This window comes from Watersipora subatra, chromosome 11 (assembly GCF_963576615.1).
Source record: "Watersipora subatra chromosome 11, tzWatSuba1.1, whole genome shotgun sequence".
Lineage (NCBI taxonomy): Eukaryota > Metazoa > Bryozoa > Gymnolaemata > Cheilostomatida > Watersiporidae > Watersipora > Watersipora subatra.
Genome location: NC_088718.1, coordinates 43996030 through 44135482, shown reverse-complemented (window position 1 = coordinate 44135482; position 139453 = coordinate 43996030). Strand labels below are relative to the sequence as shown.

The following is a 139453-nucleotide window of genomic DNA, read 5'->3' as shown; positions in this document are numbered from 1 at the left end:
ACGCGTAAGGACAATAGACATAGTTTTATTGAATGCGTGGAATATATTTGTGAAAATATGTCGATGAATGAGGTTGCATGCAAGTGTAAACAGAAGCCATCTTGGTCAATTACGTCCCATTTGAGCCATTTTGGAAATGGATTCTAATTTACAGCAGTTTCGTGATGACGGCGATTAACTGTTCGCTTTAAGCTTTTAAGAGCTTGTAATCACATTTTCACATATTTTGCACCTACAACACAGCAGAGTAAGACATGGTGAATCTTTTAACACCAAGTAGTTGTAACGTAAATTTTGTTGCAAATCAACCTTTAATTCTTTTGACAAAATATTAAAGGCAATAAAATTGTTGAATGTAACTTTTTGCTAGTATAAAATCATCCTGCCATGGAAATCTGGTAATTGAGAATAGAAACTTTATGATTGTGAAAACTATTATTATTGTCATGAGATTTAGGATTCTCTCCATGGCTTGCTTTCGGAAAGCGAAAAAATAATGCGCTGATGTATTATTACACGTTTCTAATTATTAGTTGAAAGCTTGTTAATTGTTAGTAAACATCATAATAAAAGCACTCTCTGCAATTTATGAAGCAAACTTTTCTGCCGATGTTAGAAGCGAAAAATGAAATATGTGTGAGTCAGTCTCTATTATTTATTTTTGCACTTGTAGTCCAAAATCAACTTTAAACCAGACTATTTACAGAATGGGTCCTTTACACAAGCACCCCATCCCTTGCAACCAAATTAAAATGCATACTTGATCAGCAGTTGCACAATATGACAATTAGAGCTGAACGGTAAAACTAGCCTATAGTAATGTCTACATAACAATCAAGATAGGATAACTCATTGAATGATGTCGATTTGCTAAAGCACACTACACATCTTTACATATAAAGCATTTATTTTCATTAGTCACGTACTTATTCATTGGTAGGTGTCTAATAAGAATACATACTTATTACAGAGGTATTCTCCGATTCACCTCGGTAGTCACTAGTCCCTACGAATTGAGGAAATCGATAAGATCTGTGCAATGTAATACAAAATTACAGATCATTCCAAAGATCTTTCTGACTAACCTTGCACAGCCACAGCCATGACGTTGAAAGTTCCACTTGTAATAATCAGCAATCGGCAAGCAAAGAGCTGTCCCCTACGTGAAAGACATGAACTGATAAAGTACAAAGAACACTCCAAATTTTAAAATAAATATAAAAAATAAAATGACTCAACGATGTACTTTAATGTTTTAACATATATTCTAAAAGGTAGCGTGCTACGTAAGTATCAAAGTCGTTTCAACGGCTTGAACGGGCCTATTGTTGTATTGTGGGACTTGTTTTATTATGCTACAACTTCATGTAAGCATAATATTTACTTTTTAACGAGACGTCTGGTGCTAAATATCTGTACGTTAAACAGACATGTCTATAAAATATATTAACCCTCTAGTATAATAATAGTTATTTTAAAGCACCGAAAACAATGAATGTAGTTTAAGGTAGTTTTCCATCACCAACCTAAAACGTGTAGTAGCGAAACTGCGTGTTGGTTTAGACCGGATACACCTTAGTATTTTACAATTAGTGTGTAAGAAGGACTCTTGAACGTCTCATCGGTAAAGTAGAATATTAGGCTTTGTTTCGCAATTGGAAAATTTGTGGAAATTCCATTTTCCGAAATTTCCTACCCACCCGCTGAGCCGTATAGCTTCACAGACTCCCGGTCAGATCTAAAAAAGATAACGATTTGTGAGTTTCTAGACCGCAGTTCCTAACTCGGTTTGAAAACTGTGTAGCTGTGTTGGCGATTATATTTGATCAGTAGTACCATGGACGTAAGAAAATAGTTTTGTAAAGCTTTAAAAAGAACCTTTGACATCAATGTTAAACGTCCTGCTCTAGCGGGCAATATTTGTTTCTTTTTTGCATTTCTAAAGCGAGCTGCATCGTGGAGCCAGCATGGTGCTGCACGCTTGCAGTCAAAACTCTTCTTGAAAATTAAGAATGATTACTGGCATTAAAGAATGGTTACTGGTGCTTTGCTGGTGCTGGAAATGCTTAGATTTATTCTAGATACTAGAAATATAAGGTATATATATAAAAGAGTGATAAAAACAATGCATTGGAAAAATACCACAAAGGTTTACTGCTCTTATTAAAATGTTACGCTGCTAAAAATAGATCCTAGACATATGTTTTATAAGCAACTATGTTCTTGATGACAGTTTGTGTTGCAACAGTATCTTTTAGTGCAGTCTGTTAAATTTCAAATTGTAATTTTCCTTCGAAATATTGGACTAAGTTTTAGATTTTATTTTACTTATTTTAGGTGGTAGATGTTGGCATAAAACTGGCGATTTCCGAGTCGAAATCAACAATCAAGGTATGTCTTTTTGAGGTTGTGATCTAAAGTTGATCAAAGTCAAAATATCTCTATTTCATTTAATCAGCGGTAAAAGTTCCTCATGGAATTAATTTTATCATAATTTTTGCTACATCAACAAAATCTATATTTTATAAACATATTATGCAACGCTTAATGGAGCAGAACAGATTTTGCCATATTGTATTATTCGTTAACTTTTTTTATCTTTATCAAATGTTTATTTTCAGTTTCATGCCCTACTAATCCATGATAGTCTCACTAACGGATTAGACCAGCCTGCTGACATTGTTATAGTACCAAGACTTGATTCTGAGCGAAGTCACTACTCTCTAATGGTTAGTATTCTTATGCTGCACTTTTATACTAAAAGACTATGTCAAGATATTAATTTTGAGAACAATTAGTGTTGCATGGCTGTGCGTAGTTATTATAACTGTTTTAAAATTTTAAAACAGCACATCTTTTATATAGCGTGTAACTTGAATAATATAACTGTTTTGTAGGCACAGGAATACTTGCTCTGCGTGTATCTATAACATGCAACTTGCATTAGCTTGCATAGCTTTATATCCAAGTTGTATATGGTACTTTGTTTGCAGCTGGTAGATAGGAAACTTAGAAATCTTCATTCAATGGACTCTCTTTCTTACAAAGGACAACAGACCTTTGAAAAAAGGTGAGCATGAAATTCTTCACTAGGTTTGTCGGTAAATCTTACAAAAAGCAACAGTTATTGCCTTTGCATTCTAGCATAAATGGTTTAATCCAAAAACTCACTGTTAGCAACAATATTTGCAGGAAGCTTGTTTCTGTTGAGAGGTTTGCTGATTATGCTTTGACAGATAGTGAGATGGCGGCTATGCCACAGAAAGATTGTGTAAGCTTTGGACTGTATGTTATCAAGGTGAGTGACGCTCTCATTCGAAGAGGTCTTAAGACTTCAACAATTATCAGTAGGAAACGTCTAGTTGAATTATTTATCTACACATTAACTATTACTAAGGAACCTAGTCCTATTCTGTCAATTTTCACTGTTAACCACAATGTTTTTTCAGCAAAATTAGTGTGATTCCTTGTAGGGGGTTATGCAATAATCTTGAACTTTCTAGATATTAGGCACATTTTTGTTGTTGTTAACTTATTAAAGAATAATTCTAAGAATCTCCATTTTTACAATGTTATTAATATTTTCAGCATGCACAACGATATGTTGAATCGTTTGAGCTAGAAAATAGAAAAGATGGTGATATGTCTTTAAATCCTTCCACATACTGTAAAGAATTATTGGCAAGTATAAAGGTATGTGAAACAATAACTATTCCCAGCAGATTTAGCACATCTGTATATCTTGTATGTAAATAGATGTTAAGATACTTCCTCACTTATTTGGTTTAATTTTTTCAACCTGAACTAACAACTTTTTAACATTTTTGCATTGAATTTCGTTTTTAACCAGTTGTCTTTATTTATGTTAGGAAGATGGTCGAGCATTGGCGGATAACAAGCTCTCTATTGAAGCAGGTAGGTTGAAGATGTAAGCCACATACAGGCTAACAAGTTGTGTATTTGTATCATGTTAATACATAAAACCTATTTTACTGTGTTCACCAATCTAGAGCATGAGAATACTATTCTGATATCTTTAAATAGTATAGTGTTGGCATCTACAGACATTACCTGCTTTATATATATCTAATGCATGTTCTTAACCCTTTGGCTACGACGCGCTTACAGCCGGGAAAATACCAGCGTACGGAGGCAATTACTAGGGCGATTTGAGCCTTCGACATGACTGCATAAAAACTGCAGTAACTTACATCACAATTCTGATAGTTACATAAATTAATATGCATAGGAAAGCTGAGAAATTTCTCTACAAGCTGATATTTTTTCTATGCAGATAGCTTGCAAATGCTTTCCAGCAAGTCTCAATTTGTTGAAGCTATTAATTTTTTATACACCATTTTCAATTGTATTTTCCTAATTGATAAAGGTAATTGACAATGTTGTATAAATACTGCTTGCACGGATTCATAGGTTCTCAACAATTTGCAAAAAAAATTGGTCGTCAGAGAGCATAGAAAGTGGAAATATGAGCTCCGATGCATTGCGGGAGCGCCACTCGAAATTCTCAGTGCATGACCCAAAGGACCAGCGAAAAATGGAGGCCTGACAATGTCACCTAAACTTCGCTATAACTTACATGCAAATTGGAATAGAGCTATAAATGAATATGCATTTGAAAGCTTAGAAATTTCTCAACAGGCAGCTATTTATTCCCTGTAAATCGTCCCTGCAAAGTTATTCGTCTGTGAATATTTCTATCAACATTGTGATGTGTCAATGGTGCCACCTTTCTATCATAAAACATCGATAACAAATACATTTTTGGAAGCAATAACTCTGTGAAAATGGTTTATGATAAGCATCTGCACGGTGTCATATGTTTGCAAGAGTTTGTAAAGAAACTGGTTGTCCAAGTCGTCCTTTCCAAGCCAGCAAGCTTTCATCTATAGATATGAATTTACCAGGCAGTAAAACAGAATATAATTGGCCACATATCATGACAAAAACATCTAACTTGAAAAATCTATTGCTAGCAGGCTGTTCAAAATTGTCAGCAAAATGCACAGTAGAAAGTAAACTTGCTTCTATTTTTCTTTCTATTTTTAATTTTATTAAAAATCAGTGTAGATAATAAAGGATTGTGGACCAGTAAGACAACAGGGTAGGCTTTTTGAAAATACTTATATGCAAAACTAAATAAATAACTCGCCAAATATCTTTACCATCCACAGGCTCCGAAGCATCGCGATGTTTTTGGAGGCCATATTTATTCGTTTCGTTAAATATAACATTTATAATGGCCGATGTTATAAAAAGCTTTAATATTAAAAATACTTATCTGTTTAAAAATTCGAACTTACTCATGCCAAGCTGTCAGCAAAATGTAATTTTTTGTTGTTGTAAGTCAGCTCCTCTTTGAAATCCGTAAATACTCCTGGTTTCATTGCCGGCCGTTTCACTCTCACTTTCGCAATCCAATTCACCCTGTTGATCTTATTTTTCACTTTCATCGTCTACCCCACAATCTTCCGACCTGATATCCTTTTCTTCACTTCCAAACCAGTCGATGTCTTCCTCTAAACAAACTTTTTTAGCAGAGCTTGAACAACCGCGTGCGTTCATGATGAATAGATTTCCATAAAAGATCACATCTTTGCAAAGTGTATTGCTTGCACATGCGTATTAGGGATTATTTATAACCTCAAAACAGTATTACAAAGCCAATGGAAATTGATCAAATTACTCATTTTAATGCTGTTTTTTTAATAAATAATATATTTTTAAAAAGGTCCATCGCAGGCCGAATTTTTTCGGGATCCGTTCGCTGAGACAATGCTCGTATTCCGGGTTTTTACGGATTTTGTAAGCAAAGGGTTAACTAGATCAAAACTTTGTGAAGTAGTCTGTAACGTTTTCTATTTATTTATTTGTGTAATAGCCAAGGAAGAATCCCCCAGAGAAGGAGCGGTGAAGTGTTTCACGACAACAGAAGATCATGAAGCTACCAACTGGAATGGCAAGGAGCTTACAGAAAACCCTGTGGAATTTCCTGCTGTCTCACTAGATGCTCAGCTTATGTATTATAAAATCAAGTACCTGAAGCGCTATAAAACACACCATATTAGTTATGGTGTATTTAATGTAGTTCCAGCCGAAGATTACGAACATTGTCGACAGGAGCATATATCTGGAATGTATGATGATATTCAGGTGGTAAATGAGACCATTTTATATTATCTTAAAGAGAGTAGCTCTGACTATCAGGTCGTTAGTCGGCAACTTATTAGACTGAGTCCAGCTGTACTAGAAGCTTACGAGTCATGGTGTAAGAAGTTGACTCCAGAAGATGACAATAGTAGGCCATCTCCAGCATATTATGGTATGGAAAAATCCATTGCGAATAGCTAAACATACGTTTTCTTGGTATGCTTTCCAATGTACACATGTATGCAGATAACTGGCATATCTTCAATATGTTTTAAAACAAAATTTTATTGTTTGTTCACACCGGACTATTATCGTGTATTACCTGTTATTTGATGCCCTGATTCAGTAGAAACTACTGTTTTATTAACTTTTATGTTGCATACATTTATATAGTTTAGCCATCCTGTATTTCTAGTCAGTTTGTTTGCATTAGCGGAATGTGCATCAAGGCAGTGTGTACTCAGCTGTACTCAGTGTGTACTTTTTCTTTATACAATTTTGCAACTTGGTGTATTCAACTTTTTCAACGGTTTTTCTATTTGGTACATATTAGATTTTGTTGAGAGATGCTATGTAAACCTAAATAATATATAACTTTTACATACAACATACAATGATAATGCCTTCTCATAACTCTAAGCTTGAGTTTGTATGAAGTCATAAAACTTTTATGTAGCCAGGCTAATACTTGCTGTTCAAGTCCACGAAGTTGAAATAAGATAACTGTTTTGTAGCTAGGCTAAAATTTGCTGAAAAGTCAGGTTCCAATATGTATTTAATAGAAATATAACTGTTTTGTAGCTGGGCTAATAATTGCTGAAAAGTCAGGTTCTAACATGTATTTAATAAAAATATAACTGTTTTGTAGCTGGGCTAATATTGCTGAAAAGTCAGGTTCTAACATGTATTTAATAGAAATATAACTGTTTTGTAGTTATGCTAATATTTGCTGAAAAGTCAGGTCCCAATATGTATTTAATAGAAATATAACTGTTTTGTAGCTAGGCTAATATTTGCTGAAAAGTCAGGTTCTAACATGTATTTAATAGAAATATAACTGTTTTGTAGCTGGACTAATATTTGCTGAAAAGTCAGGTTCCAATATGTATTTAATAGAAATATAACTGTTTTGTAGCTGGGCTAATATTGCTGAAAAGTCAGGTTTTAACATGTATTTAATAGAAATATAACTGTTTTGTAGTTAGGCTAAAATTTGCTGAAAAGTCAGGTTCCAATATGTATTTAATAGAAATATAACTGTTTTGTAGCTAGGCTAATATTTGCTGAAAAGTCAGGTTCTAACATGTATTTAATAGAAATATAACTGTTTTGTAGCTGGACTAATATTTGCTGAAAAGTCAGGTTCCAATATGTATTTAATAGAAATATAACTGTTTTGTAGCTGGGCTAATAATTGCTGAAAAGTCAGGTTTTAACATGTATTTAATAGAAATATAACTGTTTTGTAGCTGGGCTAATAATTGCTGAAAAGTCAGGTTCTAGCATGTATTTAATAGAAAAATAACTGTTTTGTAGCTAGGCTAATATTTGCTGAAAAGTCAGGTTCCAATATGTATTTAATAGAAATATAACTGTTTTGTAGCTAGGCTAATATTTGCTGAAAAGTCAGGTTCCAATATGTATTTAATAGAAATATAACTGTTTTGTAGCTAGGCTAATAATTGCTGAAAAGTCAGGTTTTAACATGTATTTAATAGAAATATAACTGTTTTGTAGCTGGGCTAATAATTGCTGAAAAGTCAGGTTCTAGCATGTATTTAATAGAAAAATAACTGTTTTGTAGCTAGGCTAATATTTGCTGAAAAGTCAGGTTCCAATATGTATTTAATAGAAATATAACTGTTTTGTAGCTAGGCTTATAATTGCTGAAAAGTCAGGTTCTAATCTGTATTGTAATTAGAAGAAAAAGTATAACTGTTTTGTGGGCAAGCCAAAACCTGCTGTAGTCATATAAAATAACTGCTTTGCAATGTAGTACATACGTAATAGTTTGTAATAATATTATCAATGTACAAGCTCTATTCAAGAATATACTAAAAACCATTTACAACAACGGCCTACTACAACTACGCAGTACAACTAGCATTAGCAGTTTTGCAGTTCCGTAGAAACGACCTTGTCAACGTGCAGTTATATTGTAGGCGCCAAAATTTATTTCTGTGTACATTCCGCAACCGAGTTAGGAATTGCAGCTAGAAACTCACAAATCGTTCTTTTTTAGATCTGACCCAGACTCCCGCGACTAATGGCATAATTATGGTACATGGTATATGGCAGTATCGTATAGGGAAAGTTACGCCACCAACGGAGCCTATACAGACGCATCGAAAGTTCCAAACAAACATCGGCCGCGCCTACTTTTACATAGAGTTACAATGGACTGCTCTTACCTGTCATCGTTTATCAGTTAATAAAACTACTTTGGGCAACCTTAGAGCACTATCAAGCATACCAAAATAAAGCTCAGGTTTTGCTCTAACTCATATAGCAGTTGTAAAAGTGAGAGCTCTATATTTACAGGTTTATTGCTACTTCATAGTAAATACCTACTATTATCTGCACTAGAATGTCTCAGCTAAATTGTGTTTACTTGCAATTTCACAACTTTGGGCGTCCAAAGAAACAATTAAATGTATTCACAATGCTAATTATATTTATAATGCCATCACTTGCCAATTTTTTTGTTCATAAAAGTTATAAACGGGCTTGTTTTATGCAAATTAATGGACAACCACAAACTTATTACGGACAATGATTTCAACTAAAAATGCAAGAAGTATGAGGTACAACATAAAAATTGAACAACTTTCTATAATAAAAACTGAATACTAAAAAAGCATATTATACTACATAAAAAATCTTTCATAGTAAAGTTACAATAAAAATTATTAACTTCGAATAAACAGGTCAAAGAAGCTAAGCTGTACTAGTACTATAGTAAGGTACGCCAACGTAGTATTTTGTGTGCAATGGCTGACTTACACATGTTTATAACATATATAAATATAATACTAGTCAACAAGAATGAGTACAGTAAAAATACAGAAAGCATCAAATTTCAACAACACTTAATAATGAATATTCTGAGCTAGCGTTCGCATGGCCATGCTTTTGCTACCAAACTGCACTGACAGTGAGGTGGAGGTATGTTTTTACATAAAATATGAAGTCTAACATTCACAAACTTTCTCACTAGTTTCTGCAATATAGCATGACAAGTGGGCAGCTCATGTGGCATATCAATATTCTCCATGCATTTAGAAGCTATCAAAGTACCTATATGGTTGTTCTTAAGATGAGGTTCAAAGCTTCTCCCGACAGACTCCCTCTTTTTGAACAGAGCAAATGTGTCACCAGAAACTTCACACAAAGCACCTTCTTTAAAGTTTTTAAATTGCAGAAAACCTCACTTACAGTGCGGAACACCAGACATGTTAGATAGGCTGCTGCAACAACCTTCACATACTTGCTTCAACTTTAGCAAACTCTGTAGACAATAGCCAGCAAGATAGTATAACGACTCTTCTTCTGCTGCGCTGATTTCCACACGTGAAGCTAGAGGTACGTCTATGAGCAAAGGCTCGGCAGTTGGTACTTCTATGGTAGATGGCAATAAATCTCCGAAGTACTCTCGCTCATCTTCTACATAGTTAGAAGCTTTGCTCTATTTGAGATACTGTGCCACAGCGATCAGTTTTAGAGCATATTTAAATTCTCTAGCTGTTGGCACAAGACTCCTACGTCTGACCAAGCTGAAAAGGTTCTCGATACAGTCTTGTGTCAACCTGGAGGTGAGTAAGAACTCCATGTTGTCAAGCATGTCATCACAAATGTTGAGTACGGATCGTGTAGATAGGTGAATACCAGCTTGGACTGGCTTCCATGCATACTTGACTCCTATCCGCATTGACTGAACTATTTGTATGAAATCATCAAGAAATGAACGAGCATCAGCATAAGCGTCAAATTTGTGTTTAGATAAAGCCATTACAGAATCTCGAGAGGAACTCAAATCAAACCAATGATCAATTGTGTCAATAAACCAAGCCGTTGTCAAATACTCCTCAGATCTACCTTCCTTACTAACGAGGTACCTCAGAGCAGCACTAACAGACTTACTACCCTAGGACACTTATGTATTCGTGGAATCTAATTTTCGTGGCAACATCCTCTCGCAAAAATTTCATGAGCGAAACTAAACTATCATAACGAACGAGCGAAAACGCGCAATTAAATGGCTTTGTTCATTGACATTCACAATAAAATCGTCATATTAGAAATGCAGGCAAGTTTCGTGTGTGGTTGGTTCATTGGGCAATTTTTGCTAAACTCATTATAGCTAATACACCGACTGAGCAGCACGGCAAAAAAAATTAAGATAATAAGTTTTTTTGGAAAAGCCTAGACAAATTAGGAAGATGATGATATTAGTTTAGTCATTGAATTTGTAACTGATGAGGATGACAGTCTGGTAGGGAAAGTCATAAAATTGAATAATAATAATTATTGTGGTGATGAATTTTATTACCAACCAAAAGCAATAACAACCCGGAGCCATGGCCACTGTTATAATAATAGTGGGCTCGGTAGTATTCTAGAGCCGGTTTGCAGCTTCGCTGGGGGTTTCCGGTTACAAAGCTGGCTTAGAGAACATGCTGAGTTATTCTGGTTCTTATATTATTCTGCTATTTATCAATTAATAAAGCTAATCATCATTACACAAACAACAGATGTAACATGGTGTCAGGTGCCAGGACCTCACACCTGAATGCCTAGGTATACCTGGCCTCTGTAACCTAGGCGCAAAGGCAGAAGAGCTAAGTTCATACACTTACTTACACAATTAGTACTTGCCTAAATAGAGATATTAGAATTTCAATTCATTTACGTAACAAATCCTATTGATATGGGGGATCTACCACCACCATTACGCATCAAGGTAGATACACCTAAGCCTCTGGATTTTGTCAATGCCAGTACACAGTGGACAGAATGGCTGCGAAGATTTAATCGTTTTAAGAACATCAGTGGACTAGCTGCACAAGATCAGTCAGCACAAATCGATACTTTCCTTTACATTCTAGGCTCGGAGAGCGAAGACATTTATGAGCAGCTGGTGATCGCAGGTGATAAAACTTTAGATAAGGTGATAGCAGCATTCGCTCTGTACTTTCAACCTCGTTCAAATGTACTGCATTATAGAACACAGTTTTATAACCGTAAGCAAACAGTCAATGAGTCAGCATAAGAATACATCCATGGCATTCATAAGTTAGCCGGCAAATGTAATTTAACGGTGAACCTTACAAAAGAAGACATGATCAAAGATAGGCTGCTTTCTGGAATGTTAGATACTACATTAAGTGCGGAATTACAGCTAGATGAAGCGGTCACCCTAGCAGCAGTCACTGCAAAAATGAGGTCTAAAGAAACCATAGAAAACCAAATGAAAGCAGAGGCTAAGGTTGAAGTTGTCAAATCTCAGATGAAAAATACTTCTACAGATAAGGCTAGAGGTGGTACTTCATCAGAGAAGCCTAGAAACTTTACGTCAAATCAAGGTGGAGCTAGAGGAACAGGTAGCTCTACCCAAGGAAGAGTTTGCATGTACTGCAGAGGATCTCATCCATCATGTTCTTGTCCTGCGTATGGAAAGACTTGCAATATATGGATGAAGCGCAATCACTTTGCTAAAGTCTGCCAACAACAATCCTCACGTGCTGTGGCTGAGGTGGCAGAGACAGTAGACAACACTTCTGAGCAGAAGGGTGAATTCTATATACACGCAGATGACGTTGTCGTTGACATTAATGCAGGGTTTTTAGCTGAAGCTTTTGTTATTGATGCTGTAGAAACTGAATGGTTAATGGATTTTCAAGCAAATGGTTTCAACCTCAGGGCCAAAGTAGACACTGGGGCTCAAACTAATGTCATATCAAGTTCTGAACTTCAGCGGGTTTCTCCACAGTCAACTATTCGACCTAGCCACACTAAACTCACAGCATACTCTGGCCATACAATCCCCATTGTAGGTGTAGCCGACATCACATTGAAGCATGCAAATGTTGACCACATGCTTTTTTTCCATGTACTTGGAAAAGAACTAAAAGCTCGGACACTTCTAGGGCTACCCTCAATTACAAAGCTGGGTCTCATTGACACTGTCTCAACCATCGGTAGTGACGGGACATCCATCAATCCAGTGGAAATCACAAGTAAGTACATACTAAGTGAGTTCAAAGATGTTTTTACTGGTTTTGGCAAACTAAGTACCACGCATAAGATAAGACTCAAACCCAATACAATACCTGCGGTTTGCCCGCCAAGGTCAGTACCACATGCTCTTAGAGAAAAACTCAAAACCGAACTAGAACCTTTAGCCTCATTAGACATCATAGCTGAATGTCAGGAGCTAGGTGAGTGGTTAAACCCCATAGTCCCAGTACTCAAACCTAATGGCACACTAAGAATATGTTTAGATCTGCAGAGACTAAACGAAGCAACCATCAGAGAGCGCTATACTTTGCCCAAAATAAGTGACATTTAGGCCCGGTTAGCTGGTTCCAGAGTATTTACTACACTTGATGCACAATCCGGTTTTCATCAAATAGCAATTGATGACGAGTCTTCTAAACTAACAACTTTTCTGACCCCATTTGGTAGATTTCGTTACAAGAGACTACCGTTTGGAATTACGTCGGCTCCAGAGTTTTTTCACAAAACCATATACGATATCGTTGGAGATCTCTCAGGTGTAGAAATTTACATAGACGATATTCTCATACATGCCCCTACTCAAGCGGAGCACGACAGTAAGCTCCGTGAAGTTCTGACACGATTTAGGAAAGCTGGCTTAAAGTTGAACTCGGGCAAATGTCATTTCAGTCAAAATACCGTGAAATTTTTGGGTAACATAACTTCTGAGAGGGGTATTGAACCGTCTCCTGACAAAGTGCAAGCCATAGTAGATGCGTTAAGACCTAAGAATAAAGCTGAGGTTCGATCCCTGTTAGGTCTTGCAACATACCTAGCCAAATTTTGTCCACGTCTATCGGAAGTTACTAAGCTGCTAAGGGAGTTACTCAAAGAAACAGTCAATTTTTGCTGAGAGGGGGTGCAAGAAAATTCTTTTAGTAAGCTCAAAAAGCTAGTAGTCAATGCACCGGTTTTAGCACTTTTTGACCCAAACAAAGAAGTAACAGTCAATGTAGATGCTAGTTCACATAGTCCAGGTGCAGTGTTGCTACAGGAAGGCAAACCAGTAGAGTATGCGGCCCATTCGCTCACTCCTACCCAATGTTTATACGCGCAAGTTAAAAAGGAGATGATGGCAATTCAGTTAGGTTTAACACACTTTCATCAGTACGTATATGGCCGAGAGGTCACAGTAGAATCAGATCACCAACCTTTAGTTAGGATCAACAAAAAGCCACTGAATGAGCTTGCGCCCAGGCTTCAGCGAATGAAAATGCGTGTGCAACATTACCAATACACTGTCAAATGTGTACCTGGGAAACAAATGTATCTGTCAGACTATTTGTCTAGATTTTGCAAGGCCGCAGCACCTGATAAAAACTTGAGCCTAGATGATCCCATGCCATAAGTTTGTGCCATTGTTATACGTGGTAGTAAGGCTCTTGATGAGTATTATGAAGCCACCAGCATTGATCATACATGTGTAGCTTGCAAATCGTTTCTCAGTACACCAAGAAAGGGTGGCCAAAGCAAAAGAAATTATGCCATCCCTTGGCTAAACCTTACTGGCAGTTCAGAGACACAATCAGTGAACATAATGGTTTGTTGTTCTACGGCGAGAGGTTAGTAATTCCTCATACAAAACAATCGGAAATTATAGAGCGTTTGCATGATAGTCACCAAGGAATCACTAAAACACAACAGCGTGCTCGTACAGCTGTGTTTTGGCCTGGCATGTGCCAGCGCATTGAGGATAGAGTTAGTTCGTGTGACGTATGCAAACGTCATGACAAAGCCCAACAACACAGTCCACTGATGCCTAGTGAAATTCCTAGCTATTCGTGGCAAATCATCGGTAGCAATCTATTTCAAATCAAAGATCAACACTACTTGCTAAATGTAGATTACTATTCAAAATGGGTAAACATTTCACCACTAGGGAATTTGACAAGCCAAAACATCATACAGGAATTCAGGAGGCAGTTCGCAGATTTTGGTCAAGTTTCTAAAATAAGATCTGACAATGGCCCTCAATATGCATCTAAGGAATTCAAGGAATTTGCTGAACAGCTCAAAATTGAGCATGTCACTTCCTCACCCAGTTTTCCGCGTTCTAATGGGCAGGCCGAACGGGCAATACAAACAGTAAAACAGTTAATGATCAAAGCCTCAGAAGATGGCAAGTGTTTTTGGCATCCGTTGCACATGCTTCGCAACACTTCCTTAGAAGGAGACTCTCTTTCCCCTGCGCAGCTTTTACAAGGTCGCACCCTCTATACTGGTTTGCCAGCGCAATGGCACACTCTTTTCCCTAGAGCATACAATAGAGAGTTAGTTAAGTCTAAAATGATATCTAGACAAGAAAACATGAAAAGCAATCATGACGCCAAGTGCACAGGTAAAGAAAGGTCAGTTTTAGCGCTAGGAAAGCCTGTTAGATTCCAGTTACTGAACGGTAAGTGGGAGCAAGCTGTAGTGGTCAGTCATGCAAGTCAGATCCGCTCATACTTAATCCGAAATTTGGCTACAGGGGCAGTTATCCGACGAAACAGGCAGCAGTTGAGAGAAGACGAAACTCAACCACATACTGCACCCGTAAGTAGGGCTGTATCAAAACCAACTCCGCAGCAGTTTCCGAATACAGGACCCGAGACAGTTGTCAATCAGACCGGCAGCGAACAGTCAGAAAAACCACCCGTTGTGTCTTTACCAGATACTCCAAAGCAAGCACTGGTCAGACCGGCTGAAACTTCCGGCACATTATCAAATCAAACTCAAAGTTCACTGTCTGCTACACCAACGACCCCTGTTACCCACACCAGAAGTGGCAGAATTGTTAGAAAGCCACTGAGGTTCAGAACTGAGTAGTCATTACTATGACCGTTTAGAAGGACGTGTGTACTGTAGTTTAGTAGCTTAGATCCGTAAAGGTAGTTAGTAATTAGGCTATAGATAGCTTTCTTCACATTAGTATTTAGCCTTGTTTTTAACTTTTTATTTACTATTATACTCAAATACTCGTTGAGTGCCCTTTTTACACATAATACTGTACACTCCTCTACGCGGGCTGCTAGGGGACAATATTATCTTATTGTTACTGCGTTCAGAGAAGAGGAGATGTTATAATAATAGTGGGCTCGCTAATATTCTAGAGCCGGTTTGCAGCTTCGCTGGGGGTTTCTGGTTACAGAGCTGTCTTAGAGAACATGCTGAGTTATTCTGGTTTTTATATTATTCTGCTGCTTATCAATTAATAAAGCTAATCATCATTACACAAACAACAGATGTAACAGCCACCGCGTGCTATAAATACTTGAATTCTAATACTGGTACCACATAGGTCACTACGGCAGGGACCTTGACGTCATTGATAGTCCAGGAAACAAATGGCAGCAAGCGATCAAATTGCATTATTGATCTCGCCTACACATTTCTACCTGCGGTTCACAAATAAAAACTACTGTACTTTTCGGACTATTAGCCGCTACTTTTTTCTGATGATTTGAGCCATGCGGTTTATATAAGGGTGCGGCTAATCTGTGGCTTCCTCTTTCACCGCTAGGGCGCACTAACGGGAATCTCCAATTAGTGCGCTTCTAGCGCTGAAAAAAACGAAACAATGCCTCGCGGTACTGTCCCGTTAGGCACTGAGTTAAAAAGCATCGGATAATACGAAACTGTGCCGTTCTGCACTGTTCCGTTTTAAACGGCAAAGTTGCTGCCACATTGAAAAGCACAGTCCTTAGTTCTGCGGCCTATACCAAGGTGCAGCTTATGTATTGTTTTATTATCGTTTATTGGAAAATAAAGCAGATGCAGCTTATATAGAGGTGCGTTTTATAGTCCGAAAAGTACGGTAGTCCCAAATTGAAAAATATTTCGTGCCAGTGAACTGGACCTGAAGAATCTAATGTTTGTTCCACTGCATTTATTTTCACATCACTATATTTTTGCACTCATCAGAGCTGCGAAATTAAGTTGCAGCAACATTTTACTCTGTATGCTACTCACGAAACTAAATACTAGCGAAATATAAGTGTCCAAGGGTAAAGAGGTGCATGGCATTTGCCACATTCATCTTGCTGAAGTATCCTGTAGATGAGAGAGTTTTATCAGACAAATTGGGTGTTAATTTTAAGTCTTTACCAGGCTGGAAGTCAAGAAGATCCAAAACATGGGATAGTTTTATGCAGTTAAAATGAAGATTATGTTTTCTACAAATATCGTCAGCTATTGTAAAAACTTTATGAGTGGCAAACGTATTTCTTAAATTTTTAATAACGTGAGGAATGTCAGCTAAGAAATGAAGTACATTATCACCAGACACAGGATGTGGAATACAGCTCACTAGTCAGTCCCTTTTGCTTTCAAAGCCAAACGTCTTCTACATCACTTGGTTGCTTGACCCCATGTCTGAAGTAACAGCAACTACTTTCAGACCAGTACCGCTTGCATGTGTTATGACATCAATAATAAGAGAAGCTGGACTGTCCCCGGAAATAGATTTACCAGTGAGATGGGATGCGACAATTTATTTCCATCTTTCAGTAATTCCTGCAAAGATACAGCCAACACTTGGATTCTAAGTACATGTAATATTAGTGGTAAAACTGCAGACACAAAGAGGAAAGTAATAAATGAAATAAACAAGAAATTAACGTCACCAACCTCCAAGCATAACCACTGAACCATGACTAACAAGGCCACTATGGCCAGGTAACATCACTTCTCCTATTACGGAGCTGTTGCTAGCATCATACTCAAGGGCTTCAGTAATCTCCATCTCATCCAACACAAGGCAACACTGTCAATCCCTCTCATGCAGACTCGCAGCCTAAATCAAAGAAGCTAGTAAATGCAGAATAATCCGCAAAGAAATCAGAATATAAAAAGAGCGATTAGCAAAACAAATGAGAAACATAAAATTGAAAATAAACATAAGATAACTCTTTATTACACAAGCTCACCTTTTCCTTCTTGTATTGAAAAACAGTCGTGAGAACTCCTGGCTCAAAGCAAAAAGTTTGAAGTCGTCTTTGCAGTGTCCTAACAGACGGAAGAGTCATTCCTGAATCCAGGAAATGGTTGTAACCTGTGGACCCACAAGTAAACCGCAACTTCAGCCCTTTCTTATTGTATCAAGTTGCCATTGCAATCCTCTAGTGGAATGTCTCTAAAGAGCAACAAGTTGATCCCTATTAAACAACTTTTTGAGAGCCATTTCATGGGTTTGGAGTTTTTCTAAGGTAGCCCTATATTCTTGTTAAACGTGCAAAAAAATAAAAAAGTGGCTACATTGTTGAAAATGTTCTTGATTACCACTACTGACCATATTGAGTAATCGACTACGCAAGTTGATATTAAAATAATCAATAGCAACATTATAGATTTGCATGTTATCAAAGTGAAATCGATCACAATTCTCAACAAGCATATACATGCATATACATGTTAGGGTTTCAGAGAACTTAAATTTCCTCAAAATTACTCAGATAGAGTAATTTAGAGCAAAAAAGAGCAATTTATCATCATTGGCGATGAGGGATTGAATTCATTAGTAAATACGTGTGTGTTAGACAGATATTTAAATCATACATATACCTTATGCCTGAGCCCCTAAGTTCTACTGGCCACAACAACTGATAAGATAATTGTTGTACTGCTAATAGGGAAAATGTTATAGAAGTGAGTGTCAGTTAGGAAAGTTAGAGTGTGTAAGAAAGCTACATATATAAAGAATACAATTGTTAATCACAAAGCAATTTCGTTCCCATACCTCTTTGTAGCCACCTGTTAAAAGATACATTCAAATTAATAACTGAAACTGATTGTAATATATAATTACTTTTGCAAAAACCTGTTGCACAGTTTGATATATCATAAGCAATAAACGAGAAATTGAATATAGAAATTAATGACAAAAATTTCCTCACCCATATTTTGGCTTGTGCTGGGGAATGCAGAAGAGCTGGGGCTTGTGATTATAGTATTTTTTAAAGCAGTTTTTCTTTTAGAGACAGGTGGTGGCCTGTGAGCAAACAGAGTAGGAATGGCATCACTTGTCAGTCGAAGTTTTTCCGTTTTAGTCAGTGTAAAACACTTTCTTCAAAATGTCTCTATAAGTAAACAAAAAAGAGGAAAGGTAAGCAAGGGAAACAGTAATATGAATACTACTATTACTATTAGGCCTACTAATAAGGCTACTACTATTACTATTCAACTTATTCTTAGATGCCTATACAACTTTTTCCAATACTTTTAACCAGTTATCTGTTAATGAATGCAACATACTATATGCTATTTTTTATCAACTTCAATAATAACACAAATGCAAAGCAATACAACAGATAAGAAAACTTTGGTAATAATAATAAAACATGACAAAAAACAATAGTGGTACTATACAAACAACTAAACTTATAAATAACATTTATTATAATTATAAAATGTATTCTAACAACTAGCAGCAATAATTACAATGACAATAAGAATACCAATATGGTTTAATTAAAAACTGATATACATGTACGCATATACGTATAACAAGATAATTCTAAATAATATTTTGACAAACCTCACAAAGTTTAGAAGAAGCACTTGGCCGCAAAGGTTTTGGATTCCTTTTGCTACTTCCAAAATCCAACCTGTAATTTTCACATTGACACTGTTTAAATAAATAAAATAATAAAAAATGACTCTGTTCACATAGGCCTGACACGGCTGTGAATAATATTCTAAAACTATCCTTAGCTTTCCTACTAATCAGTTCAACATTAAACTTATAGTAATATATAAATCTATACAAATGCAAACACTAAAAACAACGTGAATCTTACCTGCCCACTTTAACAATCCATGCATTCCTTCTTTCAGGATCTTTTGGGAATTGAAAAACCCAGAGGCCTAACTCTGATCTGCCTGAGCATCCCACGGCCCAACAATTAACCATTGTGATGAAGATGCTGTTTAAATCACAATTAAATTTAAAATTATAAAAAATAAAGGGGAAAAGTGTTGACGCAAAGATCAAAATAACTCCACGCTGGCAGATAAACGGAATTTTGATTTTAGCCTCGTGTGAATCTAACTAACCACAGAAAAGATGCTTAGTTTGTACATGAAAAGAATCAGAAAATTCTGACGATCTTTGTGGTATATAAAAAGGCTAAGAAAATAGTGATTTCGACTATGTAAAAGTTGTATTTCTGATTCGATACCTTAATTTTCAACAGAACTTTATATAGCAAAGCGAGTTTGTTTGGAACTATTGAAAATGACGTAACTCCAGTTGGCGTAACTCTCCCTATACGACACTGGTATATGGGAGCTCGCGCGTTTCCAAACCAGTCAAGCCCACTATTTTTATAAAAGTTATAATGGAGAGGCCACAACACTAACCAACAAAAATTGCTCTAATTGGCAGTCGCTCTGAAACTAATTGTTGTATTATACACCATTTGAAAGAGGACAAAACTCCCTAAAAAGCTATCAATGACTTTTTCAATTTAAGAAAGTATAACCCTTTCAATGCTCAAATTAAAACACGTCTTACCTAAATTGATATGTAGCTCGATTTCTGATAAGTTTTGTATCGGCGACCAGTTTCTGGTTTGGGGTTCTAAAGGAATTACTTTTTAATGTTTGTGTAAAAACCATGGATGCTGCTACTAATCACATATGACATAGGGGCTTGCAGCAATATTCATTTGAAAACTGCTTGTGGATACTGTTCCTTCAACTATCCGTCTCATAAGCTCACCAAAATACTATCAGCTGAAGATCAATTAAGCAAATCATATATGCAAAATATATTGTATACAGTACTGCAACACATATGCGAAAACCAGGCTCAGGTAAGCAGTTACAGATATTAAGATCATCTGCACGCGACTAGATAAAAATATAATTATGTAGCAGTAGCAAACAACAAAAACAAAATAATAGTGCAGTAAAGTTTGAAATTCTGCTAAAAAGGTTAACACTGCATTCGCAACACTGGTTTCAGGCGAGCAGTTGGATACTTATAATATTTTGACAATATATTAGACTGAAAAATTTTAACCATAAGAAAATATAAACAGAGTGAGTAATGAAAAGAAATATTGCTTATAGAAGTCACTCTTCGGCTCTGCTCCTCAACAGACGCTTTAAGATAAGAGTTAACTGATGATGCAAACTCTTTGCACAAGACCTCGCATCGCCATTGAAGCACTTCAAAAGCTCACATACGATCCATTTTTCAGCGCTTTAGTGGCTTTTTTTACACATGAAGTGCAGACATACTGTGACAAACTTCCTCGCCAGACGATTCCCTAACTGATGTTGGCAGCTTGACGATGTCAGTGCATGGCACCTTGCACTGAGTTCTAAGCAATGGTTGGTCGATTTTTGGCATATGAATTTTTGCCTCATAGGCGTGTACAGCAACCTCCCATTTCATCAGCTCAGCAAAGAACTCATTGCTCACTTCAAAAAGGGCACTATCTTTAAAACTCTTGAGCTGGATGAACCTTGACTGGTCTTGATGACAGCTGTCCGCAACCCGGAGTCGATCTGTGCAGGTCTTGCCGGAGTTTCATCAACGATTGAAGGCAGTATCCGCTGAGATAATAGAGAGACTGCCTCCCATCTTCACATGAAATACTTTCACTTGTGAATGCTGATGAAATGTCAACAGTAGAGTTTTCATTAACTGAAGGCATTAAGTTAGCAGGTAGAAACTCTGCTAAATACTGACGTTCATCAATGGCATAGTCTCCATTTTTTACTTTTTTTAAATACTGAGTGATGCACATATTTTTAAAGCATATTTAAATTGCGGAATGTTGGTACAGGGTTTTTACTGTAGATAACGGAAAAAAGATTCTCTACACAGTCTTGTGTCAGCAGCGACGTTAACAGGAACTGGAACTTTCCAGAATCTATGAGTAATTTACAAAGATTCCAAAAAGCGGTTGTAAATGGTTGTACACCTGCCTACACTAACTAGATGTACGAATGTATGGATGTACGGATGTACGGTTGTACGGTTGTACAGTTGTATGGATGGACGGATGTACGGATGTACGAATGTACGGATGTACAGATGTATGGATACACGGATACACGGACATACCAATATACCGATATACAGATATACATATATACAAGTTTACATATATACAGATATACAGATATACAAATTTACATATATACAGATATACAAATTTACATATATACAGATATATATACAATTGGTGAAAAATTTATTACAATTTGACTAAGCAAAAAATTACTAAAAGTTTCATATTACAAAAAAGGTCTGTAACACTCATCAGGTAAAATGGTTAGTGAGGACTATACGTTAAGTTCTGCATAAGCTGCTAAACTGAAATGGAAGCTCAGGCATTTAAAGCTAATAAAAGCTAGATGGGTGAACTCTATTATGTAATGCCATTTCGTAAAATATGTTTCTTAGAATGTCTCTAAGTAGATATGAGTTCATTTTTTTTGTTTAGAGTTGCCTTCTCGGGTCTGTAAATAATGAAATGTTTTTCCGAAGTACATAACTTGCATTCTCTGCTGTTCTTTGAGTGAGACTTGGCGTGTGATAAAATTTGCCAGGTAGTGTGATAGTCGGCGCTGTTTTCTTTGAGGTCCCATATGTAGCTGCTTAGTTCGATAGAGCCGCGTTTAGATGTCTCTGAATGTAGATTTGTGATAGTTATATTTTGTTTTGAAGTTGTTTTGGGTGAGTCTTACATATGTGGCTACAGGTTTTTCTGTTAGCGGTGGTTGTTACACTTGCCTGGAATATTAAAGATTTTGCTAGGCATTAGTCTGGTAATTGACAAGTGTTCTTATTTCTACAATTGCAGCCAGGATTAGTTGTTTCTGGATTGTTTAGTGATAGTAGCTTCCGGTTGTGAAAGTTGATTGCCTGTTTTACGTTGTTCATGCAGCTATACATGTAGCTTGTGATCAGTGGAAAATTCCTTCTCAATTAATTTAAAGAAAATTTTTCCAATGTCATTGTGTACGGTGTTACTGTAAGGGGGTTGTACCAGACTGTGTTTCTCTTTTTTGTCTATTTTCTGCCTTTAGTTGTTGAGCTCTTGGTGGGGCAAATTCTAGATAAATAGGAGCAGCTAGTTTAAAGGCTTTTTTATCTGATGAAATTTTGACCGCCTTTTGTTAATCGCTAGTGGTACGGTATATTTTTGATGACATTAGGCGGTTGGTTAGAAGTTTTGTGAACATAGGTAAGTATAATGATGGTGTTTGGCTTAGTGAAGGGTACATACTTCCTATTTTCTAGGTTTAGAATTATGTCTAAGACATTTACTACCGTTTTTCTGTTGGCTTCTATATTTATTTTTAGATCATGTGAGCTAAAGCCTGCGCACAGGTTTTCCTTGATGCTGTCAAAATGGCGTGGGATGTTTTAATGGCGCCGAAACATGTGAGCTAGTAGGTGCATCGTAACCCATAGGAGCAATGTATCAATTAAGATGTCATTTAGCGTGTGCAACTGAGAAAAGGGTATTCGGTACAAGATGAAAGCGAAGGGATTGTAATAGCTGTGTAGTGTTGTTGTTCGAAGGCAAGTTTAGATGGCATGTTTAAAAACTTGCGGTCGTAATCTTTGTGAGATCAAACCCAACAGGAAGCGAGATTTCTATTCCACAATTTTAATAGCTATAACTGGACAGACTAAATTACAGAATCACAGATAACACATAAGCACTGAGATTTATATATGTATTATATATAAAAATATATATAAATGTACTATACATTCATATATACTATATACTTTATACTATACTATTTACAATATACTATACTATATACTATACTATATACTACACTATTAAGTATAGTTAATAGGTCTATGCATGAAAGCAATCACCTAAAGTTCTAAAATGGTCAGCTATAGATCCCTCTTCTTCATCAGCAAGACGGTGAACGTCAGCAATTCTCTCATAGCCTCTTTGTTTATTTCACATGATATACTTAGGTAATGTTATTATATTGACTCTATATGCTTGGTCATCATTTGTGATACTAGACTTATTTTCAAAAACCAATTTAGCCGCCCTTTCTAGTCGCACGTCACTGATATTATCAGCATGCAATGTCTTTCTTTTGTAGTTTCGTGGCATTTTTTACCATAGTGGTTAGAATAAGATTTCACGACAAAGCGTATTTTCATGAATTTTCATGTTATGGCATATTTTAATAATGTTTCAGGACAAAGCGTATTCCCGTAAAATTTCATGATATCGCATATTGGAATAAGTTGCTACGACCAAATAAAAGTGTCTACCTGAATAGCATTAATTACCGCAAACAGCCACTTGTCACAAAAATAAATTTTATGAAATTTTATGTGGATGGCTTTACTAAAAAGCTGTCACATAGCTCTAAGCTGTTACTCTGTTCTGAAAATATGTTCTCTTGTTGTTTGCAGAAACAGTATTAATATCGGAAGCCTGTTTGGAGACCAACTTTCATAAAATCCATGTCAAAAGTTTACTTTATCATTGAAATTCCACTAAACGTGGAATATTTGATTTACCATCAAAGTATGAAATCGCACAGGAAATAAAGATGGTTGCCACAAGGCTTTCCCTAGTCAAGAAGACAACTCTTCAGCTAGTGTATGTATTTTCTCAAGTTGGCAGTTACACTAATTACCCTGCAGCACAAGTCACCATTTTTACCTTACACAAAAAGATTATAACATAAAAGCATATTTAAGGTTTACTAAGGTGCCTTCCTTACCATAAGTATCAAACAACTGTACCAGCAAAAAGAGTGTGGAGAAAATGAACAACGGTGTGCTTTAGAAGCAACCGCTGACTATAATTAGGCATTCAGCCAGCAGACTTGGCATCAAATGAGTTTTACCACATTGTTGTAATGGAATGCCATCATGTCTCGATGTTTCTGAATAAATGTATAGATAAATATAGATGAAAATCTTTGAGCGTGTCTGTGTGTGAATATATCCTTTCTAATTTTGGTTTTATTAAAACAATTGGATACCTTTTTAGGTTTTAGCTTGGTCTTGAGTAAGGAGCCTGCAGCAATAAATACATATATTTTTTTCTACATACATGTAGATCCATTAGCACAATCAATAATTCCGAAATCTAATTCAAATGCCAAATCAAATATAGGGGAAGGCGGGATAATTTGTCCCGTTTTTCGGTTTTTGATGTATGTACTAGTGTCTTTAAACTTTTTTCACCCAAGTATTTTTATGTATATAGTTTAATATGTTGTCTAACAAGATATATCAATCAGTTTGAATAAAACTTACAAGGTGACCAAGGGTACCAGTTCTTATAAAAACTTATTAATGGCACAAATTACTCTGCATACGGGGAAATTTATGCCAGCATTAAACGTTAACAAAATTGCATAATTTCTGGTGACTTTATTATAATAACACTTTATAAAACTTGTATTTGCTATATAACTCAGCTAAGTATTCAAATACTATAATATATCTTAATTAAATGGTGACACTACACAAGTCAGTATTTAAACACTAAAACATCTTCTATTCAATGGTGAAATCACCTCGCCTTCTGGACGCCTCTTCATGAACCAACTCTAGTTCATGAAAAGGCGTCCATGTAGTTCATAAACAGCCTTTTCTAGTTGCCCCTATTACCGATATTGTCAACACGCATTGTCTTTCTTTTGTAATTTTGTGTCATTTTTGCTATAGCAGTGAGCTAAAATAATATTTACTGGTTCACCAGTAAAAATCCATAAATAAACAAAATTTTATACAAAGTTATATGTTGCAGTAAAAGCTCGGTGTAAGTTGTGCCGGCACAAATTACCCCAGTGTCAGTGGTTCAAATTACCTTGAACCTCCATTTTGAACAAAAATTGAAATTATAAAAAAAGTATTACATAGAATAAATCTACACAATGATGTCATTATACCCAACAAACATATTAAAAAGGAATAAATGGTTTAACGTAACTTTTGCAGTTCATTCTTCAAAAAAATTATTCCCAAATATCATGAATCAAAAATACTTTTTACTAAGAAAATGACTAAAGTTAGAATAAATTACTCACTATGTGCTTTGAAGAGAAGAAGCAGGAAACAATATGGTCACTATCCAATGCTTGTTATGTGAGAGAAAAACCAATACCATACATACAATAGTTTTTCCATAAAGTGTCCTGGCACAAATTACTCCGTGGCACACATTACCCCGCCTTCCCCTAATCAAATTTTAAGTTTTTTCTATCTCATATATATTTATATGTATATATATATATATATATATATATATATATATATATATATATTTATATATATATACATATATATGAGATAGAAAAAACAGAACATTTGATCATATTTGGCGCTTGAATATATATATTAAGTGTGTAATCTATTCTACTTCACCCTATACTTATAGTTACATACATAGCATGTCCTATCCACTACACATATCATATACTTATACAAACTCAATTTAGTATTTTCTTTTTTAGTATTAGTGAATTTGATGGAATTCTGTATTCTTATGCAAATTTCAATAAATATTATATGCAAACAAACAAATATCTTGTAGATTGACTGGCATCATGTAATGATTGCAAAGCCATTTAGGAATATTTACTCAAAAGTTGGGTGAACAAACTCAAACATGACGATAATTTTGATCTGAGCCATTTGTCGATCAAAGAATTGTGATATTTTCAAACCAATGCGATTACAAATATTCTGTTTGAAGCACATACTACCATTTTAAATGGAATACTTTCATAATCCAGAGAAGCCCTTTGATATTTACTGGGATAGCTTGATAGGCAACGGCTGTTCTAATATATTTTTGTCAATACGCAAAAATTCTCAGCTGATTTATAGAAATAATGTGATGATTATAAGAATGTTTTGTGATGCATCATAATATCTCTATAATCTAGAAACTGATTTAGCATTCTATGAAGTGGTTTGGTAGTCTATAAAACACATTTTATCAGTAGCACCGTAGATAATGCTCTATTAGCATACTGATAAACATAGGCAGCTGTGGTGGAATGGGCCATGACTTTCTAAATCTCGTAACTATTCTTTTATGTATATATCTTGCATTTTGTGTTTGCCTTTTTATTATATCGTTAACCACTTGTTCGTTAAACTATATCGCTATTATGTTTTGCTTTCGTTCAATTTGTATCGCTATTGTAGTGCATTATAGCCGTGCCAACGCATTAGCGATTCCATTTATATTTATTGTTATACGGTTTTTCTTACTTGGTTCCATCATCCGGAACGGGTAAATAAATGTTTATAAAGGGAGCGCGCTCGATAAGAGAGCAGAGCAGTATTCGCAAACTCCTCGACTCATGGATTTTCCTTAATAAATAAAAGCGAACGAAAACCATACTTATTCTCTCTTCTTTATGCAACATTCAAGATTGTGCCTAAGTTAAGGCCGGCAAATTCCTTTACACAGCGGCATATCTGTTAGAAAATAGAAGCCTCTAAGCATATAATCCTACAAATTCAGCATAATTTTGGATGCTATATATAGTACAGAATATGTGTTTTTTTTAAAACAGCAACATCACAATTGTAGACAATCATTGAAGGTGTTTGATTTAAATTCAATTTGGAAAACTTTCTATATAACTTGTTCATGAATGCATTATATTTTTTATGTTATAAATTTTTTTATTTCCTTGCGAGAAAAATCAGCGAGGCTATATATTTTTATAGAGTATATATAAAATGTTACTGTATATCTCTGCTATCAGTGTGTCATTCATTAGAGATGAGACTATTCAAACTCAATTGTCAAATTATCTCTGCAACTCAAGTACTTCTACAGTAGCCAATTTCTCCCAGGTGTCAGGTGTCGCAGGTGTCTCCGACATTAGACACATCTACCTGCTAGAGGCTAAAGACTGCAAATCGCCAACTTCTACCCATTTAGTGTCTGTAAAGCTAACGACTTCTTCTGAAAGCCTAAACACAAAGTTCACATGGTCTGCGAGTTTTTTTTCCCAGCAGAAAGATTAACAAAGCAGCTAGTTCCAACCAACTGTCACAAAGTAGCAATAAGTGATATAGGTATTTTATATATCATTCCTTATACCGCACATATATTATTATAATAATATAATAATTATATGTGTTATTATGATAATATAATATTATTTGTGTTGATTAGCGTCTTTAGATATTCTGTTTCTCTCACCTCATCAAGGTCAGCAGCATTTGACGATTGAGCCATGTTGCTTGAATACCGAAATTACTGCAGCGTAAATTCTGTGTTAAAACACTGAGCATGTTGAGTCTGTTTTGCTTACGCTGAGATAACAATTTTTTTGCCAGTCAGACAAATCTGATACTGCCAGTTAAGTATGCTACGTAAAAGTAAGTTAAGTAAAAAAGAAAATAATGAAGACCTACTGTTAGAGAACTGCTGATGAGTTATATTTTCAATAATTTTAACCAACTTCTCCTCTCATCAGACAATATGCCGTATATAGCTGAAGCTATTTTTCTGTATCTTGGAAGTCTCTAATCTCCGGAATATGTGAAAAACAAAACTAGCACCGACTACTGGTTGTAGTAATAATAAAATATATAAAGTGATCAATTACTAAGTGTGTCACTAAGTTTCTAAGGAAGATGAAGTCAGTTAACCAATGGTTCAAAGCTTTTTAAAATGAATAAAGAGAAGATAACTACAATAAACGGTTGTTCATTTCCACTGCGTACGTATCACTCTGATCAAAATAATCTGAAATAATTTGTCAGTCAGAAATAAATTTCACATTTCTTGGTATTAGCATGACTGAGTTTTTCTGCTGGTATAAAAAAGAAACACAGTATGATGTAATGTAGTCTATTGCAAGTGTAACCTTTGACCTCTATTTAAATATCTCCCTTCTTACACAACAAGAAGCCAGTTCAACCATATACAGGAGTTATTAGTCAGTCATCTGTTATTTAGTTGAGCTACTCAGTAAATTGAAGGACTTTAAGTTCAGGCAGCTTAGCTAACAGTTCTGTTACTAATGTGGTATTTCAGCGCTCATGTCTTGAAATAAGTTGTAGTTCATCAAAGGAGAACCAGTTGATGGCCGATAAGCAGGTTGGTTTATTTGACAACGAAGAAAAAGCCAGTCTTAGATCCATCATAAAAACAAGATGAATGAGTCAAGAAGCAAAGTAAAAGAATTCAAAGCTGTATATAAATGTATAAATAATATTATGAATTATTACTATAAAAGCTGCTGGGAAATCAGAGGAAGCAAAGCCTGAAGTATCGGAGAAGGTGGATCTGGTTAGAACCCAACATTCATGTCTATGATGCAGCTGAGAAAGCTCATTGTGTAAGCCAGAGAACATTGGGCCGTAGTAGACTCAGCTGAAATACAAACACAATAACATTCTACATTAGATCCTCCGTAATTTCTACAATTGTTTCCTTGAACAGTCATATAATTAACTTTTTTTCAGTGTTAAGCCAACAATTTAGGACATCTGACACAAAACTCATCCGGTTAGAGAATTAGCCTCTGTTTAAACAATGCACTCAAACTTAACTTCCATTAAGATTGTTAGAACTCAAGCATTGTAAAGGTGTCAAATAAGGTTGCATAAACAGAAGATGTATTTTTCATTGACATTGTTATTGTTCAAATCTTCTTTGTTATTATTAACATGGTTGCTGTTAACATAGTAATAATATTTTTATTATCATGCCCATTATCACCATTCCTAGTATTAATACCAGTACCATTTCAAAATTATTATAGCAAACATTGCCATTTACCGTTTTGCTTTCATCACTTATACCTGTAGAACCTAAAACTGACAATCCTCGTGAAAATTTATCAGTTGCATTATGAAAAATCACTCTAGAGATTAAAACACTTTAAAGTAATTTTTTTATAAATATTCATAATTAAAGTTGAATCTGTTACTGAAAAACATAACCAGTTTTTACAATTATATACGAATTGATCTACATTCTCAGTTTCACAGATTCCCAGCAATAAAAAGGCAATGTTTGAAGGCTTCTTTATGAATATACCTGCAGTGATGTAATATATGAGGCTGCTATATCTTATTGAAAGATGTTACAGATAGCTTACTTGTACATCTGGACGGGTAAAGATGAGATGGCCTTGAGTTTCCACAACCCTGATAACGGGTCAGGGAACAGATGATTGTCTCCATGCTAAATAGATAGTCCCGCCTATCACCTGACACCAGCATATCGTAGTCACTGAGACAACTCGAGTGATTTCTGAAATACCTTGCTAGTGCAGTTCCTACCTGTACCGAGATAAAGTTGATATCAAAGCACTAAAATGTCTTAAAACACTTTTAAATAAATAATAACTTGTTGTAGTATGTTTACATCAGTTTTAAATTTTAAAGCGAAGATAGTAGTACAACAATATTTGTCTAGAGTGATTTTTCATTGCTATACAAACAAATGAAGATTTACCTGCATTGTTTGTAGTTGTAATAAGTTAGGACAACTCCTAACTAAACAGTCTGGTGTGTAAAGTCTTAATGGTGCCAGTGACGCCTGTAGAATATAATACAGAATTAGAGTTACCTTGTACTACCTGAGATATAAGGTAGCTGAAACATTATCATCTTATCTTATACTGCTTCATGTTAGATATTGTAATAAACAAGGTGAGCTAAGGCTTCCATTTTTAATGATTCCATTGCATACTACTTACATAATAGCTTTCAATAGAGTCAAACGCTGTAGCTGCGTTGTAGTGCAGTAGTGGATACCTTTGAAAGTTTCGTCTGACGGTTATAGCCTGGCAGTGAGTAAAAATATTTACTAGCCCGAGAACTGTAAAAAATTACAGCAATAACTCAAATTTCAGCGCTGTGTATTTCCAGAGCAGTCTTTGCTGTGTTTAACTTGTCAGATACCTCATTTTGGTGAACAAGATATAACGATTTTTTATTATTTTCATAGGGGTGACAATAATTGGTATTCTCAATGAGCAATAGTAAACCTCTACACTTTCCAAAAATGTCTTACTTTTGGTAAAATTTTCAGTTCATTTTTTTATTTTTATAGCAAGGTTCAAACCCTAAAACTAAAAGTTCTCAGATCAGTAAAGCTACATACCTGCAAAATAGAGTCGTTGACCCATTATTGAATGTGATATCTAATTTTCAAAATAAAACTAAGTTTCGTGTCTGCAGAGATGAGAAAGACTGGCATACAACTCACTATATATACTACCTTATTTTCTTGCAAGATGGTAGTGAGTACAGAGTAAATTTACATTATTAACATCACCAGAGTTGAGTAACTTTACTGAAGTGAATGAAGTAAAATATGGAAGAATAAGGTTTGCAAGTATTCAAATTTCAGTTTGTAATATTCTACAAATACATATGAGGAAATAATTACCACATTAAGCTTACCGACAGTAAACGCTACTCATAAAAGTAATATTATGCTTCTGTTTCTTTTTATATTTCATATCGTAAACTTACAATTTATGTTCACAAACTAAATTGATAATAATACAGTGATCTTTTCATCATATTTCTTGCAAGAGGAAACTAAATGCTTCAAGTAAACAACCCTACGGGTGAAATAGACCAAAATTTAGCTAATATTTGCTATCAGTTATTATCAGGTATTAAACAACATATCAAAGGAAAAATTTGGTCAAGTCAGATTAGTGATAGTTAGCTAAAATGTGTAATTTATTAACAAAATTTTCCGGTTAAATTGAATGTCATCAAATTCCTCTTTGCTACTGTTTAAACTTTATATATCAAACCAAGAATATGTTACCATCTATAAACCAAAAATTCCCTGTTTCACATTACATGTTAGTATAAATCTTGCTTTTATGACTGGTTTCTAGGAAACAGAAACCAAATTTAGAAGGTGCAGTCATATAGTTCAGAAAGTGCAATATGCAGTCACATTGATCCCAGAGTACAATATGCAGACCTAACCTTGCCTGAGTGTAGCCCGCAACTTCCGTCTAGACCTCTGCGCTCACTAAATCATTTGTCAACATGCCTTTAAAACTTAGGAGATCATACGATTGCCGTTTTACCGCACAATAAGTTGTTGACATTTCTTCGTTTTAGGACACTTTGTGCAAAGAAACTTCAAGATCAATAAGATGATCTATTAAAAGTACTGACTTAAGGAAATAATAAATAATGTCACCTATTCTTATTTACCCTTCTAAAAAAATTAAAACTTTAGAAGGGCTAACAGATGTTTAATACCTTCAAGTAGCTATTTATATCACATAAATAAGTTATTGTCTTGCTTTTGTTTATATATTTAGTGACAAGTTCTAGTAGGCGGCTGATATTTTGGTATCAGCCTTTACACCCAGTGAATTACTCATAAAAATAATTGTGAGGTTGTGTGGGGTCATTCCAGATAACGCAAGTTTTTCCAGGACCAAATCATTGGTTGGTGGAAGCTGGTTACGCTTGTCCCTAAGAGGCATATTGCAGCTATTTTATGGTGATGGTTAAAACATCACATATTAAATTTTTTCTGACCACTTTTGCGCATAATTTCTGTTGATATGATCTTGTAGTCAGAGAGATCAAGCCCTTTTCAGTGAAAGATCGTGAAATTGCAACATCTGACTATTCAAATACAGTCAAACATGGATAACTCGAACTTCACGGGACCGAGCAAAAGTGTTCGAATTATCAGAGCGTTCAAGTTATCAGAGCACTGTCACAAGTCCATATATTTACTTATTTATTAGTAGATACATGTACATATACAAACTATAATATAAATCAAAAGCACAAATGGCTTGTTTCAAATTAAATGCTTCTAATGTAAAGTTTAAAACGTTTTTATCAAAAAATATAGAGATTTTTCTATCACTTGAGATTGGTTTGTTGTTTGAGGTGATGTTATTGCCAGGACGTTTTTTAGATTGACATTGGCAAAACTTGATCGTTGTTGAAATGCTCAAAAGAAAAGACATTTTTTTCTTTTGGGGTTTTACCCACGATCAATTTTGCCGTTTTTTCTTGAAGTTTATGCAAAGATTACCTTACTTTACCTGGGATTCGTTAAGAGCAACACTCCGAGGCAGTTCAATTAGAAGTTTTACGAGGTTTTACGGTACATTCTATATCACCCACGCTTTTTTAATAGATATACTTATTGAATGTACACACGTATTCTGTGTTTAGGTCAAACGATGAATAGTTTTTTGTAGCTAAGACAACGTATACGTTTGATTACAACAATTTTTAAGACGTTTTAAACATTAAACATTCCGACGTTGATTCAACACAGAATCAATGTCGGAAAACTATTCATCACGGGCTAGCCGGGTCACGCACTCAAGGATTTTCGCCACGCACATCCAAAACAAAAACAACATGCGATTTTTGTTTTGTACATGTATGTGCGTGGCAAAAATCCTTGCGCGCGTGACCCGGCTAGCCCGTGCTAATCATCGTATAACAGTATAAATCAAATTTCACCAAACCTTTAGAAAAGTCGTTGACAAAAGTATTTTGCCGATGGTGGTAATAACGACGCTTATGAATTACGAAAAGATGAAGTTTACCTATATGGCTTTGAATAAAGTGATTTTCTAAAGCGATAACAACCGTTTCGGTAGCCGTTGGGCAAAAAAACAGTTCGAATTAACAGTGTTGAGTTCGAGTTATCTATAGCAATTTATCATTACGTGGGAACGAACCAAAGAAACCGTTCGAATTAACCATTTGTTCGAGCTATCTGTGGACGAGTTATCCATGTTTGACTGTATGTTTTAGGCAATAGCACAGCTAAGGCTGCACCTGTTCGGCAAGTACAACTAAAGCTGCGTGTGTTAAGCAAGTACAGCTAGGGCTGCGCATGTTCAGCAAGTACAGCTAGGGCTGCGCATGTTAAGTAAGTACAGCTAGGGCTGCGCATGTTCAACAAGTACAGCTAGAGATGCACATGTTCAGCAAGTACAGCTAGGGCTGCACATGTTCAGCAAGTACAGCTAGGGCTGCACATGTTTATCAAAGGTTTCATTGTGCTCTACTTTGTAGCATGTTTTCTCGTTGTCCCAATTTTCCACCTTGTACAAAACCTCTGGTAAGATATTTGTGAACTAAGAGGAAATTATTGAATATAAGTAATCAATAATCTATTTCAAATCAGGAAATGTTGATCATAAAACCCTATAGGAAATAATTTCCATTCACTGCATGTTTGTTGTGCAATAATCAAATGACATCATCCCATTTTCAAAGTTACTAATTGTAACAGACTATTAATGTAATTCCTAGACTGTTGATACTCTATAAATAATAGTTCTATAAGTATGTTGTACACCTTGAGACGTTTTATGTCATGTCTAAAGGGCTAACAAAGTAGCCAACTTCTAATGGTAAATGATCCGAATAAAATTAAAGTTGTGTTCTTTGTTTTTAAATAAAGATATATATTTTATAGCATATCTTGACCATAATAAATATGGCTATTCCCATGCATGTGTTAAGAAGTTATACTTTAATGTTAAATAGTAACGTAGACAGAATGCATTTTGGTCAAGAGTTTAAAAACGCTGCAAAGTAACTCTGAGGTCATTTTTATACTTACAGCGCTAAGACAGCAGCGTTGTAAATACAAAAAATGACATCCTAAAAGTCGCTTTTTGCTTCCTGACGCTGTCGGTAATGGAGACAGTTAAACCCAGACACTTCAAGAGTTAGTGAGGTTATATAACTATGAGAATCATGAGGCAGCAAAAAAGGGTAGCTTAATTTTGTTATCTGAAAAGGCTGCTTCGTATTATGCCTAAAACAAGTAGATATAGTACAATAATTTGACTGAATGGTATTAATATAATGTTGTGATAAACTGAAAAAATCATAATTTATATTTAGGCAATTAAGCAATAGCTCAACTTGTTTATTTGCAGATGATGGCAGTTATAAACAATTTAATTACCTTGGAAGTTGCCTGACTGATTATATTCAGCTTGACTTGTGGTTCAGCACTTATATGACATGCCACTCAGTTGTCAAATTATAGACATCAGGTATAAAGTGATAAGTTCAAGCCCAACTAAGGTCTGTTTTTTTCTGTTTAAACATGCTTAAGACATACACTCTACTCTTGTTCATATGAATATGAGGCCGATATATAGGTTGATGTCTGACAGCACCGTATACATATTTTATAGTCATGTAAAACTCAATACTTACTGTAACTATGTACTGATATAGAGTTGGTATTGCTTGTGCTCATCACACAGATTAAAATAGTCACATGATCTGAAGTATTAATACTAGTCAGACACATGATTGTTGCTCAATGTAAGATACTATGGACACAAGAACCAGGAAGTATTCAGCTTTACATAATAATATTGACAACTGGGTAAGTGTTGACAAAAATATTATCATCTCTTCATGTTATTAGTTTAGTTTCTTATAGCCCGAGTTCCCATAGCCTTAGGTCAACTTTCACAATATGCACCTGTCATTATCTACGTGATACCCATGAACTACCCTATGTCTATTTAGCCTGATGACCAGACTGGCATGTGTTGACCTTTTTCAGTAGTTTGTTGGTAGGTTTAACGAAGTCACTCTAGCCTTAGAGTTTTAATGGTACATCCTTATTGTACGGGTGATAAGAATTAGAACAACATTTTAGGTTTAATCTCTAGTTTTGATGATTATATAGTTTCATCGAGCAGTTCACTGACACTGCGGCTACCTTTTGCATCATAATTTCACAAGATGTTTTACATCAGCAACAAGTACGTAGTTCTGATACATATTTAATATTATTCAACTTTCCGGGTATTACAGACTTTTATGTAAACTGATTTCTGAAACTGAACAGATTTCTTTTTTATGTTCCTCATCTGTTGCATATTGTTAGTCTTATATGTGGAATAGTTTTATTTTTAATATTTTGCAATTTTATTGTGCGTACCTTTCAGAAATTTTTTTTTAAAAACATGGTGCAAAATAATTAACGCTGATGGTTTGTACACACAACTACAGTTCATTTGATACCTAATGATTGTTCAATAATTTAGCTTTCAATATTCTTATGCGTGATGGATTTTTAAAGCAAATTTTAGTCCTTCAAATGAAGTATATACAAAAACGAGTGTTTTTGAAGATAATTCCAGGAAGTTACTAATTCCTGTTGAACTTTAATTTGAAAAAACTTACAAGTCTGAGTATGTTTAATACAATCCACACTGGAGTGTGTTCATAGATGGCATGAGTTCATCAGACTATATGCACATGGGGTTTGAGCCTACATAAAAGTAGTGGGCTTTTAAAACTCAATTAAATACTAAATAGTAATCATCATTTATACATCCACGATCTATGATAACTCTATTGATTTTCTTATACTGAGGCTGACAGCATTGAACAGACTGTTAGTTTTTTTAGGGTGCCATTGTCTATCAGTTGTAAAATAAATATTATTAGCTTCATTGTCATTTACATTAGCTTGTAATTCTATGAAGTGGTAGAGGCCCTGCTCTGTATAGCAATATACCGGGCAAAAATAATCAAAAATAATCACGTTAAGCAGGAGGGTTAAAATATCTTATCAGCAGAAGTTTTAATCATAGTTTAAACTATTGTATCAATAATTACTTAAAACAATATAAAAAGGGTTTAGAATTTATGGACCCAAAAGGCCCTGATAGAAAAGAAAGGTCATCAGGTAATTAAAATACTCTCATTTACTGCGTAAACAAAATTTGGACATAAATTCAAGCTATGAAACAGAATGAGCTACTTTATCTTTCAGAGCATCCAGTACACAGTTCTATGATATTCTGATTTCCAAGATAATAGTAAAGGTAAAGAACACTAATCAAATATGCTTCCTTAATCTATCGCAGGGAGTTATCTACTCCTACTTAGGGTTTCCCAAACTACTGATGTAATAGGAAGTTCATGTCATAGTGCCTACATACTCTTTATGTGGAGCTATCCTACTCTTTATACAGACTTTACTCTCTTGCAGAAGTGTAAATTGTACAGTGAAATTCTCCTTTATAAAACCATCCTACACTACGTATATTAGGCTATGATGTATAATATACATCATACATCATTATGTTCTTTTCTGTATTTGCATTCGTTTTGTGTCTGTCAGACTTGCCTGATGATTAAGAACTTTAGGTTAGCTATAAATGGTAGTTTTTAAATTTCGTTCTTCATTAAATATATATATATATATATATATATAACTCCAACAAGGCAACTCCAAACGAAAATCTATCACACTAGAAACGATCCTAGATGCAGACTGTGCAAAGATGCACCTGAGACCATCCAACACATCAGTGGATGCAGGCAGCTAGCAGGGAACGCATACACTGAGCGGCATAATCATGTCACAGGTATTGTGTATAGAAGTCTATGTGATGAGTATGGCCTTAATAAACCACAACACTGGTGGGAAGCTCCTGGTAAGGTGAATGAAAATGACCGCGCTAAGATCCTCTGGGACTTCTACATCTAAACTGACAAGCATGTCCTAGCAAACCAACCAGATATAGTGGTGGTAGACAAGGAGAACAAGAGGGCTACTATAATAGATATAGCAGTACCCAATGACTACAATATAGCCCGCAAAGAAAAAGAAAATGTAGAGAAATATTTCCCTCTTGGAAAAGAAATTGAAAAATGCTGGAATGTAAGAACAACTGTAATCCCAGTAGTCATTGGGGCACTGGGCGCAATAACACCGGCGCATAAAATGTAGCTTGCCCAAATACCAACAACAATCAACTCAGGTGAGTTGCAGAAAAGTGCGCTATTGGGAACAGCTAAGATCTTGAGGCGAGTGCTCAAACTCCCAGGTCTCTGGTAGGAGACCCGAGTTAGAGCAGAATTTACCATCCATACGGGGTATCCGAGGTGAGGAAACAATTTTATTTTTATATATATATAATATATATATATATATATATAAAATATTTATAAGTGGAACTTCACTCTATAAGTTAAACATTTTATTACTAATAGTTTCATGTGGTACAATCAGTATCACATTCTTCAGATAAAATGTCTAAAATGAATTACATACTCCAGTTGTAAATACACTGTTATGCAGAGTTAGATAAGCTGATAATTAGATGGGTGTACAGAAGCCAAAAGCCAAATAGTTAAGTGATACAATTACGTAGCAAGAACTTAGATGAATGTCTGCATGATGATAATAGCTCGTTACGTTTATTAAGAGTGCCTAATGATGGTCTGTAAATAATAAAGAATTTCTCCCATAGGCATAAGTTACACTTGTTGGAGATAGTGTTGTATGCTTTAGCATACCGTAGGGTCTTCCATGATATTGCGTAGTTGGTATTATTGTCCTTTAGTGACCATATATATTTACTTAATTCAGTAGAGTTTCTCTTAGATGGGTGGTTGAAAGAAGCTTTATGGTTAGTGAATCGCGTCTTGAAAGTGTTCTCTGTTAGTCCAATGTATGTTTGGTCTGGTGAATCGGTGTTGGTTTTTACAGTAGCCTGGTAAATTAATGATGTTTTCAGGCATTCTCCATTCATCGGGCACTCTTCTCTTTTTCTGCAGTTGCATGTTCGGTCTTCATTTGCGGTGTTGGCAGTCAGTAAAATTTTGTTATATATATATATATATATATATATATCCAACACATCATCAGTGGATGCAGACAGCTAGCAGGGAACGCATACACTGAGCGGCATAATCATGTCGCAGGTATTGTGTATAGAAGTCTATGTGATGAGTATGGCCTTAATAAACCACAACACTGGTGGGAAGCTCCTGGTAAGGTCAATGAAAATGACCGCGCTAAGATCCTCTGGGACTTCTACATCTAAACTGACAAGCATGTCCTAGCAAACCAACCAGATATAGTGGTGGTAGACAAGGAGAACAAGAGGGCTACTATAATAGATATAGCAGTACCCAATGACTACAATATAGCCAGCAAAGAAAAAGAAAAGGTAGAAAAATATCTCCCTCTTGGAGAAGAAATTGAAAAATGCTGGAATGTAAGAACAACCGTAATCCCAGTAGTCATTGGGGCACTGGGCGCAATAACACCGGCGCATAAAATGTGGCTTGCCCAAATACCAACAACAATCAACTCAGGTGAGTTGCAGAAAAGTGCGCTATTGGGAACAGCTAAGATCTTGAGACGAGTGCTCAAACTCCCAGGTCTCTGGTAGGAGACCCGAGTTAGAGCAGAATTTACCACCCATACGGGGTATCCGGGGTGAGGAAACAATTTTTTTATATATATACATATATATGTATATATATACATATATATATTGTATATTGTCTATTGCATTCAAACTTCCTCAAGCAGAAATCAATCGAGGTCAGACAGAAGGATACAATATTGCATAAAGAGTTGCTGGTAGCAAAGCTTGCAGTGATTTATGAATGAAGTGTGTTTTGATGAAAGCTCCCTATGCACTGAAACTGCGCAACAATCATCTAATGTTCCAGATTATGACATATCCTTGTGAATAATTGAATATTTCTTTGCCAAAGTCTTTTTATGCAAAGCAGGCATGTGACATGTTTGCATGCATGGCTTAACATCTAAAGAATGAGAGTAGAAGGGGTACGTACCATCATGCTACATCACCAAGTGAAGCACTCAAACACTACTTTGGTTTATCTTATTTCCAAAATAGTATTATTAACATCTAAGTAATAATTGTTCGAACATATCAGTCAAACTTCCTTACAAATTACCTTAAATAAACATTCACCATCCAGTGATAGAATATAGTCTAAAAAGAGTGCCTTAATTTATTAGGGAAGGAAAAGTCACCAAGTCATAGGGAGTCGTCTACTTAATAAAGTCTATTATTTAACCATTGAACAAGAAAAGCAAACAACTACTATCGACACAGATATAAAACCAGACACTAGTATTTGTTCCAAATTTGAGGGCTCATCTAATTATAACATAATATTATAGGTCTAATTCAGTGGTTCCCAACTACCTTGGAGCCATGGACCCCCTGAGCTCTTTATCTAAAAGTCATGAACCCCTTTATAAACATCATAGTATATGGTGTTTATAACAATGCATTTTAAATTGGCGTACATTATAAATTAGAATAATATAAGAGTCAATAGATTTGACATATTTTTATTTATTTACTTACATAAAGCAATCCAATACTAAACTGCTTTGACTGCTAATTTTCAGTTTGTTAGTGGAATAGATTATACTTCTTGTTTTTCACCAAATTCTCAATCTTTGGGGAAATGGTTGACAAAGCGCATTGCATGTCGTCTTCAAGTCCCAGTCGATTTCGTTGTTTCGATTTGAGAACAACCATGGAGGAGAAAGCGGACTCGCATAAGTATGTAGACACAAATGGGAGCAGAGTTTGAAGGGCGTGTTTGGCTGTCTGTGGATGAATCTTGGAAAACCAAAATTCTTCAATGGTTTTATCTTCATGAAACATCTTTGGTTATTTTACCAATCTGCTAGTTTCATTTTGCTGTCAAATAAATATAGTTGCCAAATATTGTCACAATTATGATCAGTCAGCTGCCATTAACAAGTATTTATGATATTAATAGTCGCCATTGTGAAATGACCCAAATTTGGTTTTACATTTAGATTTTAAGTATGAAAACTAAACTGCACAGCTTTGCTGCTGTCCCATCTTAATGGCCAGGTCAAATAATGTGACAACGACAAAAGACTGCTATTTTATATTATAGGTGGAAAAATATTAATCAAAAACTAGGGAACAAAAGACGTTGTTTGGTTGATTTTAGGTAAATTGTATTTAAATTTAAGCATATACTAAGAAACCTACCAATCTGAAAATTGGTGAAAATAAGTAAGTTGAAATGTTTTATTTTCCATGGATCGCAGTATATTGCTGAAATTGAAAAGGGAAAGAGAAAATTTACGTGTTTACTGGTTACAGGTTGTGTTGTTTTGTACTACTAACCGGAAATCAGGTACTATCCAGCAATTGACGCACATAGGTGATAAAAGTCTAGACCCAAAAACCTAACAGGACAACGCGACCACCTCGCGGGAATTGCATTAGCTCGGAAACCCAGGCTAGCACAATCCCAACAGATATCGATCATTAAACCCCACCCATATGATAGCCGTCGTTTATCCTTTTAGGGTTTTATATCATTGATCCAACCACTATGACAGAAATAGCTGTAAATATCGAGCTAGAAAAACCAATACTGGAACCAGCCTGTGGACCCCTCAAAACCTCTTGTGGACCCCTTGGGGTCCATGGACCATCAGTTGGGAACCACTGGTCTAATTGTTGACACGGAGTTATGTTGTCATGCCAGATTTGAAAGTACTTATCATAATTGATATTTTGCAGACAGCCCTAATTCAGTATTATACTGACAAGCCAACTAATAATTTGCGATTTGACTTCAGTCTTTGCTGGAAAGAGAAAATATAAGAAACAAGATAGGGTTGGGTAGACAGGTGCATGAAATATCAAACTTAGCATAATTTTTCACAATTTACTTCACTCTAAGAATTTATCTCATTTTTTTGTAGTCAGCTGTGTTAAATTGTTGGCTAAAAACTTAACTTGTTAACATTTAATTTTAAGCGAGCTTCAGATTAATAGGTGATTAGATAACTCATTGAATATCAGTTGAGTAGACAACTCCCAAATATCTTTTAAGGTTGCATATTGTAGTATTATTGAGTTTGGCTAAAGGTAGAATTGTAGAGTTGCGGTTTTATTCGTAGTTTATTGCGTTAACTTGCGCCCAGAATGATCACCGATGTCAAGGTCAAAAACTAGGTAACATTACATAAGCAAGGAAAGACAACTCTTAGAGTATAGCCAGCCTAGTTCCACTACATCTCCCCTTCTGGGATTAGAAACAAGCACCAAATGCAACTTAAAGTGTGTACAGCAAAAGATAGGGTATACAACAAAAATGATTATCAGTAGGATTTATCTCAGTACAAAAAAGTACATCATAGGATATATATGTCATAATTATCCGAGGGATGTTTGGTAGTTTTTTACAAGATATGGCGGTGGCTTGCGATCACGTCGCGGTCTACTGTTGATGTTCGGAGACTGAATGTCTTGGCCCTTTTCCGGTATATCCACTGGTCTACACTGTAGCTTAGCTGGTGTGATCACCTGAGTATCTGAGGGGACTGTCATTGGAACGAGGGCTGATCTATTTCGGCGTACTGTGTTGTCTGCTTCATTAGTTATAGTGTAGGAACGAGGAGCTACTTGTCGTAAGACTACTCCTGTGGCTTTCTGATCACGGATGTATACCTGTTGACTTGGTTTCATCTCTGGAAGGTCTTTAGCACGATGACGTTTATTGTAATGCTCCGCTGCATACTTTCGTCTGTCCTTCTCCCGGCTGCAAATCTCTTGTTGATTGGCAAGAGCAGGCATAAGGTGATCTAGAAGGACCGGTATACGTGTTTTGAGGCGTGGGCTCATCAGAAGCTGTGAGGGAGAGGATCCATTTTCCAGAGGGGTTGATCGATAATTCAACAGAGCTGCGGAGAGGTCCCCTGTCTTAACCATTAGGCGTTTCATGGTGCCCACTGCGCGTTCAGCCTCACCGTTAGCTCGTGGATAGCGGGGTGATGAGGTAATGAGTGTAAAATTGTTGTCTCGTGCATATCGCTCAAAGCTTTGTGATGCAAACTGAGGACCATTGCCTGATACGATATAGTCTGGGAACCCATGTGTTGCAAAGACTTTGTCTAGGATGGCTACTGTGTTAGCAGAAGTCTGGTTCTTCGTGGTTTCATGAACCTCAATCCAACGACTATAGTAGTCTACAATCAGAAGGTAGACCTTCCCGTCTAATTCAAACAGATCCATCCCGAGTCTCTCCCATGGGCGATCAGGGAAGGAACTGGGTGCCAGTGTCTCTCTTGGGGTAGGCAGAACTTGTTGGCAGATGTTGCATTGACGAACTACCGCTTCTATGTCACCACTCATACCTGGCCACCATATATCTCTCCTTGCTCTCGCTCTACATCTCGCTATGCCCTGATGGCCCTCGTGTACGAGATTGAGCATCTCCAGCTGAAGACCGCCAGGTATTACAAGTCTCCCATCATAGAGCAACACTTCCTTATCTACAGTCAGATGGCCCTGATGATCAAAATAAGGTGTAAGTGATGGATGTTCACTTTTGTAGGCTGGCCAACCACGTTGACAGAATTCTATTACCTTCCGCAGGATTGGGTCATCGTTTTGAGCATCCCGTATGCGATTCACAGATGAGTGCTTTGGTATGAACACCTTATTGAAGTATTCCACTTCATCAATGAACTGCACTTCGCTAACAGTAGTCGGCGCTCCATTAGTCCTTGATAGATAGTCTGCTACATGGTGTTTCGACCCTGGGATATAGGTAACTGTGGGAGAATACTTCATCAGACGAAGACGAAATCGAAGAACACGGGCCGGCATATCCGCAAGATTCCTTGAATTGAGCAGCGTGACTAGAGGCTTGTGGTCTACCTCTACGGTGAACATTAGCCCGTGTAAGTACTGGTTGAATCGTTCACAGCCCCAGGCTACTGCCAGCGCCTCTTTCTTGATGACTGCATATCTTCCTTCAACCTCCGTTAAGGATCTTGAAGCAAAGCTGACTGGTCGTCGTGTACCATCAGCTTGAATCTGAAACAAGGCCGCTCCTACTCCGCTGTTACACGCATCTGTGGCAAGTACTGTCTCCAGTTTTGGGTCATACGGAGCAAGAACTTTGTCAGAAGCCAGTATTCCTTTCAGTCTTGCAAATGCTTCCTGCTGAGCTGTGCCCCAGACCCACTCTCGGTTTTCTCGGAGTAACTGACGAATCGGTGCCGTGAGCTCCGCTAGATTCGGGATGAACTTCATTAGCTGATTCAACATACCGTTTAGGCGTCTGATGTCTGATTGGTTCTGAGGTTCAGGAAACTTTAAAATGGCCTTGGTCTTCTCTGTGTCAGGGTGTATGCCCTCCCCATCTATGATATGTCCAAGAAATTGGACCGATGTCTGCCTAAATAGACACTTTTTCCTATTTAGAGTCATGCCTGAGTGAGCGATACGATTAAGAACCTTCCTGAACCGGTCATCGTGGATTTCCCTAGTAGCGGCATGGATCAGAATATCATCCATGTGAATTATTACGCCCTCGATATCACCTAGTAGTTCATTCATATATCGCTGAAAAACCTCTGGTGCGGCTGAAATTCCAAATGGCAGTCTGTTGAATGCATATCTACCAGACGGTGTAAGGAAAGTGGTCAGCAATCGAGAGTGTTTTGTAAGGTTGATCTGATGATACCCAGAATTGGCATCCAGACGAGAAAAAACCTTACTCTGTCCAAGTTTGGCCAGGCTGTCCTCGACACAAGCAGTTGGGTAAATCTCTCGCCTAACTGATTGATTTAGGTGGGACAGATCCACACATATGCGCACGGATCTATCTGGTTTTGGTACCGGCACCATTCCACTACACCATTCCGTGGCCTCCTTCACCGGGGATATAACGCCCATTTTTACCATCTCCTGGAGTTTATCTTTAACCTTCGGTAACAGAGGTTGTGGTACAGAGCGGGCCGTATATATACACATAGGTCGGGTATCTTCTTTGAGACTTATTTCGTAAGAGTAGTCCTTGACAAAACCCAGTCCATTGAAGACTGTAGGGTATTGCTGATATATTGTCTCTATGTCTGTCTCAACCTGGTACACATTGCATGTTAGCAGCCCAAGGTTTTTGCAGGCCTCCCGACTCAGTAGGTTGGTGTTCTGGTTAGCTATCACATATATAGTCTCGTTGGTAGATTTTCTGCCATATCTGAGGCACGCTGTAAAAGTTCCTAAGCAATTAATGCTGTGGTTTCCAGGACCACGAAGACGAGACCGGGCTTGGTCTAGATTGACCCTCTGAACCATGGGTTCCGTAATTTTCATAACTGAAACATCTGCGCCAGAATTGAGCTTGAATTTCACTGGTGTCTTATCAACTTCTATAGTAGCTGACCATCCTGGATGGTTGTGGACACTATCAATCTTGAGGTCCTCGCAGAACAGAGTTTCTTCGGCAGGGCCATCAGACTCTGTTTCAGCCAAATTGATTCGCTTGGAATAGATCGCTGATCTGCAAGCCTTTCCCCAGTGGCCAACTTTGTTGCATTCCTTGCACCTATCTGACCGAGCTGGGCATTGAGACCTTGGATGTGTTGTTCCTCCACAGTAGCCACATGTGCCTGACTTGCCAACACTTGGTTTACTGACATGGGCTGGTTTTTGTCGTCGTGATGACCGGGAGACAGCTTCGACTGGTTTAGTTGGCAAATCAGAGGCGAGTGCTTGTGAGCTAATATCTTTCATCGCCCTGGCAGCCAATTCTTGTGATCTGCAGATTTTTACGGCCTCTTCCAGTGTGAGATTATTCCCGAAGGCTATCAGCTTTTTCCTAGTACAGTCTTCGCGGATGCCTAGAACAATCCTGTCGCGGATGAGGTCTGATTCTACATAACCGAATTGGCACTTCTGAGCCTTTTGGCGCAACTCAAGATAAAATGCCTCAAATAACTGTCCTTCAGTCTGTGACGTAGAGTTGAATAAATATCGATCATGGATGACATTACGTTCTCCGACACAGTATAAGTGTAAGATTTTAAGAATATCGTCCACTTTACACGAATCTTCCTCATACTGTGGGCTTGTTTCAATGATTTTAACCGCTTCAACGCCTACGCAATGTTTTAGCATAGCCACTTGGTATTCATTTGGCCGTTTGTTTAGCTCGGTTAGTATATAAAACGTTTTCCAGCTTGACACAAATGACCTGTAACTTTCCTCCTTGTCTTGCAGTAAGTCAATTGCAGCAGGCTGTTGTATGACAGGTTGATATACAGTTGACATGTTGCCGGTCGACTCAAAGCTCACAAAAACAGTTTGGTCAGTTGCTATATCTTCGGTACTTGAGTTCAATAATTGGCTCTCTGGTTCAACAGAAAACACTGGACATGGGAATCATCAAACCAACTCGCTGCCACCATGTAGTATTATTGCGTTTGGCTAAAGGTAGAATTGTAGAGTTGCGGTTTTATTCGTAGTTTATTGCGTTAACTTGCGCCCAGAATGATCACCGATGTCAAGGTCAAAAACTACGTAACATTACATAAGCAAGGAAAGACAACTCTTAGAGTATAGCCAGCCTAGTTCCACTACACATATTCCAAGATTTGATTCTGCCAGCCATCTTTGTCCTATGCATCAGTAAAATAAACATTATTGTTACTGCAAAAAACCAAAGAGCAGTTAGGTAGCTATCAGTCAATTATAAAATAAACATACTCAGCTCTTCCTTCAATCGTTTAGCTAATCGACAGTCTGTAGGTAGGGGTGCTTACTTTTCAAAAGTATATAACAGACAGTGTTTGAGTTAATTGGTAGAGCCAATTGTTTATTTTGATTCTTAGGAAGAGAAAAGAGAAGAGTGAGCCTCTTACAAAGACTAAAAATTAACATGCCTTTTGCGGTTTGGTTTGGAATTACACTAAATGCTGACTTTATGCTTTAAGGTGCTTATAGGCATGTGTTACAGATAGTGATGTCGGTAGCCATATTCCAATTTATCAACTCTTTCGTCATAGAACAACACATTGGGTCAACATTCTTTCCATCTAAGATTACTTTTCAAAGTAGTTTGTAATAAACTAGTGTCACGCCTGTAAACATTGTATGAAATTCCTTTGGTTTCAATGCTTGTTCAAGATACCTGCTGGCACAACTTTTATGAAGAGTTGAAGAAATGAAACACAAATGTGCTGTCAGCAAAGTGCTTCCCAAATGAAAAAATGACTGTTCCACACATTGTATAACAATCAGTTTGAGAAGCTTTTGTCATAACAGGGGCGATGAGGCGTTAGAAGATCTATGTGTAAGTACATCCCAGTGTAAGTAGATTTATGTGTAAGTGTATCAATGTGTAAGTAGATCTACGTGTGAGTAAATCTATGTGTAAGTAGATCTATGTGTTAGTAGGTCTATGTGAAAGATAAAAAGTTGTTGCTAAATTAGTCTTTTAATTTAAAGCATAAATATTGCTTCAAAACTAAGAGCTCTTAACAGTCTTCCCTCTGCCATGTCAGATGATCTGACAGTTGGCTGTAAGCCATACAAAATATTTGGCTGGTGGTGGCGGCTGTATTTCTGAGTACATAAACTTGCCTTTAAACAAAAATTGGCACAGAAAAATAACTGATTTCAAGGTTAACCAGCTAATTTTGTACTAAGCATCAATTTACGCCAATCAGTGATTAAGATATATTAATAAATAACCAATAACATTTACTGTTACAGACCTAGTAACAGTGTCGGCCACAGTTACAGTATTACAGTACATGCAACATACTAGGTCTGTCTTAATATCTGTCTTTGCCTTAACACCTTCCAACAAGTTTCAATTTTAGTACATGTATACATGTATGTTTGTTCAAAAGAACTCGCTTGCTATGTTTCCTGTTATCATTCTAATTGTTTTACAAAAATTAATTAGAATATTTTATTTTACTCAAAATGTGTGTAGTATTGTAAATCTTACATGACTGCTGTTTGTTGATAACCTCAACATTGAGATGTTTGGTAATAGTATCAGGTATCAATCTAGAGGAAAGTCTAGAGTGAGAAGATGAAGTTCAGATTGACAAGGGATGGTGTTTCAGGGATTTCATATCAAGGTTTGTGTTTTATTCTATTTATCTCGTTGTAATTTTAGTAGAGTAAATTTATAGAACTATGGGCATAGGTTTGATGCGTCACTCAGGCAGGTAGGACAGCAGGAAGTGGAACTCGAGAATATGAAATGAGTTTGATCTACATTCTATCAGAATTCAGCATTGGTGCTGTTAACTCAGCCGTTTACAGAAGTACTCTGAACCGAAGATAGTGGTGATAGCCACGGATGTCTTGCCTAATGACAAATGAAAGTCGGTATGCTTCAGTGCTACCTGCCAATATTATTCATCTTGTTACAGTATTTGCTAAAGTCAATCATTTGGTTATGTTATCTGTTTAGGTCACCCATTTTCTTGAGTTATCTGTTAAAGTCAGTCTAAGCCATTTTGTTATGTTATTTGTTAAAGCCAGCCATATTGTTATGATAACTGTTAAAGTCAGCCATGTTGTTTTAAATGTATTGCTAATATAATGCTACTTAAAAATTTACCCAAATTATTATAGCAGTGAGTATCATTGAAAACGGGAAGAAAACCTTTTTACTCAAATCTTCTCAATCAGCAGTTTTCTTATAAAGTTGATTATATTTGCTACTATGTGCAAGTCCATTCTGTACACATTTCTGAAAAACTTGGTACCAGCTACAAAGACTTGTTCCGATAGGCTAATTAGTCTCTCAATCAGCTGTGATTAGTTATTTGCAGCTCGCTAAATTATAAATACTATGCCATATTCTTTGTGGTGGCTATGAAAATTTGTAAACAAATTTTGTTTCTGCTAAAATAGGTTAGGGTCAAAGATTGCACTGGGAGATGGCGATTCCTTCGTGTTTAAATGCATTCATATTCTTAGTTTCTTTTCCTTGGCATGTTTGCAATTGTACTTGCAGATGTTGTTAAGAGCGGCACCTCTAAAATGGAATGCGCATGCCTTTACAGATACCCAAACCATCAGAAGAGACATTGAATAGACTTGTTAACCTGTCTTAAAAAGATATAGCAAAATAATTTCTAAAGTCACTGTTCAATATAAAATTCTAGATGGGAAAATTTGTGGTAGGCTGTAGGTTGCTAGTGAATGGTAGAGTGCAGTTATATCAGGCTATATATTGCTAGAATATGGTAGGGTACATGTATATCAGGCTATATATTGGTAGAATATGGTAGGGTACAAGTATGTCAGGCTATATATTGGTAGAATACGACAGGGTACATGTATATCAGGTTATGTATTAGTAGAATATGATGGGGTACAAGTATGTCAGGCTATATATTGGTAGAATATAGTAGGGTGCATGTCTTTCAGGCTATATATTGGTAAAATGTGGTAGGGTACAGGTATATCCGGCTATATATTGGTAGAATGTGGTAGGGTACATGTATATAGGACTATATATTGGTAGAATATGATTGGGTACAAGTGTGTCAGGCTATATATTGGTAGAATATGGTAGGGTACATGTATGTCAGGTTATATATTGGTAGAATATGGTAGGGAACAGGTATGTCAGGCTATATATTGGTAGAATATGGTAGGGTACATGTATGTCAGGCTATATATTGGTAGAATATGGTAGGGTTGAGGTATGTCAGGCTATATATTGGTAGAACATGGTAGGGTACAGGTATGTCAGGCTATATATTGGTAGAATATGGTAGGGTACAGTTATGTCAGGCTATATATTGGTAGAATATGGTAGGGTACAGTTATGTCAGGCTATATATTGGTAGAATATGTTAGGGTACTTGTATGTCAGGCTATATATTGGTAGAACATTGTAGGGCACAGGTATTTCAGGCTATATATTGGTAAAATATGGTAGGGTACAGGTATATCAGGCTATATGTTGGTAGAATATGGTAGGGTACATGTATATCAGACTATAAATTGGTAGAATATGATTGGGTACAAATTTGTCAAGCTATATATTGGTATAATATGGTAGGATACAGGTATATTAGGCTATATATCGGTAGAATATAGTAGGGTACATGTATATCAGACTACATATTAGTAGAATATGATAGGGTATAAGTATTTCAGGCTATATATTGATAGAATATGGTAGGGCACAGGTATGTCAGGCTATATATTAGTAGAATATTGTGGGGTACAAGTATGTCAGGCTATATATTGGTAGATTATGGTAGGATACAGGTATGTCAGGCTATATATTAGTAGAATATGGTAGGATACAGGTATATCAAGTTATACATTGTAGTATATGGTAAGGCAAATGTATATCAGGCTACTGGAACTATCTGGTAGAGTGCAGGTATATCAGGCTATATATTAGTAGCATACGACAAAGTGAAGTTATGTCAGGCTACATATTGGTAGTGTATGGTAGGACACAGATGTATAATTGGGGGTTTATATTGGTAGTATAGAATAGGGTGCAGGTATATAACCTTGGTATCTATACATATGGTTAGCATGTATATAGAGCCCAGGTATGTCAGGCTAGATATTGGCAGTATATGTTAAGGCACAAGTATACCAGGCTATATGTTGGTAGTATATGGTAGATGTATCAAAGAATATTTAAAACCTTCAGACTGAAAGAAAATATTAAAAATGCTCTAGATTCATGGTTACCTAATTGAGTTGGTTGTTGGTTTAGTTCTGGTTTAATCTACATCTAGCAGGACCTACTGCTAACATACCAGCGCGCCATCCCTTGTTTGGTTCTGATTTAGTCTATAACTTTGAGGAACTACTGCTAACATATCAGTGTGCCATTCATTGATTAGTTCTGATTCAATCTATATCTATAAGCAACTTCTTCAAACATTCAAGTATGCCATCTATGATTTGGTTCTGATTTTATTTACATCTATAAGACCTATTACTAACATTAGGACTACTACTGCAGCAACTAATTTTTCAACTTGAAAGTTTTAAAAGACCACATGACCGTTACCTTCGCTGCTGCCTCTAATGCTTAGTTCTCTGATGCACTTGAATGAGCTGGTGTACGGTAGACAAGAAGAAACCTAGTAATGTCTGGGAGACTTAGGATAGATGGCTTCAAACACTACTGAAGCTGATTGATGGCATTGGCGCTCATTGATCTGCTCATTAAAAATATTTGAAGGTGTCGAGCTCATGTTAGTTTTAACATGTTGCTTACTGGTTTGATATTATAATGTATCATCAAGTATGAATTTTGTTTTTGCTTTTGAAATTGTTGTTAAAAATAATCAATTTATTTATAGAAATGCACTAGATGGAATAGTCTATTGCGCTCTTACAGACATATAGTTTCTCATGCTGGTCAATGAAATCTGATGCTGTCCCTTAAGTGAGCTATGATTATCAAATGCACCTAATAAAAAAGGTTTACTTCAAAAGACTTGCTGATGAGTTATATTCCCAATAATCTCACCTAATTTTCCTGTCATTAGACAATGTGTCGTAGTCATACATATATGACTTTTAGGTTATTTTTCTCTATTTTAGAAATGATTAATCCCATGAGTGGTTGTCAAGGTAACGGCTGCCACTAACTACCAGTTTTAGCTATAATAAAGTATATACATGTAAAGTCATTAATTACTAGACGTGTCACTAAGTTTCTAAGGAAGATGAAGTCAGTTACTTAATGCTTCCAAGTTTTTTCTAGAGATATGAATAAAAAGATCATAACTACAATAAAATGCTGTTCATTGAAACTGCATACCATATTGTATTTACTCTAATTAAAGTAATTGGTAATTATTTGCCAGCCAAAAGTAACCTTTTCCGTGTCAGCTTGATTGATTTTATGTTATGTAGTCTATCACAAACTTAACCTTTGACCTCTTTCTAAATGTCTCCCTCTTTAAACAACTAGAAGACAGCTCAACCATATACAAGAACTGTTGGTCAGCCATGCGTTACTGAGCTCAGTAACATTACTAGGTGTGTCACTAATTTCTAAAGAAAATGGAGCCTGCAAAATCAATACTTCAAAGCTTTTTTCCAAGAATGAATAAAGAGAAGATAACTTTACAATAAATGGTTGTCCATTGCCACTTTGTACCGATTTACTCGAATCAAAGTAATCTGAAATCATTTGTCAGCCAAAAATCACTTTGACCTTTTTGGTGTCAGCATAATTGAGTCTTTTACTGGTATAAGAAGGAAACACAGTATGATGTAATGTAGTCTAATGCTGGCGAAAAATTTGACCTTTATCTATATATCTCCCTCCTTACACACCAAGAAGCACCGTATACAGGAGTTATTAGTCAGTCATGCGTTACTGAGTTGAGTTACTCAATGGAGCAAGAGACTTTAAGTTTAGGTAGCTTAGCTAACAGTTCTGCTACTAATATTGTATTTCAGCATTTAGTGTTTGAAATTATGTAGGTTGTAGCTCAGCAAAGGAGACCCAGTTGACGGCAGTTAAGCAGGTCGGTTTATTTAAAAACAAAAAGGAAGCCAATCTTAGGTTCATCGTAACAACACTGTCAAGTGCTGGCCGAGTCAAAAAGCAGACTAAAATAATTCATAGATGCTTATAAATGTATAAATAATATTATGAATCATGACTATAAAAGCTGCTAAAAATCAGGGGAAGCAAAGCTTGAAGTATCACATAAGGTTGATCTGGTTAGAATCCAACATTCATGTCTATGATGCGGCTTAGAAAGTTCATAGTGTGAGCCAGAAAACATTATGCTCTGGTCGAGACAGCTAAAATACAAAAATAATAACATTCTACATTAAATTATTAAACTTTTATATTTAAAATATTTTACTAATAAAACTTTTGTTAAGTCTGTTATCATCACTGTCTTATTAGCATTAATGTTAAAGATATGTTAATAATATTATTACTTTTACCATGATTATTTTTTATTTTCTTTATGGTTTTTCCTGTTACACAGGTACATTTTTGGTTTTATGAGTACTTATTCTGTTTTTTCCAAAGAAGTTTGCATAATCACAAAATATTTTTAATAGTTGCATTTCTTTAGACTATCATACAATCTTTAAACCATTGAGTTAGAAAAGTGCAGGTGTTTACTGACATGGCTCAGCAAAGAGAAATGCTTAGTCTTTGCACGCGTGTGTAGGGTTTGTTCAAAGTCAAACTTGAAGTTTAAAGCAGTTTAAAACTACTAAGCAATTAAACAAGTGAAAAGTGAAAAGATTTTGAATACTTGTTGCCTACAGAGAGCCTACAGTTGCCAATAATTTGAGAGCCTATAGAGATATCCCAGATGTAATGATGTTTGGGAACGTTGTGGCGGCTGGAGTAACCACATTGCTTAGAAGCATGGGGTTTGGGACAGTAGTGGTTTTTGTGGTACGCTAACTTGAGGAAATAATGATGTGGTGTGTTAGTTTTGGGTAATAATTTTTGTGATGTGGTGGTTTTGGAGAGATATTGGTTTTATGTAAATTAGTTCTGTTTGGTAATAAGCATTTCAACTGCTTGAGATGAGTGTGTACTATGTTTTCGTTGAGAGTCAGTTTAACTGTTTGAGATGCATGCTAGTTGGAAAATGCTTCACCCAGGTTTCTGATCGTTTTGGTCATTGGCTTGTCAAGATTTGCTATCAGAGAGTTTGCTATCACTTCAGCCATTTGTTAGTTGACCGGCCTCTTTTCTTCGGCCGCTATATATAGCAAATTTTTTATAAGTTCATATTTAAGTGTGTCTTACATAACAAGTAACTAACTTGACACCAAACTTTATTTTATTACAATTATAAAAGTCAAAAGGAATTAATTCATTTGATTAGCGTGCAAGTTTTTCTTTGAATATTATATTAATGTCATGCTTTTTATAGATCTGTTTATAGAGGTACCACACAACTTAAGCTATTCATATTTTAGCTAATTGTATGGGTATCCATATTTGATGAAAACAACTCACAACCAGTTGAACCCATGATGAAGTAAACTTGCACTCTAATCAGTTGTCATCTCAAATAGATATGCTTACAGGTTCTGTGAAGGTTTTCATAGAATGACTTTTTCAGTTATGTCACTTAGTGTGGTTTGACGCTGAAGTATTTGTTGCCATGACCCTGCAAAGCCCAATTTATGGCTACAGAATGAGGAGAGAGAACTCAGCGTAAAATAGACACCAATATTAATAGCATATCTTAATGTATAAATTGTTCAATTAGCAAATGAGGACCTACTCATCTCCCACCCCTTTCTGGCTAAGAAATACAGAATGTTGGCTAGCAATCCATCTATCTTATCACCCACTTCAAGGATACGCATGGTTGGCCAGGTATTGCTTAAGATTTCAACTCAACTTATTAGTGGTAATGCGCCAAATGAGGCCTTTTAATGACCAGCTTGCTTCTAACTATTCCTTTTCAGCTTAGTCTAGCTTTCGACAAGGATTACCGTTTACAAGTATGATAAACCAAGTGAGTGCGAACTCAAAAAGCTGATCGGGAAGTTCTATCTCATACTAATGCATGGTAAAGGCACGTACATGTGGCTGCTGACAGGTATTTTACAATTGGCTGATGAGTCGGCATATACTTCACACATGTAGATGAATTTGTAAATGTTAAAAGGTGATCCACAACTACTAAATCTAAATGAAAGTTACAGAACTGTTATGTACTATAGATTCTTAAGTATGTACTGACTCTTCTGGTCACCTTAAAGTATGCCAAATGCTAACTAGCTTGGGTATTTAAAAAGTTTGTGAATGGATTCTGATTCTGCCCGTGTATTTAGTATTTAATACTTGTCTATGTTAGTATTTCAGCTCAAACTATGTCACTTATATAAGCACTGCCAGGTTTTTATCCTCTCTGTGTACAGCCAATTCATGCTTAAGTTTATTTATTTATTCAATTCGTTTTATTCAATTTATTTACTGTTTACTATTTATTAATTTATACATGTATATCAGGCTATATATTGGTAGACTATGGTAGGGTACATGTATATCAAGCAATATATTGGTAAAATATGGTAGGGTACAAGTATGTCAGGATATATATTGGTAGAATATGGTAGGGTACATGTATATCAGGCTATATATTGGTAGAATATGGTAGGGTATATGTATATCAGGCTATATACATATACCCTACCATATTCTACCAATATATAGCCTGATATACATGTACCCTACCATATTCTACCAATATATATCATGTATGTACATACAATATATATCCTGTATGTACGTACACACATGTACATGTGTACGTACGTGTGTGTACATACGTGTGTGTACGTATGTGTGTGTACATCATTATAGGAGGGTCTTGCAGGCTTTTGGCTACATGACCTTTATTAGCATTTTACGTAATCCGGATCCTTAGTGACCCCAACAACAGGTAGGCTCAGAGACTATTCATTATAGCACCTAATGTGTGTTTCGTCTCCCATCATAGCCTAACACATTAGTAGAATGAATTTTAGATAAAATTCCATCTCTGGCACTTCAGTATAATGTTGTTTGTGACCTAGTAGTGACTCCCGCAACAGAATCACCATGTTGGTTAATCATAAAATATTTATTATCACGGCTGTTCATGCATGCAATTATACTACATGCATGACGTTTCATATATATGTGTATGGCTTTAATATTTTGCCAGTATTATTATTTTTAAGTGTAGAGTTAGAATATAAAGTTAGAGCTAAAAATAAAATCAACACAACTATAAAGGGCTAAAATGTAAGGTTTGAATTCTGTTATTTCTTCTTATACATTACTTACCAGCACAGTGTCTTAAAACTAAGCAAAATTCATCAAGACTCTTTTTTTGGTTCAAAGTAACAACTCGGGTAACAGTTACCAAATTTTCAGCAACAAGTTTTTATATTTGATATAAAGTATGTCAAACACAAATATATTAGGTTAGATTATAAAGGAACTAGCAGGACTATGAACCTGAGTAACAAATATACATATTCAAGTCTATTGTAGTTCAAGTTGTTTTGTATGCAGGGTATATCTGCAGAAATATATCAAGCAATATATTGGTAAAATATGGTAGGGTACAAGTATGTCAGGATATATATTGGTAGAATATGGTAGGGTACATGTATATCAGGCTATATATTGGTAGAATATGGTAGGGTATATGTATATCAGGCTATATACATATACCCTACCATATTCTACCAATATATAGCCTGTTATACATGTACCCTACCATATTCTACCAATATATATCATGTACGTACATACAATATATATCCTGTATGTACGTACACACATGTATGTGTGTATGTACGTGTACGTGTATGCTATGTATGTGTGTGTACGTACGTGTGTGTACATACGTGCGTGTATGTACATGTGTGTACATACGTGTGTGTACGTACGTGTGTGTACGTACGTGTGTGTACATCATTATAGGAAGGTCTTGCAGGCTTTTGGCTACATGACCTTTATTAGCATTTTACGTAATCCGGATCCTTAGTGACCCCAACAACAGGTAGGTTCAGAGACTGTTCATTATAGCACCTAATGTGTGTTTCGTCTCCCATCATAGCCTAACACATTAGTAGAATGAATTTTAGATAAAATTCCATCTCTGGCACTTCAGTATAATGTTTTCTGTGACCTAGTAGTGACTCCCGCAACAGAATCACCGTGTTGGTTAATCCTAAAATATTTATTATCACGGCTGTTCATGCATGCAATTGTACTACATGTATGACGTTTCACATATATGTATATGACTTTAATATTCAGCCAGTATTATTATTTCTAAGTGTTGAGTTACAATATAAAGTTAGAGTTAAAAATAAAATCAACACAACTATAAAGGGCTCAAATGTAAGGTTTGAATTGTGTTATTTCTTCTTATACTTACCAGCAAACTGTCTTAAAACTAAGCAAATTCATCAAGACTCTTTCTTTGGTTCAAAGTAACAACTCGGGAAACAGTTACCAAATTTTCAGTAACAAGTTTTTATATTTGATATAAGGTATGTCAAACACAAATATACTAGGTAAGAGTATGAAGGAACTAGCAGAACTATGAACCTGAGTAACAAATATACATATTCAAGTCTATTGTAGTTTATTGTATGCAGGGTATATCTGCAGAAATATGATTAAGTCTATTGAGGTTTATCAATCTTGCATTGTGGGTTTATCTACAATACTATTATCTCAAGTCTTTTTAGGGGTTATCTCTCTTATATTCAAGGTCTGTCTCTCAGACCATGTTCTCAACACTGTTGAGATTATTGCTCTTATATTCAGGGTCTGTCTCTCAGACCATGTTCTCAACACTGTTGAGATTATCTCTCTTATATTCAGGGTCTGTCTCTCAGACCATGTTCTCAACACCGTTGAGATTATCTCTCTTATATTCAGGGTCTGTCTCCCAGACCATGTTCTCAAGACCGTTGAAATTATCTCTCTTATATTCAGGGTCTGTCTCCTAAACCATGTTCTCAAGATCGTTGAGATTATTTCTTTTATATTCAGGGTCTGTCTCCTAGACCATGTTCTCAAGACCGTTGAGATTATCTCTCTTATATTCAGGGTCTGTCTCCTAAACCATGTTCTCAAGACCGTTGAGATTATCTCACTTATATTTAGGGTCTGTTTCCTAGACCATGTTCTCAAGACCGTTGAGATTATCTCTCTTATATTCAGGGTCTGTCTCTTAAACCATGTTCTCAAGACCGTTGAGATTATCTCACTTATATTTAGGGTCTGTTTCCTAGACCATGTTCTCAAGACCGTTGAGATTATCTCTCTTATATTCAGGGTCTGTCTCCTAGACCATGTTCTCAAGACCGTTGAGATTATCTCTCTTATATTCAGGGTCTGTCTCCTAGACCATGTTCTCAAGACCGTTGAGATTATTTCTTTTATATTCAGGGTCTGTCTCCTAGACCATGTTCTCAAGACCGTTGAGATTATCTCACTTATATTTAGGGTCTGTTTCCTAGACCATGTTCTCAAGACCGCTGAGATTATCTCTCTTATATTTAGGGTCTGTCTCCTAGAGTATGTTCTCAAGTTTATTAACGCTTATCTTTTTTGTATCTAGTGTCTTTAGAACTAAGCAGACTTTGTCTGCAGACAGGCAGTCTAGAGTTTTATTACTCTAACTCATAACAAATCTAGCAGGTGGCAAAATGTGAATATAGCATTTTACTAGTTGAAAGTTATTTCATTAACAGTATTTTAGCCATGATCGAACACCAAAAGCATGACGCATTGCTTGTCAACCAATTTTTGTAAATTGAGACAGCGTAACAGTTTACTTTCTACTAAACCCATGTTGATGAACCTAGAGTAACTTTGGGGTGGCCTGCATATGTTCTGTTATCCATTCCACCACTTGCACCATCTACGATTCTTTTTTCGCTAAATTCAAACATGACTTATACTTTTCCAAAATGTCTCGAGCTTTTGTAGTATAAAAAATTAAAAGAATTGCCTTGTTGCAGGAAAAGGTCAACTACAGGTATGGAGTCAAGTGCAGAAGATGAGGAATTGCTTCCTTCTGGAAAGGAGTTGAATGAAAAGAAAGTTTTCAAAGCCAAAAATTACATACTCCTTGTTGTACTCCTTTTCCTACAATACATGGCTAGGGCTGCCGACACTATGGTATTACCATTCTACCCTGAAAAAGCTCTTGCCAAAGGTCTGACAATGAAAGATGTCGGAATCATTTATGCTGTTTATGACCTCTCTAGATTCATCTCTTCTCCCATCTTAGGCTCAATCGTAAGAAAACCAATTAACAACTAATACATTAAATGTAATTGTTGTTGATGTTATTATATTATGTAATGCTTATTGTATTATTAATTAATTGCAATTATTATTACTTGTACACTTAAAATCTATGTAGTTGTATAACTATTAGCTACAGTCTTTATGTACTATACAAAGTTTGTTTGTACAGAGTAATTGTACATTACTAGGTTTTCAATGCGTAATGTTTGAGCTCCTACTTGTTTCTAGAAACACATTTTATGTCAAGGCCTGCTGCGATTGGTTGAAATCAGTAAAAAATCCTTTTTACCTTTTTATTATGAAAAGTAAGATTTTTAGTAGGTTTACCCGGTTGGATTTCAAGCAACTTTCAGCAGATTTACCTGGTTGTATTTTAAGCGGCCATTAGTAGCTTTACTGAGTTGTGTTCAAAGCAACTTTTATCATGTTTACCTGGTAGTATTCCAAACAGTTTTTAGTAGGTTTAGCTTGTTGTATTCCAAAAAACTATCAGAAAATTTACCTGGTTATATTCTAAGTTGCTTTCAGCCAGCTTACCTGGTTGCATTCTGGGAAGTTTTCAGAAAATCCACTTAGTTGTATTTCAACTATTGAATGTTTTAAGAAATTGCAGTTAAACATTTCTTAGAGTAAATAGAAAGGATATTTGAAGAACTGTATCATTGGTATTGCAACATTTTATTCAAAGACAGTCATATAGAAGTATGGTAGTTACAAAACTGAACTTGAGTTGTCTGAAGGACTTTTACAGAGGAGAAAGTCTAAAATGGCATCTGGCTGAGTTCCAAACCGTCATACGGATTATACTTTTATAAGTTCCAAAACTGTGCAAGGAATAGCTATTGTTTCATAGTAATTGTTAGTTAACACATAAACTGCAAGGTTAAATAAGATTTTTACAGTACTGATAATTGTTTTTAGTTGATTATGTATATTGGAAAATGTTTTAAGCATTCATTTTTGTCAATTTAGTTGCTGCAATGGCCTCCCAAAAGTATGTGCTTTGTTGGGACTCTGATCACCGGCGGGTGCTCCATCATTTTCGGGTAAGTTGCAACATCATTAGCAACTACTTTCTTTTCATAAAAATGATCTCTATAAAATTGCAAGTTATGCTAAGTTCTACTCAAATAAATTTTACTTAGATGCCAATTGAAGTATGGATATTTTTTCTGAGATTCTTACTCCATATTAATGATAGTAGTATCACTTGCTAACACCTGTCCCCATCATTCACCTTATAGCTTAGAGATGAGGTAAAAGCATTGTAGGTTATTGTTTGTGAGTTGTCTAGTTTAGTGCTTTCATCAACTAGTGCACATGTATGTCTGTTTTTGTTAGAAGTTTTTGTATAATATGGTTTTACGTTCAGCTGCTCAAAATAATTCTAATATTGTATTATGCTGAAAAATTACCATTACAAATATTTTTGCTTTGGTTTATGTTTTTTGATCGATACTTCAATGAAATGTTTTGAATAAAAGAGGTCATTTTATGATTTTAACAGATATTTCAAAATAAAATGTTTGTATGAATGCAGTGACTAGTAGAAATGCGTTGTTTACTAAATTAGTATGTACTGTAATAGCCTTTCTACAAAGTCTAGTTCAGAGAAAGAAACTTGCCTTTGATAGAATCATCTTACATTTGTTTGTTTCTACTTTGAAGTCTTCTACTCCTATTTATTTTGCTTGTCTTCAATTTTAACATGCTTTTCTATAACTTCATGTCGAACATGTTGAGATCATAAGATTTTGTCACTGATGTCGGTGTTTTAAATTTGTTAGAATCTTGACCCACAACTAGTAGATGAATAACAAGCACTTACGCTTAAAGCTTTGAAGTCTAGTGATTTGCAAATATAAATATTTTTAACTTCTGATGTTATAAAAATTCTATTTGTGCTTAGCTTTTTATTTTTGTTTCATAGCTTGCATTCTACTACTTTCTATTTGTAGGTGTATAGATTCAACTACGGACAGCGGGCTGTTTCTCGCCATTTGTATTTTACTCCGAGGACTAGCTGGTATAGGATCAGCAATGGTTAGCATATCTACAACAAGCATTTTACTCAAATCATCTGGTTTCCTTTCTATTACTATTATAGTAAGTTCCTTAAGATATTTGTCTCTCTTTCTAATACTATCATAATAAGTTTATTAAGATATCTGTCTCCCTTTCTAATTCTATCATAGTAAGTACATTAGGATATCTGTCTCCCTTTCTAATGCTATCATAGTTAGTACATTAAGATATCTGTCTCTCTTTCTAATACTATCATAGTAAGTTATTTAAGATATCTGTCTCTCTTTCTAATACGATCATAGTAAGTTCTTTAAGATATCTGTATCTCTTTCTAATACTATCATAGTAAGTTCATTAAGATATCTGTCTCTCTTTCTAATACTATCATAGTAAGTTCATTAAGATATCTGTCTCTCTTTCTAATACTATCATATTAAGTTCATTAAGATATCTGTTTCCCTGTCTAATACTATCATAGTAAGTCCACTAATATACATGTATCTGTCTCTCACTGTAATGCCATCATAGTAAGTACATTGAAAATTTTGTCAGACTCTTTAATACTATCATAGTAAGTACGTCTAGTCTTTTTTTTATTCAAGCTGCCCAATTGTTCCTTCGTCATCTATTTTTGTTTAGCCATTTGAGATAAATATAGCATCTGATCAACGCCTGTTCATTGTTTTGATGATTTTAGGGTATCGCAGACATTGTTAATGGTGTCGCGTATGCTTGTGGTCCTGCCCTTGGAGGGTTTTTATATGAGGTTAGTGTTACTTAACTATCACATGGCAACATTTTATAATGAATGAAAATGCTCACAACCGTTTATTTAGGTTTGCTCAAAATTGTATGTATATTCATGCTTTATTTTTATCAAACACGAGCCGAGTATCTTTTGTGGCAGACTTATAAGACTTTGAGCTAGCAATGGGAAATATAAATTTATCATATCATAGCCCAGCTTCCTGTTTAAGCTAATAAATCTACAATAGTGTCAGCAAAAATTTTGTTTTTTATTTAGAAATTTTATTAGTATTTAAGAACTACCAACTGAATGCATGTGTAAAAATATTCTTTGAACAGAAAATTAATTTGTATTTAACATATACAACATTCACCATTCTAACTTTTAAACTTCATATCATGAGAAAAGTTAATATTTTATATCATAAAGGAAGTGTTTTAATGAAATAAATTAGGAAGAAATATAAAACTGTGAAGATGTTTATTTGTAAATGTGAAATCATTAGTAGGTAATGACTGAATATAGTCTGTTTTGCTATGATTACTATGAAAAATTATTTGGTAGACACTTATATGACTTTAATTTGTTTCAGTGTTGACATCAAAGGTGACAGTATTGTATATAGTGGTATAGAAACCCATAATAGTTGTCTAATGCAAACAGCTCCTGGTAAAAATCATCATCATGAATATTGAATAATAAAACAATATGTTAACCTTAGTAACTATTAAGTATACTTATCTACAATAATAGTTATCTACAATAACTTTAGCGTACTTAGTGGTTATAATCTGCAAGAAAATGTAACATTACAATGTACTACGTGCAGTGCAAACCACCAGGAGTTCTTACCTTCAAAACAAATATGTAACATAAATGCTGAATCTAATTTAAATAAATTCAGCTTACTCAACGCATACTTAAAAGAAGTTTTGATATTTTTGGTATTTTACTATGGTTCTAAACTTTAACTAAAATTTTAACACTTATCTGTTTGCGAATCCGTTTTTACTATAACAAATAACGCTGAGCTGAGATAGCGAGCAACATATATCTCTATTTCCAACATATTATCTCTATTTCCAACATATCTCTATTTAGTTGTGAGAAGTATTTCTGCAAATAGCTTGTGAATATTTTTGCTATTTCATCGTAATCAGTACAACAATTGCCAAAACTTAATTTCAGGAGAAATCTTTTTTTGATATCGTATGGCAGAAAGCGAATTTGCAATAGAATGGTGAGGACAGAAAAGCATCATGTTTCATAGACTTGGGCAAAAAATATTTTATAACAGAGTCATCGTAACCCCTGATTGCAGTGTATCAATTAGTATGTCATTTAGCGCGTGCAATCGGAAAAAGGGTATAAAGTAAATAGTAAGAGTGATGAGATCGTAAGAACTTTCATAAGCTTGTGGTTGCAATTTTTGTGAGTTCAAATTCAGATTCCAATATTTGTGGAAAAATAGAAAATAGTTTGTTTAAATATAACATTTAATTATATTTGGTATTATAAAAAGTTTCTTTTGATTGTTATGATACAATTCTTATTGATATAATAAAGAACAATAGAGAAACTGTCCAGCTGTCTATTATTAAGTTTGCAGGATATGCTGCCGTTTTCCTAATAACTGGAGGAGTAACGATTTCAATCCTTCTTCCCTTTGGATTCATCACACCCAATATTGGTGAGCATTTTAGTGAAAGGAAATTTGTATCTGATGAGCAAACAGTCTTTAAAATTTCTAAGGTCAAACCGTATTATTTTATATCTAGCTATTTAGTCTTTGATTACTGCGGCTACGGGACTATATACATTGTATGTATATCTTAACTCACCTTAATGTAATCAATGGTTTTGACGTACATGTACATTCAAACTCTGACAATACAACGTAAGTTGAATAATTTAAAATAAATCACTAGTTTGCACAGCAATTGAAATCCTTTGTATTTTAACTCTGCTAACAATGTTCCTGCATTTTTGCATTTCTAAGTCGAAAAGGGAGAAAACTCTGAAAAGAATTTCTTCAACCTGATGGCAATACCTGGCTGTGCTATCATGTACTTGGCATGTGTTATGGTGAGAGTGCAAGATTCCAGTCGTAATGTCAGTCTTGCCCAGTTATACCGGTTTGAGGTAAGACAACAGTTGACAGGTAGCTAAAATACTTGTGTTGAAACATTATTTTAACGGAAACTCTCTTCTCACTGAAACCTTAAAAACCAAATAGGTTCTGCAGCTGCAACTTCAAAATTTTTTATTGTACTTGAGCTTTGTAAGCATATTAAAAGAATCAAACAGCCTAAAAACCAAATGTTAAAAGCATATTAATATATGGCAAAGATAGATGTGACATTTGCTGTCAATAGATTTGTGGATCCTAATATCATCATTCTGAACACTATAGTAATATCTCATTCAACTGACTCTCCTTCTTCGCTTTTGCTATTTCCCATCTGAATTACAAATGTTTACTGCTATTCTTGGTATTACTAAATGACCATTGTGTTTAGGTTGTTTTCTGAGCTTTAAAAGTTCATAAAACCGACTTCTGCTGAAGTTTACCCCTCAACTTAACTTACATATAATTAGATTTAACTAGATGTAAGCTCGGCAAAGCTCAAGATTTCTTTTCATTTATTCAGATAACCCTAAAATGGTGGGTGTTTATGACACTCAAAATGGTGAGTGTTTATGACACCTACCACTTTGGGGCCCTCAAGAACCAGAACCATTTTTTCAACTAATTAGTATTAGTCACCTGATGAAAAGCACAAAACTTGTGCATGTGAGGTTTAAACAAATTCAACCACGAAACACATAACATTTACGCAGACTAACAGACTGGCAGACTGGCAGACCCACACCCACCACACCCACCACACCCACCACACCCACCACACCCACCACACCCACCACACCCACCACACCCACCACACCCACCACACCCACCACACCCACCACACCCACCACACCCACCACACCCATCACACCCACCACACCCACCACACCCACCACACCCACCACACCCACCACACCCACCACACCCACCACACCCACCACACCCACCACACCCACCACACCCACCACACCCACCACACCCACCACACCCACCACACCCACCACACCCACCACACCCACCACACCCACCACACCCACCACACCCACCACACCCACCACACCCACCACACCCACCACACCCACCACACCCACCACACCCACCACACCCACCACACCCACCACACCCACCACACCCACCACACCCACCACACCCACCACACCCACCACACCCACCACACCCACCACACCCACCACACCCACCACACCCACCACACCCACCACACCCCCGCACTCCCACCACACCCACCACACCCCCGCACTCCCACGCGCACACGCGCACGCAGGCACGCACTTACCACAAGAGGACACACACACATGTATGCACAATCACAAGCACACACATGTATGCACAATCACAAGCAAACACGCACAAGCCCACACACAGTAGGATTTGATAAAATAGATGTCATGTTAGCTCTTTGTCTTATTGACACAAGTAGTTGCACTCGCAAAAAGCTTCTGACTTGGCTGCTGATGCTGTCAACAGTGTTATATTTTATTTTATTGATCGCACTAACCTTTAGTTAAGTTAATTGTAATGAACTTGTCAACAACGTTAAGCAAAAGCATCTTTTGTTTTTTTTCCAAATCTTTAATGAACCACCTCCCTGACTATCTCTAAATGTTTGCCCTCTTTGCTAGTCTCATATATGTGACACTGTGTGATAAAACTGACATCAACTGAGTAACTGTAAGTATATATCGTATACTCTTAAGTTGAATCTGATACATTGATTGACAATTGTTCCACAGTTAAAGAGTTCCCCTGCTCAACTAGGCCTGTTCTATGCTATTTGGGCTGCTGCCTACATGCTCTGCAGTGGCATCTTCACAAAGTTCTTAAATAAGGTGAGACTATTGATAATTTGTTCATCAAATCACAAATGTGATTACAGTTACAATTGGTCTGAAACTGGGCATCATTGTTATGCAACTTTAATATATTATTTTATACTGGAGTGTAATATAATATATTATATTATATTGTAGCTTTTTACATTGTATATTGTATATTATTGGGTAATAAAATAAACAGTACCATATATTGATATGTTATATATGTCAGTATAATATTCTCTCTCGCAGTCAGTCGCTTAGACAATGACTGTCTTATGGTTTAAGCTTCGTAACTGACTTTCATGCAGCTCTGTCTTATATATCATATAAGATATATGTATAGACATATATATTATATATATATATCATCTATATAAATATACTACCTGTGCTTCCCGACGTTGCCCGAGTATTAAAAATCAGCTTACAAACAATGAGAGGTAATGAGAATTGCCTGCCACTTGCTATTAGCCTGGCACATTGCCAATGGATATTTTGAGTAAGCTTACTAATAAGAGCTATCCCCATTTTGGGATGTTATGCCATCACCTTGCGTAAAAACGGAAAGCCGTAGCGTATTTACTCCCATTTAGCGACATATATTGCCTAGTGAATGTATAAGTCTCTGTGACCGATTTTGTACGGCATCGGACTGACAAACGGAAAGGTCTGAGATCAAATCCTCTTTGATACGGATTTTTTATTCATAGATTCTAATAGTTATAGCTGGACATGAGCAATGACGGCAAACTTTGAGAAATATATATATGTATATAGATTTAACAATGCTGCACCAAAGCTCACATCACCCATTGATATGTTTGCAACAGTTTACAGTCAAAATTGGCTTGTTATGCACAATAAATAATGAGTTATAAGTGTTGTGCCATCAAAAGACAAGTTTAGATAATGGCAATGATGCTATCAAACAATATGCCATAAATGTACAAATTTATAAGTTATATAGTAACAATCTATTAAATTCTACAAATGTATATTTTAGTATATTTTATGCGTTACCTTTCTTTGCTAGCGGACCTACTTTGTCAGTTGCTGCACAAGCAGTGCCAGCTAACTGACAACTCAGTTTTGGACCACTGCAGTTTGTTGTTCTCATGCCTCCTCCTTAGACCTGATGGCTGCGGATTGATGGCCCTCTGGCCGCATCTGGAGGAGCCCCATTTCAACTTGGGGCACATCAGTCAATGTGAGTGTCGGCACTGCCAGTACATGTAGGTGTTGCTGTAACACTGGGTGATTTACGGTGCTGCAGAATAACTCGGCTGGCAAGTCTCTGCAAACCACACAAACTAGGCACTTCATCTAACAGGCATGTTGCCAAAGAGTGGCGACCCCGGCGCACCTAAGGGTGCTCAGGTTACACCAAGCCTGCATAGAGGCAAGGCCAACTGGGCTTGTAGTGCATCAAAGAGACTTGGTCCACTTGGTCGGTTTTTCTCTGCAGTTTTCCTCTGCCTCTTACAGAGCCTTTTGCAAGTGGAGCAAACTGGCATTCTCAGTCTAACCATTCACATCAGCCACTTCCTGGAACTGGCTATTGAAATACTCAACATTTCCTGTGCTCGAGTACTGAGGTGGAACTCGAACTGGATTAGAACTGGCTACTCGGGGCTAGGGCCTGGTCTCCAACAACATCTTCAGTACCTCGGCAAGATAATCGAGACTTCTGTCCATGCTCTAAGCGTATTTAGCGTTCATCTCAAAGCTGTCTGTAAGAGAGCTCGCTGATCGGTGGAGATTGGTGCTGCCGTTAGACAGTTCTGGCTTGCTGTGATCTGGGATGTCATGTCTCCGAGCATTCTGTTCTTGGTGCTTTTTCCTTGCTATCACTAGAATAGCTCTCGCTTGAGCATTTGGAAGTTAGTAACATTTTGCGGAGCCGAAATCCACAATCACACTACTTCCACCAATGTAAAGGAAACTTCTGGTTCCCATTACTGCATCACAAGATTGAGGACGCCCCATGCAAAGCATCAAGATGTATACACATTTTTCAAATATATACCATTACATGTAATCAGTGTCACAGTGTGCAAATAGAAACGGAACAACATACAAGAGACTGAGAGAAGTCTCTGGCTCCTGCATCTTTCTTGCTTTCTTTTATAGGTATGACCCATGATGAAGCTTTGCCCCTCAATTTCATAGTTGCTTTGTCTACCCTACTCGATATGCTAAGTCGATTCACTTTTGACCAACTCTCCTGCTGTGCCAAGATTTTTCCCGACTGTTGCGTCAATTTTGAGATCAGCTAGGTAGACGGCCCAGATCTCTGCGCCCTGTCATCATACAATTATCTACATGTATATAAATAAATTAGTGTGAGTTTCTGTTTGTGATTTGATCTGTGATTTGGTCTGTTCAGCTATAGCTATTAAAGTCATAGAATAAAAATGTTTATCACAAAAAATTTGATCTCAGAACATCCCATTCACGCAGTGATAAACTAATTTCTTGAGCTATGCAAGATGCATGGATTTATTGAGTGATATAAGTCGCTATCTAGGTTTAAAAAACATAGCGACTGCAATACGGCTCTATGTCTCTAAAGCTTGCTTGCACTGCATTTATTAGTAAGTTTAGCAATTTGGATCCTACCTTGGCCAAATTAGCCATTGAAAATGTATCAGGCTGATGGCAGGTGGCAGGCAACCACATTACCCGCCACTGTTTATAAGCTGATTTTTAATACCCTCGCAACACCAGGATTTCTGCTACTAATACACTATACGACAATGCAATAATATGTATCATACTATATTTTACTGCATTATGTTAGACTGCATTTTATTATGATGCAGAGAGTAATAAAATACTATGTTATGTTGTTACAGTAGATCATGCTATAGAGATTTTTATTATATTATTTCATAACATACTATATTAGAGTTTTCCATACAATACTATGCTTTATTACACCGTATTACTTGTAGCATTGTAGTATATTTTAGACTATTATGTTAAGTTAAACTATGTGTTACAATATTTTTTTTTCTGTAAAATATTATAGTTTATTTGAATATATTATATAATGTTTAATTATGTACATCAAATTATTTTTTGTACTTTCTATAACAATGTCTTTAACAGTTTTCGTACTTCTGAAGTATTCTGTCTTTTAACAGTTTCCAGAGATTGACTATTCTTCCATGATTGTTGGGTGGATACTAGCAGGAGTTACTTTGATGCTGATAGGACCATCTCCTCTGCTTAATTTCATCTTTCATGGAAAATTGTGAGTAGATGCTACAGCTACTGGATACTAATATCTGCCACTCATATGTAAAAAAGCCAATCAGTGTGCCAAAATGTGTGTGCGAGTGTGTGTCACTGTGATTCATCGTGTGCAATCGCGCGTCATCGCGCGTCATCGTGCGTCATCGCGCGTCATCCTGTGGGTATGTGTGTTTGTGTCATTGTGTGTGTGTGTCATTGTGTCATTGTGTCATTGTGTCATTGTGTCATTGTGTCATTGTGTCATTGTGTCATTGTGTGTGTGTAATTGCGTGTGATTGCATGTTTTTTAAACTTCAGTAAACATTGATATCATTGAGCAGCATCAAGATTCCAAACTATTAAGGTTTGGACAGCATCTGAATGCCATAATCTTTCTCTAACAAAAACCATACACTTTGGTGATTTTCAGATTTCTAAATAAATTAACTTTGCAGGTATTTCTGGCTGAGCACCATTGATATGTTACTTATAGACGCCTTCTTCCCGCTTCTATACTTACCACCATTTGTAGTCGCCTTGAATCTTGCTGAGTAAGTATACATTTATTTCATATTTGCTGTGAATTTTTTTTGCTACAGTTTTTATATATTCAGTTAATTTTTTAAGTACCAGAATTTAATCTACAATAGTACTTGCTCTATTTATACAGTCACACCATCAAGAAAGAATGTAATTTCTAACAATAAAATCTTGGTGTTCTAGTTAAGAATGTTATTCTCTGGAAGCATATTGGTTAGGTACCCTTTTTAAAGCTTGCAGTCTACCTTCATTTGACTGATTGTAAAATGACCACTCTTTGCTTAGCTTTGCTCATGGTCTTACTCCTATATTTGTTTTGTTAAGTTTTCCCTTCAAACTTTTTAAGAGTAAATGGACACAAAAGAGATAGCCTCCACACCTACGGCATGATAACTGGACTCATAAACAGCGGCTGGGGACTAGGAGCCACAATTGGACCTATAATATCAGGAATTGTTATTGATGCCCAAAATGTCATGTGGAACTTTACATATTTGTCATTTGCTGCCTTCGCTATGGTATGTAGTTTTGCTTTGGCTTGAATCTTTACATGAGCAATCATGAGTTACCCAGTAAAGGAAAAAATGGTAAAAGTTCCTACATTGGTCAAAACTGCTGTGATAGCTGCTGATTTGAGATGAATTAAAATCTCTAGCCGGTACTCACTTATCATGGCTAGAAAATTTAAAGTCAGCTGTGTTGGTGTAACTTGGTTGTTATAGGTGTTTTAACGATGTAAAAATATTTGACCCAAGCTATGCATGTATAATGAAGAGATACTAATTATGTTCTCTCAACAAAGCACCAAGAGTGATGCGAGGATATACATAAAAATAAATGTATGTAGAGATATGTAATTAGGTTTTATATGATTACATGCACCAAAAAATAACACATGTAGGTATCATCAAATAGGTTGATGCCCTTTGATTAGATTTACACAGTACTGCATAAATAAATGTATGCAGTACACATACATAAGCATGAGTACATTAACCAGAGTAAGTGTCTCTTTGTAGCTACACTTGTATCTGTATATTGATGAGAGTAAGCATCTCTAGATAGCTATGTAAATATTAACTAGAGTAAGTATCTCTATATACATGTAGCTATCTGTATATTGACTAAATTAAGGGTCTCTGCATAGGTATGTGTATATTAACTAGAGTAGGTATCTCTATATAGGTATGTGTATAATGACTGGAGTAGGTATCTCTACATAGGTATGTGTATTTTGACTAAAGTAAGTACTTCTACATAAGTATGTGTATATTAACTAGAATCAGTATATCTACATAGATATGTATATATTAACTAGAGTAAGTGTCTCTACACATATATGTGTATATAAGCTAGAGTAAGTATCTCTATATAGGTACATGTATGTGTATGTTGACTAGAGTAAGTATCTTTACATTAGTGTGTATATTTTGACTAGAGTAAGTATATCTACATTAGTGTGTGTACTTTGTGACTAGAGTAAGTATCTCTACATACATATGTGCATATTGACTTGAGTAAGTATCTCTACATAGGTATTTGTATTTTGACTAAAGTAAGTACCTCTACATAGGTATGTGTATATTAACTATAGTATCTCTACATAGGTATGAGTATATTGATCAGAGTAAGTATCTCTACATTAGTGTGTGTATTTTGACTAGAGTAAGTATCTCTATATTAGTGTGTGCATATTGACTAGAGTAAGTATCTCTACATAGGTATGTGTATTTCAGCTAGAGTAAGTATCTCTACCTAGGTATGTGTATATTAGCTAGAGTAAGCCCATCTATACAGGTATGCATGTATATTGACTAAAGTAAGTATATATACATAGGTATGTGTATATCAGCTAGTGTAAGTACACCCATGATACAGGTATGCGTGTATATTGTCCAGAGCAAGTCCATGTGGTTATATACACCGATTTAATTTTAGTCACTGTTCTTTTTTGGTAATCAAGGGTTTTATCTTTTTGACAGGAATTTAAATGTCTAAGAGACACAGTTTTTACATTTTGCTGTGCTCTTTGTGGCAAATACTAAATTAACTAATTGTGTTGGTCATCGTTGGAGTTATGGGTTCTTCTTTTTTTCACAGCTCTAACAAGCTGCAAAATTGTTCTAAAATCATTGATGAAACAATTTCTACTGCCTATTTCTCTCTTGTAGATAGTTTATAAAATCTCGGTGGATGTGGGAGTAGATAAACATAAATTGTTTTTTTGATTAATCTTAGTCATATTATAAGTGCCTGCCGACATAATTTTACATCCTAATGTGAAAAAACATGAAAATTGTTGATTTGAAAATATATCAACTATTTTACAACAATTTCAATTCATTATTTAGCAGTTTATATAGCTTTAAGAGTTTATACAGCCAAAGAGCGACTGCAGCTGACTCATACGATGAGACAAGTGCAGTCGTTAGCAGGGCCGTATCCTCCTATACTGCAGCTACTGCCATAGCTGTACCATTTTTTGAGGCTCAAACTCCCGGAATTCACGTCATTTTTGCTTGATCTTAACACTTTGGCTGGGGAAATGGCCAAAATGTTGTTCATTGGTTGTGTGGGGAAACGGCATTTACGTCGCTTTTAGTATTAAGCTGCCATAAACAAAGGATATGAATGCTAGTAAGTTTTAAATATCATCAACAAGATATTAGTCGATAAATTAAGATATGAAACGATTATCCGAAAGGCGTTGCTTTGTGCTACTGAAATCGCGCCTCCTTGGAAAAGAATAAAAGCTGGAAATACCAGTCAACATTGGCTCGACTTTCAAAATGGTAAAATAAAATATTATTTGATTCTCCGATTGTAAGTGATTTTTTGGTATGATTAGAATAACAATAATTCAGATGATAGAAGTGATGTAAACTTTTTAGACTTTTATAATACTTGGAATATACAGAGAAAAACGGTCGTTGTGGTAGCTCGCACGGCGACATTATGGCGTTGGACTTTACTGAAAGGAATGCTTTCAAGCATTTCATACAGAGACAATTGTACATGGTTGTATTTTTTGTAGTAGTAGATATGTAAATGAATGCTTATGTACAAAAGATTTTGTTCATACAAATAAATTAAGTTTGAGCTATGCTTGTAACATGCATAGCTCAAACTTAAATCTATACTAGGTACTACTTGCTCAGTATTATAGACTATAGTAAAAGTACATTATTTTTAACATGGTGCTCTATTAATTTTACTTTTCAACTCTACAATATAATTTAATTAAATTATTTCATAGGAGACTACTCATCTCCTACACCATTCAGCATTGTACCCAGTGATAATTCTACTTCATGCTGGCTGTGGCCAACCCCTTTAGCAGCTCCCATTCACATTATATTTTTAATAAGCATAGTTAAAGACAATCTCAATAAACAGTTTTATATTTAAAAATCTGGATTATACAGTAATGTCACATTTTCTGTTAGAACATGTGCCCCATCAGGGCCAGGTGTGCTAGATTTGCACTATTTTGACTAGTTATACTAAAAATTTTCCCGGGGGAGAACCCCCGGCCCCCGTTCTCCCCCGGCCCTCTCTCTCCACACCAAGAGGGTGGTCGGTACCCCTCTTGGACTCTCCCTGCAGTACCATTTTCAAACAGGTGGATACTGCCCTGGTCATTAGCATTTTGATTACACTCGCAATCTTGTTATTCTAGAATATTCTTTATTTTTGTAGGGCTTCATCATTGGAGTTTATTATCTGTACATGAGATTAACCAATCAGCCAACAAAGCTTCATGATACTGATAGTTGTCTCTCGTCAACTGTAAAGGACGACTGTGAGGATAAAGATATGTCCGACCAAGCAGCAAAAGTCAATCGATGTGTCATAGAGCAAAGCCCAGGGCCGTCAGCAAACTTCACTAAGATCCACCTACAACAGCCAGCTGGTAGCAAAGTAATAGAGTGAAATAGGAGATCACTTTTTGAAAAACTTGTGCCAATAACAGTTGAACATCAGCTCTACAAGCACTGCAAGTTTTTATATAGATGCACAGATGAACTAAAAACTGCAACAAAACAAACATTTTCATATACGGCTAAATTATCATGTTAAAGTATCAAGCAGCTTTTTTAAGCCTATGAACATAATGTTGGCAAATTGTTTTATCTGAAGCTCAAGTCAGTTCAATTTTTCTTTAGAAAGCTTTTACATACTGATAGTTTTTCTGTGCATATAATGGAAATATCACATTTGATTTAGTAAGGAGCTTGCACCCAACTTGAAACAGATTGGTAGAAGCAACCTTTTTTAATATGGTGATGACTTAAAAAGTTTGATTGGAACAGGTTAGTGATCAAAGAACGAATGCTGCTATGTGATCTTTTAATGGCTGCTGACTTAATATTGAAACTTGATTTCAGTGCTCCTATGAAATGTTGAGCTCCCACAAAGAAGTGATGTGATTATTTGGGCAATGCAAATACTGCTTTCTAATGTAAAAAGGACATGTTTGTTTGTACAGCACTGATAACTGATGTTTTCATTTACTCCAAAATATTTTGTTTTGAAAGATAATGTTTTTACTAAAACCATTTTTCTCCCTAAAATTGCCCCAATGCCATAAGTACATTTAATACATGCAATGTGAGTTATTTTAATACAATGGAGAACAACAGAACAAGAAGCCAGGTGACAATACATAAAGTAATACAGCTCCATCGAGTTGTTCTAACACTATATAAAGAGGCAGAAGAATGTTTTTTTTTATTATTACCATAAAATGTATGTGTCTTACAGTCATAAGATTTCTTCTACAAATGGCTGATCAAAAACAGGAATTCATTTTAACACCATGGATCAATAAAAACAGGAGAGTTATTTCTGACACCCTAGATTGATGTATAGTAAACGAGTTGTTATTAATGGTTTAGAGCAATGAATGACAAGTTGTTCTAAACGTCACAAATAACGCATAGATGGGACATTGTTTTTAATGCAATATAGCAATGTATCACTAAAGCTTGCTTTCACAGCTCTTTTTAGTAAGTTAGCTTACTCAAATTAGCCATTGACAATGTGCTAGGCTAATGGCAAGTGGCAGGGAACTACATTACCAGTCACTGCTAAGCTACCATAAGCTTTTCCTTGATACCCGTGAGTTGCCGGGTATTCAGTTAGTATACATATATATAATATATATTATTTAAACTTTATATATTAAACCTGTCTTTATATATATGGGCAAACCTATAAATAATAATTTGCTATTTGCAATTAGTTGATGCTAACTACATATGCACATTTGCTCCCATTATAAAATTCTTTGAATTAATTGATGCATTACTTTCTTGTCTTTCAGATAATATAAAATTTATTGTTTTCAAAATAGAAGTTCTGGGGCTACGAAGTGCAACATGCATAAATGATGGGACATTTTGCGAGGTCCCATATTTAACCTAAATATACATATATTAAATCTATATATAACATAGATTTTAAATCTATATAAACATTAATTTAAATATAAATACATTTATAAATACATAAAAGTATTTGGGTAAAGTTTATTCAATTTATTACTACAACCATTGTTTTCATACATTCAGCAAGCTAGCTGCAATCGTCAGGTAGCTACATTCACACTACCTGACGATTGCAGCCAGCTCGCTGGCTGTATGAAAGCAATGGTTGTAGTAATAAATTTACCCAAATACTTTTATGTATTTTAGCTCTATTTTATATTGAGCACTCTTAGTGTACATATATGAAACAAAGTATATATGCGTACATATATATATATATATATATACACTGTATATATATATATATATATATATATATATATATATATATATATATATATATATATATATATATATATATATATATATACTCATGCTACAGACAGTACTGTTCTGGCTATTGAAGCCTCATCAGTGCAGCTGAGAGCTCAGGCAAGGGACACAAATCCCGTTACCAATGAGAGTTGAATTCCTGCCATGAAACAACTAGGTTGTCTCACAGACTTTAAGAAAGCCAATGTGATGGCTGATGTGATGGTGATATATATATATATTGCCTAATATAAAATATTACCTAATATACCTAATTATAATATAATTATGTTTACATATATTAAATCTATATAAACATATCCAATCTATATCCATTATAAATTATATTATGTATTAATATATTATATTATAGATTTACCATATATATATATATATTATTTAATATATGGCCAATATATATATATATTATTCATATATATGGCAAATATATATATATATATTATTTAATATATGGCAAATATATATATATGTATTATTCATATATATGACAAATATATATATATATATATATTATTTATATACATGACAAATATATATATATATATGGTGAATCTATAATATAATATATTAATGTATTATATAATCTATAATATATATAGATTTGATATCTTTATATAGATTTCATATATTTAAACATAGATTCAATATCTATATAGGTTTAAAATACGCATTAATAAATTTAATATATATAGATAATATATGTATACATAGATATAATATACGCATACATAAATTGAATATATGTATACATAGATATAATATACGCATACATAAATTGAATATACATATGCATAGATTTAATATACGTATACATATATTTAATATACGTATGCGTAGATTTAATATATGTATACTTAGATTTGATATATGCATACATAGATTTAATATACATATACGTATACATATATTCAATGTAAACATAAATTTAATATCTCCATATATTTAAAATGCATATGTTGATTTACCATATACATATATATATAGATTTACAATATATATATATATAGTAAATCTACATATATATATGGTAAATCTATATATATATGGTAAATCTATATACTGCATATAAGGTAAATCTAATAATAATATATATATATATGGTAAATCTATATATATATGGTAAATCTATATATATATATATATATATATATATATATATATATATATATATATATATATATATATATATATATATATATATATATATATATATATATATGGTGAATCTAGATATATATGGCGAATCTAGATATATATGGCGAATCTAGATATATATGGTGAATCTAGATATATATGGTGAATCTAGATATATATGGTGAATCTAGATATATATGGTGAATCTAGATATATATGGTGAATCTAGATATATATGGTGAATCTATATATATGTATATGGTTAATCTACATATGCATATTAAATTTATGTTTATTTTAAATATATGTATCCGTTCATGTATATTAAATCTATGTATACGTGTATTAAATCAATGTATATTAAATCTATGAATGCCTATGTTAAACCTATATATATATTGAATCTAAAAAAAAATGTTTGCATATATTAAATCTATGTTTACATATATTAAATAAATATATTTATTAAATCTATATATATATTAAATCTAGATATATATATATATATATATATTAAATCTGTATATATAAAATCTGCTGTATATAGATTAAATTTACATATATATATATGTATATATATTTTTAAATATATAATTGTTTTCTCAACTCGGTTAACCAATATGGGTGGTAGTTTCTGCTCCATCTCAGGTCTACTACCAGAGATCTGGGAGATTGAGCACTCGCCTCAAGGTCTTAGCTGTTGCCAATAGGGCACTTTTCTGCAACTCACCTGAGTTGATTGCTGTCGGTATCTGGGCAAGCCACATTTTATGCATCGGTGTTATTGCGCCCAGTGCCCCAATGACTACTGGAATTGCAGTTGTTCTTACATCCCAGCATTTTTCAATCTCTTCTCCAAGAGGGAGATATTTCTCTACTTTTTCTTTGCTGGCTATATTGTAGTCATTGGGTACTGCTATGTCTATTATAGTAGCCCTCTTGTCCTTCTTGTCTATCCCCCTACATCTGGTTAGTTTGCTAAGATACGCTAGTCAGTCTGGATGTAAAAGTCCAAGAGGACTTTTGCGCGGTTATTTTCATTGACCTTACCAAAAGCTTCCAACCAGTGTTGTGGTTTTTTAAGGCCATACTTATTACATAGACTTCTATACACAACACCTGCGACATGATTATGCCACTCAGTGTATGCATTTCCTGCTAGCTGCTTGCATCAACTGATGATGTGTTGGATGGTCTCAGGTGCATCTTTGCACAGTCTGCATCTAAGATCATCTCTATTGCGATAGATGTTGGTTTAGAGTTGCCTTGTTGGGAGCACTTGCTCCTGGGCTCCCATGAGTAGCGACTCTGTATTGGCTGTTAGGTTTCCCTTGTTCATCCACATATATGCCTAGTGAAAATTGCCAACCTTAGATATTTGTCGGTGGTAAGCCCCATAATCAAAATTACAGAGCTAGGTTATCATAATCAATACTACAGAGTTAGGTTATCATAATCAATATGACAGAGCTAGGTTATCATAATCAATATGACCGAGCTAAGTTATCATAATCAATATGACAGAGTTAAGTCATCATAATCAATATGCCAGAGCTAGGTTATCATAATCAATATGACAGAGCTAGGTTATCATATTCAATATGACAGAGTTAGGTCATAATCAATATGACACAGCTAGGTTATCATATTCAATATGACAGAATTAGGTTATCATAATCAATATGACAGAGCTAGGTTATCATAACCAATATGACAGAGTTAGGTCATAATCAATATGACAGAGCTAGGTTATCATAATCAATATGACAGGGCTAGGTTATCATAAGCAATATGACAGAGCTATGTTATCATAATCTATATGACAGAGCTAGGTTATCATAATCAAAATGACAGAGCGATGTTATCATAATCAATAAGACATAGCTAGGTTATCATAATCAATATGACAGAGCTAGGTCATCATAATCAATATGACAGAGCTAGGTCATCATAATCTATACGACAGAGCTAGGTTATCATAATCTATAAGACAGAGCTAAGTTATCATAATCAATATAACAGAGCTAGGTTATCATAATCAATATGACAGAGCTAGGTCATCATAATCTATATGACAGAGCTAGGTTATCATAATCTACATATATGACAGAGCTAAGTTATCATAATCTATATGACAGAGCTAGGTTATCATAATCAAAATGACAGAGCGATGTTATCATAATCAATAAGACAGAACAAGTTTATCATAATCAATATCACATAACTAGGTCATCATAATCAATATGACAGTGTTATGTTATCATATTCAATATGACAGAGCTAAATTATTATAATCAATATAACAGAGCTATGTTATCATATTCAATATGACAGAGTTAGGTCGTCATAATCTATATGACAGAGCTAGGTTATCATAATCTATATGACAGAGGTAAGTTATCATAATCAATATAACAGAGCTAGGTTATCATAATCAATATGACAGAGCTAAGTTATCATATTCAACTTGACAGAGTTAGGTCATCATAATCAATATGACAGAGCTAAGTTATCATAATCAATATGACAGAGCTAGGTCATCATAATCAAAATGACAGAGCTAGGTCATCATAGTCTACGTGACAGAGCTAAGGTCATCATAATCCATACGACATAGCTAGGTTATCATAATCAATATGACAGAATTAGGTTACCATAATCAATATGACAGATCTAGGTCATCATAATCAATATGACAGAGCTAGGTCATCATAATCTATATGACAGAGCTAGGTCATCATAATCAAAATGACAGAGCTAGGTTATCAATCAATGTGACAGAGCTAGGTTATCATAATCAATATGTCAGAGCTAGGTTATCATAATCAATATGAAATAGCTAGGTCATCATAATCTATATGACAGAGCAAGGTCATCATAATCAAAATGACAGAGCTAGGTTATCAATCAATGTGACAGAGCTAGGTTATCATAATCAATATGTCAGAGCTAGGTTATCATAATCAATATGACATAGCTAGGTCATCATAATCAATATGACAGAGCTAGGTTATCATAATCAATATGACAGAGCTAGGTTATCATAATCAATATGACATAGCTAGGTCATCATAATCTATATGACATAGCTAGGTCATCATAATCAAAATGACAGAGCTAGGTTATCAATCAATGTGACAGAGCTAGGTTATCATAATCAATATGTCAGAGCTAGGTTATCATAATCAATATGTCAGAGCTAGGTTATCATAATCAATATGACATAGCTAGGTCATCATAATCTATATGACATAGCTAAGGTCATCATAATCAATATGACAGAGCTAGGTCATCATAATCCATACGACATAGCTAGGTTATCATAATCAATATGACATAGCTAGGTCATCATAATCTATATGACAGAGCAAGGGCATCATAATCAATATGACAGAGCTAGGTCATCATAATCCATACGACATAGCTAGGTTATCATAATCAATATGACATAGCTAGGTCATCATAATCAATATGACAGAGCTAGGTCATCATAATCCATACGACATAGCTAGGTTATCATAATCAATATGACAGAGCTAGGTCATCATAATCTATATGACAGAGCAAGGGCATCATAATCAATATGACAGAGCTAGGTCATCATAATCTATATGACAGAGCTAGGTCATCATAATCAAAATGACAGAGCTAGGTTATCAATCAATGTGACAGAGCTAGGTTATCATAATCAATATGTCAGAGCTAGGTCATCATAATCAATATGACAGAGCTAGGTCATCATAATCTATATGACAGAGCTAGGTCATCATAATCAAAATGACAGAGCTAGGTTATCAATCAATGTGACATAGCTAGGTCATCATAATCTATATGACAGAGCAAGGGCATCATAATCAATATGACAGAGCTAGGTCATCATAATCTATATGACAGAGCTAGGTCATCATAATCAAAATGACAGAGCTAGGTTATCAATCAATGTGACAGAGCTAGGTTATCATAATCAATATGTCAGAGCTAGGTTATCATAATCAATATGAAATAGCTAGGTCATCATAATCTATATGACAGAGCAAGGTCATCATAATCAAAATGACAGAGCTAGGTTATCAATCAATGTGACAGAGCTAGGTTATCATAATCAATATGTCAGAGCTAGGTTATCATAATCAATATGACATAGCTAGGTCATCATAATCAATATGACAGAGCTAGGTTATCATAATCAATATGACAGAGCTAGGTTATCATAATCAATATGACATAGCTAGGTCATCATAATCTATATGACATAGCTAGGTCATCATAATCAAAATGACAGAGCTAGGTTATCAATCAATGTGACAGAGCTAGGTTATCATAATCAATATGTCAGAGCTAGGTTATCATAATCAATATGTCAGAGCTAGGTTATCATAATCAATATGACATAGCTAGGTCATCATAATCTATATGACATAGCTAAGGTCATCATAATCAATATGACAGAGCTAGGTCATCATAATCCATACGACATAGCTAGGTTATCATAATCAATATGACATAGCTAGGTCATCATAATCTATATGACAGAGCAAGGGCATCATAATCAATATGACAGAGCTAGGTCATCATAATCCATACGACATAGCTAGGTTATCATAATCAATATGACATAGCTAGGTCATCATAATCAATATGACAGAGCTAGGTCATCATAATCCATACGACATAGCTAGGTTATCATAATCAATATGACAGAGCTAGGTCATCATAATCTATATGACAGAGCAAGGGCATCATAATCAATATGACAGAGCTAGGTCATCATAATCTATATGACAGAGCTAGGTCATCATAATCAAAATGACAGAGCTAGGTTATCAATCAATGTGACAGAGCTAGGTTATCATAATCAATATGTCAGAGCTAGGTCATCATAATCAATATGACAGAGCTAGGTCATCATAATCTATATGACAGAGCTAGGTCATCATAATCAAAATGACAGAGCTAGGTTATCAATCAATGTGACATAGCTAGGTCATCATAATCTATATGACAGAGCAAGGGCATCATAATCAATATGACAGAGCTAAGTTATCTCCTTCAATGTAATAGAGTTACGTCATCATAACCAATTTGAAAGAGCTAGGCCAACATCAGCAAAGCATGTATTTTTTTACGCTTTTTTACATCAATTCTATTGGGTCACTCATTACTGATAAACCTCCACTCACCACCCATAAACCATTTATCTTTCTCACGTGAATTCCTGACTCTAGCTCTTTTGTTGACAAAGGCCATGCATAAGTACTCTTGACAGCTTGTAGTATGCATTTAATTATACAAAATATCTATGATAATATAATAATCTAATATAATTATAATTATTAATTAAGTAATGATAATTGATATACTTTGAGAGAAATTCACAATATTTCAATTATTTTTTCATTTTCAACAATTTCAATGCCTTCGTATCCTTGTAGCAAACTAGGCTTTTTTGTTTTTACGTCGTTGTGTCTCGTGTACATGTATATCAGGACAGTTGTTTGTTGTTTCTATTTCTAATTGATTTCCTTTATTTCTATAAAATTGAAGCATATTTTAGCAAAATTGTACTGTTTTTTTGTTGAAGTATCAGATGAGAGTGTACTTGCTGGTGAACAGATGTCATTGCTGATCGCATAAAAAAACCTGTTCACCACTGCTCCAAAAGTGCATCATGTTGATCAAAACACATTCATTCTTATTATGGACCAATAATTACAGCAAAAATGTGTCACCTATCATCTTTAGAAGAGACATACAAACAGGCGCTCTGTTTGCATTATAAGCACCCACCCTAATATCATACACCAAACAGTTCAATCTGAAGGCCTATAGCAAGTGAGACAGCCTCACTCGCTAAGTGTGTGTGTCAGGACAACTCGTTGTTTGACTTTAGTCTTTGCTAGAAAGGTGAAATATAACAAACAAGAAAGTGTAGGGTAGGCATGCATACGGAATATCAAACTTAGCATTAGTTTACAAATCACTTCACTTTAAGGTTCTACCTGCTTTTCTAATCAGCTGGGTTAATAAATAGTTGGCTAAAAGCCTAATTTAATAACCTTTAACTTTAAGTATGTTTCAGACTAGTGGTTGATTAGACAACTTCTTGAACAGCAGTTGAGTAGACAAATCCCAAGTTTCTTTAAGTTTTGATTGCACTGGCCAGCATATGTCTTATGCATATATAGAATAAACACTATTATTATAGTAAACATCAAAGAGCAGTTTGGTGGCTGTCAGTTAGTTATGGAAAAAAAAATTCAGCTCTTTCTTAAATTCTCTGACTAAATGACTGTCTGGAGGTGCGGATGTGTACTTTTCAAGAGTGTATAGCACGCTGTGTGTGAGTCAGTCAATGAATCCAAATGTTTTCTTTTGATTGTTAGAAAGAGGAGAGAAAAGGGTGAGCCACTCACGTAGACTAGAAATTGACTTGCCTTTTTCGGCTTGGTTTTAAATTGCTTAATGCTGATTCCATGCTTCAAAGTGCATTAAGTTATGAAGTACAGATAATACTAGTAGCCGAGTGCCAAGATATTAACCTTTTATTCATACGTGTAGGTCAACACACTGAATAAACTTTCTTTCAATCTGGTATACTTTTCAAAGCAGTTTGTAATCAACTAGTGTCATGCCTGTAAACATTGTATGAAATTCCTTTAGTTTTATGGCTTATTCAAAATACCAGCTAAAAAAACTTCTTCGAAGAGTTGAAGAGATGAATCACAAATGTGCTGTCAGCAAAGTGCTTCCCAAATGAAAAAAAGACTGCTCCACACATTGTATAACAATCAGCTTGAGAGGCTTTTGCCATAACAGGGGTGATGAGTTGTTAGAAGATCTATGTGTAAGTACATCCCAGTGTAAGTAGATCTATGTGTAAGTAGATCTATGTGTAAGTAGATCTATGTGTAAGTAGATATATGTGTAATTGGATCTATGTGTAAGTAGATATATGTGTAAGTAGATCTATGTGTAAGTAGATCTATGTGTAAGTAGATATATGTGTAAATATATTTATGTGAAAAGATATCCATGTGTAAGTGGATCTATGTGTAAGGAGATACATTTGCAAGTACATGTACATCAATGTACAACAATATTTATTTGTAAGCAGACTTATGTGTAAGTATGTCTATGTGTAAGTAAATTTATGTGTAAGTAGATCTATGTGTAAGTAGATCAATGTATGAGTAAATCTATGGGTAAATAGATCTATGTAAGAAGATAAAGCTTGCTGCTAAACTGGTATTTTGATTTAAAGCATAAATTTTGCTTCTAAATTAGAGCTGCTAAAATAGCAGCTAACACTAGAGTCAGCTTTTGGAGCACAATCTTCCTCCTGCTATATCAAAAGGTCTGGCAGTTATCTGTAAGTTATACAAATATTTGACTAGTGGTGACAGCTGTCCTTCAGAGTACATGAATCTGCCTTTACACAGAAACAAGCTGAATGATCAGCGCTGCCGGATAATAAAACAAAAAAAAACCACTGTAAAGGTTTTTCAAGAATTTTTAAACCAAACAACTTCTAAATTTTATAACATTAAATAAGGATTTGGTTGACATAAATTAGGAGAAAAAATAAAACTGCAAATATGTTTAAGTGTTAATGTGAAACCATTAGCAAGTAATGGCAAAATATAGTCTGTTTTGCTATGATTACAGTAAAACATTATTTGGTATACGATTATATGATTTTAGTTCGTTTCAGTGTTGGCATCACAAAATGAAAATGTTGTATAGACGTGTAGAGTGGTATAAAAGCCATAGTAATTATCTAATGCAATCACCAATTATCCGCAGAAAAAGGCATAATAACAAAATATTTTTAATACTTGCATTCCTTTAGACTATGATACAATCCTCAAACCAAAGAATTATAACAGTGCATGTATTTATTACATTCATCAACAAAGAGAAACACTCGGTTTTTCAAGTCTGTGTAGACTTTGGTCAAACTCAAACCTGAAGCTTGAGGCAGTTTAAAACTAGTAAGCAATAGAACAAGTGAAACCATGTGATAGACAAAGGAGTACATATTTTGAATATTTGTTATCTACAGAAGGCTTACAGCTACAAATAATTCAGGAGCCTATTATAGCAGTGTTCAGGGTGTAGTGGTGTTTGGGAATGATGTAGCTAGAGTAGTCTCATAGTTTAGAAACACCAGGTTTGGAGAAGTAGTGGTTTTTGTTTTGTGCTAATTTGAGGAGATAATGATTTCTTTGGTGTGCTAATTTTGGGGAAGTAATGCTTTTTGTGATGCGTTGGTTTTGGAGAGATATTGGTCTTATGTAGATTAACTCTGTTTGGTAATAAGCACTTCAACTGCCTGAGATGGGTGTGTACTATGTGTTCGTTGAGAGTCAGTTTAACTGTTTGAGGCGCATTTTGGTTGGATAGTGCTTCACTCCGGTTTATTACTGGTTTAGTCGTAGGCTCGTCAAACTTTGCCATCATAGAGTTTGGTATCACTTCATACTTCCGTTATGTGACTGGTCTCTTTTCTTTGGTCGCTATAACATATAGCAAGTTTTTTATGAGTTTATATTTGAGCATGTTGTAAAAGATTACACGCACGTATCGCATGCTTGTTACGCACTTTCAACTGCCCAACGGTTTTGTGTACTCAGTGAACCCAGTTCTTTAGCCTGTCTTGACAAGCTGTTGTTTTTGCGTAGTTGTCCCCCTGTCGAGCGGCCAGCAACAACAGCTTGTCACAAGACGTACTGCACCTGATGCATCAGCTGCACTTATAGGGAGTTGTTCTCTTCTGTCTACGCGGCTTGGCCGCGATGTTATGTCGGTCGCTCCATTGGTAATCATAACGGATTTTACGCAAAAATTTATGTAGAAAAAAAAACAAGAATACAACGTTTAACCAAAGACCAGTTTTTGTGATAAACTTTAGTAGAATTTAAGAATAAAATAAACTTAAAATAAAATCCATTAGAACAAATAAAACTGACTGATACAAAAATTGAAATAAAACTGACTGAGCGCACAAATAACGACATTTTAGTCGCTGTTGTTACCCAAGTTCTCAAGTTCTATTAAAGTTTACCGCAGAGACTGGTCGCTGGTTAAACGTTATAATCTTATTTTTTCTACATAAATTTTTGCGCAAAATTCGTTATGATTACCAATGGAGCGACCGACATAACATCGCAACCAAGCCGCGTAGACGGAAGAGAATAACTCCTTATAAGTGCAGCTGATGCATCAGGTGCAGTACGTCTTGTGATAAGCTGTTGTTGCTCGCCGCTCGACGGGGGGACAACTACGCAAAAACAACAGCTTGTCAAGACAGGCTACCAGTTCTTACACCGCAAATGAATTGGCTTGTTGCCAACGCGCGAGTCGTTTGGCTTAGGCAAGTTTTGGTTTGAGCGGGTTTAGGCAACTGTCTCTGCTTAGGCAGCATTGCCTGCTTTGTGATTGGATGGGGAGATCTGTTCAAATTGGGTTGACCAGTCCTGTGTTATTTAGCAGTGTTTTCTTAGTGTTTAGCAATCCACTACCCAGCAATAGCAATCAGTTTACAGCTGAATTTACAGCGAGCTACATTAATAATCTTTGAATTGCAATAATTTTATCCCATTTTTCCTAAGCGCAATAGTACTGCGAGTTTGCAGATGGCAAAAGGTATGTTTTTATTAATATTATTTCCTTGCCGTTTTAATACATTGTTATTACTATAATTTCTTTTGCATTCTGAGAATCTGTGTATTATTATCATGTACATTTGTGAATTAGTGTATTTCTTTTTAATTTTAAACTATTGTTGCTTTTGATACTTTGTAGATTTCACGGTTTGGTTTGATGGTTAATAAACTTAATTACTTACAAATCAGTGCATCAAAACCATCCTACTCGCATTCTACTGAACCTAGCGGGAAACCGCTATACATGTCTTACATAACAAGTAACTAGCTTGACACAAAACTCTATTTTATCATAATTATGGGAGTCAAATAGGCATTTCTAGCTTCAATTAGCATACCAGTTTTTATTTAAATACTATATGAACATGTCATAAAAGTTACCTTTTATAGATCTGTCTATAGAGTTATCACACAACATAGGCTATTCATATTTTAGCTAATGTATGGGTATCCATATTTGATGAAAACAACTCACAACCAGTTGAACCCATGATGAAGTAAACTTGCACTCTAATCAGTTTTCATTTCGAATAGATATGCTTATAGGTTCTATGAAAGTTTTCGTAGGATGTCTTTTTCAGTTATGTCACTTAGTGCGATTTGACGCTCAAGTTGTTTGTTATGACCCTGCAAGGCGCTTGTTATGGCTACAGAATGAAGAGTGACAAATCACTATAAAATTGACAACAATGTTATAACAATTCTCTATATATAAATTTTTAAATTAGCAAATGAGGGATCGCTCATCTCCAACCCCTTTCTGGCTAAGCAATACAGAATGTTGGCTATCAATCCAGCGATCCAATGACCCACTTATATATGTAAATTGAACTTCAATGATACGCATGGTTGGCCAGATATTGTTTAGCTATACCTCTACTCTTATTAGCATTAATGTGCCAACCGAGGTTTTTAAAGACCAGCTTGCTTCTATTTCTTCACCTCTTCACCTAGTTTTTAATTAGGATTACTGTTTACAAGCATGATATACCAGGTGAGTGCAAACTCAAAGATCTGATTGGAAAGTACTATCTCAGGCTCCTGCAAAGGTGAAGGTACATACAGGTGCAGCTGCTGACAGGTATTTTACAATTGGCCAATAAGTCAGCATATACTTCACTTATGTAGATAAATCCGTAAACGTTGAAAGGTGATCCACAACTACTAAATCTAAATTACAAATACCGAACTGTTACGAATTATGAACTCCTAAGTACGTAGCGACTCTTCTGGTCACCATAAAATATGCCAAATGCTAACTAGTTTGGGTATTTAAAAAGGTTTCTGAATGGATTCTGATCATGCTGGTGTATTTAGTACTTAATACTTGTCTATGTTAGTGTGTTCTAACTCGCACTTTGTCACTCACGTAAGCACTGTCAAGTTTTTTATCTTCTCCATGTGAACAGCCAATTCATGCTTTAGTCAATTTATTTATTTATTTTGTTGTATTCAATTCATCTACTTGCCTTCTGATTGTTTACTTTCATTCTGGTTGTAGATGTTTTTACCTTCAGATTAAAAAAATATGTTCTCTTCTGGATTTTTGGCTACTAATTCCAATAGGCAACCTAATAGTTTCTTATGCCAATCAATATCACAAATTGTTTTTTTTTACCAAAACACCATTCAGTTGATAAACAATCGGAATGTGAAAAGGCAGAAACATCATTAGCAAAAATATAAAAAAATTTATATAAGATTGTGAAACCTTGTAATATTTGGAATTGTTTCTGTGGTTTCTTTCAATATCACTTCTTTCAATACCCCTTTTAAAACTTGTTAGCTGTAAGCAGTGATTTTACTTTTAAGTATGAACTATGAATTGGTTGGTTAAACATATGCAAATAACAGGTTAAAAATATGCAAATAACAGGTTAAAAATATGCGAATAACAGGTTAAACATGCGAAGAACAGGTTAAAAATATGCAAATAACAGGTTAAAAATATGCGAATAACAGGTTAAACATATGCGAATAACAGGTTAAACATATGCGAATAACAGGTTAAACATATGCAAATAACAGGTTAAACATATGCAAATAACAGGTTAAACATATGCAAATAACAGGTTAAACATATGCAAATAACAGGTTAAAAATATGCAAATAACAGGTTAAACATATGCAAATAACAGGTTAAACATATGCAAATAACAGGTTAAACATATGCAAGTAACAGGTTAAACATATGCAAATAACAGGTTAAGCATATGAACATAACAGGTTAAAATATGCAAATAACAGGTCAAAATATGCAAGTAACAGGTTAACATATGCAAATAACAGGAAACACTTTGATATGCCTAGTAATAATAGGCGGCCTTTAGGAATTCTCATTATGCTGGTAGACATCAAAGCTATTAGCTTTATGCTGTTAGTCAATCCTTGCTGCTTCTTTTCAAAGATTATCCATTACATTCCTTTATGTGGCTGGGCTAGTGCTAGTAACATATATACAAGTAGCTTTCTTTCTAGGAGCCTCTTGCCAGCTCATGGTTGCTTGACATTTATTGGTATTTTAGTCCAGATCTCAGTGACCAATCACAGGGAGGTTGACTTTTCATTCTAGCACCTGGTGTGTTTCATCTCCCTTCATGGACTAACACATCAGTAGCATCATGCATGAGTGAATATGGCCCTCTGGCATTTCACCATGAACGTTGTTTATGACCTAGTAATGACTTATATAACATAATCACCATCCAAGATCAATCAGGTTGATCCTGAAATACATTTATTATCGTGTGGCATGCAGCTAAGCTATTTTGTTTCATAAGACTGGTGTTTCATAATTATATATCACTTCATCGTTCTTCTGGTGTTAATATTCGTAAGTATAACTACTATGCTGAAAATCTAATAGGTGAAATGTCAATAAAGTTACTAATCAAATCAGCAGAGCAATAAGAATGCTTGAATGTATAGATAAAATAATACTACTTTTTGTTATACTTGCTGGCAGTATACTATACACAGTGTTCTAAGATTTAGCTGTTCATCAGTTTTTTTTCGGCTTGAAGTAACAACTCAGTTAATAATTATCAAACTTTCAAAAACAACTACATATATTTTTGGTTGATACAAGTTGTCTAGTACAAATATATGTTATTATATAATGAGCTTAAGTAATCTAGTAATAAATATATCCACTCCAGTTTATTGTAGTTAAATTTGCTTTGTACTCGGGATCTATCTCCAAAACTGTTTACCCAAATTTGTTCCGGGTTATCTCCCTTGTATTTAGAGTCTGTAAACTAAACTGTTCAGGTTGTTTTCTCTTGCTTGTAGAATAGAAAAATATCTAGAACAGGGTATGTGCATTTATTGAGGCTCATTTATTTTGTGTTCCGGGTTTATCTCCAAAACTATTGTTGTTTATAAAGTTTGAATATTCAGATTATTGACAGAAACTTTACTAGCTGCACTCGTCTTGACAGTTGGGAACAAAAGAGAAAGTTTTATATCAAAACGACAAACTTTTAGAAAGCACATTGAGAAAGTGCTATTAAAGCCATGAAACTGCTATTATTGCAATACTTCTACTCAGCTACATGGTTGCACCAGAAGACAGTTTGGGTAACACCAAATTACAATGATTATAATCAATAGAAACAACAACAAAAATTATAATAAGTCTTGTGTTTGCTATAGTTGATCTTCACTGGTCAGATAATCGACTACTGTAGCTCAAACCCAACGTGTCTCTAAGTTTGACAAACCGATCACGGGGCAGCAGCTTTGAGAACATGTCAGTGATATTATCACTTGTTGAACAAAAGTCGGTGCAGGTATCTCCTGCTTCAATTGTCTCATGACCATAGTGGTATTTCGCATTGACATGTTTTGTATGTTTGCTTGTTTTTTGACTGTTTGCGATCTCTGCAGCTGATTGATTGTTTACATACATGTAGATAGCTGGAGAATTAAGCCGAGCAGTTCCAATATCTGAGAATAGCTGACGTAACCACATGCATCCAATAACACCACAAAACAATGCAATATACTCTGACTCTGACTAGTAAAGAAGGCAATGACTGACTGAAGCTTGCTGGACCAGCTGATTGGACAACCAGCATTAATGAAGGCTTCACCTAATTTCGAGTGCTGGTCAATGTCGCTTTCATAATCCGTCTCTGTGTGCCCAACCATTGGGGTACCTTGTTTTTTTAAAAACCAGGCATAAATCTTTGATGCTCTTCAAGTAACGTATTACTTATTTGGCTGCAGCCAAGTGAGTCTGGGTGGGCCAGGCGTTAAACTTGGCTCAAGCTCCCACTGCTTCAGGGGTAACTGGACGAGTAAATACGACAGCATATAGTAGACTTCCTACTATCAATTGATAGAGATTGGGATATGCTAATTTGTTTCCATTTTTGTGACCCAGCTTTACCTCGTATGCTGCCGGAATTGAAAAAGGCTTGCAATTTTCCGTATTTAATTTCTGAATTATTTGCTGAATTTAAGGCTTTTGACTTAGACACATAGAATTGCCTCCTTTTTTGAAAATGAATCTCAGCCAATGATGATTTGGTCCGATATCCTTCAATTTGAACCAAGACAAGAGAGCTGATTTTAAATCAGTCATCTGGGCAACCAGTGTCTGACATTATACACAGGTCATCTACGTAGACACCAATCATCAGTTTCTTGTCGTTTTTTTCAGCAAATATAAACACAGCTGTCAGCAAAGGACTGCATAAAATCTTATCATTTAAGAAATTCATCTAATACCATGTACTAACATTTAGGCGACTGTTCAAGTCCATACAGCAAGCAACTCAGTCTGCATACTAGATTTTTTTTACCAAGCACGACAAATTCCTTTGGCTGTTCCATATACACTTGTACATCTTCTGAGAGTTTTCCGTTCAAAAATGCTATTTGTACATCCACTTGGTGTATCATCATATCTTTCTCAATAGCCTTCGATGAGAGTGCACCCAAAATGTTCTGTGAATCACAGGGCGTATGTTCTATCGTAAACAATTCCAGTTTTTATGCATATCCTTTGGCCGTAGGTCGGGCCTCAAATCTACTTATAGATCCATTCGATAAGAGTTTAGCTCTGAAAACACGCTAACAGTCAATCGCTTTGCGATTTGGCAAAAGATCAACTAGTTCCCATGTACCATTGTTGATCAGTGATTGATCCTCTTCATTGCTGGCTTTGATTCAGGCTTCACGATTTGTACTAGTCTGTGCTTGCGACAAACTAACAGGCTCTACAATGTTGGTTGCTGAGAGAGCAAAATAACCAAGGTTTGTGAAGTCATCAATACCAAGCCGAAGAATTGGTTGAGTCAAATGTGTTGACTGCCTACGCGTACCCGTCGGTGTTGAAAATGCCTTTTCATTTTCTGATAGATCAACATTCACTTCTACAGAGTTGTCTAAACTGGACTTTATCGATTGATTTGGTAAACCAAGTTTGGTTTCATCAAAGGTGACACCACATCTTACCTCTATTTTTCTAGTGATAGAATTGTAGTCTGTAGGCTTTAGACCTGAGGCTATACTCTGCAAACACCATTGATTCAGTTTGTCATCAAGTTTACGTTTCAGCTGATCAAGCACATAGGTGTAGGGCGGACATCTAAAACTCTTCCCATAGCCAAGCTCAGGTTTTCCGTTGTCCCATTTTTCATAAGGAATAGCATTTCATTCAAGTGCTAGTGTGGGAAGGCAATTCCAAATGTATACCGCGGTCAATATTGCCTCTGCCAAAAATGACTTCAAAAGTTGAGATTCAAAAATTAATGAGCTAGAGGCATCACAAACAGTACGATTAAACCTTTCAGCACAGCCATTCTGTTGGGGGAGAATAGCGAGTGGTGACTTGATGATGTATACCTTGTGCTAAGAGGTAACTCTCTAACTCATTAGATGTATATTTTTCACCACTATTGTTTCTAGGTGTACCTACAGTCTGCCCAGTTTGATTTGTCAGTAACGATTAATAAGCTCTAAATGCCTGGAATACACTAGATTTATCTCATAAAAATATACATACACATGCCTACTAAAGTCACCGATGCATGAAACAAAATGCTTGCTATCACCAAAAAATATTTCTGCATAAGACCACACACATCCGTATGTACCATTTCAAGAATCCTACTTGATTTAATGCCACTGTCAGTTTGAAATGGTTGTCGAGACACTTTACCTTTCACGCATGCTTCGACGACACTTATTTCGTCGGTTACATTATAACCATTTTCACACCGATGATTCATTTTTTGAGGCTACCTAAGTTTACATGAGCGAGTCGCTGATGCCGCAAGAGGGAGGAGGATGGGGCAGCCTTAGCAGTATAAATAGCAGACTTGAAACCAAGATATTATAGCCTGTTTACTACAGATCTGGATGCTATTATAATCTTTCTTTGATTTTTAATCCAGCATCTCAAATGTCTAAAATGTACTATATATCATTTATGTGCAGCTGATTTACAGAAAATAGCTTTTCGTGTAAATCAGATATGTGTAGTGCATTGTGAAATGTAGCACGTCTACTTTTATTTCATGAATTTTTATTTGCAGCTGTACAATACCTTTTTCGAGTATTTGTCGTGTGTAGATATTTTGGACTGATATGGACTTGAGTTATTGTTGTAATATTCATGACCTCGGTCTTGGTCGCGAAGCAATCCATGGCTCTGATTATAGTGTTTTCTAGGACAACTATTTCGATAATAGTTCAATAAATCACAGATATGGCAGCCTTTTTACTGTTTCTGACAATGTTTTAAGCGGTTATACTTGCTGACATCAGATGAATGTCAGAACTCGCTTTAGACCTGACACCACCAGAATCACTGGCTGAAGCCAGGACTCTTTGTTCAATTTTTGTTTTTTTCTAAAGCAGTGGTTTGTGTGGTAAACTTTAAAGTTATATCGCCTCCGTGAGCCTCCAGTGCAGTTACTACCGTTGTATAGCTTTTCGGGAGGCTCTCAAGTAGAGTCACCACCCGGTTTTTCTCACTAAAATTAGCATCAATAGCTACAAATTTATCAGTAATAGCTTTCATGGGACGTAGGTAAACTTCAATTGATGAACCTTTGTTCATAACCGTCCCAAAGTACCGTTTTTTGAGAAATAATGTTTTCGCCAGTGTATCACGTTCAAAGTGAGCTCTCAGTTTGTTCCACGCAACTCCTGGGTCTTCAAATTCACTGATAAGATAAATGACAGAAAGTACTATTTGGGAGAAACTTTTGCTTGATTTCCTTTTGTACTCGGCTTTAGTGACAGCGTTAGCATCATCTTCCAAAGTAATGACTGCATCTACATATCCAAATAATTTTCAAGCTAGAAGTAGGTGTTGAAGTTTGAACTTCCATGTGGCAAGGTTATCAGTTTTAACTTATCTATAATAATAGTCCAGCTTTTCTCATTCATAGTTATATATATATATATCCATAGATATAACATTTAATAGGTTGATCGAGCCTTTAACCTGTTGTTTTTAAATTTTGAATATTCTGTTTATTGACAGGACGCTTATTAACTGCTTTCATCTTGACAGTTAGGAAAAAAAAAGTTTTACATAAAAAACTATAGGTACCAATAAGCAATGAGCTTTTAGAAAACACAATGAGAAAGTGCTAATAATACCATGAAACTGTTATTATTGCAATAACTATAATTAAGTCTAGTGGGGGGTTATTTACCTTGTATTGAGGGTCTAACTACAAAACTATATTATCAAGCCTAGGGGGTTGTCTACCATGTATTTAGAGTCTACTTCCTAAACTATGTTCTCAAGTTTATTAAAGTTTGTCTTCCTTGTAACCAGTATTTTCAAAACTGAGTGGACTTTGTTTGCACACAGCAGTCTAGAGTTATATCACATACATTAAAATACTATAGTGAAGTTTGTTACTGAAAAATTATAACATATCTAGCAAGTGACAAAAATTTTACTTAGTTGACACTTATTTCTTTACCAGTATTTAGGCTATTACCAGCACTAGAAACTTCACATAAAGTTGATCGAACAATTTTTGTGAATTGAGATGGTGTAAGAATGTGATTGTCCACTAAACTCATGTTGAAGCACCCGGAGTAGATTTGGAGTAGTTCCTTTTCGGTGCTTGAACCACCTTCCATTCTTTTTTTCTCATCATTTAAAGTTTCTTACACTTTTCCGAAACGTCTCAAGTATTTTGTGTGGAATAACACATTTATTAAAATTGCTCTTGTTGCAGGAAAAGGTCAACTACTAACATGGAGTCGAGTGCAGAAGATTAGAGTTTGCTCCCTTCCTCAAAAGATTTGAATGAAAATAAAATTTCCATAGTCAAAAAATATTCATTTATTTTTATACTCCTTTTCCTACAATTTATGGCTAGGGCTGCCGACACCATGGTATTACCATTTTACCCAGAGAAAGCTCTTTCCAAAGGTCTGACAATGAAAGATGTTGGAATTGTTTATGCAGTTTACGACCTTGCTAGATTTATCTTCTCTCCCATCTTAGGCTCAATTGTAAGAAAAGCAATTAATACATTAATTTTAGTTGTTATCGATGTTATTACATTGTGTGATGCGAATTTTGTTACTAGTTATTTATAATTATTATTACTAGTACACTTAGAGTTCGTGTAGCTGTAGTATAGCATTAGTAGCTAGTCTTTATATATATACCACCCTATTATAAACATTTGTTTGTACAAAGAAATTGTCTGTTATTAGGTATTTAATGTGTAATCTTATAGTTGTTACTTTTTTCCAGAAACATATTTTATGCTTCTGGAGAAATTGAGGTTGGCAGCACTTGATTACTTTGTCAGTTTTACGACTATGAATTCTGTCACTGCCATAGCATAAATCACAACAAGGTGAATTTGAAAACGCCTGTAAAGAAATCCTTTCTACAATTTTAGTGTTGAAAGTAAAATTTTTAAAAAGTTTAATTAACATAAATATTAGAAGAGTTTTTACCTTTTTATAAGTTTTTAGCAAGTTTTTTCCCTGGTTGCATTTTAAGCTGCTTCTAGTTGAATTACTTGGTTTTATTGCAGCCAGTGCCAATTTTGGTTTGTTGGCCAATCTAGGTTGGTTTGCCCTAGAAGCATTGAATGTTTTAAGAGGCTACATGTAGCAGTTACACATTTCTTAGTGCAAATAGAAAGGATATCTTGAGAACCGTGCTAACAATATTTCAACATGTTATTCAAAGACACTCATATAGAAGTATGGTAGTTACAAAACTGAACTTGAGTTGTCGGACGGACTTTTTGGAAGGAGAAAGTCTAAAATGGTTTCTGGCTGAGTTCCAAACTGTCATACTGATTATCCCACAACCAAACACAAGCGGAGCACTTTTTTGAGAGATTTATGATAAATGCATGTGCACACAACTCATAAAAATTATTCATCAACACCGTCGCAAACCCTTGTACCGAAATCTCATCAACAAATTTAACCATCTTTTAATAGAGTCGTTTAAGTATAATAACGATACAAAACACATAAACTTAGTTAAATATGTTACCAAGTCTTTATTATTTGTAGAAAATTTCCTAAACCTCACCCATCTGATCTGATTATACACAAATAGACAGATTAAGTTGGCCGAAATTCGCGATAAAAAACTTGACAAGCTTTTTCAATCAAAATTAAGACCGGCCAACGATACGCCAATAAAGCCGTGCGACAGATAGTAGAACTATTAAGAAGGGCGTATTTCACCAGAAAAATGTGCTCATTTCATCAGTCTATAACATTGTCTAATTTCCGAAGGTCTCTAATATTTTTCCGTTTTTAATATTTTGCAAAAATATTTAATTATAAGAATAATTATTTGATTTTATAAAATTATCATTAGAATAATTATTCGAATTTATTTGTCCGAAGGTTTCTGTAATAAACATAGACCGTTTGAGGCGTAGACCGATTTACAAGTACGAAATTGTGGTACACAGTCTATCAGCCTATGTTTTTTCCAATTACCGAAGGTTTTATTAAATTATTTAAAACGTTAGCCTAAAATCTTTACATCTTATGTACAAGCTAGGGCCAAACTACAATGCCCCTTTATGACGAAGACTTTTTTTATTTAGCTCCAGTTTGCAGCAAACTTCCAGACGTCTGAACGCTCATACTTGCTTTCTGCTAGATCGCTATCAAAACCATTCTACATTCAACACAACCCACTTTCAAACTGTGTATATTATACAGCAGCATGCCATTTTACTTCTAATATTGCATTTCAGAAATATAATAAACATATTTCCTTATTGCTGTTGATAATTACATACATTACAGTAGGTTAGGCCTACAGCTTTAATTAATATTCATTTTATTGCTGTTAAACATAGGTTTGAGATAGTAGTAGAGTAGGTGGGAATTTTTTACAACCTTTTGTTTTGCATAATTGACTTTTTGAATTTAATTTCAAAACAACTCGACAGCTGCCATGGACATACAACTTCCCAGAACACCACGTCATGGCCGACGCAGTGGCTGTCCACATGTCTCCCAATTATTACAGCTCAATAGGAGGATAAATAGAAGGTCCTCACAGCAACCATCAACATCAAATGCTTATGTTCAACTACACGCTACTCAAATTAATACCAACAACTCATCTGATTCAGAGAATTCTTTAATAGATGTTGTGGGCGATGTAAATGACATGGACTTGGCAGTCCCTTTGTTTCCAGATGATGATCATGATTTTATAAACATTGTTGACCATGAAAATATTGCACAAAACGATATTGCTCCTCCCAATGCTGCTCCCTTCATAACATTCCTCATTTTCAATCTTTAAATTGTCCTGATTTTCAAGAACTGCGTAATAACTTTCTAGGCAGACTTGACTACAACATATCACAGCTCCTGTGTACTGGATGTAATGAAAAACATTTCATTACATACAATGCTCAAATACAACTATGTCATACGTGCCAACAAGTTCCCCTGTCAAATTCCTAGAGTACTAGAATTTCCTTTTTGAAGTCGTGCTCCCTCAGATTTATTTTATATCATCTTGAACAACTCTTATTTACACTAAACTGTCAATTCCTGCTGACAACTACTTTTCAACAACCAGCTTTACCCTTTCTTTTTTCTATTATCACTTATTCCATTATCAGGTCGTGAGCTGTATGACAGAGGAATTTCTAGTACTTTATATGAGTTCTCAAACTGTGCAAGGGATAGTTAATGTTTATAGTAATTGTTAGTTAACAGATTAACTGCACGGTTATATAGGCATTTTACGGTACTGATAATTTGTTTTTTTCAGCTGATTATATATACTTGAAAATGTTTTAAGTATTCATGTTTGTTCTTTTCAGTTGCTAAAATGGCCTCCCAAGAGTATGTGCTTTGTTGGGACTCTTATCACTGGCGGGTGCACCATCATTTTTGGGTAAGTTGCAACAGCATCAGCAACTACTTTCTTTTCATAAAAATGATCTCTACAAATTTTAAAGTCATCCTAAGTACTACCTACAAATAAATAACGTTTTTCTATATGCCAAAATTAATGTAGTATAGATATTTGTTCTGAGGTTCTTACCAAAGTTTAATGATAATGGTATCACTTGCTAAAACTTGTTGCCATCGATCACCTTATAGTTTAGGGATGAGATATAAGCATTAAAGGTTACTGTCTGTTCGTTGTCTAGCTCAGTGCTTCTAACAACTAGTGCACATGTCTGTTTTTGTTAGAAGCTTTTTGTATAGTAGAGTGTAAAATTCATCTGCTCAACATTATTCTAATCGTGTCTGATGCTAAAAAATTACCTTTAACAGTTTTATGCTTTGTTTTATAATATTTGTTCAATATTTTCAAGAACTGTTTTGAATGAAAATGGCCTTTTTCATGATTATGACTGATATCACAAAATAGAATGTTTGTATGAATGCAACGACTAATAGTAAAGTTTTGTTTACTAAATTAGTAGCCAATTTAATATATTTTCTACAAAGTTTATTCAGAGAAAATAAATTGTGATTCATACTATCAGCTTATATTGTTTGCTTATACTTTATAGTCTAGCTTCTACTCCTATTTATGTTGCTTGTCTTTACATGTAACATGCTATTTGATAACTTCATGTCCAACATGTTGAGGTCATAAGGATCTATCATTGATGTCAGTCTTTCAAATTTATGCGTATCTTTACCCACAACTAGCAGACAAATAACCAGCACTTACATCATACTTAAAGACATGAAATCTATTGATTTGCAAGTATAAATATTTTTAACTTTTGCCGTTAAAAGAATGATATTTGTCTATAAGTTTAGTTCAGAGAAAGAAACTTGCCCTTTATACTATCAGCTTACATTTGTTTGTTTATACTTTGGAGTCTTCTACTCCTATTTATGTTGCTTGTCTTTAATTTTAATATGCTTTTCGATAACTTTATGTCGAACATGTTGAGATCATAAGATGTTGTCATTGATGTCAAGGGTTCAAATTTGTTAGTATCTTGACACACCACTAGTAGATGAATAACAAGCACTTATGCTTAAAGCTTAGAAGTTTAGTGATTTGCAAGTATAAATATTTTCAACTTTTGACGTTATAAGAAAATTATATTTGTGCTCAGCTTTCTATTTCTGTTTCATAGCTTGCATTCTACCACTTTTTTGTAGGTGTATAGATTCAACTACGGACAGTGGGCTGTTTCTCGCTCTCTGTATTTTATTCCGAGGACTAACTGGTGTAGGGTCAGCAATGATTAGCATATCTACGACAAGCATTTTACTTAAATCATCTGGTTTCCTTTCTAATACTATCATAGTAAGTTCATTAAAATATCTGTCTCCCTTTCTAATACAATTATAGTAAGTTCATTAAGATATCTGTCTCCTTTTCTATTACTTTCATAGTAAGTTAATTAAGATATCTGTCTCCTCACTAATACTATCATATTTAGTACATTAGGATATCTGTCTCTCTTTCTGTTACTATCATAGTAAGTTTCTTAAGATATCTGTCTCCCTTTCTATCACCATAATAGTAATTGCGCTAAGATATCTGTCTTTCTTTCTAATACCACAATAGTACTTGCGCTAAGATATCTGTCTTCCTTTCTAATACCATAATAGTAATTGCGCTAAGATATCTGTCTCCCTTTCTAATGCCATAATAGTAATTGCGCTAAGATAACTGTCTCCCTCTCCAGTATCATTACAGTAATTACGTTAATACATCTGTCTGACTCTCTAATACTATCATAGCAAGTATATCAAGTCTTTCCTCTATTCAAGCTGCACAATTATTCCCTCAGTATCTATTTTTGTTCAGCCATCTAGGATAAACATAGCCTTTGATCAGTGTCTGTCTAACTTTTTGACTATTTAAGGGTATTTTTGTTCAGCAATCTAGGATAAACATAGCCTTTGATCAGTGTCTGTCTAACTTTTTGACTATTTTAGGGTTTGACAGAAATTGCTACAGGTGTTGCGTATGCCTTTGGAGCTGCTTTAGGAGACTTTTTATATGAGGTTAGTGTTACTTGAGCATCTATGGCAACATTTGATAATGCTTGCATGTGCTCGCAAGCATTTATTTAGGGTTGTTCAAAATTATATGCATATTAACGCTGTTTATTTTATCAAACATGAGCAAGTTTCTTTTGTGGCAGCCTTATGTGATTTTGAGCTAACAATGGAAATTTTAATTTTAACATATAGCCCAGCTTACTGTCTAACCAAATTTACCATAGTGTAAGCAAATAAATTGTTTTTAGCTAGAAACTAATAATTTTGTATGAACTATGTGTAGGTTTAAATCAGAGCTGTGTATAAATACAAAAGTAGTACATTTGAGTACATTCAATTACATATTGCATTACAAAAGAAATTATTTTAATATATATTATGGTAAAAGTCCTATTTTAATTATATCTGAAAACTTTTCATCTGTCTATCTTTTGGTATGTCCAGCATTAGATGTTAAAATCTTGGAAGTACAATTTCACTTTTGGATGGATTTGAACTCATGTGGATTAATCCAAGCGCTCTACCATTAAGCTATACAAAGTATATGATCAAAGAGGTTATTATATATTGTATAACGTATGCACACACTAAATGATGAATTATTTGTAACTCTATGAACTCTATTAACTCTATGAACTCTATTAACTCTATTAACTCTATTAACTCTATGAACTCTATGAACTCTATTAACTCTATGAACTCTATGAACTCTATTAACTCTATGAACTCTATGAACTCTATGAACTCTATGAACTCTATGAACTCTATTAACTCTATGAACTCTATGAACTCTATTAACTCTATTAACTCTATGAACTCTATTAACTCTATGAACTCAATTAACTCTATGAACTCTATTAACTCTATTAACTCTATGAACTCAATTAACTCTATGAACTCTATGAACTCTATGAACTCTATGAACTCTATTAACTCTATGAACTCTATTAACTCTATGAACTCTATGAACTCTATTAACTCCATGAACTCCATGAACTCCATGAACTCTATTAACTCTATGAACTCTATGAACTCTATTAACTCCATGAACTCTATGAACTCAATTAACTCTATGAACTCTATTAACTCTATTAACTCTATGAACTCTATTAACTCTATGAACTCCATGAACTCTATTAACTCTATTAACTCTATGAACTCTATTAACTCTATGAACTCTATGAACTCTAGTAACTCTATGAACTCTATTAACTCTATGAACTCTATTAACTCTATTAACTCTATGAACTCTATTAACTCTATTAACTCTATGAACTCTATGAACTCTATGAACTCCATGAACTCTATTAACTCTATTAACTCTATGAACTCTATGAACTCTAGTAACTCTATTAACTCTATGAAATCTATGAACTCTATTAACTCCATGAAACACATAGAGTTAATAGAGTTAAAACACAAACACGCTTTTTGTGTTTTCTTGAACTTCTGTTTCCGGTTTCTTGTAAGGTTCATTTGCTCTTGGGCAGTCAAAGCCAATTTGTTCATGCATACAATTTTATTTGGTAGATAAAGCTTCTAAATTCTCTACATAAGACAAAAACATTACGATATCTGGTTTTTATATACATTTTTATATACACGTTTATATACATTTGTATTGGTATCGAGAGGTATCAGTAGTGCCGTATTCAAAGGTTTGATGAATGGGTTCTGGTGGACCAGTAAACATATTTATACAAACACACCTCTATGCAAGAATTGTTATTATTAATTCAACATATTCAGGATTTTTATTCTGTTATCTCACTTCGATTTAATTGTGTCATTACCGAATGATCTTTTATTGTAATTGTAGCAAAACAAACTTAATTTACCGATTACTCGCTGAATGTTTCACATATTATACAACTCAACCCTTTCATATATTTCTTAAAACTTATTTGGTCTGCACAAAACATCCTTCTCATAATATGAAGTTGAAAATGTACAGTTGTTTGACAAAGTTTGTAAACCTTTACAATTGCCGTTATTTTTTCTTTCAATTTATTTCAACTACAAAAAAACAGTTTTCTCGTGATATGAAGTTTGAATAGTGGAATGTCCAATGTTCTTACGTTTTTAAATACCAATAAATCTTTTGTCCAAAGACTTTTCTATTACTCGGGCCATGCCGGCAATTTTTTTAGTAACATTATAAAATACAATATATCAAGATTCAGAATTATAATATAGTAAAATATACCTTAATACAATATCACAAAAACTTTTTTTCAAAGCTGTACAACTGTATATAGTTTAGTTTGTAGGTTATATAGCCGTCTTTCTCATAATTGGAGGAGTAACAATCGTAGCCCTCCTTCCCTTTGGAGTCGTCACACCCAATATTGGTGAGGAAGTCAGTGAAATCAATTTTGTCTTTGATAAACAAGCAGTCTTTAAAATTTTGTCTGGTCGTTTCATATTTTATTATTTGGTCTTTGATTACTTTAGATGCAAAACTACGTCTAAACTTATTTTACTATAATCTATGAACACTACATACATTCAAATGTAAAAAGCAAAAGAAATTGTTTGAAAACAAATCCCCACATCATAATTGACAATTTTCCTGCATTCTTGAATTTTTTAAGTTGAAGAAGAAAACTCTGAGACGAATTTCTTCAAGCTGATAACTATACCTGGCTGTACCATTATGTACCTGGCATGTGTTATGGTGAGACTGCTGGAATCCAGCCGTAATGTCAGTGTCGCAGATTTATTTCGGTTTGAGGTGAGACAACGGTTGGGAACCAGTAGAAACGCTGTGTTGGCAATCCTATTTTTAGCAGAGACTTTTATACTAGAAGCTATAAAAACCCAAAAGTTGTGCATCTGCAACTTAAAAAAAATCATAAATCAAAAGTTTTGTAAGCTGGCATGTCAAACAGGAGAACAGGCAACTTAAAAACCAAAGTTTAAAATTGTGTAAATATACGACAGAGATAAATCCAATTTATGCTCTCAGTAGATTTGCTATTGAAAATATTATTATCTAAAATACTGAAACAATATCTAATCTAACTGACCCTCATTCCTTCCTTTTATTATCCTACATCAGAATCACAAATTTTCAACACTATTCTTAATTTCAATATTTGACCACTGTGATTAGATTGTTTTCTAAGCTTTAAAAATTCATAAAAACCAACCTTTGACTAAGTGTAATTCCTCAACTTAACATACATGTTTGTAGATTTAACTAGATGAAAGCTCAGCAATGCCTAAGATTTCTGTATATTAATTCAAATAGCCCCAAAGTGGTGGGGGCTTGTGACACCCAAAGTGGTGGACATTTTATGACACGCACTACTTTGGGTTTCTCAAAAACCACACAAGTTTTCAAACCATGTAATAGTAGTAGTCACCTGGTTAAAGCACAAAGCACATGCATAAAGGGTTTGAATAAAATCAACCACATAATGCATAATGCGCGCGCACACACACATACACATACACACACCACACACCACACACCACACACCACACACCACATACCACACAACACACACCACACACCACACACTACACACCACACACCACCCACCACACACATAAACACATGAACACACATGCACACATACACACATACACACCACACACACCACATGCACACAAACCACCACAACACTACCACCACACAGCACAACCACCAGACCCACACCATCACAAACACCTCACCATCACACACACACACACTCACACACGCACACACGCACACACGCACACACGCACACACACACACACGCACACACGCACACACGCACACACGCACACACACGCACACACGCACACCACACCAACATACACCCCACCACCACACACACCACAACATACTACACCACGCACACCACACTATCACACCCACGCTACCGACGACCACACACACACAACCACACGCACCACACACACCACTGACCACCACACACACAACACACCACACTCATCACACACCACACATGCCGCACCACACACTTCCGCAAACCACACACACCAGGACATACCACCACATATGACTGCACACGACAGAAACACCATCGCACACTGCACAAAGCACATTGCACACCACAGACCGTACACCGTACACCAAACACGACACACTGCAAACCACACAAAAAGCGAGATTTATTATGATACATGCTACAGCATGTTGGCTTTTCGTCTTATTGACACAAGTAGCTACATTTTGAGCTAGCTTCTACATGTAACTCTGCTTATGCTGGTGTCAACAGTTATTTTTCTATTTATTCCATCAACTCTTGATTAAATTGATCGCAATGACCTTGTCAATCGAGTTGAGCAAAAACGTATTTTGTTTTTGAATTCTATAATTCTAACACTATTTGCTAATTCTACTTTCCTGACTCCTTCTAAAAGGTTGTGCTGTTTGCTAGTCTGATAGACTATTTGGCAACTGTTGGTGATTTAACTGGCATCAAATGAGTGACTATAAATGTATATTTTTAAGCTGAATCTGATGCAGTGATTGACATTTGGTTTACAGTTGAAGCGCTCACCTGCTCAACTAGGCCTGCTTTATGCACTTTGGACCACTACCTACATGCTCTGCTGTGGCATTTTCACAAAGTTTTTCAATAAGGTGAGACTAGTGATAATTTGTTCATTGAATCATAAATGGATTACGAGTATAACTGGCTCACAACTGGGCTTCATTGTAATGCAATGTTAGTATATTATATTTTACTGGATTGCTATACAATAAATTATGTTATATTGTAGCTCATTATCGTGTATATTGTATTTTATTGCAGTTTAATAAAATAAACTGTAAAGTTTTAATATACTTTTATTAAGTAGTATAATTCTCTCTCTTTCACTCTCGCATTCAGTCGTTTAAAAATGACTGGTTTATGGTTTACACTTTGTCAATGATTTTCATGCAGCTCTGTTATCCACCTTCCTTTGGCGTTCACTAGTGTTTAGTTTCCCCACTTCATGCTACACCTAAATTCAACTGTTTGCATCTTAGCCAGTGTCTGTTCAGATTTCTCTTTCCTTTGTCGGGTTATAAATGTAATAGTTGCCTTGGCAATTTCTCATTACCCATCATGTGCGCATTTTCAAGCTACCTGAGCCTTTTTTCATCAAAATGTCTGCCATAGATGAGAGGTCAGCATGTCTTAGGATTTTTGCGTTTTGCACCTTATCTTTCCAAGTGAGATTCATCAATTGTCATGTCATGACTATGTGCAGTCTTTTTGTTTGTGTTTCGTGCTCTGTTCAGGTCTCAGCTCCATATAATAGAGCTGTTGGGACTACAGCTCAGTATACCTTACACTTACACATGTAGCTTGATTGGTCGCATGATTGTTCTTTGACAAACAATTCGGAATGGTTTTAAAGGAACAACTGATAGTTCCAGTTTAGTACCTAAATTCATTATTAAACGTTGTAATACTAGCTGTAATACTATTAAGATATTTGAACTCTGTACAGAAAGTCAGTAACTTGTTGTCTATCAAGGTATTTGTAGGATCTGATGATGGATGTACAAGCTTTTCAGCCTAACATAAATATTTGTCTTCTTTATGCTTATCTTTCAATTACATTTTGATCCTGCTCTTGCAAATCAATGTAAAAGTACTTGCATTTTTTACCCAAATGAGCAACCAAAACACTGTCACCTTTACACAAAAAATTTCCTTACAAAAACCGGGCTGTGCAGGATTTAAACTAGAACTGAGAAACTCCAAAAAAGATTGACGATGTGTCTTGTTTAAATTTAGACCCTTTTGTTGTCATCTTTAAAATCAACTTCAAGCATAACATCAAATTATAGTAAAAACGCTATTGGTACCAAAACACATCTCTGCTTGACAATTTTATACAGAAAACATCTCTGAAGCATGATACACCTGGACTACTCAAGCTTGCATTCCGTCATGTAAAAATTTGATCAGGTATATAATTTTGCCAGCGAAACCTACAATTTTTAGGATTATTTAGATACCTTGTTTTGAGACTGTATCAAAGGCTTTGGTGAACTTAATAAAGACAGCCTAAAAAAGCATTTTTGTTCTAAACATTTATGTTGTCTTGTACTTGATGGAGGCTAACACCATATTCGTTTTGCTATGTTTTTTACAAAATCTACAGTATATCCCAGGAAGTTCATTTGATGATGTTACTTTATTGATTCTGTTGAGCAGTGCACAGGCAGTAATCTTTCAGCAATTGTTAGACAAGAGATAACCCGATGGTTTTCACAGTCCTTACAATTTCATTTTTTAAATATCGGTGTGATGTTAGCAACTTTTCGATCCTGTGGAATCTTCTCGTTTTCTTTATGTTTGAACCATGTTAGAATAGTGTCTCCGGTAGCCTCTGACCATCATGTTTCCATATTTCTGCTAAGATCCAACATGGTCAACGCGCTCTATTTTCTTTCATAGTTTTGACTGCAACGATGACTTTGGATTTTTGTGATGTTCATCCAGACAACACACAATTTGTCTCTGTGTGAGGCAGTCCAAGACACATTGCTCTGTTATTTATAGAAGCTGTTTAAAATGGCTGGCGAAAGCAGTTCAAAATCTGTTCTTATCTTGTAAGATTGTTTCTCATCAAGTGTTCTAAATAAACTGATGTTTTCTTCTGTTGGCCATATACTGTAAGACCTTTATTTGAAAACCGCCTTCAATAAAATACACTGTAGGAGAAGGGTTGAAAAATACAGTAATACCCTTAAAGTACAGCAATACCCTTAAAATGAATTCCACTTTAATTTGACCTCCACTTTGATATTCTTTAATCTTCATGAACCTATGATAAATAGTCTAACTATAAATATACTTGAAATAATTATAATAAGACTAAAAGTATTACCTTAATATAAATAATGCTTTGTAGCTGCTCTATTCTTTTTTTTACCAGTTCCCACAGATTGACTACTCATCCTTGATTGTCTGGTGGATGCTAGCAGGAGTTACTATGATGCTGCTAGGACCATCTCCTCTTCTTGATTTCATCTTTTATGGTAGACTGTGAGTAGTTGTAACAGCTATACCTGATAATAATTATACCTGTCCCTCATAAGTACGTTCAAAGAATAATCAGCCATGTCACTGTTTTTGCGGTTACTAGAAAAAATCTACTGAACACTGGTGAGCGGCTCAAATGAGATTTCATTTAATGCTGCGTGCCAAAAATGTTGGTCATGACAATTCATGGGCGTGTCAGGGTGAGACATTCTGAATTATGATTAATTTGGGTAATTCATTGGGAGTTGTATGAAGTCAAAGTGTGTCATACTATTTCAGGATATGTTGTGAAAAGTCATGGTAGGTATTGGTATGCCTTGGTGTTTGTGTGCGTTCGTGTGTGTGTGTTTGTGCTTGCATGAGTGCATGCATGTGTGTGTCATTGTGGGTGTCATCAAAGGTGTCATTGTATATGCATATAGTTGTGTGTGCGCGCACGCGTGTGTGTGCATGCATGATGCGTGTGGGTGTGTGTGAGCATGCGTGATGCGTGTGGGTGTGTGGGTGTGTGTGGTGTTTGATCTTGTGTGGGTGTGTGTGTGTGTGTGGTGTGTTGCGGTGTGTAACAATGTGGTATGGTGTGCCATATGGTGTCGTGACATGTAGTAGCAGTTTTTGTTGGATCGTGGTGCTTTGTGCTACCTTTTGGTGCTTTCTGGAGATTTGTGGTGCCTTGTGACGCCTACCATGTTGCATCATGGTCTGTGTCAGTATTGGTGAGTTGTGGTGCGTCACTGTGCATCGTGGTACAATGTGGTGATTCATGGCAGGTCGAGGCAGATCATGATTACTCGTGAGAGATTGTGATTGGTTGTGATGAGACGTGATGGAATATGATTAGTCATGATGGGTCATGTCAGTTATGGCAGGTTCCAGGTGAGGTTCCAGGTGAAGCTTGGTGGCAGTAAGTGGTGGTTATGTAAAACTATCTAAGACTTGGTGCTTAGTAGAAATTTTGTTTGTGCCATCATTTATTTACCTTTTTGCTGCCTGGTGCTTTGGTAGTTAGCAAACTGCTGTTGCTTTAGCTAATTGACTGACAATGATATTTTCTATAAAATGATAGACTTTACTTGTATGCTTTACCAAATCTCATGTGAATAATACCTGCATCATTGTTCCGCTACTGCATCTTGATAACCTAATCTCTCTAACAAAGCTATATACTTGAATGGTTTTCAGAACTCTATATCAACTAATTTGCAGGTATTTCTGGCTGAGTGCCATTGATATGTTACTCATAGAAGTCATCTACCCTCTTGCATACTTACCACCATTTGTAATCGCCTTAAATCTTGCTGAGTAAGTATATTTCAGACTAGCTGTGGATTTCTTTTGCTACAGTTTTATGAATAATCAGTTTTTAATAATAGATTTTTAAGTAGCAGGATTTATCATAATATAATAGGAATCTTTTTATTTGTAAAATCAAACAATCAATAAAAATGTAATTTCAAACAATAAAAACTTGATTTTGTAGTAAAGAAAAGTTATTCTCTATAAGGGCAATGATTGCAAATCATTTTTGTCAAGCTGATGTTACAATGACCTCTCTCTGACCTTTTCTCATGGTCTCCCTCTTATATTTGTTCTGTTAATTTTTCTCTTGAAATTTTTAAAGAGTACATGGATACAAAAGAGATAGCCTCCACACCTACGACACAATAACTGGACTCACGAACAGTGGCTGGGGACTAGGAGCCACAATTGGACCTGTAATATCAGGAATTGTTATTGATGCCTAAAATGTCATGTGGAACTTTACATATTTGTCATTTGCCGCATTTGCGATGGTAAGTATTTCGTTGTTGTTGCTGGCATCTTTACATAAACAACAATGAATGACCCAGTAATGTAGAAAATGCTGGAAGATCCTATCTTGGTCAAAACATGCATTAAGATTTTCAGCTAGTACTCACTAACCATAACTAAGGAATTTACATTTAACTGTGTTGATGTATCTTGGTTATTATAGGCGTTTTAACTGTGCAGAAATGATTGACTTGAGCTCTACATATATAATGGAGGAGAACCCAATGCGTTCCCTCAATCGAGAGTAGTGATGCAAAGATAATTATAAAAATTAATAATTATAAAATAACAAAATAAAAAATGCTGTGTAGAGATGTGTAATCTAATGGTTTACATAATTACATGCACCATAAACAACAACATAGGCATCACATAGGTTGGTGCCGTTTGATTAAAGTGAATACACCTACTTAGGTATAAATAAGCCCATTGACCAGAGCACGTGTCTTTTATAGCCATGTGTATATTAACTAGAGTGAGTATCTCTACATAGGTATGTGTATATTAACTAGAGTGAGTATCTCTACATAGGTATGTGTATATTAACTAGAGTGAGTATCTCTACATAGGTATGTGTATATTAACTAGAGTAAGTATCTCTACATAGGTAGCTGTATGATGAGTAGAGTAACTATCTCTACATAGGTATGTGTATATTGACTAGAGTAAGGATCTCTACATAGGTATGTGTATATTGGCTAGAGTAAGTATCTCTGCATAGGTATGTGTATATCGACTAGAGTAAGTATCTCTGCATAGGTATGTGTAAATTGACTAGAGTAAGTAACTCCACATAGGTATGTGTATATGAACTAGAGTAACTGTCTCTATATATGTATGTGTTTATTAACTAGAGTGAGTATCTCTAGCTAGGTATGTGTATATTAACTATAGAGTAAGTATCTCTACATAGGTATGTGTATATTGACTAGAGTAGGTATCTCTACATAGGTATGTGTATATTGACTAGAGTAAGTATCTCTACATAGATAAGTATATAATGACTAGAGTGAGTATCTCTACATAGGTATCTGTATATTGACTAGAGTAAGTATCTCTACATAGGTATGTGTATATTGACTAGAATAAGTATTTCTGCATAGGTATGTGTATATTGACTAGAGTGAGTATCTCTACATAGGTATGTATCTTTTGTCTAGAGTGAGTATCTCTACATAAGTATGACTAGAGTAAATATCTCTACATAGGTATGACTAGAGTAAGTCCATGTGGTTATATACACTAATCTAATTGTAGTCAATCTTTGTTCCGATAATCAAGGTTTTATTTTTTGACAGATATGTAAATAATTTAAGAGTTACCATTTCTACATTTTTTTCTATCCTTTTTAGAAAATGCTAAATCAATTAATTGTGGTGGTCATTGCTGAAGATCTGTCTTCTTCACTTTCTGCGGTTCTACGAAGTTGCAACAAATTATTCTGAAACCATTGAGGAAACAGTTCCCAATATTGTTTGTTTCTCTGACATAAATAAGTTATAAATGTCATTGAATGTGGGGTAGATAAACCTAAACTGGTTTCCTGATAAATCTTAGTCCTATTATAAGTACGTGCAGACAAAATTTTACATATGAACATGAAAAAACATGCAAATTTAGTAGTTAATAAGGTTTTTTAAAAGTTTTTATATTCAAAGAATTCTTACAACTGACTCCCATGGTAAAACATGCAGTTTTCAGCATAATAAATACACTCACACTTTAGAATATTCTTTTTTTCTTGTAGGGCTTCATTGTTGGAGTTTATTATTTGTACATGAGATTAACCAATCAGCCAACAAAACTTCATGATACTGATAGTTGTCACTCGCCAACTGTAAAAAATGACTGTGAGGAGAAAGTTATGTCAGACCAAGCAGCAAAAGTCAATCGATGCGTCATAGAGCAAAGCCCAGGGCCGTCAGCAAACTTCACTAAAATCCACCTACAACAGCCAGCTAGTAGCAAAGTAATAGAGTGAAATAGGAGATCACTTTTTGAAAAACCTGTGCCAATAACAGTTGAGCGTCAGCTCTACAAGCACTGCAAGACTTGTTATACAAATGCACATTAGTACTACAAATGGCCACAAAACAAATATTTTCATAAGCAGCTGAGTTATCATGTTAAAGTTTCAAGCAGCTTTGTGAAGTCTATGAACAAGAATTTGTTGGTACATTGTTTTAAGCAAAACTCAAATTAATTCCATCTTTGCTTAGACAACCTATAGATACATTTTGTTTCTCTGAACATACATATATACTGGAGGTAACACATTTAACTTAGCAAAAAGCTTGAACTCAACCGGAAACACATTAGTGGATGCAGCCTTTTTCTGATATTAGTGATCACATCCTGGAGTCTAACGGCTGCCAACTTAATATTAAAATTTTATTTTGGTGCTCTTCTGAAATGGTGAACTATCACAAAGAAGTAGTGTGATTATTTGATCAATGCACATATTATTCTCCAATGTAAAAATAACATGGTTGCTTGCATAACACCGATAACAGAAGTTTTCTATTTACTCCAAACTATTTTTTTACAAAATAAATTTTTTTTGAAAGCTTTTTTTAAACTTTAATTTGCCCTAATGTCCGAGATTACATGTATATGTAATACATGCAGTGTGAGTTATTTTAATACCACAGAGAGCAAAAAAACAAGAAGCCGGCCCAAATACATAAAGTGATACATGTTTATTGGATCTGTCTAATATTATATAAAGAAACAGAAGAAGAATGTTGGCTTTGACTACCATGAAGTGTATGTGTGTGACAGTCACATGCTTCTTTCTACAACTGGCTGATGAAAAACAGGACATCATGTTAATAATATGGAACAATAAAGCACAAGTGAGTTATTTCTGACACCATAATAAATTGATGTATAGTGAGCGACTTGCTATTGATGCCATAGAGGGATGATTGACAAGTTGTTGTTAATGTCACAAATGATGCATAGATGGTTCATTGTTATTGATGCCATAGAGTGTTGCATAACGAGTTGTTGTTAATGTCACATTTGATGCATATATGACACATTGTTATTAATGCCAATATAGCGATGCATAAAGGGTTGTTGTTAATGTCACAAACGATGCATATATGGCTCATTGTTATTGATGCCATAGAGTGATGCGCAACAAGTTGTTATTAATGTCAAAAATAATGCATAGATGGCTCGTGGTTATTAATGCCATAGAGTGATGTATAAGGAGTTGTTGTTAATGTCACAAATGATGCGTAGATGGCTCATTGTTATTGATGCCGTAAAGCAATGACCGACAAGTAAGTTGTGCACAATATTGAACCCTGCCATAATTTTGGGCAGACTTGATTACCTACATTCTTTCCACCTATCGATGGGTCACACACTTTACAACCATTTGCTATCTAAGCCTTAATTGTATGAACAAACACGGAACATTTTCTCTAAATTACCAATGTGTGAGTTTAAAGTTACTCATATGGTTTTATGACTCCTACTTATACTCATACTCACACTACTTGTTAAAAATTTACTTGCTAATAAATAAAGAAATATCTCGATATTTTATGTTTTTCATGCATATTATATTTATTTTATAAAAACTTTGTTTCCCAAATATGCATTTAAAACTAAATATAAACTAAATTCAACAATTACTTTGACATATGATTTTTCCACCTTACGAAGTTGAACATGGTGAGATTTTTACCTCATCATACAAGTTTTATTTTACGAATCCAAAATTTTTTTTGCTCGAATTAAAATTGGGCAGTCGGTGTGCTTATCGCGTATCTTGAAATAACAAAGATGCCGAAATTCGGTTCACCGAAAACCTTTTCGCAACCTTTAGACAAAACGCAATGACTAATTTGTTCTTGGTCAGCATTCCACGTAGAAAATTTTGTGAAAATACCTAAGCAGAAGCAAATATTCATGTTAGCGTTATACTCATATTTACTATAAACTTTTATTCCGCACACGTATATAACTATAACTATCTACAATTAGTTCGTTAGCTATGGAAACTGAGGCCAATACCAACATTACATGATGGACAGAAAAAATTATTTCCATGGCAACAAAGTTTCAGAGCATAAATAAATATAAAGAAGACGCCCGTATTGTTAATATTGCCAAGGAATGTGGTCGCAATCAATCAAGAATTGCAACTATTTTCAAAGACAGGAGATCCATAAAAGCAAGCAAAGCAAACATAAGGAAGATCCTATGACTGATGACTTGAAGGAGTTTGAGGACTTGAACAAGATCAGCAATCTATAGAAGCAACCCATTTAGTGGTAGCGAGGAAGTAGATGAGACAAAAAAACTTACACCGACAGAAATCGAGGAAGCTATAATAATTTGGTATAAAAACCTTACTAGGTTGGTTGAAAAGAAACATTCAGAAAAGGTTCTCACATGTCGTGTCATGAATGATGTTAATGGAAAGTGCGTGAACTATTTTAGAAAATCTTTGAGGAATTATCAGAAACAGATTTCGATTTCTTTCAAAAGATTTTTTTTCAAAAGAAAAGCAAAGAAAACTTCAGATGATAACAGTGAATCTAACAAAAAAGTCTGAGATTATTGGGCACCTGAAAAAGTGCTATTAGATTAAGTTTTGTGAAAATAATTTTTAGTTTGAAGTGTTTAATGTACTGATGTGGACAGGAAGATGAAAACATACTGTATTAGGCAGGTATAATGTATATTAAACCTCTTTGTGTGTCATGTTTTATTCATTTCATATTTTATCTTACATGCATTTCATGTTTAATCATGTTTTATTTATTTTATTCCGTATTTTACTTCTGGTTTTATCACGTTTTTACAGGTCGGCCAGTTTTCTGCCAAGTGAATACAAATCATCGTATCAATGTAACTCCTATATAACTATCTACTCAAAATAGATGTTGCCTCTACATTAGCTTCTAGAACTTGCTAAAGCCCTGTTTTTAGGGTATAAATATGTACAAACTACTGTATGTATGGCTACATCGATTACTGTGCACATTTAATACAAGAAAAACTACAACTTTCTTTGGATATTTTTTACAAGCATTAACTAGCTAGCGATTGTCGGCATTGCACCAGCATTTGCAATGCACTAGCAAACATCATCTTCAATAAGTGATTAATATCTTCTACATTGCATAGAGTTGTAAGCGGCCGTCTTAAAAACAAAATAAGTAATATTGTGATCACCAAAATGTATATCAATTATCGGTAGTCACATTGCTTAATAAAATCAAATGGTCCAACAGCCTACTCATTGGTAAGTTTTTATTTATATCATTACAGAACTACAATTTTGTTTGACATAAAAAATTGTTGCACATTAAAAAATTCAAGTACATTTAAAATAAACTATATTGCACCATGTATTGTAGTGGCAGCCAGCCAGCACTAACATCAAGTGTTCAGGCTGCAAAGTCCCAAAGTAGTAGCGCGTTTTATAAGCCGAGCATTTGCGTAATAGTCAGGTCTGCTAACAAAATCAAGTCAGCATGGTCAGGTTATACTAATTATAATGGACAAAGAATCAGCTCGGCTACTTAGGCTATGCTCGGATAAACCAGTCATATTTTTGTTTAAACCTGGTTGTTTATTGTCATAAATTATATCAGCATTGAACTTTCACTGTTCATCATCATCGATTATGTGAACTTTAAACCGATAGCCTTGATGGAGCAATGCAGATGAATCAGGAAGGTTTCTAGCTGTCAAACATTTCTGATAGGTTGCGGAGCATTGACGAAAGCACGTTAAATGTGAACCGGATTTTCGTGTATAATTTTCAAGGATAATAATTATCGGTCGCTGATAGCGAAATTTATTTCCATTATGATAATTGCTGTGAGACTAGTGTTTGATTAGAACACATGGCAACAGTGAGATTCTTTTGAACAGAATTAAAAAAAAACAAATTGAAGCAAACTACTGCATAAATACTGTAAAGGATCTGACCCCGGTAGCTGAGTCAGCTTTACTTCCTAACAAGGGAGACGCAACCTGAGCTACTGGCCGGCCTTGTCCGAAGCCTGATTGACTTGCCTGTGGCGGTCAAGTCAGTCCAAGACAAGAACCTAGTAGTCAGGCCTACTCCGAAACCAAACCCCCGGCCTGCCTTCTGGATCTCTATCTCAGGCTAGTCCGGATCCACTAGTGGCTGGTCTTAGGACTGGATCTCTTGTGCCATGGCACACCCGATCGAGTCTAGACAAAAGCCGTGGATCGCCTCCTAGCCTTCTAGAGTCACCCTGGCAGTTCCGTCTGATGGTTACCATGAGCCTGCTTGTGCAATCGGTGAGCCAACCAGGCAGGCGTCAATAGAATCAGTTCGTACGAGTATGTAATAGTTTTATTAATGATAGCTTCAACACAAGTGTTCACAAGTATGAGTGGTATCAAGCACACCTTGCCTACTTACTGCGCTGGCTTATATAGCCAGCACCATTGAACTTAAAACCACTGGAATGGCAAGAGGTCACTCGCGAGTACGGAAATTCGGTCGACGCCATTATCAGTTAATGTTCAAGTTAATTTCATTGCGTTCAATGTGAGAAAGAAATCTAATTTCAGATTTAACAGCTATGGAAGGTCACGAATACATCGCTCAATCAAAGGAACAGACTACTTAGATTGCTACTAATAATTTATGTACGAGAGATAAGGGTGTAGGTGCACAGTGCTATTGCTATTCCATGAACTACAAAAACCGCAAGAATGGACTTCTAAAGGAAAAGGCATGACATTTCACAAGTGAGTCACTTCTACTAGTTCTGTTACTATTGCTCAAGTCTACGACTACTAATTATAGTTGTGCTACTACTAATTAGTACTGCCACTAGTTAGTTCTACTACACTAGTCACTGGGTAAGTGAGAGTCGATCAGTGTCACTACTGAGTGTACGAGTTTGACTGTATTTTGTCGGTGATTAGATAAATTTATAAGCTAGTGAGTGAAGTGTTCTTCCTTCAGAACGAAGGTTTTTTATTATTTAAATTTTGAATTTTGTTTATATTAATATTTTGGAACTACAACCCATTAGGTTATTTCTAAATATTTATATTTGAAGGAAGTGTTTGTCGTGCTTATAATATTATTTATTGTTGTACCTGGATCTAGCCAGCAGTAAGGAGATAAGAGTAATAATACTATTGTTATTACTACTGTTGCTAACTACTACAGTTTCATTTTAATTTTTAGATTTCCAAACAAAGCAACTGAGAACTCTCGTTATTTACAATGGTATTGCAACCGCAGAAGAGTGAATAAGCCTGATCCTTGAGCACTTATCTGCAACGAACATTTCAATTATCCATGTTTTAACAGTAGGTTAAAACGTTCGACTGAAGCCATTTAAAGGTAAGATTTTTCAATGTTGAATGATACTTTTCAATGATTAAATTTAAAACCATATTGTCAAGCACAGTGCTGCAAGGTTGCTCAACTTAAAGTAGCTATGATCTAAAAAAAATTTAGAAACCTCAAACAGCACCCAAAACAGTGACAGCTGCCACAACAAGTGCCTATGAATATGTCTGCAGCCTAGCAGTTGTGTGATCTGTTCTCTGTGATTCTTCATCTTCGTTTTTGGGATTTAATGTCCAACGCATAAATTATGTTGTCCTTTTTATCAAATGTTAACTGTGTAAATGTTTTTTTCATTTCCTAGTTGTTGTAATAAAACTACATAATAATCCTGCAAATCATAAATTCTAAATTGATAGCAATAACTTGCAATTTAGAACACAAAACATCTTTTTGGAACAAAAAAAAATCAAAAAAATCGATTTAAATAAAAAAAATCAAATAAAACAATAGAAATCGATTTTTTTGTTTTAAAAAAAATCATCGATTTTTAACAACCCTGCGTACAACACAACAGGGTAAGACATGGTGAATCTTTTCACATCAAATAACGGTAATGTGAATTTTGTTGCAAGTCAACCATTAAGCTTTATGCCTAAGATGGGTGTGAATGACTTCCAGTGAAAATTGCTACATTTTCATTTTACATAGCGATATGGTAGCATTTTGAGCTGTTTTATTTTCATTTATTTTATTACTTGTATGGTTGTTTATTAGGGTACTATGTTTATGTGAATAAGACATTCATTTTTGTTGATTTTATGTAATTGCTATAATTGATGCTTTTGTTTAGGGGGTTGGAATAATAATCCTACTGTTACTCAGTTTAAGGCTACCTTCCCAAACTTATCATCAAATGTGGTGCAGAATCAGATGCTAGTAAGACAGGTAATGTTACTGCTCAAAACGAGATTCTCATCATACAGGCTACTCCAGAAGTTGATCAGTTTGTGGAACTCAATGATTTCAGATGTCAAATTTCTGTTATAGGTAACAGTATAGTCTATATAGCTGGCTACATTGTGCAAAAGCTAACTAAAGTGCTGTCGTGACAATGGCCGTCAGTTGCTGGTTACCACTAAGTCAAATATCCAGTACCGACATCTTTATACTCTACTCAAGCTACAAAACAATGGAGGATTGGTGCGTCCATCAGACGATGTCATCAGGATCCTGCTAGTTGCAGATCAATACTTTCGTATTCATACAAAGCCAGATCCACTCCATTGTGTGGTGTATTTTATCAGTAGTGTAAGGTCTAGTGATGTGTTATGCTTTGGGAAACACCTTACGGATACGGCAGATGGCATATCCAACCACTGCGTCATTGATGAAAAACTTTATTCAGTCGTTTTATGATCTCCGACAGCATCATTATGCTAAAATCCTGCACTCAAACTGCAAGGTGCATCTTTGTGGCATACAATAGTAAAGTAGTACTTTTTAAAGGCCAGTAACGATATAATCACTGTAATATTCATCTGCAGCTGTTGTTGTGCTGTTATTCCTAATCTAATTTAGTTCTAAGAAACTGATGCACCTTGGCTCAATATCCACTTCTATACAAATCTCCTTTTACACAGTTTCTGTAACGTGTATGTATAAGTTTAATCATCTGATTACACTAATTCCTGCATTTCCTTGTTTGCATTATTTTGATTATTCTCTATTACAACGGTTTTTAATTTCCGTTTAGTTGTTGCAGTAGTTCATTCCATCTTTTACAGATACTGTATTATACATATACATTCATAAGCTATTATCACTTAAATCTTGAAAACAGTTTCTGTTTTGGCAGCATACCTATGTGTTGTTTTTATCGAAATACTTCATGTGCTAAGTTTTTCCATATGCATTTATGCATATGTAATATAAATTTTAATATAATGGAACAGTTGTTATTTGCCTGAATATATCATTTGCTGGGTTTATGCATTTGTAATACAACAGTTTGTATGAGTAACATGGTCCACGAAAATCTATTATACATCTACTTATCATTTGATATATTCTACTCCATATGTTATAAATAGGTTTTCTTCTATCAGGTCACTCTAAACGTTGTGTAGGAGTAGCTTTCATTAACACCCAGCTGGAAAATAACTATTCAACATGTACATTTCTGTCATTTTTCCCCGTTTGTTTACAAACGGAACTAGCATTCGATTAGCTTTCCAATATGGCGCATATGTTTACGTATTATTATCAACGTAAAAGTCACGTGATTGCCATTCCAGGGGTTTTGAGTTCACTGGCCAGCACCTATGGTCTAGCTCCGCCCATTTATCTATTTATAGCACAAAGGATGTACAAGATATAATAAGATTAGTACAGGATAAACGAATGATTATATAACAAAAAGGCAGTTCAGGAATATGATTATATAATAAAAAGGCAGTTCAAGAATGCGATTACATAACATAAAGGAAGTTCGGGAGGTTCGGGCAAGTGCTAGTGAGGATATATATATAAGTGCAGTAATTGATATACATGTATGTCCCGGTCCTCCACAATACCGAAGAACAAAAAATTCATGATTATACATTCATAGCAATAGTGGAAATCTACAGAGCTGTGTGTAATAGAGACTTGTGCACACTTCAAAATGAGAATCAAAAGAGTAAAAAGTAGCTGGTAAAAATAAATAAACTTTTGGTGAAAACTTACCTGAGGTTTTAGGAAAATATGCCGATAGGATATGCAGTTGCTCAGACAGCAGAATATGCTACCACCACAAACATATCACACCTACCAGCATCGTTGTCATCACCTCCACCCCAAAACTTTCCTTATCATCATAACTAAATGTCTATAACTAATATATATACTATATATAACCTTTTATTTTGTTATATTATCATATATGATTATCCGATCATATTATTATATTATCATATGTTGTTGTATATACTGTATATGATAATTCAATATAACATGTTTCGCACATAAAAACCTTCTGAATATTATTAAGTGCATGTATTTGTGTTTTATGCAGCGCAATTATAGTTTCTTACTGTGATTCACAAGAATTTCTATTGAAGACTGCAGGAGTTATGGAAAAAGGCTTTTGCAGTTTAAACTGTAGTTTATTACACAATTTACTGATTCAGTAGATCTGCATGCACAGGATTATCAGTTATAATATAATATAAATTGGACTGGTAAAATTTTTTGTGTGAATCAAAATTGTACTAGTTATTGAAAAAATTTGGATTGATTTACAAGTGATTTGTGTCATCATGAGACTAATGAGATTTTTCTGTTATAATACTATTTGTGGTGTGCATCTACCTAGTCGCCACTGGTCCCGGGAAGGCTTTGCCGGTCTACAGAACCTTGTGTACTATTTACATATCTACACAAATCGATCTATTTAGGCATCTCATTGCTCTCTAGTATCATAGCTATAGTTGCGGGTGGCTCAGCCTAATGGAGCATAGAAAGCACTTTGGGTGTCTTCTCACACTGGTGACCTACCAATCTCTTGACCCGTAATAAAACCGGCAAAGAGATAGACAGTATTTCAATACCGGAAAAAGTGGTATTTCACTAACAATCCCAATAAGGTTGGTGATAAATCTTTTTTTATCAAGTAGAATCTCACTTAGACAATCTCACTTCAATAAAAACAATTACTCGAAGCACGTGGTACTAGTTCCTACTATTAGTTCCTACATGAGCGAAAACACAAATTTTTCTGGTGGTTGCAATGATCTGTTATTAATTATGCCACGACCATCGTTTACGCTTCAGCAACCATATTGTATGTGAGAACACTATATCGTCAACTGTTTACTGGTACAACCTTTAATGGGTTTGTGATAGTGTTAATATTGTCATCATCGACAATCAACGAAGCATTGTTGCATCAACGCAAAGATACAATGATATAGTGTGAACCAGGATTTAGATACCAGTGTTCAGTCACATACACAAAGAAATGGAAGGAAGGAATAAGCAGGGCCTATTGTGAGGAGAAACATAAAATGAGCCAGCATAAATCGATACAACAGAGTAATATGAGCACGCTATAAGTAATAACGTTCACTTGTTTATGGCATATGACTTCATGCAGCTACATAGCCTATATTTATCTGAAACATATACTCTGGTGATTATCCAGCTGGTGTGTTTATTTGCTTTGCCTGTCAAATGGAAAGTAGAGGAACGGGCAGTTTCCTTTACAGTATTTTAAAAAGCTGCAAAACTGAAAACTTTTATGACTGATACTGCTGCTAAAATGGGCAGCAGACCACTCAACTTCTATAGCTAATAATACAATAATAGAAATTTCTTTTTTAAATTATCCTCCAACAAGATGTATTACTTTGTTTTGACTCATTCATTAGATTAAGTTGTTTTTATTCCTAACACCCGGGCGCTTGTTTAGAGCATTATACACTGCTTGTATCCAACTAGTTTTTGAAATGCTATATTCATACAATGTGAGAAATTCAGAGGTTTGTTTAAAAGTGCGTACTTTCGCCATCAATGGTAATCCATATAAAGAAAATCACAAAGTTTATGTGAAGCAAGTGCATGTTAAACATGCAATGTATTTACAAAAGGGTTAGTCACTGAAATAGTATGTAATACTTTGGTAAAGGTTGATGGCATTCACAAGTACACTACTAATATAACGCCGTTAAATCATGATGATGGGCTTACCAGCAATGGGTAGACATCAGATGACAATGCTTTGGAAGCCAATCATTGGTAAAGTAAGAGTAAGGCAATGTTTATAATAATAAAGTTTGGTGTGTACTGGCTAGGTGATATTTATACTAGCAAGGTAATGTTTATACTAGTAAGGTAATGTTTATACTAGTAAGGTAATGTTTATACTAGTAAGGTAATGTTTATACTAGTAAGGTAATGTTTATACTAGTAAGGTAATGTGTATACTAATAACGTAATGTTTATACTAGTAAGGTAATGTTTATACTAGTAAGGTAATGTTTATACTAGTAAGGTAATGTTTATACTAGTAAGGTAATGTTTATACTAGTAATTTAATGTTTATACTAGTAAGTTTTTGTTTATACTAATAAGTTAACGTTTATACTAGTGAGGTGATGTCTATACTAGTAAGGTAATATTTATACTAGTCAGGTAATGTTTATACTAGTACAAATGTAAGATAATGTATATGCTAGTCAGGTAATGTTTATACTAGTTAGGTAATGTTTATAATAGTAAGGTGATGTTTATACTCGTAAGGTAATGTTTATACTATTAAGGTAATTTTTACACTAGATAGGTTAATGCTTATACTAGTAAAGTAATTTTTATACTAGTAAGGTGATTTTTATACTAGTAAGGTAACATTCACACTAGTAAAGTAACATTTTCATTAGTACAGTAACGTTGAATGAGTCACTTTATACCAGGTAGGTTCAATGAGTTAAACGTCATTGAATATCTACGATACTTTCTATAGCTGACTCAAAAGTATTTCGCTGTCTAAGATTATTACTAACCTATAATTGTGTTGTTATAGAAACATTCATCAGATTTTATTGTACATAAGTGAATTGATATAGCAAACTTAGTCTTGAGAGACCTTCTCTGATTCTTGTATCAGTTTTTATTCTGCCGTAACCATAACCATAGCACTGTTATGACTAAACATAACAACGTTCTACAATTTTTAAATCTGCAATTTACAAACGTAGAATACACTAAAAACCTATAAAGGTATATGTACATACATTCAAATGCAGCAAGTAGCACTGCAGAACAATGAAATATTTTTCTGTTGTGTCAAAGGTAATGTAAGTATTGCGTCAAACAAAAAGATACGAGAGGAGAATAATATAAAACATTTATCTTGAGTTCCTCGAAATAATTATTTCACTAGACAAATGTGGAAAGTATGACTTATTTCTACTTAAGCTGAACACAAGCTGGTCAACAATCCAGCCTTTGCTTGTACAATGCGTTGTACCTAGCGCAATGAGGGGTCAGTGTGTGTGGGCTATAGCTGTACTTTAGCAACAGGTGAAATGTACTATAAAAAGATAATGTTCGCAATTTGCTACAATGAAACATGCTTAAAATAGAGTACAACATACATAAAACTAGATTAAAAAGCAAAAAGTATTGCAATATTAGCAGGCTCATAAGTCTAATAGCGCTTGCACATTGTGCTTTCTGAAAGTTTGTCGCCTTTTGGTACCCATAATTTTTTTATATGAAGCTTTCTTTCTTTGTTCCCAACTATCAAAATGAATGCAGCTAATAAAGTTTGTGTCAATAAACTGAACATTTAAACATTATAAACAAAAAAAATTTCAACTTTTTGCGCCACATCAAATATTAAACTTCAAAGTGTCTATGAGTTCGATTCAGAAGTTTTGTAAAGCTATGTATTCTCACATCAAGGGATTGTAAAGAGACCTCAACATATGTCATTTAAAGATATGTATTCTCAGATCAAGCAATTGTAAGAAAAGCTCAACTCTTCAGTGTAATAGGTCTAAAAAATGATCTAGGTTTTTTAAGAGAGAAATAGAAACGAATCCAGTGCACAGACAAAGTTAGTTGTCAATAAACATACCGTATTAATACTATGAGGCCATTATGGAGACTATAATTAATGCAGTAGCAATGCAATACTACAATGTAATAGCAATAATTTTTTACCCAGAAATATTATGAAACTGATATACAACGCGCTTATCAACTCAAAAATTAGTTACCGTCTTGAGTCCTGAGGAAACGCTCCATTATATTATTTAAAAAAATTACGAATATCACAAAAGCATCTAATGCCCATATTATTTAATAAACCATCACTAAATTCATCTCGGTCCCTGTTTGTTCAGCTCTCTGTTTTGCCTGTTGACTAACTTTATTAGTATATTACGCCCTTGATAGCTCATTCAAAGTTTTATTCAAGTGATGACAAAACCAAGAAGGATTCACACCATAACAGGAAGTTTTTAGAAACCAATCTACCTTTACCATTATTTTATACTGGTTCAGATCGAAAAACAATTGCATACAGAGTACCATTGCAAAGGAACAGTCTTCGAATAGACTTACGCAAAACCTCTGCTTTTCTTAGTTTTATAGCTAATATGAATAGCCATTTGTTAAACCTAGATTCCTAGAGCAAAGAACTGTCATTTAAGTTTGCCAATTTCTGATGGTCCAGTTCCTCAACTAACTGTAGTGCAACTGCGCATGTGGGCCTCATCACGCCTTAACAATAGAAACGCTTTAACAATAGAAACTAAGCTTCATTATATTGTTCAACCTAACCAATATTATACCAATGTCATTATTTTGGCTTAATGTTATATATCTACTACTTAATGAAATAAAACACACACGCACACTCACACACACGCACACACACGCACACACGCACACACGCACGCACACACACACACATGCATACACTCACAACTGTATTAACATACACACGCTTAAAATAAACTCATTTGTGTATTACTTTGTGTTTTTTCATGTATCTACTAGATGGATTATGGTGATGTTCATGTGAATATTGTTAAACATCAAAAGATGTTTCTCTTTTCAGCCTAGTACTACTGTAATATATTGGTAACTGCATATTCTGACGGAAGATTGTGTAAAAACTATGTTTACGATCCTGAAATACTTTGCCAACTTTAACATGGTTTTTAAAGTACATAATCATACATGTAGCTAGAGTAGATCAAAGTGAATTAGAACCTTTTGAGTATTAGTACCGTTTTAATACTCAGTTGGCCAATTGTAAGGATTGTCAATCACATGATAAGATATAATGTGCGCCAAATAAATTGATTGTATTTGTCAAAAATACTTTTGATAGCAGATAGAGTTTAAAAAACCATGTTTGGTCGTGGGATGAGACCAATATGGAGACTATAATTAATGTAGTAGCAATACCTGCATATACTTACAGCTGTATTACCATACATATGCTTAAAATAAACTCATTTGTGTATTACTTTGTGTTTTTTCATGTATCTACTAGATGAATTATGGTGATGTTCATGTGAATATTGTTAAACATCAAAAGATGTTTCTCTTTTCCGCCTAGTACTAAAGTAATATATTGGTAACTGCATATTCTGACGGAAGATTGTGTAAAAACTATGTTTTTGATTCTGAAATAAATTGCCAATTTTAACATGGTTTTTTAAAGTACATAATCATATATGTAGCTATATATTTTTCAAAATATGTGTGTTGATACGCGTTCGGGTTAAAGATCGTAAAATTTTGAAAAAAAGAATTTGCATCGAAGAAGATTTAATTTTGGACCATGCCATTTTTCAGATTAACGCGTTATTCAATAGACTACAGGAATCGAATTGGTAGCTTGCCAATACAAGTCATTATATGAGAGCAAATACCTAACTGCTTTGCGTACGACACGGGTCATAGCATAACATAACGAGAAGCTGTTCGCTCACATTATTAAACATACTGGCTAATAGCGCAGGCTAATAGCGAGTAACTCTCACTACTTCTCATTATTCGTAAGACAAAACATGTTTCTCATGATATGTAGTTTGAAAGATAGAATGGCAAAAGTTGTTATATTTTAAATAAAAATAAATTTTCTGTCTAAAGACTTTTTTATTACCTAGGCAACGCCGGGTAGGACAGCTAGTCATTTATGTAGTTACTGTAGATCAAAGTAAATTGGAACCTTTTGAGTATTAGTACCGTTTTAATACTCAGTTGATCAATCGTAATGATTGTCAATCACAGGACAAGATTATATGTGTTTCTAATAAATTGAGTGTATTTCTCAAAAATACTTTTGATAGCAAATAAAGTTTGAAAAACTGCTTCTAAACTTCCTATATTTTATATGATATAATTTTATAACAAAATGAGTTTTTGCCATAAATGAGAGAGAACAAAAAATACTAGTGGTTCTCATAATTAAGTAACCATATCTTTCAAATGAAGGCTCAACTGACTGTAACTAAAATATCAACCAAACTTAATCTGAAAGAGTAACCCTATGTTAGGGTAACTCTATGTGTTTGAATAGTTAAGTAGAGTCTATGAATATGCATGCACCGTGTTGATACAGATTTATACCGTACTGGTACATCAACTCTTTTATATATTTTCTAGAGTTGTTTGTTACTGAAATACATTTTGTCCCATAGTCACTGTACTACATACCTGAAAACATCCTACTGCACAGTCACTGAGCGACATATACAAAGATACATGTACCTTATTGCATAATTACCATGCTACACCTTTGAACCATAACTGTCACAAACAACTTTTATTGTATTTACTAGGTAAGTCAGACACGCTGATTCCGATTTTGTACTTAAAATAAAGATTAGTCCACTAACTTTCAGAGTAATAAAGGCTTTTATACAGCGTTTTAATATTGGTCTCGAAAACAACACGATCGGCACAACAAGCTTCCCTCATAAATACGTGATGTAACCTAGCTTTTTAGGAACAGAAGTTATGTAGGGATGTTCAGACCGATTTAGAATAATAGTGATGGGTGTTTTAAAATCCATTAATATCTAAATTCAGCCTTAAAATAATCTCAGTCTTTTCTGAAAAGTAGATTAGCTATTTAACATTGCATATTTAAAAAAGCGCAATAACAACGCCAGCTTGTGATAAAACCGCGCTCTTTGAGCTAATTTTTCTCAGTGTTCAGCCCATTTACACATCATGTAAGAAGCTACGAGCAATTTTAAATAGTTTATATACCTTTCATAAAAGACTGCGATTATTTTACAGGCTGGATTTAGATAATAATAGGTTTTAAGACACCCACCTCTATTCTTCTAAATGGGACTAAACATTCCTAACTTCCGTTCTTGAAAAAGCTAGGTTTCATCACATATTTATGGGCGGAGCTTGTAATACCGATTGTGTTTTTTCGAAACGGATATTGAAACGCTTTAAAAAAGCTTAAATGACTCTGAAGGTTAGTGGACAAATCTTTATTTTGTGTACAAAATCGGAATCAGCGTGGCTGATTTACCGAGATACTAGGATAAAAGTTGTACGTGACAGTTGTGGTTTAAACAATCTGTTAGCACAAACTCAAAAGAATATCAATACTTTCAATTCCAACAGCTGCTTGTCATTTATTTGATCTGCTAAAAGGATCTTTCTAACAAATCCAAGTTGGTATTCATTAAAACTGTTGTTTCTTTTCAAATTTAATGTTGCAATACATCAGTACAATATTTATAAATTGAATAAAGAATTAAAGAATATCAACACTTTTGATCCAAATAAGTGCTTGTCATTTATTTGATTTGTTCAAATGATCTAGCCAACAATTTAAAATCGGTATTAATTAAAATTATTGCTTTTATTCAAATTTAATATTGCAATAATTTAGCCAATTTAGTACATTTATCAGTTGAAGAATTTAAAATATTTGTTTTTAAACCATCTATAAAAATAAAGGACAACTTTTTTGTTTCTTTATACATTTTTTACTTTAATACAAAGAGATTATTTTTAAAAGGCTCAAACTTGATATTGTATATTGTTCAAATAAAATTTTATAAGAACGTCTGTCAAAATATCTAAAGTTATTTTATTTCTCACTAAATAAATTATATACTTCTTTTCTCTAAACATTAAGCAAACAGAAATTTTTAAGGTTTTGTTAAAACTAAACCAAACCTTGAATGCCACAATAATATTAAAAAATCTCCATCACATTTTTCTTATTAGATAACCTAATTAGTTGCTGGGCTTTGCACACACACATTTCTAAATAGATTTACAATAAAATCAAATGAGAAACTTAAAAAGTATATTAGCATATAAGTTATTTTGACTTTGACTTCACTCACAATACATGTATTTATTATGTGACTCACACATATGAGTTTGTTTCTTAGAACTGTACTAGTCAGAACAAACTGTACCTTTGTATGAATTTACAGAACTAGTAAGTCTGATAGTCGAATTGTGCTACAAAATTGGTTTTTAGTTTAGGTTGAATTTGGTAACAGGAGTTGTCTTTCTGTTTGAAGCTTTACAGAGCCTGTATGAAATCTTCAAAACAGCAAACTCTATAAACTCAGCCATGGTAAGAAAACTTCCTCCTATACAGATACCCAGGGTGCCTCCAAGGTTTGCTAAAACAAAAAAGTAATAACAGTTTCCTGTTTGAGTAATAGCAAGTGAATAATAAAACTATTGTATACATGCGAATAAGTTATATATTTGAAAAACTTTGCGTTGATTTGATTTTAAGCTGAATTCCCACCTACGTGAGTTTAGCTTAATGGAGCAAATAATTGAAAAACATGACAATAACAGTCATTCCAAATTTAACAAAACACTCAACTCTTTTAAACTCTAGCTAAATAACATCTTGAAAATTTGAAAAGAAAAAAACAAAAAACAAATTGGTGGCATTTATAAAAAAATTAGTGTTCAAAGTTAAACACTCTCTAAAAAGTCTGAAAAAAATCATCCAGCGTTGGGATACCATAGCTAAATTTTCAGTTATTCACCTAAACTGAATGTTGGTAACAACCATGATTATATGATCACACATGATATGATCACATACCTATGAGATCATATACAGTGTATAGATCTATCTCCGTCACAAGCTCATAGGTCATCTCAGAGTAGCCAATGGTGAGCAAAATGTGATTGTTTCGATAGTCAGCAACTAGATCTACAACACACGGCTACATCAGCATTCCGTTATATCATTAATAAACATAGTTTGACAATTTCAGCTTGTGATAGACTTTGGTTGAGTTAAAATGGTTGGTCTTGTGTGTTATAAAATGCAATTAAGTAATACATTCATAGTAAACTGGCCTTTAATTGTGGCTATTATCACTTTTTAGTGACGTTGAGTTTTTCAAATTTGCGGCAATTGCTAAATCCAGTTTGGAAAATTGATAATTTGTTAGAATAAAACTTTGGCTCCCATTTGCTAGTCAATAATAACTTTTATTTTTTATTTTTGTGGGCTTTTTACAGCTACCATTTAAAAAAAAATCCAATATAAAACATTTGAACTTGTCTCTTTAAAATGTAAAAGTTAAATGCCGGTGTTGCCCGGGTACTAAAAAGTCGTTGAACATTGCACAGAAACCTTTAATCTTCATTAAGTCCAAACTCCAATGATGATTAAGTGTTTGATGCATTTTTATATCTGCCATCAAAGCCTCAGTTAAAAAACATAACATTTACATATATTTATATTTATATATTTATATATTTGTATATATCTTAAAGATTAAGTTGATGAGCTGATTTGATTCAAATACCTATAAAATATATTAGCAGCAAGTATAAATCGGAAAAACCGTTCTCAAAGAGAAAAAATTAGATTGTTACAAAATATTAAAAAATTTTAAGGAGTAACTACTAAAATTTTATAATACGGAATGTACAGAGTGAATTGTATGTACAATTTGTGCAATAGACTTCTCTCACAACTCTTTGTTATTTCTGCTTTTTGTCATTTATCATGCCTGAAGTAGATGGAAAATATAACTAAGAGTTCATTGGAGAGATTTATTTAAAAAATTTATATTTGGGATTTATTAGCTTAGATGTCTACATAGCTGCTTTATTTGTACTTTTATTTCTTCAAACGTAACAGCTTCCAGAACTGATGAATACACAAAATGTATACTTGATATTGTGGTCACACAAATGTTTGCAATGAGCTTTTAAAAGTAGTTTGCCTCTCAAAGCTTATTGAAAGAAAGAAATCATTTGAGCTCACCTTCTGACCAATTAGCTTGTAAAACTTTACTGGGAAACTTGAATGATGAGATGCGTGCTGAATATTCCACTCTATCACACTTTGATTTGCAGTTACATTTTTTTAGATGATTTTGGTCTTTCATGAACTCTCCTAAAAATTTATTATCAGTGATTATATACAAAGAATATCATAATTTATACATTATGCTTTACATCTAAGAGACATTAATAAAATATTGATACAGATATTTGTTGTTGCCTGGTGTGTAATCTCTTTTTATATAATCTGAGCTTCTCTATAAAGAAATGAGATAAAATATTGAGAGTTTTCTGACCACTATTTTGTGCTTCTGGAGCGTGTCAACTTACTATCAGCAGTATAACGACATTCCAGAAGAACCTTCAGGTTACAGACATCTGAGTTATTCAAGGCTGCAAGAATCAAACAGTTCATAACTTACATTATAATAAGATTACAGTACAGAGATGAGAAGACAACTCCTTTCAATTTCTGACTAACATTATACACTATATACTACCGTAAAAGTTTTGAAAAAAAAAAACAGATTATCGCTTAGAAACATTTTTAGAACGAAAAGTACTTACGAGGTTGGTAGAAGTCTCTACACCCACACTTTTTCACAATGTAACCCACTCTGCACTCATCTACACATGCAGTCTTAGAATATGAGTCATAGTAGGAGAGAGGATTGGGTTTGTTTGCTGAGTCAAAACAGTCCGCTTGACCATCATCTGCGGGTGGAGGCATTCTTTGTATCTAAGTAATAAACTTGACTATAGTATATTAACTATTAAACTATTAAAGTGAACTATACCCACTAAACAAAAACACTGCAAAAAATTTATAGAGTTTTTTCAACTAAAATTACATATTTTAAAATACAATGATGACAAACAGCCTAATGGTCAATCCATTTGGTCTGTGAACAAGAAATTTGAGTTCTACCTTCCAAAAGATTGAAAATGATATTTTACATAATTTATTGTTCTATTTATGCAGGATAGGTTGTCAGTTGACTAGAAATCGCCTCAACAGAGTTTGGGGAGAAAAACAGTACGGGAAAGATTAGCTTTATATCGCTGCGAAGGCCGATACCAAAAGGAGACAAATCCCAACTAATTGCTGTCAATGCATTTATATTTCTCCAGTTGTCAATAATGCAATCAATTGACATCTTTTAGTGAAATAAATAGCTGCTCTCATAGGAGTCACAAGTTTAGCTGGCACTCATGTTTTTTGTGAAATTGTGTTTATTTGAAAGAACAAAATGAAGCTACTTCAACCTGCAAACAGGGTCAAAGTCATTTGCCTTTTTGTTCTGCAAAAGTTTGTTTAAACAGACAGTTTTGTAATTTGCTGTTATAGCTCACAGACTCTCAGGGTGAATGTGAATTTTCTGCTGTCACTTCTTGCTGACACTGCTGACCAATAAGGTGAGGCGAGTGATCATTTATAATATAAGAAACTGCAATAACCAGACCTTTCCCTACTTCGTTCATTTTATTTATACTAAAAAAACTCATATATGTAATACAGTCAACAATAATGTTAAGTTAACTTTGCATGACCTTCAAAGTTTCCTATGACTTTTTAATTTGTAGTCAATATATAAACTCATTGTAATTATGACTAACTCAGAAAATATAACAATGCACAGCATATAATATATAACCTTCTGGGTGACTTCTTTGTGGAGTTAAAAGAGTATATATACTGCTATTTGCCAAGATACTTAAGAGATAAAAAATTTTCTGGTACTCCTGAAGGTCAATTGCCTCTAAAGCAGGCTTTAAGATGACAAAAACTCAGCCTTTCATTTCAACTTTTTATATTTTAGAGATCTTTGTAATCTATATAAACAAGCTTGTACATATAGGTATAACTCAAAGATTTTGTTTAATGATTTGGATGAAAGTCCTTTTTAGGGTCTAACAGTGCAATTTGTAGACTTGTACATAGTTTAATTTCTAAATAGAATATATAAAAGAAACAAAAATCATAAGAAATTAAACTTTATATTGTATTAAGTTGCTGTTGCGCATTGGGTTAGGTTATGGACTGTAGATTGAAAGACCCCTGCGTGTGATTCCTTGTTGTGCAAGACTGTTATACCGCATTGACTAAGAATAACTGTATGCAGTAAATCGGGGCAGAATGTTCTTTACAACAGTTTGGTAAGATGGTAAGATAGTTTATTATAGAATTAGAAGGTAGATGGAAGAGAGATAAAAAAATCGTAACGCATACTTTAGGCTACACCTACACGTTATTAAACTAGCTTAACACTAACTTCAAGTTGTCTGCTTTATATATGTAATAGACCTTTAGTATGTAAGGGGATACAGTTTAGATTGACACCGCTGACGACTTTGATTGATTTCTGTGTCCTGAGTATAAAATAATGCTAGTTTTGATGCCACTTAGATGCAACTGTAGATTACTGCTGTTCGAAAATAACACATGTTAATGGCTACCAAGGACTATTTAGAAAGTCGTGAATCAAAAGCTACCTCCTTCCGTTTCAGGAGAATGTATGTTTCAAACCCAGGAACAAGACCGTAACCCGTCTCTTCAACCAGTGGAGTATCATCCTTATCATGTATCACAACCTGAACATGTTAAAGAATGTTGAAAATAGGTATACAAGACAAGACTGTTTGAGTGACCTAAATAAAAGAATACCATTTACAGCTGTTTGGCCAAAATAACTAATCATAGCAGATATAGACGACATTTTACAGTCAATTTAGAACCTACCTAATTTGTTTCTATAAATGGAAACATAAACTTGTCAATATTTCTAACATGCTGTCAATCAATAAAAATGAAAATTGTATCTGCATGATGTCTATCGGTAGTGTACAATGGTCAGACTATTCACTTGTCACACCCAGTTAACAAGCATGTCGACTAGATGCTAATAACAGGTTATTCCTTTCAAACTCTCAGGTCTTATAAGTATTATTCTTACATTCATTAACTTATTATATTATGTTAGATGTATATATAGATGAGATTTCTAATTACTTACATAAAAACCTTCAGAGTAGGCTTTTGGACTAGAGTAATATTCATCTGTGTTGACCATCAATTCAAAATTTATTCCAGCGGTTCCACCCGTCATAAAAGTTTTGAAGCTTCCATTTTTGTTAAACTGGAAACATTGGCCTTCAAAATTAAATGTTTGTTAAGAATCTTCATACATAAATTGCAAAAGTCTATGTGTATGGACATATATGGGTGTGTATGCGTATGTGCATACATTCGCTCACATGAATGCTATAATGGGAAATACTGAAGGACGCATGCAAGCACCCGCATGAAAACTAACGTACGTGCGTACAGTCAATTGCACGTACACACATTGTTTTATTTTGTTTCATAATTTATTTGACCTACACAAAAAATTTTGCTCATGATATAAAGTTTGAAAGCTACAGTAGTTTGACAAAGCTTGAAAACCTTGAAAGTTGTTATATCTTTTCTCTTGTTCGAACTGCACAAAATACTTTTGTCATGATATGAGGTTTGAAAGTTAGAATGGCAACTGTTGTTATTTGTTAAATAAAAGCAATATTTTGTGCAAAGACTTTTATTACACGAGCAAAACTCGGCATTCACAAAGTTTTCATACAAAGCACTGCTTCCCAATTTCCTAATATAGAATACGGCCAGAAAACCTAGCAATGCCTGAAACTTCTTTTACTCTCAGTCAAATAGGTTGGGAGGCTGGTTTTTAAAAACAGCCAAAGTTTTGATGTCAAATACTTTGAAAGACTCAGTAAAAAGCAAGGAGCATGTGCAGGTGAAACTTGCATGGAAGCAGCCAAAAGTGTGGAAAGGCCTAGCTTTGCCACTGCTTAGTCTACACACACGCGCGCTCACGCTCACGCGCACATGCACACACGCATACACCCATCGAAACATTGAGATCTGTTTACATGTATGCAGCTAAACTGAAAGGCAGTCAGTTACTTCTACTTAAAAAACTCTGACTGATTTGTAATCCAGTTTGAGATAATTACAATGGAGAATGATATAGACGGCAAATAAAGAGTTTCATATGAAACTGATTTGCAGAAGAGTCAAACTCATGACATTACTCTTAGTAAATCCACAATCTGCACTAATTGTCAGTGTTTAGTGCTGCTACAGGGCTAGCAGTAAGCTTGCAATCAGATAGCTGCCGGTCAACTTTTAAGTGACTGGTTCGTAGGCAGCAGATAAAGTAGTGTATTTAAACAAAACAGAATTATTTGAAGACCAATTAAAATGCATAAGATTGTATGCATGTAAAGTTTAAATAGAATTGGTTTAAAAATGAGGAAAAACATTGCACTTCTGCGAATTATTGGACACACATACACGATAACAAAATTAGACTTAACAATATAGATTTCAAACTGGTTCAGTACTTCTCACAAAAAAATGGATTTCTCTGTATACATGATATGCATACATTTCATGTATATTATTTACAAAATAAATTATATAACGTATAAATGTATATATAATGGTTGAAATAACAATTAAATTACAAATAAATAACAATTAAAAGTGACTGCTTACGTATACGTAGGTGAATCTATAAATAGTTTAAAAATAGGATAAACTTAACTTCCATGTATTGTCAGTTTAAGGGAGGAAGTTTTTCCTCTCATAAACTTGCGTTTTTTAAAGTACAGCTTGATTTTATAAAAATAAAGGACACAGTTCAAGTTGTTAGTTTAAAACAAGCAAAAAATTTGGAGAGACATGAAAATCATCTACCTGCATCTGTAGGAATTGTGGAGAATAGTTGATTACAAGGCAGATGTTCAGATTTTTCCACACAGTATCTGATACTCTCGCCTAACTGTAGAGAAGTGTTTAATACCAGATCTGTCAGCAGACGCTTTCCTTCATCAGTGGTCACGTATTCAAACCTTGGGTCACTCCAGTTAAGGCTTTAACAATAACAAACTAACGATAGCAAAATACCAATAAAAATATAAGCAGTATAAATAATAAGGTTATATGATAAAACAAGCATTGACTTGCTAGAACTAACAAAACATCCAGATCTTACTGCTCTTAAATACCTTAATGTTACATAATTGAATCTAACCTATATGTACAATTATTGCTAGTCATTATAATGCTAGTCATTATATGATTGGTAGTCTTGCTATATATATATATATATATATATATATATATATATATATATATATACTGTATATATATAACAATCAATAATCGTAGTTGTCTAACCTATATAGAGAGAACACAACTACGCATACATCTGGCTTGTACAAAATTTAGATAGCAGTTTGTGTTTTTCTTAACTTATATACTTGCTATGAAGCTACCTTTCTCCAAAGTACCAAATAGTTTGCGAATAATTATTCAATTTATAAAATTTAGATAACAGTTTGTATTTTTATAACACTTGTTCAACTTGCTAAGAAAATATCTTTATCCAGAGTACAACCTCATGTTTTATAAACTTTAAATATTATTCAGTTACCTCTTTCTTTCATACTCAACATTTTACATTCTGTAACTCCGTAATAAAAGAAAGCCTGTAAAAGCTCATTATTTTATCGTCTTAGAGCAAACTCTTCGATCATACACTCGTTGCTAGTTTTCAGGTTATTTGGTTTTCAGCAAGAGGTCATTGCTGTTTTGCAATGTTGGACTTTAATATGAAACATTTCATTTGCATTTATCAATTATTATGAAATCAAATGAGTAGTTATGAGCACAGTTTTATGCATATGTCCTTTCAGTTTATCGACGTGTAATGACTTCCAGCATGCATGAAAGGCAGCAAAATAATAATTCAATAGCATTGAATTGTTGTTTTGCTTGCGGAAACTTTATAAAAATGACTAGCTGACTATTCACTGCAAAGTAAGTGAAGAGCTAACTTATCAAAAGACTCTGAAGCTGAGTATCCTGAGTCATGTTAAGTTGCAGGAATGCTTCATGTAAAAATATACAGACACACGAATCATATGCTTTTATCCCCAGATTCAACCTATTAAATCTGCTACTCTGTATTCACTCTCAGGTTGTGGTGTAAATTTTTTATTTGGTTTGCATAGGAAACCAGTAAGTACAGGTTTTTTCCACATACATTCTTTTAACCATTCTTACCTAGCCAATGATGCACTATCTCCGCCATACAGAGCAGGAAATACCTTATTGACAACATAAAATATATCTGGGTGTGTTTTGTTGAGCTCTTGTATAGCCGAGTATTTCCAGCTGTTTCTGTTGCAAATGGTAATTGTTGGAAACTAAAAAAAAACAGATGGTTATGAAACCTACTTTTCTTTTTAAGTTGTGGTGTTTGAAAGACAAAAAAATGTTTTTTTAATCAAATCTTGTAAAGCATTTGGTTTGTATTTTTGACAAAATAACTGGAATATAGCAACAAAAGTAATAGTTAGATTTGATTTGCCAAATATTCATTAGCAACATATTGTGGAGTATTATATTCTTTGATTGGCTATTTTAGAATTCTTGGTTTTTGAGTAATACTTGCAAAAGGCAAATTTATCAGATAAACCAGATGATACTTTTAAGTTGAGCTTTAAAAAATTCAAGGCATTGTGAAATAAGCTGCAATATTTTAATCAGGGTATATACTATTTCTTGTTGAGCCACAAAAGTTTCTAGCCTCTGAAGGAATATAAGAGAATGCCCCGGCTTTTAAAAATTTCACTATGATATTTTAGAATATAGTTATAGAGCTACATATGTTCCAAAACTGGGGAAAGGGTTAGTTTTGAAACAGCTTAATTTAAACCCACACACACCCAATCAAAACATTGAGATCTGTTTACATGAATAATTATTATTATGCAGCAAAGCTGAAAGGCAGACAATTACTTGTACTTATAATACTCTGACTGACTTGTAATCCAGTTTGAGATAATTATTTTACGAATGATATAGACAGCAAATAAAGAAATTCATATAAAACTGATTTACAATAGACTCATGACATTATTTTTAGTAAATCCACAACCTGTGCTAATTGTATGCATCCAGCACTGGTTCCGGGCTAGCAGTAATCTCAGTAATGTCTGGGATTTCATTCTATTCGATCAGATAGCTGCCGGTCGACATTTAAGGGGCTAGTTCTTAGGAGCCAATGAAGTATTTAAACAAAGTATTATTTAAAAACTATTTCAAGTGTACGGAACATATGCATGTAAAATTTGGATGAAATCGGTTTTAAAATGTGGAAACGGGAAACACATCACATTTCTGCCTATTATTGGACACACACAAAATAAAAAAATTATACTCATTTATTAATAAGTACATGTATGATTTTGTTAAGAGTATCAAAGTAATAAGTAATAAGCAAAACTATATTATTACTTATTAGATTTACAGTTATACAGATTTAGAGCTGGTCCAGTATTTCTCACAAAAATGTTTTTTTCTGCATACATGTATATGATATTCATACATATCATGTATATGTATATTATTTATAAATCGTATTATGTTACGTATAAATCTTAAATCTATATATACAATTCTCAAAGTATTTTTTATGGCTGTATGTGATAAGTCTGTCTGCATTCTACCTATAGCTATCATTAGAATAGCCTAGCTGGGCAACAATGCTGACACAATGGCATTGGCTACCGGCATTTTAAGCTTACTAACTAGGTTAGTGGAATTTTTCATTGGCAATGTGCCAGTTCACTTGACAATGGCCTGCCACTCACTGGAGAGTGGCCTGCCAGCAAGTGGTAAGCAAATCTCTTCTCATTGTTTATAAGCTGATTTTAATACCCGGGTAACGCAGGGAGGCACAGCTAGTGGATATATAATGCTAAAATAAATAGAAATTAAAAGTTATTGTTTAAATACACAAGACCAAATCTATAAATAGTATAAAAATTATATAGTAAACTGTAATTATATAACTCTAATATCGTAATTATAAAACTAGATTCTAGATTGTAAAAAAGTAGCTCGATAAAATGTTATAATTGAACCCGTGTCTCAAAATCTTTTTAAGCCCCACAAGATGTTTTAGGTCTGTTCTTTGCTAATTTATCTAACACCAAGAGTAACAGCAGTGTATAAATAAGAGTAACAGAGTAACAGTGACTTGACAACAAAAATAACAGTTTCAGACACCTAAGAACAAAGTAGTAGAGTCTCAGTAGTATAAGAACTAAAGTAACACAGTAACATTAGTCTAATATCAAAACTAACAGAGTAAAAGAAGTCTAAGTTCAAGTTTTGGTATCGGCTTCACAATTTCTATATAAATCTCCCACTTTTTTTACTCAGTACAGGGATGGGAAATTCATCAAATATTAATCTCTCTTGTTTAGCCGACTTTCAAAGAATTCTTTTGCTGCTTTTCTTACACTAGTCTACAAGCACGAGTGACAATCCAAAGTGACTTACTGCTAAATAAGTAAGCTTTTTTACTAAACGATACTACAAGCAAATCATACTGTCATCATGATGCAGAAATTAAAACTTATGTTTTTGTGATTTTTGCTTAAAAAATGTTTACAAAACTGATCAGAATATAAAAACCTGGGATTAGGATACAAATAAGTGATTAGGTTATTAAAGCAATACAGCTTCAACTACTTTTTAGCTAAGTCAGAATGGTAGGACACCAGGCTTCTACTACATGACAATATATAAGGTGGTGCTGTGACTGTTGTAACATTGTAAATGTTACGAGCAGGCCTTTAAAGGCTGACTGTGGCTTCAATTTAAACTGACTATATTTTTTGAGGCGGTTGTTAAACTATTCAGTTTTTATAAAGAACCTTTTCCATTGATTGTATCAGCTTTAAAAAGCAAATTTTTTTTACAATACTTAGCATTGAAAGGTTTCAGAGTATTTCTTCTTAAGAAAATGTGCTAACAATATTTTTCCGCCTTCATTAGTTTCATGTTATGCTACTCATTAAACCTACTTGCTGGTTAATCAGTAGGCAATGATGACGCATTTTATAACATTACTTAGCATGCTTAGGTTACCATAAAAAAACTTGCCCAATATTTTACAACTCAGAATATATCGCAACTAAATTCTGGTACTTTCAAACTTTTTGACAGTGTTTTTATTAATCTTATTTAACGTTTACTAAAATGATAGCAATTCTAAAGTCACTACCTTGTTTTCAAGCCAACAATGATGCAAAGTGCAGATTTATCCTCTACTGTAAAAGCTGCACAACAACTGAGTCAGTAGAATATTATTAAAATATATGTTAATAATATCTTACCTTAACTATTAAAACATAATAAAATGTTTTATTATATTTTAATGTTTTCAAGTTACTAAAAATATAACAGAATATAGTTTTGATAATGTTAATAGTAACAATTACTCTTTGATGAAATTTAACTTTTAAAAGAACTACCGTAAGGTTATCTGCCTCCTTTAGTTTTGTTGTTGTGCTCACAAACTTCTTGTGGTAGTCACTCATAAATAGACTGACTGCGAGCAGAAAGTAAGTGAGGGATCCAACAATGCCAGTCAGCCACATGCCTCTAAAAATACAGTAAAAAAGAAAACTGAGGGTATATTACAGCTAGAATACTGTTAAACTTAAGTATAAACTCTTAATTCAAATTTAGCTATCTTTTAGCGCCTCAACATTAGCTTGAGGCATTAATATAATTTACCTCATAATTATTCATAAAAACACTTCAAGTGTCAGTGTTTTTACTTTTAGTTAAGTTTATTTACTAAAGTTAGAAAGACAGACATCAGCATGTAGTGGCCGACCGCTTGGACGAGGACCAAGAAAGACCGGAATGTCAAAGTCAAGTTGACCGATCTAACAACCAGGCTGAGTCTTAGCACGATAGACACACACAATAAGTGGAATGGCTAGTGTGAGTAGCATACAGAGACTTGCTGGCTCCTTGCCGAGAGAACATAATCACAAAGCTGTTCTGCAGCACACTGAACTACTTCAGCCTTCAACACCATTTATTGGCAGTCAAAGCTGGTACGGATTTATGCCAGCTAAAACCTGGGAAATGCCAGTCGGTGGCCTGAGACCTGAGGAACTGAGACCTTAAACCGATTTAACCCCAGCGGAAGGCGATCTGACAACTGGTCAGAAAACCATTCCATGATGGACTCGAGCCTGTTAAAGTCCAACAATTGATGGAAAGACAACACAGAAAAGGTTCACCACTACAGCCTACACAAGGTTGCAGTGAAGGAGCGTTTGGTTGCAGGTATCCAAAATTGTTACGAGGCCTTAGGGAAGCCGGTGCCTGGGTACCTGGAAAACAGCCCAGTCATAATAGCACAACTCATGCTAAAACCGGCTATCACCAGGCTGCATTACTCGGAGTGCACTCAGAGACTAGCTCAATGAACCCAGAACTGTTGGTAGTCCAAGCCTGCTTCAGAAGCGGCAGGGCTGGCTTGCACAGTACCTTTTATTCTAGGCTGAATTAACACACCAAGTTTATACTCAAAGAGTGTTTTCCTCTGGAGGTTTTACCCAAATCAGCTGCATCTGCAAGATTCCATTCAATGCATAGTCTAATGTCTGCACCGAACCGGTCTTGTTTTGGTGAGCCTCCGGATCAGCCTGTATACACTCTACCTACCAAGTTGGGGAGGCGAGCGGGACATACCTTAACATAGTCGACTCCCTCTCGGTTTGACTGTTTTGTGTTCTAAGTTGCTTGCCTTCAGATGAGCCCCCAGACAACAACTGAAAGGATAAGCCAGTCCGGCATTTTAAAGAATAGTCACGACTTGCAAAAGTTTGCCATGCAGCCTCTAGTTTGATTTTGGCTAAAAAGCTGGAGGCGGCAAGCCGAGACTTAATGTTATGTTTCTCATAACTTGAAGTTTATAATGTGGTTATTTCAAAAGTTTAAAATACTGAGTTTTTCTAGTGTTTGAACTACAATAGTAGTTTATTCGTAACTTGAGATCAGACAAATGAATACAGAATGTGATTTCGGTTATATGGAAATATGTCAGGTTTATAGCTAAAAAAAGTATAAGTATCAAAAAGCTTTAATGAATGAAAAAATATAGCCTTTAGCTTTTCAATAATAGAATGATAGATTTCTTTGCTCTGAAGTATCTAAACATTTTCTGACAAAGTTAAAGACGTGATTAAATCTGTCTGTTACGGTTAGATCTGCGAGGGTTGTGTGCTCAATATTCATATCCGTAAGGGAGTCTGTAATTGCATCTCAGACTTCTTTGGGTAGGGGCTATTGATTGTGGTACAACTAGATCTGCTACCGCTATATGTGGCACAGGTACTGATGGTTGAGTCTCATCAAACATCTTAGGTTCCTCACTAAGGTTGCCATCTTCATCGGTAGAGTATCTTTTTTGTAACTGCCTCGCATGTTGTCTCCGGGTAGACCTTGTGGTACAACTTTCACATTCACACTGCGAGTTTCGTATAGTTTGGTAACTATAGCTAAAACCCAAGTATAATGTCTAACTGGTTTTTTGTTTATAACAGTGCGCATAACAAGCATATCCCACTGTGTATATAAGTTTTCTTGATGCTATCTTGTCAGATTGGTCTGTATATGTTTGCCACTCTTGACTGGTGATGTAGTGCCAAGTGAGCTGGAGATAAACAAAGGGTGTCAAGCTTGCATTTGGTCAGTCTTCCATTTAGTAGCTGAATTGGTGAAAATTCTAAATTCCTTTGGCTATTGCTGCATCATGAGCTCTATTTAATTCATTAAATAATGCAAATGGTACTGGCGTGCTCTGCAAAACATTGGGGTATCTGTAAGTTTGAAGTTTATTTCCAGTTGGTAGTCTTTGAGACATTAAAGCTTGTTCTCAAAAATCTCAGAGAATCCTTCACATAACTGTTTGCAATCTATCTGTATTGATGTATTTGGGTGGTCTGTGGTGATTTTAAAAACTGTGTTCTCTGTTAATTTTTCCAGAATTAGTTCTGTTAATTTTCTATTTTTATCTAGCTTGCTCGTGTTCTTGTCCAGCGTGCTCTAGTTCTTGTCTAGCTTGCTCTTGTTCTTGTCTAGCTTGCTCTTGTTCTTGTCTAGCTTACTCTTGTCTAGTTTGCTCTTGTCTAGTTTGCTCATGTTCTTGTCTAAGTCGCTCTAGTTCTT

At 34.8% G+C, this 139453-nt stretch overlaps 4 protein-coding genes across 7 annotated transcripts in view; 2 read left to right on the top strand and 2 right to left on the bottom strand.

Annotated features, from left to right (window-relative positions):
• LOC137408631 (uncharacterized) overlaps positions 1–1476 on the bottom strand; it is a 9212-nt gene extending 7736 nt beyond the window's left edge. Inside the window, exons 1-2 of the mRNA XM_068095222.1 lie at positions 1385–1476; positions 1086–1159 (exon numbers count right to left, since the gene is read on the bottom strand). Of these exons, the coding sequence (XP_067951323.1) occupies positions 1086–1104 (19 nt within the window). The 5' untranslated portion in view covers positions 1105–1159; positions 1385–1476. The remainder of the gene's footprint in view (positions 1–1085; positions 1160–1384) is intronic.
• Positions 1477–53448: 51972 nt separating this feature from the next.
• Positions 53449–72563, top strand: LOC137407727 (MFS-type transporter SLC18B1-like). Of its 3 annotated transcripts, none has more exons than XM_068094106.1 (12): positions 53449–53507; positions 57526–57805; positions 58790–58863; positions 59776–59923; positions 60540–60608; positions 62193–62280; positions 62590–62732; positions 64470–64565; positions 67700–67809; positions 68246–68341; positions 68677–68848; positions 72030–72563. In XM_068094106.1, the coding sequence occupies exons 2-12, from the start codon at positions 57545–57547 to the stop codon at positions 72261–72263; spliced, it is 1491 nt and encodes a 496-aa protein (XP_067950207.1). In that variant the 5' UTR covers positions 53449–53507; positions 57526–57544; the 3' UTR covers positions 72264–72563. The 3 variants fall into 3 exon arrangements, with proteins under 3 accessions (XP_067950207.1, XP_067950208.1, XP_067950206.1); XM_068094107.1 differs by having other exon boundaries at positions 53465–53591; positions 59776–59860; XM_068094105.1 differs by having other exon boundaries at positions 53465–53591.
• Positions 72564–85855: 13292 nt separating this feature from the next.
• On the top strand, positions 85856–109808 carry LOC137407729 (MFS-type transporter SLC18B1-like). Of its 2 annotated transcripts, none has more exons than XM_068094109.1 (12): positions 85856–85945; positions 93165–93444; positions 96264–96337; positions 97573–97720; positions 98359–98427; positions 100688–100775; positions 101019–101158; positions 102929–103024; positions 105319–105428; positions 106632–106727; positions 107047–107218; positions 108985–109808. In XM_068094109.1, the coding sequence occupies exons 2-11, from the start codon at positions 93301–93303 to the stop codon at positions 107168–107170; spliced, it is 1089 nt and encodes a 362-aa protein (XP_067950210.1). In that variant the 5' UTR covers positions 85856–85945; positions 93165–93300; the 3' UTR covers positions 107171–107218; positions 108985–109808. The 2 variants fall into 2 exon arrangements, with proteins under 2 accessions (XP_067950210.1, XP_067950209.1); XM_068094108.1 differs by having other exon boundaries at positions 85934–86032.
• Positions 109809–125559: 15751 nt separating this feature from the next.
• Positions 125560–137007, bottom strand: LOC137408116 (acid-sensing ion channel 1C-like). Its single transcript, XM_068094506.1, has 10 exons — positions 137003–137007; positions 136738–136867; positions 133475–133617; positions 132104–132279; positions 130365–130501; positions 129844–129942; positions 127918–128089; positions 127681–127743; positions 126152–126262; positions 125560–125711 (listed from the first exon to the last, which is right to left on the bottom strand). Exons 1-10 carry the CDS (start codon positions 137005–137007, stop codon positions 125560–125562), a joined length of 1188 nt encoding a protein of 395 aa, XP_067950607.1.
• Positions 137008–139453: the final 2446 nt, after the last annotated feature.

Coding starts and splice junctions, on each gene's coding strand:
- LOC137407727 (XM_068094106.1), top strand. CDS start 57,545: ATGGAGTCAAGTGCAGAAGATGAGGAATTGCTTCCTTCTGGAAAGGAG. Junction 64,566..67,699: donor TCACAAAGTTCTTAAATAAG/GTGAGACTATTG, acceptor GTCTTTTAACAG/TTTCCAGAGATTGACTATTC. Junction 68,342..68,676: donor GTCGCCTTGAATCTTGCTGA/GTAAGTATACAT, acceptor AAACTTTTTAAG/AGTAAATGGACACAAAAGAG.
- LOC137407729 (XM_068094109.1), top strand. CDS start 93,301: ATGGCTAGGGCTGCCGACACCATGGTATTACCATTTTACCCAGAGAAA. Junction 96,338..97,572: donor GGGTGCACCATCATTTTTGG/GTAAGTTGCAAC, acceptor ACTTTTTTGTAG/GTGTATAGATTCAACTACGG. Junction 97,721..98,358: donor TCCTTTCTAATACTATCATA/GTAAGTTCATTA, acceptor TGACTATTTTAG/GGTTTGACAGAAATTGCTAC.
- LOC137408116 (XM_068094506.1), bottom strand. Junction 129,943..130,364: donor CCTACTCTGAAGGTTTTTAT/GTAAGTAATTAG, acceptor TAACATGTTCAG/GTTGTGATACATGATAAGGA. Junction 127,744..127,917: donor TAGAGACTTCTACCAACCTC/GTAAGTACTTTT, acceptor TGATTCTTGCAG/CCTTGAATAACTCAGATGTC.